Here is a 144179-nt window from a genome sequence, read left to right as displayed (position 1 = left end):
GAGAAATGGAGCTAAAGGCAGTTTGGTCTTAGTAATTTCAAAACTTTGGTTGATTGGTTAACTACCTTTCCGAAGGTATTTTTCCACGAAATTTGATAGAGAGATACCCTTCATATATAAGTACTATACTGCAAAATTTGGCACCAATCCAAGTCCGTTTCGACACTTAACTAAAGGTCCAAAGTTGGAGACCCAAATCTGGAAATTGTTCAACAGTCTTGAATTTTTCCCAACTTTGAGCTACCATATCTTGGTGCTCGAAACTCCAATTCTCGATCCGCTTGTTCTGTCCTAAACCTTACTTGTACCTCTAATTGAGTTATAAATTTCAAGGGCTGGTTTACAACGATGAATTCTGCCGAATTTCCAAAGTTAGCGAAAAAACCAACCCCGGCTCAATCCTGGGTGTTCTGGAACAGAAACTTTATGCTCATTTTTGAATGCCTTCCACTTAGATTCATGGAAACGTGTCTTCTAAGAACTTTTAGTACTTTCAAAGAGGTTTCCAACGGTACCAAGTTTTCCAATTTTTGACATGTAGAATGTGAGATACGATTTTTCAAAATATCGTATCAAAACTGAAAATTTTCCGAATTCCAAAAGAAGGGAGTTTTCAAGCACTCTTTATCCCTTCGATATTACTTAAACATTTTATACTTGATTTTCTAAAATGAAAACTCGACCGCCCTTGTACTTTAAGAAACTCCAGTTGAACCTCGATTTACGAGTAATTGAGGTTCGTTTTTGTGAAATTTCCTTAGATTGTACTAGCGTACAATCTTCCTTGATAATTGGGATATATGAATGATAATACCTTATTATTTGCTCAGGCGCACACGAGAACCTTCAAGAGGATCCTACCGTGAACACTTGAACTTCCAGAAAATATTTCTTCTTGTTTTGCTCGGTGAGTGTTAAGCGTATGACTACTTGAACTCTATGGACTTGATTACATGCTTAGCCTACTTGGTTTTGAAAATGAAGTCGAGTATGTACTTTATCGCACTCGTTCTCATTTGAAACAAATGACTCATGCTTAACATGATTTGCCTGGTTTTCATGACCTGAAATACATGCTTAAACCTGTCAAATGCTTGAATACATGACATGGTATGCTATGATTGCATACGTCGTTGGAGTGAATCTCCTCGACACTTACATGATACATGGGGGACGCCCAAACTCATAGGCCGACCTTGGAACTCGAGCTGGCATGGGCTTGGTCGGGAACCTCGGTGAACCATGAGATTCACATGATAAGTTTGATCTAATGAGAGATCTCACTTGGCATACTCGTGAAGTATCGCCTTATAAACGTCGTGCGGGCCCGAAGCGGTGTGTGGTGGACGGATGAGAAGTAAGTGGTGAACTACGGATATGAAATATCAACCCGGTTAACGGAGAGTCATCGCGGGGAGATATACGAATGACATCGGCAAAATGTGGAACTTAGCTCCTGAGAGCTACCATATCCTTGAATTGTTTCTGGTTACATTCTTGTTGGCATTATAAATTACTTGCAAGCTATTACTTGAATTGTTACTTGGGCTTGTTACCTGAACTGTGTGCCTGCATGTGTGTTCTTGGCCTCACGAGCGTTTTTGCTCACCCTGTAGATTTGTTTTCCTTAACAGGTTTGAACTCAGAGGTGTACTCGAAAACTTGCCTGATGGGCTTTTGTTTAGGATTTCTATTACTTTTGGCTATGCCTTGGTTTTGGGTTGTACTTTTGGATTTGAAATGTAACTTTTGGAATTTATGATGTATTTTGAAACCCCGACGTACGGGTTGGATTATGGATGAATATTGTTAAGCTTGAACGCTTCCGCATTTACTGTATTTAAGTTTTTGCGTGTGTTGTGTAGTTCGATAATAAGGTTGAATGGAATTGCTTGAGTTCTGGCGAGAGCTAGGCAGGTGTCCTGCGGATACCCTTTGGTTCGCCTTGGGGAGAAGTGGGGCGTCACAAAAGTCCACATACATTTTTTATTAGCCAATCAAAATTAAGCTTAGGAATCTCATGGAACCTTTAGGAAGTCTAGCAACTTGTAATTAATCAAAAGTCACACTACGGCCCAATTAAATTCACAATCCTACCAATTTACTCCACAATTTACATACTTGATATATTCCAAAAACCTAATTACGCCTCAATTACTCCACTAATCACCCAATTACTATAATTACCTGTAATAAAATATGCATTGTCATACATAAACTCAATTATATAATAACCTTTTAGTGACAAGTAAAACTAGGGTTTTGATTTAAATTTAAAGTGTCCAATTAAAAAAAATAATGTTTTAAAACAAGACAAAAGAAATAAATCAAAATTTTAAAAGAACAAGGGAAAAACATTGTCCTAAAATTCGGGGTATCACATCATCACATTCCATGATTTGAAACCAATATAAATATCGCTATTTCTGCCTAGATAACTGCCATATACCTAACATATGCTAAAAGCAAAAGATGGACTTCAATTCTAGGGTCAACCAAATATTAGAAATGGATGATATCAAATTAAAGGAGTTCATCAGTATTAGCCAAAAGCAATCCACAAGTTCATGCCAAACCTATACAATAAAACCAAGAAAAATCTGAAATTAGAGAAACAATAGAATTGCATGCAAAAGATGTACTTTTGCTATGATGCTTGATCACTAAAAATTGCTTAGGGACCACCTAATCATGAGTACAAGCAATGCATTAGCTAGTACAAGAATAATTACTTTGCTGCTGGTAGCCAATAATACACCAGAAAATACAAATCATGACATAACTCAAGTTGTTCCACAATAGCAAGTAATTACAAATAAATACATTTGCTACGAATAAAGATCAACAAACTCACCATTACTGGGAGCCCTCCATACTGCTTTTGTTTCCAAACAAAGAATTATTGCAGCATTTCCAAATAGGAATTCTTGGGGAAAAATCGGTGGGAAAAAATGGAGGGAGAATGAAAAATTTGCTCGATGAATTGGCGTGGGGGAAGCAACTTTAGACAATAAAATAAATAGAAAAACATGTTTAAAGAAGCAGTGTCTTTTGAAGGACATTTGCGTGATGGGTCGTCATAAAAAGCATGGCTTTTTCTAACGAATGGATTGGTTGTCACAAAAAAATTTGCCATGAAAGAAATAATTTTTTGCAGTGTCTTAATGTTTAAGAATGAAGATTGGACAAAGAACCACTGCCTGAGTAGCCTGCTATACGTTTTCCAGATTTGAATCTTTAACAAAACTCAAGTTTTGAGCAACCATTTGATACAATTTTTGAAAGACACTTTGCACTAAATATGTCATCCAAGAAGACAAGTGCATGAACACTTGTCTTTCATGTGTCTTATTGTTTTTGTCCTTCATGCTAGTGCCACAACAATTTCCTAGTTCTACTAGTATTAATGTTTTATGGAGTAATTGATACAAGTTCCTAAGGTATACCTACTTAGTCACTGTTAAAAGGAACATTTTAGACACATAAGTCGATTTATACCAAAAGGGAAAGAAAAGATACAATGTACACAAGATTTTAATTAGGACATGAAAATTTTACATTAATTAATTTAAAATTTTTTTCATACTCTCACACCAATGCTATAAACTATAAAGGACATTACATGAAGGGAGGTTAATGTAATGTTGACAGCGCGAGAAAGCTCACCGAAATTGTAAAATCCCTATTTGTTTCTATTTATGATACAAATTTTATAAATTTCTTTTGTTGATGATGTCTAGTTGATGATTAGAAATAGAGCCTTCTCCTATCAAAGAATGCATCTTTGTAAACTATGAGGACTCGAAAAATTTTGTCATTTTACCCGTTTTAACTACATTTCATTTTATTCATTTAATTACTTATTTATTTGTTTATTGACTTGACAATTATTTTAGTCTTAATGACTTTATTAATTGTTACATATGGGAGTTAGTGAGTGGGGGGACTGTAACTTTAAGTGAGGTGTGTGAGAAAACTTTAGTGAAAAGAGGGAGTTTTAATGCAGAAAGAGATTTTGGGAAAAAGATTACTAAGAGGAAAAACGGATGAGATATGTGTAGCAAGTAAAGCTGTTAATTGAACCGGATAACTTGCGAGCCGAGCTCGACCCGGCTCGATAAGGGCTCGACTCGGCTTGTTTACTAAGAGAAATGAGCCGAGCTCGAGTTCAACTTTAGGCTCATTTAATAGACGAACCGAGCTATGCTTGACTCGTTTAAACTCGATAGGCTCAAATAGTAGGGTCATTAGCTTCATTTCATTGTATATTTGATACTTTTACCTAATTCATTCTTCCATTTCTAGCCCTAATTTTTTCTTTCCTCTTTCGGTCTTGCCCTAATGTTCATCTCCCAAATAAGCTCGAGCATAAGCTCGGCTCGATTGTGAACTTGAGTTTGAGCTCGAGCTCGAGTTTTCGATCGAGTATACCGAGTTGATCTCGAATAGCTTGTGAAGCTCGAATTACTAATCGAGCGAGCTCGATTAGAGTTTCAAGTCGAGCTCGATTATCATGTGCTCGAGCTCGACTCGGCTCACTTAATAGCTCTAGTAGCAAGATACCATGAGGAGTGGCCGAGTGGCGCAATAGGAACCAAGCTTTATTCTTTAAAGGCTTCATTGACCAAGCCGTTCTTACCATTTTTCCATTTCTTGTCTTCTAAAAACAAAAAAAAAAAACAACAATAGAAAGAAAGAGAGAGAGGGCCAAGACTTAGGGAAGAAAAAGGGAAGAGAAACTTCATCCATTTTAACTTCAATCTTGCTTAGATTTGAGGGAAGAAAGGGAAGATCTTGATCATACCACCAACCTTGGTTTAAGCTTGGAAGGGAAGAAATTTGGTGGGTTTGTGGGTTGATTTCATTTTGCTTGGTGGATCAAAAGAGGTAAACATGCTAGATCACCTTTCTTTTTTTTCCTTATGTTTAAGATAAGTTGATCTTGTGGGATTAAAGACTAGATCATGTGGCGAATCCTAGAAGTTTTCCAAGTTGTTAATTTTGAATTTGATGCTTGATTTCTTGAGATGACAACTTAGGGTTTGGATGTTTATTTGTAATTTTGGTGGCTTTCCTTGTTAAGATTTATGGCTATATATATCTATTAACATGATGGGGATGAAGCCTTGTGGATTTGCTAGGAATTTTTGGTTACAAAGGTCAAGGTGCGGAAGACTCTAGTATTGGACTTGAGATTGAACCGATCAAGGAGATTGGATCGAGAAGTGCTGTCATGGACTAGTCGAGTAAATCTTTGGTTAGGTTTCTATAGAAGGTGGCTAGATTGTCGTGCCTGTTTGAGAAACTAGCATTGTAGACCTATTTCCCTTTTCCTATGACTATGCAGATTGTTAGGTGTTTACTTGATTTTGAGGTGGTTTAATTGCAACTACATATGTCTTTCTACCTCTCTTGTGATACTAGATACCCCTAGGTTGGTTCTTGATGTAAAAATTTGGACTTGACTTTGAATAGTCCTACCGGAATTGAGAGTTTTGAATTATGTATGGGGATTCTGAGGAAAAGGATGTGGGTTCTGCACTTGTATGCAAAGTTTGACGGAATTAGGATGACCGCTTTTATGGAGGATGGTAAACGACACTATTAGAGGTAAGAGGGCATAGTTTCTTCTTGCGTAGGTCTATTGAAGATGAGTGTATAGTGGAGAGTGAGTAAAAGTGTGTAACTTTTGATCAAAGGAGTATGCTTTAGTGTTTTGTTATATGCATCAACCTTTGTTAAGACCTAAGAATAGGAGTACGTGTCATGGTATCTTAATATATTGCCCTACTTGTGAGGACCCGAAAATTATTTTAAATTTTCTCCTTTTTTGAAAATTAATTTATATTTCTTTTTCATTTTATTTTACTTGCTTATTTTCTAGCCCTAATTGATAGTGATTTTAAAGGTTAAATTAAGATTTGTAAGGCCCGAAAACAACCCTTTTCTAGGCGACCACACAATGGAGCAGTTGATAAGAAAGCACAAATGCTTATGAGTAGAAGAGATAAACAATTTAAAGATCATAAACGTAAGAATAAGTAAATAAAAAGGAAAGAATTGCAAACCAATTAACTACCCAGCTCCTCTTGAGCTTGTAGATTGATTGAAACAAGCTACTTCAAATTGATGAATTACAATCACTCTTGTGTACAAAGGAAGGATCACTTCCTCCTCGCCCCAAGCCGCACTTGGTCAAGTAAGAAAGTTTTCCTATCACTCGGATAACCCTCACAGAGCTACACTCATGAAATATTCACTCACAAATGAAATGCTTACAATGAACCTCACACCACTAAGACTACAAATCTTATTTGAAGAGTATTTTCTCTCTAAAATCTCTCTAGATCTTTTGTATCTTCAGTGTGCCAAAGTTGTTTGAAGTGTCTGACCAACCACTATTTATATAGGACCAAGAAAGTGCCTTATTAATGCTTCCAATGGATAGAAAGTAGCTGAACAGTCAACTAGCCGTTGGTAGTGTCGGACGTCCGATAGCCCTGTTTTATGCGTCCGACAGCAGGCAGAGAGTTTAAGACTTTTTCTTCAATTCTTTCGGACGTCCGATAGGCTGGTTTTCTGCGTTCGAAGGTATGATGTAAAAATGGAAAATTTTTTTCAATTCCTTAGGACGTCCGATAGGCTGGTTTTCTGCGTCCGAAGATACTCAATGGTTGTCGGACGTCCGATGCAGTCTTTTTGAGCGTCTGATAGCTTCAGCATACTTTGTCTTCTTTCAATTGCACTTGTTCATGGAATCAAATAACTTCATAACTGAAAATATATCTTGAAGAAATATTAGTATCATCCATTTGTTTTGTAAACATCAAAAGATAGGGATCAAGATCAACAAGATTTTTCTCGTTTCCTTTTTATATTCTAGTGCATGTTAGTACATTAAGATAGTTGACCGATTAGTGAGATATACGCATTGTATTTGGTGGACAAGGACGGGTGTGGTATTAGAGGAAATATATGCTTAGAAGTTTTAAGAGTGTATTAGAGGAATAAACAAGTAATTAGAGGCTAAGAGAGCAAAGGGATAGGAATGGAATTGGATCTTGACACTTGTCAACCATCAAACCAAACCTTGACCATGACTTTCCTTCCATCTTTATCTTCCAATTGATTACAATTTCTTTCATTTTTCTTCTATGATGGCCGAACCTTAAGGGAAAGAAAAGAGAGAAAATTTCTTGAAGTTCCATTTTGCTTTCTTGCTCAATCCATGAGAGATTCAAACACCAGCCCTAATCCATACCGATTAATCTTGAGTTAAGCTTGGAGGGAAGCTTTTGGTGGAGTTACTTGGGGAAGAAAGCTCTTGAGTTGCTTGTTATTTTGGGGTTTTGAGGTAAAATTTCTAGAAAACATCTCTTTTTACTTGTTTCTTGAGATTTATGCAAGATATGTTATGATTGAAATTGAAGGAAGCATGTTTATGGTAATTGCATGGTTTTGCTAGGGTTTGGTGAAGTTGTTGCTAGGGTTCGGTTAATTTTTAGCTTTGAGATGAATTTGCAGCTTTGATAAGAAATGCTCTAGCTTTGATATGTGAATTTCAGTCTTGGTGTGCAATTTCTAGCTTTGAGAGGCAAAATTTCCAGCCTTAATGTAGTTACTTGAAACTTTGTATATATGTAAAGTTGTGATGGATTTTCTTGCCAAGAACATATGTTATAAGCCTCAGGGCATGTTATTATAAGATATAGTGTATTTGCCATGGAATTTAAGTAAGAAAGTTAGAAGTTTTGTTGGAGATTTTGCTGGAAAATTTCTGTTATGGCTGGCCGAGAGGGAGAGAGAGAATTTTAGCTTTCTTTTTAGAAATTTTGTGGTGGTTTTGATATACTCCTATTCAAGACATTTGTTAAAACCTTGTTCTTCATATGTATGTTGATTTTGAGCCAAAATCAAAGAGGTTTAAGAGGGGAAAGAAGTTTTTCAAACTGTTTGCTTACTAGAAATTTTCGCAGGAAGCTCTACACAGCTTTGGGAAATTTACTATAACTTCGTATAGGAAATTCGGAAATGAATTCCATTTATTGCGTTTGAAACTAGATTCATAGGGCTTTCAACGGTATAAAATTCAGGGTTTGGTTCAACTCCTATAAATACTAGCAAATCTGCAAATTTTCTTAAAAAACCATGACTGTTCTATTTTTGCACATGAGACAGTAGTGAGTTTGAATTGAAATTTGTATGAAGACCCATATTTTTATTTTAATTTAGTCTATTTTATAATTATTTGCCTTAGTGTTATTTAATTTTACTATTTTTGCATGAATTTTTCTTAAATTAAGTTTTTATCGTGCGCGCGTCAATGTTTCTCGAAAGTCGCACCGGCGTGACTAATTGGAGATGTGAGGATGTAGTGTTAGACTCGTAAATATGAGTAATTACATTGTTAGAGGAATTACCTTGGAGGATTAGTGTATAAGTGTAGCAAACAAGAGAGAAAGTGGTAATGTAAGGCACTATTTCGCTACTATTGAGAGTTGACTTTTTATACAAACTTATGGTTAGTTTTCCTTCACTTTTCCACCACAAAAATAACAACATTTCACTCCCTCACCATCTCTCTCTCTCGGCCAAACCTTGAAGCTCAAAGGGGCAAGAAAAATTTCAACTTTTGCTCTAATCTTGCTTGATACTTTTCATCCAACTCACAAATGTCTTGGAATTTTGCTCTCACTAGAAGAAAGGTGCAAGCTTGTGGTGTTTCTTGGTGAAATATTGGTGGAAAGTCTTGCTTACAACTAGGGTTTAGGAGCTTGAAGAGGTCACCAATTCATCCTTCTTTAATCTTTCAAATTTTGCCAAGAGTAGAGGTTGTATTTCATGGGTTTGAAACCCTTATCAAGATTTTAGGCTAGAGGACTTGAGGAACTTTCATTTCTTGCTTTATATCCTAAGCTAGTGGTCTTGATGTGGCCTTTAGGTAGCTGACTTGAGGTTTTTTTTACTTGATTGTTGTTGTTTGTGTGATGAGTGACTTGATATTGGCTTGGTAAAAGGAGAGAAAGTTGGAAGAAACTCTTGAGAGGTGCTGGCCGAAATTTGCTGCTTTGTTACCTTGCTTTGATTTCAAATTTTGTTGTTTATATGGCTGCTAAAATGCTTGTTACATGTTGTACTATGTGTGTAGAAATTGTCTTTCAAAAATCATTTCAATTGGTTGCATAAAACTTGGGTTTTGATAAAAGTAGAAATCTGGAAAATAGCTGCTAGGGCAGCCGACCAGGAGTACTTTGTCTGAGCATAAATCTTTGTACAAAAGTCAAAATTGAGTGCTGTTTGTGGCATTTGAAACTAGACACCAAGGGCTTTTAAACGGTATAAAATTTCCCTGATAGTTCATTTTGAGTGAGCCGTAGCGAATCGGCAAATTAGACTGACCTGTTTTACCTCTTTATCCGAGAGAAACTGTGAAACTGTATTTTGTCGCTCAATTTCATCTCACTTGTGAAAGGAGTTTGGAAACAATGCCTTCTGATGATTAGAATTTTGAATCTAGTTTCTAATGCCATAAACCATTCTCAATTTGGACTTGTGTCGAGTTAGATATGGTCTGATTTCAAAACTGTGTCAAAGCTAGTAACTGGAAAATTGTTGAACAGGTTGTGAAATCCAGCCATCTTTAAACTGTTGTATCTTGCTGTTCAAAAATATGAATTTAGTTCCACTTGTTGTGTTTGAAACTTTACTTTAAACTCTTGCTGTGTTATAAATTTCAGTGGCTAATTCAATTCCTGTGAATTTTGCCAAATTTCCAAACGTTACTGAAAAACAAGAACTGGTTCTGCCCTGTCTTCATGAAACAGAAATTTTGAGTTGAAATTCAAATGATTTCTGGTTGGAATCTAGGAAAAGTGCTTCTAGAAAGTTTTAGTACTTTGAATCTAGTTTCCAACGGTGTAAATTTTTCAATTTTTGGACTTACCAAACTCAAGATCTGATTTTTCCAAGTATTATCATGTAAAGTTGGAAATTTCTGATTTATTAAAAAATGAACTTTTATGAACTTTCCACTTCCTTTTGAGATTGATAGTTCACTTTAAACTAGATTTCATGAATGATACGAGTTCACTTACACTTTAAACCTCATTTTTGAATCTCGATTTTCAATGAGAAAAACTCTTTTAAGGTGTTGTCTTAAATTTTAAGCAAGTGCATTTTCTTCCTTGAATGTTAAGAGGTCTAGAGTATACGTGAGTGATGGTTGGTCACTATTTCTTCAGGTGCTTAAGAGGGTTTCGAAGGGAATCTCAGAGCGGACAACTAAAGACCTTACTTACTCACTTACTTTTGATTTGGTGAGTGTCAAGTGCATGAATTATTGCTAAACACTTGAATTGTTTCTTGTTTATTAAGTGATTGGGACTTGTCGAGACGAGTGTGTACTTTATCGCACTTGTTCTCTTGTACTTAATTAGACAATTGAATTGTGTGAAGTGATTTGATAATTGAATTGCGTGAACTTGGCAAATTGTATTTGTACATTTGGGGACGCCCAAAATTCATTGGCTAACCTTGCGACTCGAGCCGGCATGGGCTTGGTCGAGAAGCCTGGTGAACCATAAGAAAATCACAAACTTGATCTTTTGAGGTCTTGCTTGGCATACTCGAGTAGTATTGCCCTTCTAGTGAGTGTTTGGTTACGGATCCGATAGGGTGAAATGAGGGATGGAGGAAGTAAGCGGGGTTTCTACGGACTTGCTACCTACCCGGTTGGCAGAGTGTCATCACGTGGAGGTATTGGATCAAGCCTTGGCGAAGCAATGGAAATGTAGCTCTTGAGAGCTCCCGTATCCTTATTGATTATGCTTTACCGTTATTTGTGAATTACATGAATTGCTAACTATATTTCTTGTACAAGTGTTATTGTTACTTGAACTTATGTGTTTGCATGCTTCTCTTGGCCTCACTAAGCATTAGCTCACCCCCGTAGTTTGTTTTCCTTAACAGGAGTTCGGAATGGAAAGATTTTTGGAGAAACTGACTTGACTACCTTTTGATTAAATTTTGGATGTAAATGGTTTAGTCAATTTTTGGATGGTTGTATTTTGGGGAAAGTTGATGTATCTTTTGGAAACTTATAATGTGAGACTTAAATGATTATCTAACGAAGCGACTTTTCTTTATATTGACTTTTATCATTGGTTGATTACCTTTAAGTTTGAATTTGACTCGTATTGAGCCCTGGCAAGAGTTAGGCAGGCGGCCCACCGATACCCTAAGATTCGCCCTAAGGAGAAGTGGGGTCATCACAATTTGACTAGCTTATGAGTTGAATTTCATGAAGATTCTTCTAAAGTCTATTATTGCTTCGAGTCTACTTTCTAATGGTGCAAGTTTTGTGATTTTTCAACCTACAAAACTCAACTTATACTTTTTCAAAAAATGTTGCCAAAACTGAGAATTTTGTCAAATGAATTGAGTGGAACTTGAAAAACTTTGAGAAAAATTTTCTAGGTCTTAAATTTTAATTTGATGTGACTTTTGGATCCTTTGGACTTTGTTTGCTTAGGGATACTTGAGTCCACCTTGGTAGTGACATATACGCTGGAATTTTGGTAAAAATCATGTGTAAAGCAAGAGGAAAAGTAATGGTTTCTTCTATCATGCTCTCTAGTTTCGTTGCCCAACTTTAGACTTGAGGTTGGTCGTTTTCCTCTAATAGTGGTGCGTATATCTTACGTATGTCTTGCTAAGCTTCATGAGCTATATATATATATATATATATATATATGTAATTTTCCTCTTTAGGTTTCTTGCACCTTTTGAATCCAAGTGTTTTCTTTTCATACTAATAACTTACTTGAACCATAGCCCTAGAATGCACTTGGACATTCTTCGATTCGCTTTCAAGTTTGTCTTTGAGTTTTGTGTTTTGAGAGGCCAAATTTAGATAGGCATATGACTCATGATTAAGGCTAAAGTGAGCACCTTATTAACCTAAGTTTTGAATGATTGGACCATGACATCTTGTCTTGGTTACTTTTAGGGTTTAACTGTGGGAACGAACACGACCCGTGTGACGCCCCGAAAGAATGAGTACGCGGATCCGAAATTTTCTAAGTTTCTAGGGTTTGTTTTATTGATCGCCCGCCTTTTCGACATTCTCTTTATTAGAAAATTCTCCAGGTAATTTTTATGAGTAAATATAGTTTTTAAATGATTTTTCTAGTATCGGTTAGTTTTTGAGAAATTAAGAGCGTATATCGGACGTGGGACCCGCTAATGTAATATATTTTTGATAACTTGTTGGAGTTTTGTGCTAAGTGATATTTTTCTACAAGGTGTTAAGAGATATTTATGGATTGGTATGAGAGAGACAAAAAAAGATAAGTTTTAAACCAAAAGGTGACATGTGTCACCTTCTTATTCAAAGTTGGACCTTGACTTTGACTTGGACTTGTCTTAACCTTTACTAAACCAAATTTTGACCCAATTTCTTTCCATTTTATTGTCTTGGCCGACTCTCTCTCTCTCCAAGAAAAGAAAAGAAAGCTCTCAACTTGTTTCTTCAATTTCTTGCTCAAATCTAGCAAATCAACCGTTTAAACTTCCAATTTCTCCATAAAAATCCTTAGTTTAGTGGTTGTGAGGTTGATTGTGAAGTGGTTTGGAAGAAAATGGTGCTAAGTTGCTTCCTTTCTTGAGGTTTCAAGGTGAGTGGCTTATGAATTCCTTCTTTGGTCTTGCTAATGTCAAATTAATGGTTTGTATTGGTTAAAGATGTGATTTTATGGAAGATTAGCACTTGAATGCATGAAATTTCCAGGTTAGGGTTTCACACAAGCCTGTTCTGTCCGAATTTATTTCAGCATGTTAGAGGCCGAATTGGCCTTAGCACAAAACATGAAAGTTGTTGAGAATCATGTTTTCTAGTCTCCTGTAAATTTTAAGCCCAATCAGAGCTTGGTAGCCTGAGATAAGACGGAAATGCCCAGACTGGTCCAGGAAAGGGTTCTGCGAACAGGGTTGCCTTTTTACCAAGTTTGACTGTGACTTTTCACCATGCTCCTTACTGAATTAGATTTTAGCCAAAACATGAGAGTTGTAGCTAAGGCTATAAACTAGTTTCCTGTAAATTTTCAGCTTGATCCGACCACTGTAGCATGTGAAATGACCGAAATACCCTTGACTGTTTTCGAAACCTGTTTCGCGCCCAGATTTCTGTTTTCGTGTAGTCTTCCATTTTCGACCATGAAAATGCACGATTTGGCCTTTGAGGTCTTCTGATGAAATGTAGCTTGATGTCTTAGCTACCATATGCCTTTGGAATTTCTGGATTTGTAGAGCCTGAGTTATGATGTTTCCGCTAGAATGCGTTTTGGTGAATCTGTTTTACGTTTTCGATAGAGTATCTTGCATTTTTGACCTATTTGCACTCAAAACTGGGTTGAGTGACCTTCTGTAATGTTGTAGCCCTGTCTTTTAGCTTCGAAACGGTGTATCTTACACCCCCATCCGATAATCGTAGTGCCAATGGTGCCAAAATCACTAAAGGACATCAAATCTGTTTTGGGTTTTAGGGCTTGGATTCGGACAAGATAATGGTTTATGACGGATGGGTTCTGAGCCGTGGAGGTGAGTGACCTCAAACTGCTTCTAAAGTTATTTATGAACTGTTTCTTATATTATTTACTTTTGAACTGTTTCCAAAGTTACTTTTGAAATGTTTTCTTGCATATCATGCGTGCTGGCATGTGAGTGTGCCTTGTTTGCTATATTTCTTGACTTCATGACTTGTATTTTGGTTGATAACGTGTTAAGCGCTTATAATGCTTTCGAAAACGAGTTTTCGAGGCGAGTGTGTACTTTATCGCACTCGACCTCGATAAATGTGAAATTTTCGATTGAAATGTTACTTGCGCATGAATATAAGCCTTTTGGGCTGAACTGGCCATTGCCCCTTGTTACTGGTCGTCTTGAGTCAGAAGCGGACTCGGTCAGGCAATTAGGAACTTGGGTGAACGTTTGGTATACTCGAGTATTACCTATGTAGGTTGGTGGAGCCTGGCCAAAAGCCAGGGACGGGGTGAATGAAATGAAATGAATGACCAAATGAGCGAGGAAATGTCAGGAGAATGAATGTATCCTTTCATGAATGTTACTATCGCTTTCCATTGTAAATGTTTCTTGAATTATTGATAATCCATATTTACTATTTTGCAAATGTTGTAGTTGTTTCCGGATTTATCATTTGATTTATGACATCATTGCTATATGACATCATTGAAATGAACTATTGTGAAACCGATTTGATTAATGATTTTCTGGTTACTCGCTGAGCTTTTAGCTCACCCCAAAAACTATTTTATTCCCCTCCACAGGGCTCGTGGCGAAAGAAGGACTTGTTGTGCTTATTCACGTGAATGGATGACCTAAACTTTGTACAATTTTGGATTTGGAATTATTTTATGTATATTTGGGATTAGTTTCCGCTGCATTTGTGACATGTAATTATTGGAGACGGATGTGTATTTGTAGACCATTTGATGTATACTTGAGATTTGTATTGTATTTATTTGAGGACTGTAGAGTACGACTGAGTCCCGGCGAGAGCTGGGCAGGCGGCCCGCCGAACCCTGGGGTACGCCCTAGGGGGAGGTGGGGCCGTCACAACCCGCGTGACGACTTGAAAATTTGCTTTTATTTTCTTAAAATTTCCTTTTATTTTGAATAAATTACTTCATAATATCTTTACTACTAATTTACTCTCTCAATAGTTGCAATATATGATAAAATCGAGAGTTTTACATTTACTTTTATAGTTAGGGTAAACTAACGTTTCTGCGTATTTTGGTAGTGTGATTAATTGGTGAGGTGTGTGTACTAAATTTGGTGGTTAAGAGTGAGTTTTAGATAATAGAAAGTGTGTGATTAGAAGTGTTAATAATAAGTTAGTGAATCATAAGTTAAAACCCTAGTACGCGCGAGTTAAGGAAAAATGGCTCCAACCGACGTGCACCGTTTGCTACCGATTGAATACACCACTTGAACACTACTTTATTACCTTAATCTCCTTGCTTTTATTTCAGAAATATAAACCCTCAAATATCCTTGAGGTGGCCAAAATCTTGACCAAAAGAAAAGAGGAAAAAAGAAAAATTTTGCGATTTAACCTTGAAGCAACACTTGGCGGAAATCTAACCAACTTTGACCAAACAAAATTCCTTCCTTCTTATCTTCAAATTGGCTTCATTTCTTCTTCATTTTCCCTTGGTTGGCTGAGCTTTAAGAGAGAAAAGACAAGAAAGAAAACTTGCAACTTCAACCTTGAATCAAGCTTGTTTGAGTGAAATCAACAACACCAAATCGATTAAACTTACCTCTTGGTGCTTGGAAGGCTTGGTGTGCTGAAGCTTTTGGGAGGTATAAGGCTTGAACTTGCTTTTCTCTTGTTTACTTTTGCTAAAGTTGGTATAGAACTTCTTAATCTTGGCTTGTTACGGTTGATTTCCTAGTTTGTGATGGTATGGTGGAATTTTCAGCTAGAGTTTGCAATTTTTGAACTTACACCAAATTTGGTACACTTAAACTTTCATATGTGGACTACCTCTCTATCAATTTATAGGCAAAAAATCACGTGGGAAGGCAGTTAACAAAATGACTAAAGTTCGTGAAATTTTCAAAACAAATCTGCCAACCCACTCTTTCTTTCTTTTCAAATGTTTGGTACGATGAGATCAGCCCCAAATCGATCCATTTTGAAACCAAGGTTCTAGAAAACATCTAATATGCATTTGATGGTTAAATGACATCAAAATTTTTGAAACAAAACATCCCAAAATAAACCTGACCATTCGGCAAGCAAGAAGGGAAAAACTTTCCAGTTTCCAGCTTTGTTGCACTTTCGAAATCAGACCACATCTCACTCAATACAAGTTCAAATTAAGAATGGTTTATGGCATTGTAAACTAGGTTCAAAATGCTATATTTAATCAGAAAGAGTCATTCCCAAAATCAATTCACAAGTGAGATAAAATCAACCCACAAGATGCAGCTTCTCCATTCCTCTCGGACAGACAGTAACAACTGTAGACACCAAATTTTTAATTTAGCTTAATTTATTTTTATTTTTTGATTAATTGTTAATTATTATCCTCTTTTTTCTTTTGCTTATTACTCTCATAATTTTATTTTAAGACATTTCCTTTTAGCATTAGAATTTGTCGGAAAAGAAAATTATTTCATTATTGTTGCTAATTAATTAAAAAAAAAGCAAGCTCGCGCATCCTGAGCTGCACACGCCTTTTTTTACTTTCTTATCGGAAACCATGCGCCGGGACAGAAACAAAACAATTGCAGCGGCATTTTTGACTCATTTTACCACTCAATTTTAGCATTTCTTTTCCTCTCCAAACTATCTGGTACCATTGCCAACTTACCCCATGATTCTTAGCTGGAAGATTCCAGAATATAGGCCATCAAAAAGCTCCCAGATACCACAAGAAAATACGGCTCCATCCATACCATTGCTGATAGGGTTTAGAGTTTTTGTGCCATATAAAGGCATGAAAACCTGGCCGAAAGAGGGTGGAGAGCGAGAGAAACGGGGTGGCGGCTGAGTAGAGAGAAAAGGGAAGGAACCTGGACAGGAAATCTGGGGAGAGAGCTTAGGAGCTGAAGGGAAAAGAGAACCGGGAACAAAAGAAAAAAAAAGCTTCGGGTAGGGTAGGAGAGAAACGATGGGTAAAAAGAGAAGTTTCAGAGAGGAAAAAGATAGCTATGGCGGAGGAAAAGAAATGGGATCCAAGCGAGGGAGAGTGACGGCTAGGGTTAAGAAGAAAAAGAAAGCAACGAAGTGACGGCTGGTGAGCAGAAAATTAAAAGAAACTAGCGAGAGGAAGCAAGGCTTTAGGCAGGAGAAAGAGACAGAGAAACTAAGAGCAAGGGGGCTAAGAGCAAGAGTGAGGGATAGAGAGAGCTTACGGTAAAAAGAAAGAGAAAACTGGGAAAGGCAGCAAGGGGAAGAAAAGAAAAGGGGCAAGGGCTGAACAAGAAGAAACTCTTGGTTTTTGCACTTTATACGGTGCTCTGGAAATCTCTTCGACAGAAATTTGTATCTTCGAAGTGGGTATCTGGATGCAATCTTTTCGATTCTTCTTTGTTCACTGAACTCCAAAAGGTGCTAAAGGTAATCCCTTTTGCCTTATATCTTTCAAGCAAGCCCCGCAGATTGTAGATTTCTTCTTTTTCATCAGACTTGCATGATTTTTAATCTGTTCTTTGTTGTTCTTCTTTGTCCGGATTCTCCTCGAGTGTATCTGCTAAGATAAGCCGTTATGTTTGGGTTATGTTAGAACTGATGATTTGAGGGTTGATGTGGGTTTGGGGCTAATGAAATAATGGTTTTGTTCGAGTTTTTTGTATGAAAAACATATGTATGAGATGAACCGTAAGTTCACAGTAGGAAAGTTGCAGAAGAAAAAGTTTCGTCTAGGCTGTGCTTTTGCGAATGAATGATTATGATTGTGGTTGAAGATAACTGTGATCACACTTTGTGATATTTCTGTGCTATGGATAGGTTTGGGGTCAGTTTTTTGGTTCATTTGACAAGTATCCGAAACTGTGAATATAATTTAGCAACCATGAACAGATAGTATTCTTTTTCCACATATGTAACCCGATGAATTAAAGGCTGCATCCTTGCTATTTTTTTGTGTGTGTGTGTGATTCAAGTCCTAGAGTTCCTAGCAGTGCAAACTACAAAATTCGAGCTTGATTGTTGTTTTGACTTGAGAGTTTCGTGTTTTGCTTGATTTTGACATGAAAGCTCAGAACTTGAAACCAATGAACGAACCTGGGTTCTTGTGAGTCCCTCAACTCAAATTTTTCCTTCTTAGGTGTTTGACATCACGTCTTGATGATGGGTTCAGGAATTTGATAAGTGCTTGAGATTGGATTTATCGTTAAAATTTCTGCATAAGATTCCAAGTTTGTTTCGGATGAACCCAGAAAATTAAAGCTTCTGTTGCATAAAGCCTTCGATACTTGCACCTCCATATTTCGGTCCTCTTTGTTTTCCTTGTTTGCATTTAACTGGTGATATTTTAAGTTTGTCCCATGTGCCTCAAGGTGTTAAAGTGAGCTCCATGTTAGATGAAATCATTTCTTGTCAAATTTGCTGCACTACGGTTTCGCAGCTCATGAATCCGCAGCTTATAAAGCCTTATAAAGCTGTTACACAGCAACTCATAAGCTCCATACTCATTTGCATTTGTTAGCATTGAAGCTTATCATTTGGTTTGTGATTTGCTTCATCATATTAGCTTCCTTTTCTCCAAGTGTACGAAGAATATGTTGCTGTTTTGTTTTCATTCGGCTCACCTGCTGTTTCTTTTATGCTGGTTCAATAAGTTGCTAAGAGGATTGCGTTCCTGTGATTGCATTTTGTTACTTGTTTGAATGTTAAAATTCTGTGTGTTGTTACTTAGATTAAGGCTTTGATGTTTGGTTGAGATTAGTTGTGTTGGGATGGAAAGGAGATTGCATTCAAGTAACCCGAAAGGAAGTTGCAAAAAGAAATTGCGTGTGGAATGCTATTAAGGAAAGCCTCTTCTACGTAGTTTGCATGCAAATCAAAAAGAAATATCGCTTTAACCTCTTAAATGTTATCTAATGCCACTAGGACCCAATCAATTGAATAATTTCATCAATCTGGTCCTTGGCAGTTTTAATTTTTGCAACTTCATTGCTTGTTTGCTTCAATTAGCCACCATGCTTTGTTTAAATTGCACTTAATTTGCAATTCTAAGGGTTTTATGACCAAAGTGAGCTTGTGTTTGCATATTTTCTTTAATTTTCTCATTTAAAATGATGCCTTGACATTTTCTTTGTTTTTGGAGGGTAAATAAGTTAAATTCGTGTCATTAGGGCCACAACTCAAGGGAGGTAACTTCTATCTCCTTAATTTTATTTCTCCTACGTGCTCCTACGTCTTTTGTGTGAATATGCATGCTTTAATTCGCTTTTCATTTTATGTTTAATTGCCTGTTTCGCTTTTTTTTTATTTCACCTTTTTTAATTGGCAAGTCATTTGAGGGCATTTGAACCCAATTTCTAATAGCTAGGTTTTGGCGCATCTCTTGAAGACATGTTTTAGCTAGCCAATGTAATAGTTAGGATTTACTTTTCTAAGTCTTTCCCCCTTAGATTGTAGTAGGCATCCCCCGAATGTAATAGATAGGGCTTGTGTGTTATGTGCTTGTGTGTACCTATGTGTTTAATCGGTTTCCCTAGGATTCTGCATCTAGACAAGCATGCTTATGTGTTACATGCTATGTGAAACTATGTGTTTTGCATGCCTATTTGCTTTTAGTATTATATCTGATTATGTGGATGGAATGTACGTTACCGTGGCTAGCCCAATGCTAGTCATGGTTTTCCCTTCGCGCTCTTACAAGTCCAATGCTTGTGAGAGAACGTTAGTTAAGGGCTAGTCCAACGCTAGACCCTTAGGAACCATCCGCACGATAGATCATGGTTGTGTGATAAAATCACTTCATCTCATGCATGTTTTCACTTTTTAGGGTTTTTACCATGTTGCATGACACTTTCTTATATATGTACATCCTTTATCCCATATTCCCTTCTACTTATATCCCTTATTCCATATTTTCCCTTATATATATTCCTTACCCCTTTGTATGAAAACATAACATTAGACTTGCATTTCATTTAAGAAATAGAAACTAGGTTAAATCATTTGCATGCTAGATTAGGAAAACCCCTTGGGTATGGGATATGGACGAGTTTGGCTTTTTAGCCTTAGCACACTCGTATTCCCTCTATTAAAGGGAACATTGAAAGTCACGAGTATAAGTTCCCTACACCCATTATGATGCATTCCTTTAGGTCATACACATTTGTATATTATTATTTTCTTTACTTTTTGGATAGATTTTTTTAATATGGGTCGAAACCCTAATCTATCCAAATGAAATGAATGTAATGGGTGATTTTCTTAAAAACAACTAGCCGTTCCAGTTCTAAATTTGACATAGAAACCCTAATTGGTCAAATGGATCGAATGAAATTGATAAACTTTGCTGGATTGCTCTAAAAATAGACAAACTTGATCGAATAGATTGAATGAACTTGAAGATTTATTCAAAAATGACTAGATTACCCTAAAAAGGATAAACTGGTTAAATGAATTGAATGAAATTGATGATTTATTCAAAAATCGACTAGATTACCCTAAAAGGGTAAATTGGTCAAATGAATTGATTGAAATTGATGATTTATTCAAAAATCGATCGGATCACCCTAAAAAAAGTAAATTGGTCAAATGAGTTGAATGAAATTGATGATTTAAAAAATAAATGAATTGGCAAAATGGATTGGATGAAATTGATAAATAACTTGTTCAAATGAATTGAATGGAATTGATGGTTTATTCAAAAATAGGTTGAATTGTCCACCCATTGGTAGTTTCAAAAAAATTCATTGCGATACATTAGTTTATGAGCCTTGTAAAATCAATGTTTGGCCTCAATCTATTAATCGTCTCAACGAGGAGGAATCATTTGTGAATTTCTTCAAATTAGTGTCCTTTACGCAAGGGATTTTTACCAATTTTTGATAAAATGGCCAAAAAGTGATTATTAGACGCTCATATTCCAAAAATCACTTTATGAAAATGATCGGATCCTACCTTACCTTGTGCACTACCCCTCCGGATATTACAAGAATGTAAACGTGCAAGTCCCCTCGGATTAAGTATCCGAGATAAAAGGTGGCTTATTCCTAATACGGGATTTCCTATGTGGCATTCCCTTCTACGGTTTATGCATGAAGCCAATTAATTAAAGCGATAAAATATGCAATTTGAAATGAAAACGTGACATAAGGAACCCTTTATATGCCAGGGTAGGCCTAAAATGATATGCTATTATTAATTTACGAATGAAATATACCAAAATTTCTAAACGTGCAATAGCCTATCTATAAGGGTAGGTCCTAAAAAAGGATCATGCCAGACCTATTATTTCCTAACGTTTGTGAATGCAAAAGACAAGAGATAAGGAAAGTTTGTGAGAACCTTGAAAAAAAAATAGTAAATAAATATGTACTTACATATATTCATACTTGTTGCTTGTACATTTTAGACTTTGAATAAATTTTATTATTGTTGGTTCTTAGATAAGTATGAAAAAAATAAGTTTAAAGTCGCAAATAGGTTAATTGTGCAAAATATTAGATTATTTGAATTTTTGCCAAGTTAAGTTAATATTTCTTGACGTAGAGTGTTTTATTGCTTTAATATTAATTCCTTGAATTTCAATAGCTAATTTTAAGTGTTAATAACGTTAGGTGTTAACAGGAACCTAGAATTAAGACGAAATCGTTTTAAGTCAAAACTTTTTATAATTACGCTTAGGATGTTGAATCTCGATAGTTTAACTTTTACGAGACTAGTATGTTAGTAGGCTATCAAATTTCTTTTAGGGTGAAATCTTGGAGTTAGTTTACGAATGAGAGCTTAAGTAGAAGGGCGAACAAGTTGTTAAAAGACCGAAATAGCCTTTCTCCATCTCAAAATTTACCATGCAGCCATGGAACAATTCGTGAACAAGCTTCCATTCCAAACACTTCCAATTTTTGCCGGTTCCATTCTTCCACTTTTCATTCCAGCACCCACCATCACTAATGCCGACTCAGTCCACTTAAAACACTTCATTATATGCTCTCCACTACCACACTCTCTTATACCATTTCCAATCCACCACAACATCACACTTCCATTTTTTTTTCTGCCGCACGCCAAGAGTGAGTGAGAGTTGAGAGAAAGAGCGAGAAACTTGCCTTGCCTTGTTTCATTTCCAGCCGAAGGAGGAGTGGAGAAAAATCTTCCTTGGCCTTGTTCCTTATCCAGCCGAGAACTAGAGAGGAGACTAGAGTAAAACCAGAGTTCCGTGCCTTTTGCAGCCGCAAGAAACCATAATTTTCTGCTCCATTTCCAGCCGAGGAGAAAGAAAGAAGGTGAACTGATTTCCAGCTTGAGTTTGGGCAGAAAAATAAGGTAAAATGGCTAGAAACCACAACCTTTCTATATAGCTTAGTGGATTATGTTGCATGTATAGTTTGAGGCTAGATTGAGGTAGAACCAGGTGGTAGAAATTTGTTTCATCGCTGGAAATTTTACCCGGTGGAAATTTGAACTAATTTAGAGCAAAGGCTGTTTCTTTCGATTTTCTTCCTCAAACAAGGATAAAAATACTTGAACTCCTGAAATATGTCTAGTACACTCGTTATTTGGTGTTGCATGTGAATTTTATGGCCAGAAATTCGGTTGTATGGCTGGAAATTTTTATTGGAAGTTGTTTGACTGCTAAACCAATTTTCCAGCTTAGCCGATGGAATTTTTTTTGGGAGTTGTATAGATATTTTGGTGTGAAATTGCTGGAAAGTGCTTGATTCTCACTTGGTTGTGTGTTTAGCTAACCAAACACTGGATGATTAAGTTTGCATGAGGTTAATTAGCCTTGACTAAGCAAGAAAGTTGTAGGAACACAAAATCTGCTTGCATGCAAGCTAACCGAGTAGGATTGAATGAAATTTCTGGTTGGATGATAATTTTTTATGTTGTCCGCACTTGGTTTGGATCAAAACTGATAGGTAGTTAATTATTTTGATCATGCATGAAGCTGATATGAGTCGTGGATAGAAAAAAAAAAGAGAAGGAAAAGAAATCTGAAATTTGCGGTCGAGAGAAGGGGTTGAACATTTGATTAGTTTTTCTTCGAATTTGTAGCTAAGATTTTCATATGGGATGTTTAAGATTTGCTTGTAGCTTGCTAATCACCTTTTGCATGTTGAGTTGAAGGAAAAAAAATTGAAGAAAACTAGGGACAAAAGCTCTATAAATAAACTACTATATTGCTGGAAATTGGATTTGGAGGCTAGCCGAATTAATTGAGGTTTTTGGGTGAGGTTATTTTCTGGAATTGTGTGTTACTTGTTTTGGTTTTGGTTGGATGGTTTATGAGCTATATATTTGGTGTTTCAAGCAAATAAAAGATGGAGATTTAATGGATGTCTTGAATTGGCAATTGCTGGATTTTTCTCGATTGTCGAAACAAGAAAAGAAAATCTGAGTTCCTAAGTGTATTTGTGAGTAAGCTAACCGTGACTTTCTTTTATGTTTGAGTTAAATTTCTAGTTGACTTGTTGTAAGAAATATTTGTTTGATGCCAAGAGCTAATGATTGATGAAGCTCTTGGCCATTTGAGTAATTTTTACAAGAGTTTAATTTTTGGTGAATTCGTTCAATTAGTTGGCTGAAATGTACTTGGAAGGTCCAAGAATTGTGGTTTGGAATCGCTTGATATCTTGGACTTCCTTTGTTTAATTTTGATTGGATTTGAATCTATTGAAACCTAGGGTTAATGATTGATGAAACCCTACTGAAATTGATGTTTGGTTTGTGATTTTACTATATTGGTGACTTGGAATTCAAAGTGCAAATGAGTTGGAATCGTGAAGTCCGTTTTGGTCTTTTGAATTCGAGTATTTTTGATCAAGCTTTATTGAAATATTTTATCTTAATATCAAGTTATAGAAATTATGTATAGTACGATAAAACTAAAATTTAAATGTCGGGATTTGTTTTTTGAACCTTGTTAACTAGTTAATTCTTTTCTTTGCTTAAACTAGTTCTAGTATTTTTAAGAAATAATTGTATTAACTTCCAAACTTTAAGTTTTTCATAAAATTATCCTTTGCTAGTTGTTTTAGAGGAAAATTGTTAAAAACATGAGATTTTAATACTTTTAAAAAAAAACTTAGAAAACTTGTTCGGCAAGAAAACTTGTTTGAATTAAATTGGTTTTAGTTGTACCTCTAGAAAGAAAAGTAGCTTTAAAGGAATCATACGAAATATTTTATTACTTTACTAGCTTTAATTCTAAGAGATTTATTGTTTTATTCCGAGTAAATAAATTAGTTTTATACCAGATAATCTTGTGTATATAAACCAAGGGTTTGTTTAGTAAAACTTATAGTTTTTAAAACTTGGATTTCTAGGGTTTAGCGAGGGCGTGGACTTCGATTCCCAGCTTGACTTTTGAGCTTCACTTTTGGTGAGTGTCCGTGCTTGTTCTCTGATTAACTTGTTGAAGTGCTTTCTTGACTTGTTATGTGATATTTGGAAAGTGGTTTTCCTGATCTGTCGAAGTGGGCAGTGTGTACTTTATCGCACTAGCCTTTTGAGTGGTGACTTGCTTGAAATGTTTTCTTGAATATCTTGCTTGCATTAGTTAAGTACTGAGTGGGAGAATGTACCACACCTGAGGGTGGGAGGACCTCTTATCCTATCTCAAGTACTAAAACCTTGAATTTGTTGACTGGAGCATGGACTCGTCAACTAATCTACTAGGCAGGGGAATGTACCACACCTTAGGGTGGAAGGGCCTCTTATTCTGACCTGGTAACCACTTGTTGTGACGTTGTTGGGTGAATCCCTCGACTAGTTTATAAAAAGGTATACTCGAGTAATACCAAGCTCTCTCGTGAGGTGTGCGGGCGCGGTGGGAGTAAGTTGGTTGGAGTGTGTTAAGAAAAAAAAATAATGAATCTACATGGACTTTAGATAGTGAGAGTTGACGGAGGGTCAACTGCGATTAATTTTGATCAAGTGCGTGGAAAATGGCTCCTGAGAGCCCTGTATCCTACTCTGTGCTGTTATACGCTTTTCTACTTGCTAAATTTAAGCTTGAAGTTATTATTTACTGTTTGTGTTATATGATTGCATGTTTTGGGCACCACTGAGCTTTAGCTCACCACACGATATTTGTTTTTCTTAACAGGTTTTGGCATTCGAGAGATTTGAAGTCTGCTTTTAGCAGTTGTAACTGTTGTGTTGAATCGACTATGTATCTTTTGTTTTGGGTTGTCACTTGAAGCTGGAAAAGTACAAACCCTAAGTTTTGGCTTGTATAAATTTATTTGACCTTTATGAGAGTACTATGCGGTTTGTTGTAACGACCCCACCTCCCCCTAAGGCGTACCAGAGGGTTCGGCGGGCCACCTGCCCAGCTCTGGCCGGGACTCAGTCGTTCTTCAATCAAATCCAGAACAAATCACAAGAATAAATAGGGCAGCAATCCAAACTTAAAGTGGAACTTATATACATTGCTATCTCAAAAGGAAGTACAACCATCAAATGTACAAAGGTTCTCATTTCACCATACAACTAGCCCGTGCCAAGCACTAGGGCGAGAACCATTACAAAAGAAACAAAAGACCTAGACTAGGCTAGTCTATGCTCTCATCCTGCTCGCCGTCCCCTGTTAAGGAAAACAAAACTAAAGGGGTGAGCTAAAAGCTCAGTGAGGTTCCAAACAGATAATCAAACAATCAAACAATCAATTCAATACATTAAACATGGAGTATCAATAATTCAAGAAACATTTACAATGGAAAGTAATAGTAACATTCATTGAAAGGATACGGCTCACAAGGAGCAATTCGTTCATTTGTTCATTCGTTCTCCTGACATTTCCCCTTATTCCTCCAATCATTTGAAAATGCATTTTTCGTTTATCAATAAACCCTCGTTCGTTCGTTCGTTCGTTCATTCATTCATTCACCCCCGTCCTGGCCGTTGGCCAGTCTCTACCAACCTACAGGGTAATACTCGAGTATACCAAACGTTCACCCAAGTCCCTAATCGCCCGACCGAGTCCGCTTCTGGCTCGAGACGACCGGTAACAAGGGGCAATGGCCAGTTCAGCCCAAAAGGCTTACATTCATGCGCAAGTAACAGTTCAATCATTAAATCCTTGAAAATTGCACAGTTATTTAGGTCGAGTGCGATAAAGTACACACTCGCCTAGAAAGCTCGTTTTGGAAATCATTAAAAGCAATTAACACATTAGCAAATGATAACAACAAGCCATAAAGTCAAATAAGGAACACTCACCTAGATATGCAAAATAACGTGCAAAATATCCTTCTGGATATTACTCTTAGTCACCAATGAAACCTAAGGTTGAACAAGAGAACATATTACAGTTTGTCGAGCAAAACATTTAAGGGAAACAAAGAAACCCGACTAATTAGGAGTAAAACGTGTAAAGATGACTTTCAAGTAAGAAGAGGGTTGTTTGAACCCCAGGATGAAAAATCATGTTTTAAAATGGAAAACCGGTCATGGTATTGGCCAAACAAAAGTATACAAGTTCAAATAGAAACCTAGCCCTCGAGCGAAAATTTGGGCAGCACGCCCTTTGTGTTTACCTAATTTTCCAGCAATTTTGGCTTCATTATTTTTCCTCAACCACAACCCAACATCACACATAAGCAATTCAAGTCAAGAGCCGTTCCATAGGCTCACAATATCATAAGAATAAGAATTACAACAATCACAAGTGCAGAAATTCAACTTAGCACAAGACAGATTTGACGTACGAATGCGGAAATAACATATCCGAAGCTACGCTTATCGGATTGAGACGAAACCTATGCCGTTTCGAAGCTAAGACACAGAGGTACAACATTCATGATGGTCACTTGGTCCAGTTCCTAATGTAACTTAGTCAAATTCTCAAATTACTAAACCAGAAACCAATTCGTCGGCTGTTTAAACGCAGAACACTGTAATGGACATATCTCAGAGTACACAAGTCCGAATCAGGTGTTCTTAGAGGCATTTGAAAGCTAATTCAGAATACTACAACTTTCATGTTTTGGCAAAAAGCTAAATCAGAATGGATCCTAGTCGAAAAACGTGATAAACTGGACTTAATTGATCACACGGACTGCTTGGGAAATACTTAAAATAGTAAGGGTATTTTGGACTTTTCACATCCTACGTTGCTCCGATTGAGTTAAAATTTTGTACGCACCTATAAAATACCATTCTATACAACTTTCCTTCTTTGACCTAAGGCCAATTCGGCCTCTAACATGGGGATTCAAATTCGGACAGAATGTTGGGAAAAATTTCCAGATTCTGGAATTTCTAGTTTTTAGTGGAACTTTCCTTAATTTCTTGGTCTAATCACTACCAAAGCCTCTCTTATAACCTTAATTTCAACATATATACTTCATACAACAAATTGGGCAGAAATTCATCAAGCCCTAGTTCATCATATAAATTGGGGAAAACTTCCAAAACAAGATAATATCCATGATTCCACCACAAAATCAAGTTGCTAAGCTTAATTTAACAAGATTGAAAGTAAAACTTAGAGAGATAAGCTTTCTTACCTTGACTAGAGTTCACTAAGAGTAGCCCAAGCTTTCTCTTTCAAAAATCACACCACAAGTCACTAACTAATCACTCAAGGACAAGTTTAATCGGTTTGTTTTGTTTGATTTCTCACTTGGTTGTTGGATTGAAGATGAAATGGAATGTTTTCCCTTGTTGTTTTTCTTCTTGCTCCTCTTGGTAAGCAGCAACAAAATGAAGAAGAAAGTTGCTAAGTTTTGGTGTTTAAATAGATGGTCTTGGTCTTAATTAAGAAGCTCTATGGTGGCGACAAGTGTCGCCACCACCACCTTTCTTTTTTTCTCTTTCTTTCCTTGTCATTTTAGCCACTAATTTTCGGTCAACCTTGCTGCCAAGAGAGAAGATATTTTGCTCAAATTCAATAAATTTGTTTGGTGAGAAAAATGGTGGTCAAGTGGTGCGTTCAATCGGTAGTGCGCGGGACCCGCCGGTTCGTGCCGTTTTTCTTAAAAACTCACGTACTAGGGTTTTTACTTCCCATTCACTAACCTTATGTCATTGCTACCAATCACATATTATTTCTCACTTAAAATTCACTTTTAATCCTCAAATTTAATCCTTACTCTGTACCGAAAATTCATCCGGCGAAAAAAATCGTGAAAACCCTAATTTTGCTCCAAACTTGAAACCGAAGCGTAAAACCCTATTTTCTAGGTTTACTTACACTTATTGTGAAATAATTGGGTAGTGGGCTTTGACAAATAATAATTTTCAAATAAAATGGTATTTTTGAGAAAAATACAAGAAATTTGCGAGTCCTCACATTCTCTCCCTCTTAAAAAAATTTCGTCCTCGAAATTTTACCTTCAGTTGCCTCAGACGAGTCTGGAACTATTCGGTTGTCTAAAGCATAAACCTTTGCCGGTCCGCTAGTTCGTTTCCCTCCTTCATTCACTTGTGATTTAGCTCCATCCAGTTGCAGAGTATTGCTTTCACGTGACTGTCTCCTCGGACAGTTGCTAACTTGATGATCGCCACTTCCGCAGATTAAACATTTCCGCCCCTTTCTCCAACAATCGCTTTCGACATGATTTGCCTTTCCACAGTACCCACAGACCACGTGAGAAGCCATCTTTTGGCTTTCTTGAAAACTTTTCCCAAATCTGATTTGGCTTTCTTTTGTAGATCCTTCACCTATCGCCCCTAATGTCCATGGTGGGTGGGACAAAAAGTTCACTTTTTGCACTTTGGAAGGGACTCTCGCTTCACTTAATTCCTCCGCTACACTACTCGATGCACTCCTTTTCTGGGTCTGGGAAGCTTTTATCTGTGCCTTTGCAGACTCGATTCTTTGAGCTTTCTCAAGGGCCTCCGTAAACGTATTCACTTGTACTGCCGCTAATGCTTCTTGGAGTTCCAAATTTAATCCCTGTATAAACCGTCTTACTCTTCGCCGCTCTGTGGCCACCAATTCAGAAGCAAACTTGGATAGTTTCGTAAATTTTGTTTCATATTCGGCCACACTTAGCGTTCCCTGGCGTAGTCCAATAAACTCTTCCTCTCTCCTTTCTTGTACTAAAGGAGGAAGGTATTTCTCGTTAAATTCACTTATGAAATTCGTCCATGTCCATACGATCTGTTCTCTTTCCCATTTTGCTTTAATAACGTTCCACCACGCTCGGGCCGATCCTTCAAATTGGAACACCGCAAAGTTTACTTGTCTTTGCTCGGTGTAGTTCAAGACGGTGAAAATATTAATCATGGCCTCTAACCATTGTTCGGCTATATCCGGATCAGATCTTCCAAGAAATTTCGGAGGAGTAAACTTCTGAAACCTCTCAAGAGCCTTATCTTCTCCGATTTCAGGGTTCTGGGGTTGATTCACGACCATTTGGCCTTGTTGATCCACCAGTCTTGCCAAGATATCTGTCATTTGTTGCATTACCGTTGCCAATTGGTCTTCGGCTTCAACCCTCGTTCCTTGCTTTTGTGCAGATGTTTCTCTTTCCTCTCTTGGCTCTTGAGCTCGTTCATTCCCACGGCCACGTCCACGTCCACGGCTACGTCTCCCGTCCATATATATGTTTTCTCTCTCTTTTCTTTTCCCCCAAAAGGTAATTTAGTAAATAAACACGATAAGGTTACTAAAGTAACTATTGAGGGCACCAAATATTCAAATAAACATATACCCACATAACACGCCATACCAAGATGACGGATAAGCAAATACACAAATACATATCAAGTTGGACAGATAACCATGTACATACAGGTATACTAACGTCATGTAGCAACAATATACAGGTAAATCAAAAGGAAAAGGTGTAAGGCCCAAAACAACCAATGCAAAGATCATAAACGAAACAGTAAGTAAATAAAAAGGAAGGGATTGCAAACCAATTAACTACCCAACTCCTCTTGAGATTGTAGATTAATTGAAACAAGCTACTTCAAGTTGATGAATTACAATCACTCTTGTGTACAAAGGAAGGTTCACCTCCTCCTTGCCCCAAGCAGCACTCGGTCAAGCCAGGACGTTTTACTATCCCTCAGGACAACCCTCACAGAGTTACACTCATGAAAGATTCACTCACAAATGAAAAGCTTACAATGAACCTCACACCACTAAGACTACAAATATTCTTTTTGGAGTATTTTCTCACTAAAATCTCTCTAGATCTTTTGTATCTTTAGTGTGCCAAAGTTATTTGAAGTATCTGACCAACCACTATTTATATAGGACCAAAAAAGAGCCTCATTAAAGCTTCCAACGGATAGAAAGTAGCTGAAGAGTCAACTAGCCGTTGGAGTGTCGGACGTCCGATAGCCCTGTTTTATGCGTCCGACAGCAGGCAGTGAGTTTCAGAGATTTTCTTCAATTCTTTCGGACGTCCGGTGCAAGCTCTTTATGCGTCCGACAGCAAACAAACAGATTTGAGAAATTATCTTGTTTCTATCGGACGTCCGGTAGAGACATATTCAGCGTCCGATAGGTCCGATAGTTTCGTCGACTTCGAAGGATCCTATCGGACGTCCGAAGCATGCGTCCGAAGTTGTGCAATGATTATCGGACGTCCGATCCTGACATCTTGAGCGTCCGACAGCTTCAGCATACTTTGTCATCTTTCAATTGTACTTGATCATGGAATCAAATAACTTTATAATTGAAAATATATCTTGAAGAAGTATTAGTATCATCCATTTGTTTTGTAAACATCAAAAGATAGGGATCAAGATCAACAATCTCCCCCTTTTTGATGATGACAAAACAATGGATGGAAAGAAACAAAAATAAGTATAAGCTCCCCCTCAATCATTGCAACCAAAACTTTTAAGAGTCAAACTCATAATCTCAGAATAACTCCCCCTTACACATTGCATCCATTTCTCCCCCTTTTTGTCATCATAAGAGTAAAAATCAACTACTATAATCCAGCAACAATAACAGAGAATTCACTATTCTAAGAAAAAATAGAGAAATGACAGCAATCACAGCAAATCATCATGAGATCAGCATTATTCTTTTATCTCACTTTTTGACATCATATAGATTCAGTAGTATTCAAAGATATCAGCGAAAACTCAGATCAAAGTATCAAAAGAAAAAATATTCTGAACAAGAATCACTGCAATGATTAGACAAAACCTCCTACTTGTTAAAATTAGCATCATGTCTAACTATCCACATGCATTTCATGCCTTTTTTTATATTCTTTCTCACATAGCAATCACTTTTCATGTGACCTTTTTGACAACAGAAATTACACATAATCAGGAAATTATTTATATGAACAAGTTTAATAAATCTTACTTGTCTTCTCCTATGGATAGCAAATTCATTTGCAGCAGAATTTATCTTAAAATGAGGTTTTGATTTATTACTTTGAAAACAGTCCTGTTTTTTATGTTGAAGCAACTCATTTAAATCATCCATTCTTCTTTTCAAATCATCTTGTTCCCTTTTGAACATTTCACAAAAACTTGTTTTTCTATCAAGATCCAAGTGTAAAGCAGTCTCACTTTTTTTGAAGTAATCATTTTCAGCTTTCAACTTTTTGTTTTGTTGAAAAAGATTTGCATTGTCTCGAAGCAAAAAACTAATTTTCTGTTTTAACTCCTTGTTTCTAACATAAGATTCTTTCAAACTATCATGCAATTTTATAATGAAAGATTCAAGATCATCATCATTTTCATCATCACTTTCAAATTGAGAGCTAGAAGATGTTACCTCATCATCTCCAATGGCCATGAAAGCCAATTGAGCAGATTGATCTTCCTCTTCAATTCACCATCGGAATTGCATTCATTCCATGTGAATTGAAATTTGTTTATTCTTGATTTTCTTCCTTCTTTCTTCTTCATCACTGGACAGTCACTTGCATAGTGTCCAGGTTGGCCGCATTCAAAGCACTGATCAGTTTGCTTTTTGTTGAACTCTAGCTTACCTTTGTTTCTCGAGTTGTTGAACTGATTTGGGAATAAATTGCTAGGTCCACCATTTTTGAATCTACTCTTGTTGAGTATTCGTTTGAAACTTCTTGCGATGAGAGCGATATCATTGTCATCACCTTCCACATCTTCTTCATCTAGGGAGGCAGAATCATCTTCATCTTGTGAGGCTTTTAGAGCAATATTCTTTCGCACTTTTGCATCTTCTTCGTCTTGCACCTTAGTCTTAAGTTTCAGCTCATAAGAGGTAAGAGAATTAATAAGAGATTCAATAGGCATAGTATTCAAATCTCTAGCTTCCTCAATAGCAGTCACTTTATTTTCCCAATCATTGGACAAGGCATTCAGGATTTTTCTATTTTTCTCACCAAGAGAATATTCTTTTTCCAGCACCTCTAAATCTTTAATGAGATCATTGAATCTACAATACATTTGATCAACATTTTCATGAGGTTCCATCTTGAAAGATTCATACTTTGTAACTAGACTGGACTTCTTTTGTTCTCTAACATTCTCACTACCTTCATGAATTTCTTTCAGTTTGTCCCAAATTTCTTTAGCTGACTTGCAACCCTTGACTCTAATAGATTCATTTGAGTCTAATGCACAATATAACACATTCATGGCTTTTGCATTTAAGGTGAGATGAGCTCTATCCACAGCAGTCAGTTCACTTCTTGTTTTCGGTCTAGATGCATGAGTATTTTCATCAATAAGAGAGGCATCATATGGACATTCACTAATAATAAACCACAATTCGATATCAATAGATTGCAAAAGGATAATCATTCTTTCTTTCCAACTCATATAATTTGACCCATTAAACACAGGTGGTCTAATAACAGAATGTCCTTCAAAAAATATAGCATTATTGGTTGTCATCTTTACTCCAAAGCCGATTGAGCTTAATCTCTAGGAGACCAAGCTCTGATACCAATTGTAAGGCCCAAAACAACCAATGCAAAGATCATAAACGAAACAGTAAGTAAATAAAAAGGAAGGGATTGCAAACCAATTAACTACCAAACTCCTCTTGAGCTTGTAGATTAATTGAAACAAGCTACTTCAAGTTGATGAATTACAATCACTCTTGTGTACAAAGGAAGGTTCACCTCCTTCTTGCCCCAAGCAGCACTCGGTCAAGCCAGGACGTTTTACTATCCCTCAGGACAACCCTCACAGAGCTACACTCATGAAAGATTCACTCACAAATGAAAAGCTTACAATGAACCTCACACCACTAAGACTACAAATATTCTTTTTGGAGTATTTTCTCACTAAAATCTCTCTAGATCTTTTGTATCTTTAGTGTGCCAAAGTTATTTGAAGTATCTGACCAACCACTATTTATATAGGACCAAAAAAGAGCCTCATTAAAGCTTCCAACGGATAGAAAGTAGCTGAAGAGTCAACTAGCCGTTGGAGTGTCGGACGTCCGATAGCCCTGTTTTATGCGTCCGACAGCAGGCAGTGAGTTTCAGAGATTTTCTTCAATTCTTTTGGACGTCCGGTGCAAGCTCTTTATGCGTCCGACAGCAAACAAACAGATTTGAGAAATTATCTTGTTTCTATCGGACGTCCGGTAGAGACATATTCAGCGTCCGATAGGTCCGATAGTTTCGTCGACTTCGAAGGATCCTATCGGACGTCTGAAGCATGCGTCCGAAGTTGTGCAACGATTATCGGACGTCCGATCCTGACATCTTGAGCGTCCGACAGCTTCAGCATACTTTGTCATCTTTCAATTGTACTTGATCATGGAATCAAATAACTTTATAATTGAAAATATATCTTGAAGAAGTATTAGTATCATCCATTTGTTTTGTAAACATCAAAAGATAGGGATCAAGATCAACAAAAGGTGAAGTCATCCCAGTATCAGCCCGTCCGGTCTCTCACGTCACTTACTATCCAAACTAGATGTCCTTGATCTCTTGTGCTCATTCTAGTCAGACAAAGCCTGTTCATGTTCCCAAAATGTAAGTCTCAAGTATTTAGCAGCACCTCAACTATAGAGTACTCAGGCACGAGAATCTGAAATAAGATAATTCACATCTCGAGCTGCAGTCCCAAGAGTAAACTATCTACAATCGGAATTACTACCTGACATACCTATCTATGGTCCTCAGATACCATTAGAAAGATTTAAGGCCTATAACATTCGCAATTCATAGCTTCACTTAGTCCCTCATACTTATTCACCACTTTGTCCAGGGTCACTCCACGTAGAAACCACGCGAAGCAACTATAAATTTTATCCCTCAATCGCTTAACTTTCAAGTCCAATCAAATCCCACAGTCCGGTATCCTAATTTTTAATCTAGGATACACTACAGAAATCTGAAGCCTAGGCTCTGATACCACTTGTAACGACCCCACCTCCCCCTAAGGCGTATTAGAGGGTTCGGCGGGCCGCCTGCCCAGCTCTCGCCGGGACTCAGTCGATCTTTAATCAAATCCAGAACAAATCACAAGAATAAATAGGGCAGCAATCCAAACTTAAAGTGGAACTTATATACATTGCTATCTCAAAAGGAAGTACAACCATCAAATGTACAAAGGTTCTCACTTCACCATACAACTAGCCCGTGCCAAGCACTAGGGCGAGAACCATTACAAAAGAAACAAAAGACCTAGACTAGGCTAGTCTATGCTCTCATCCTGCTCGCCGTCCCCTGTTAAGGAAAACAAAACTAAAGGGGTGAGCTAAAAGCTCAGTGAGGTTCCAAACAGATAATCAAACAATCAAACAATCAATTCAATACATTAAACATGGAGTATCAATAATTCAAGAAACATTTACAATGGAAAGCAATAGTAACATTCATTAAAAGGATACGGCTCACAAGGAGCAATTCGTTCATTCGTTCATTCGTTCTCCTGACATTTCCCCTTATTCCTCCAATCATTTGAAAATGCATTTTTCGTTTATCAATAAACTCTCGTTCGTTCGTTCGTTCGTTCATTCATTCATTCACCCCCGTCCTGGCCGTTGGCCAGTCTCTACCAACCTACAGGGTAATACTCGAGTATACCAAATGTTCACCCAAGTCCCTAATCGCCCGACCGAGTCCGCTTCTGGCTCGAGACGACCGGTAACAAGGGGCAATGGCCAGTTCAACCCAAAAGGCTTACATTCATGCGCAAGTAACAGTTCAATCATTAAATCCTTGAAAATTGCACAGTTATTTAGGTCGAGTGCGATAAAGTACACACTCGCCTAGAAAGCTCGTTTTGGAAATCATTAAAAGCAATTAACACATTAGCAAATGATAACAAAAAGCCATAAAGTCAAATAAGGAACACTCACCTAGATATGCAAAATAACGTGCAAAATATCCTTCTGGATATTACCCTTAGTCACCAATGAAACCTAAGGTTGAACAAGAGAACATATTACAGTTTGTCGAGCAAAACATTTAAGGCACCCGACTAATTAGGAGTAAAACGTGTAAAGATGACTTTCAAGTAAGAAGAGGGTTGTTTGAACCCCAGGATGAAAAATCATGTTTTAAAATGGAAAACCGGTCATGGTATTGGCCAAACAAAAGTATACAAGTTCAAATAGAAACCTAGCCCTCGAGCGAAAATTTGGGCAGCACGCCCTTTGTGTTTACCTAATTTTCCAGCCATTTTGGCTTCATTATTTTTCCTCAACCACAACCCAACATCACACATAAGCAATTCAAGTCAAGAGCCGTTCCATAGGCTCACAATATCATAAGAATAAGAATTACAACAATCACAAGTGCAGAAATTCAACTTAGCACAAGACAGATTTGATGTACGAATGCGGAAATAACATATCCGAAGCTACGCTTATCGGATTGAGACGAAACCTATGCCGTTTCGAAGCTAAGACACAGAGGTACAACATTCATGAAGGTCACTTGGTCCAGTTCCTAATGTAACTTAGTCAAATTCTCAAATTACTAAACCAGAAACCAATTCGTCGGCTGTTTAAACGCAGAACACTGTAATGGACATATCTCAGAGTACACAAGTCCGAATCAGGTGTTCTTAGAGGCATTTGAAATCTAATTCAGAATACTACAACTTTCATGTTTTGGTAAAAAGCTAAATCAGAATGGATCCTAGTCGAAAAACGTGATAAACTGGACTTAACTGATCACACGGACTGCTTGGGAAATACTTAAAATAGTAAGGGTATTTTGGACTTTTCACATCCTACGTTGCTCCGATTGACTTAAAATTTTGTACGCACCTATAAAATACCATTCTATACAACTTTACTTCTTTGACCTAAGGCCAATTCGGCCTCTAACATGGGGATTCAAATTCGGACAGAATGTTGGGAAAAATTTCCAGATTCTGGAATTTCTAGTTTTTAGTGGAACTTTCCTTAATTTCTTGGTCTAATCACTACCAAAGCCTCTCTTATAACCTTAATTTCAACATATATACTTCATACAATAAATTGGGCAGAAATTCATCAAGCCCTAGTTCATCATATAAATTGGGGAAAACTTCCAAAACAAGATAATATCCATGATTCCACCACAAAATCAAGTTGCTAAGCTTAATTTAACAAGATTGAAAGTAAAACTTGGAGAGAAAAGCTTTCTTACCTTGACTAGAGTTCACTAAGAGTAGCCCAAGCTTTCTCTTTCAAAAATCACACCACAAGTCACTAACTAATCACTCAAGGACAAGTTTAATCGGTTTGTTTTGTTTGATTTCTCACTTGGTTGTTGGATTGAAGATGAAATGGAATGTTTTCCCTTGTTGTTTTTCTTCTTACTCCTCTTGGCCAGCAGCAACAAAATGAAGAAGAAAGTTGCTAAGTTTTGGTGTTTAAATAGATGGTCTTGGTCTTAATTAAGAAGCTCTATGGTGGCGACAAGTGTCGCCACCACCACCTTTCTTTTTTTCTCTTTCTTTCCTTGTCATTTTAGCCACTAATTTTCGGTCAACCTTGCTGCCAAGAGAGAAGATATTTTGCTCAAGTTCAATAAATTTGTTTGGTGAGAAAAATGGTGGTCAAGTGGTGCGTTCAATCGGTAGTGCGCGGGACCCGCCGGTTCGCGCCGTTTTTCTTAAAAACTCACGTACTAGGGTTTTTACTTCCCATTCACTAACCTTATATCATTACTACCAATCACATATTATTTCTCACTTAAAAGTCACTTTTAATCCTCAAATTTAATCCTTACTCTGTACCAAAAATTCATCCGGCGAAAAAAATCGCGAAAACCCTAATTTTGCTCCAAACTTGAAACCGAAGCGTAAAACCCTATTTTCTAGATTTACTTACACTTATTGTGAAATAATTGGGTAGTGGGCTTTGACAAATAATAATTTTCAAATAAAATGGTATTTTTGAGAAAAATACAAGAAATTTGCGATCCTCACATTTGTAATGTATATTTGTAGTTTTGTGTTGAACTGGTCGGAGATGTATTTAAGAGTGAACGTTCAGATGTCCAATGGCAATGTTATCTCTGAAGTTAATGTGTTTTAGTATTCCGGTCGTTTAAAGGTTTGGCATGTTCGGATGACAAATTTTGTGTTGGTTTAAGTTATACGTGGAAAGGGTTTAGTCGGTTTTCTTGCATGAGTCCTGGCAAGAGTTAGGCAGGCGACCCGCCAACCCTCTGGTTCGTCTTAGGGAGAAGTGGGGCCGCCACAAAGTTAGTTCAATAAATAACACATGACACGTTGCGGCAATCAAATAATAAAATATAGAAAGCAAAATAAGGAAAAAGGGTTGGAATCCCTCCCCTCGTGCCTAGTGTCCCTAATTCAGGATAAGGTTGACTCTACCCTAGGCAATTCTAATATGGATGCATGAGGTTTGGCTCACTAATGCATCTAGACTCGATAAGTCTCAAGGTTCCCCAAGCCTTCAAACCTAAAGGCGAAGGGTCATCAATCCCAGGGCCTTCGGTCGGTGGCTCGAGTGATCCCTCAGGCATCGCTATGGGCGCAGTGCACACCATCCGCATACCTAAGGCAATCGATCCTAATCTTACAGGGAGATATGGGATGGCGCCCATGAAAAAGAAAAAAAATAGGGTGAATAAGACTATACGTGCACGTATGAGGTGCTTCTTATTTTTGAGGGGAGGGATCAAGAACCAATGCGAGGCTCTAGGGTAAAGTCCCCCCACCCAAATGCAATGCAAGGCACGAGATTACATAAATAAACCATCCATCCATCAAAACAATCGTACGCAAATAAGTGAGGGAGTGAGTTGATACGGGCGAGATGCAAAAATCCTAAAAAAAATGCAACCCTAAACATCCAAATGCAATATATGAAAAGGTTAAAAGAAGAAAAAGATTGACTAAATCAAATTTGCTCGGACTCTCTAAGTCCCCAGCGGAGTCGCTAGTTGTCGCGCCCCATTTTTAATAAGAAAAAATAAAAGACGAGTTTAGAAAAATGGCTTTTGATTCAATTTTTTGATTGGAAAATGAATTTTTGATTTAAAAGAAAAATGAAAAACATGGGTCTAAATGGGACCTGAAAATGCGACGATTTGACCCAAAATATAGTTTAAAAAGGGTTTTTTGTGAGGCCCCAGTCCGATCGTAAGTCGATATTAGGGTTAGTTGATAGTCGGTATGGAAAAAATAGGGTTTTATGGCTAGGAAGGAAACCCTAATTCGGTTAAGTTTGGAAATCCTAGTTTACGTATTATTATTATAGGGTTCAAGCTATAATTTATATTCGGTATTCTAGTGTGTGCCTTGACGTAAGTAAATATAGGATTTGTTTTAATTACAAAGGTTTAGTAAGTTTGAATGATTAGCAAACCTCTAGTGTTACAATATTAGAAAGTTTAAGTGGAGTTATTTATCGCCCGCCTTTTTCCGCATTTTCTTTATTAGAAAAATCTCCAGGATAATTTTCATGAGTAAATATGGGTTATAGATGATTTTTCAAGTATCGGTTAGCTTTTGAGAAAATAAGAACGTATATTGGACGTGGGACCCACTAGTGCGAAAAGTTCGGAAAAATTCGGCCAATTAGGTTAAATTCCGGATACTGTGTAAAATTTATCGGGTGTTAAGAGATAAGTAGAGTGTGTGAAATGATTGATGTGAGAGAGAAAAGAAAGGATTGAATTGCATTTAATGAGATGCCAAGTGTCACAAGATCATTGGGTGGACTTTATGATTTTTATTCTTTTGTTTTGACCTTTTGACCAAGTGGTTAAATATCTTAAAATTTACCACAAAATCACCATTTCTTTCTCTTCTTTGGCCGACCAACCTTAAGGAAGAAAGGAAGAGAGCTCTTCACCATTTTAGCTTCCAACAAGCTCAAATCATCCAACTCAAGTGCTTAAGCTAGTTTCTACTCCATCAAATTCCTCCATTTGGTGCTAGTGAGTGTTTTAGTGAAGTTTTTTGGAAGAGCTAAGGTGTCCAACATCTTCCCCTCTCTTGTTTACTTGGTAAGTAAAGCTTAAACTTCCACCTACACCTATTGATGCTTAAGATATGATTAGTAGTGATTAAAGTGCTGAAATTTCTGGTTTTATCTTGGTTTGAAGTGATTTGGTGAATTTTGATTTTATTGATGATTTTTCTGGTTTAATTGGATTATGGTGTTGTGGTTGTTTATGATGATTGATAATGAGGGGTTATGACTCTAGTGGATGGAAATGATTGATATTTGCAACCAATTTTGGATTTGGAATAAATTTTGGAAAGTTAGGGTTCATGAAGCTACATTCTGCCCGAATTTATTGCACCATGTTAGAGGCCGAATTGGCCTTAGCTTAAAACATGAAAGTTGTAGGTATTGATGAGTTTGAAGTGCCTGCAAAATTTCAGGTTATTTGGATTTGTGTAGAGTGAGTTATGTCGTTTTTACTGTTGCTGTCCAGGGTTGCTCAGAATGTGAAAACTGCGCTTGTAATCGTTTGTTTTGACTGGAATTGGTTTGGATTTTGAAGTTAGTGTCTTCTGATGAAATGTAGCTGGATGTCTTAGCTATCTTATGCCTTTGGAATTTCGGCATTTGGACTTGTATAGACTGAGTTATACCGATTACAGTTTTGTGTGATTTGTAAACCTGTTTTGGTAATTCTGGGTTCGTATTTTGCATATTTGACCTAGTTGTGCTAGGATTTGGACTGAGTGACCTTCTACATTGTTGTAGCCCTGTTCCATAGCTTCGAAATGGTGGGTCTTACACCCCCATCCGATAACCGTAGTGAATTTGGTGCCATTACTGCATATTAAGGTCAAATACGGTTTGTGATCCTGTTTTGCAATTCTGGTATAGTGTCTTGCATTTTTGACATTGTTACATTCAAAATTGGACAAAGTTTCCTTCTTCAACATTGTAGCCCCTTAAGTCCTGGATATCCCTGTAAATTTTCAGGTTAAACGGATTAGTATATCCTGAGCTATAAATGAAATACTCAGACCTGTTTTGACCAGCAAATTCTGTTACGTTTTTGGAAAGTTTACGACTGGAACTTTGGCTTCACATTTGACTGGGTTACAAGCTGTTTGGGCTTGCGACCAAAACACCAAACTTATAGCCTTATATCAGAGCTTTCCAACGCCCTTGGAATTTCATGAATCGGATTTATATAACCTGAGATATAGCCGAGCAAATAAGGCCTGGCTGTGAAGATGACCATTTTCTGGTCAGATCTGTTTTGGTCCTGATGACCAATTTCCGTTCCGAATTTGGATTGCCGACCTTCATGAAAGTTGTTCCATTTGGAATGAACTATCTAACTGCTAATTTTCAGCTCTTTTGACCATGTGTAGCATAGAAAACAGTTCGCACTCAAAACTGACCATTTGTGCATTGGCCAGATTTCGTAAGTGATTGTGATTGGTTCATTTGGGACTGAAGCCTCCAGTTTCAGTTCTGGATGTCTTCATAACAGTTGTTGTTCATCCTTTAAGCTTCGATTTGGCATCTCATACGCCTTAATCCGATATTCGTAGCTCAACGTATGGGTAAACTAGAAATGAGTATCAAATCTGCCGTTTCCGTTTCCGTCCGTCATATTTACGTGCGCGCGTGTCGTTTTGCCGTTTTGCTTGTTTTGGGCATGTTAGTGGCCGTTTGTGATAAAATCTTCTATTTCAGACAGCGGTGAGCTAGGCGGAGCCGGTGGGGCCCACTACTAGCGAACGCGCGAAGCGATTTTGCTTTCGTACTACTTTCGGTATTTTGAGTAAGTATTCAGGCCAGTTTGGTGTGTTTTCTTTGCTATGTGTTTGAGATATGTGAAAGGGTACTTAGGCGAGGGTGTACTTTATCGCACTCGACCTAAACCCTAATTTGAATGTATAATTGTACTTGGCATATGTATATGAAACTTTTGGAACCAAAACCCTTGAGCTTGTGGCTCGGGGCGACTTTCGAGTAAAGTTTGTGAATTTTGTGAAGTTTGTGAGTTCGTGGGCCCGATCTAAGACCTGTTTGGACTATTCGAGCCGGTTAGGGCTTGGTCGAAGTCAGTCCAACTTAGTCTGAGGTCACCAAGTTTGTAGGTTCATGTTATGAACCAATTTTGTGAATCCGGTTCACCGAGAAGGTGACCAAGTTTGTGACCCGAGCTTGTGACTCAAGCTCAAGTTTGTGATTTCGTTCGCCCGGGCAAGTTTGTGAGGTGACTGGCCAGTGAGGGTGATAAGGTGTCGGTGGGTGTACAAGTGAAGTTCTACGGACTATTATTTGCGGTCGACGGAGTGTCGGCAGGAGATCATACATGGCACATGAATTGGCTTTGGAGCCACCCGTATCCTTATTATATGATGTTGTTCTTTTCTGCTTTTGCTTTACTCTTATTGTGTAATGGTTGCTACGTGAATTTATGCTTTCGCCCCTGTTTACTTACTAAGCTTTTAGCTTACCCCATTCCTTTTGTTTTCCTTAGCAGGGGCCGACGCGGGGATTTTGGCACTTACACTAGTGTAGTTAAGTTTGTTTGTAATAGTTGGACAGTTAGGATGTTTGTTTTTGTTTTGGTGGTTTGTATAAGGACCCTTCTTAGGGTCTATCTTCTGCTGGTTGTGGTTGTAGTATATTAGAGTGGTTTGACTCGAGACTTTTGAAGATGTAAATATAACTTTTGGGATTGTATATATTGTATATAGTGCTCTTTCAATCTATCTCGTTTGATTGCTTTAAGTTTTGAGTCCTGGCGCGAGTTAGGCAGGCGGCCCGCCGATACCCTTGGGTTCGCCCTTGGGAGAAGTGGGGTCGTCACATTTTTGAATGAAAAAAATGGAGTCGCCACTTGGTATAGAGTGAAGGTGTACCAAGTCACCTAAAAAATGAATTTTAAAGAAAAAAGTAGCAAAACCCTTTTTAAAAGACTCTAAGTCTACGAAAATCAGAGAAAAAGATTCGGGAGTCACATTTGAAAAAAGGGAAGGCAAGGATAAGAATCCAAGGCACCATTTCAACCTAGCCAAGGCTAGTTGTGCGATTTAGTCAAAAATTTTCTTATTTTAACCTAAAAATTTATCACATTTGGATGTACTATATGAATGCAAACCCTAGATCTAAAAAGGTATCGAGGGGTCGAAATTTCTCTTCAAAGCTCAATTGGTGCCAATCACATTAATTGTGATGGCCAATGTGGACTCTTCGAAGAAGTCACGAATAATGCAAGTCATGAGACTCGAAAGAAAGAAAAAGTAAAGAAAATAATAATATATAAATGTGTATGACCTAAAGGAATGCATCATAATGGGTGCGGGGAACTTATACTCGTGACTTTCAATGTTCCCTTTAATAGAGGGAATACGAGCGTGCTAAGGCTAAAAAACCAAACTCGTCCATATCTTATACCCAAGGGGTTTTCCTAATCTAGCATGCAAATGATTTAACCTAGTTTCTATTTCTTAAATGAAATGCAAGTTGTGAGAGCCCATAATTTTCTCATTTTCTAGGTTTTATTTTCATTAATGGCATGTTTTCTGCATTTTCTTTATTAGAAAAATTTTTCCGATAATTTTTATGAGTAAATATAGTTTTTAGATGATTTTTCTAGTATCGATTAGTTTTTGAGAAATTAGGAGCGTATATCGGACGTGGGACCCGCTAGTGCAAAAAGTTCAGAAAAATTCGGCCAACTAGGTTAAGTTTTGGATATTGGGTTTAAATTATCGGGTGTTAAGAGATAATTAGAGGTTACCAAGTGGATTGGTGTGACAGGAAACAAAGTGATATGCATGCATTAAATAGGGTGACAAGTGTCACTATATGATTAAATCTTGCATTTTGACTACTATTCACCTTTTTACTAATTGACCAAATAAACCAAAAAAAAAAAGACCAAACACACTTCATTTCCAAGCTCTTGTGGCCGGCCATCTCTCCAAGGAAGAAAGAAAGAAAAGCTCTCCAAATTCTTGATTCAATCTTGCTCAAATCCAACAAACCAACCATTTAATCTTGCATTTACTCCATAAAAACCCTTAAGTGAGTGGTTGTGAGGTGATTAGTGGAGTTGTTTGGAGGATTAAGGTGCCAATTGGCTCTTTTCCTTTGGTTACTAAGGTGAGTAGTGAAGGAACCCCTCTCCTCTATCTAATGATGTCTAATTAATGACTTGTGGTAGCTTAAGAGGTAATTTTGTGGATTATATCTTGATTTTGGGTGAAATTGGTGAAGTTTTATAATTATTCATGAATTTCTGTTTTAATATGATTCATATGTTGTGGCCATGGTTGATGATTGGAAATGATATTGAAGGAAGCTAGAATGTGGAAAGTGTGGTTAATTGCAGAAAATTTCTGTTTTGGAAGGAAATTGTGGAAACTAGGGTTTCATTTCCCCTCATTCTGCCTGGCACTGTTCATCATAGTTAGAGGGCAAATTAGCCTTGGATCAAAACATGAAAGTTGTAGGGAATCATATTTTAGAGATGCCTGCAAAATTTCAGGCCAATCGGAGTTGCGTAACTTATGAAAAGACCGAAATACCCCTGCTGCCCTGTTTCTACCCGAACTTGATACTTGCTTTTGTAATTGCTTAATTTGGTTGGGAATACTTCTGATTTGGGTGTTGATGCCTTCTTAAGAAATATATCCTGGACTCTTAGCTTTTGGATGGCTTTGGAATCACTTGAATTGGATTTTGGTAGCCTGAATTCTGGTTGTTTAACTAGAATGAGGTTCGCTAACTTGTTTATGCGGTTCTGGTTTGGTATATTGAACTTTTGACTTAGTTCCGCTACAAACTGGACTGAGTGGCCTTCTTCAATATTGTAGCCATTTCTGTTAGATTCAAAACGGTGTATATTGTACATCCATCCGATAAGCGTAGCTTAGGTTACGATCGAAACATCGAGAGACGTCAAACCTGCCTGTTTGGCCTATTGTCTTTCAAATTGGTTTTCGGTTACATTATTAAACTTGTGTTGTAGTTGACTATATATAAAGGGTATTGTGACCCTAATTAGATGTTTTAATAGCTTGTGAAGTATATTTGAGGTTGTGGTTGATTTGGGTTGAATTTGGTGATGAATTGTAGGGTGAAAAGTAAGAAAAACAAGGGGAAACGCTGTTAAAAAATTTTCGCAGGAACCCGGAGCAGTTCTGGGAAATCTGCAATATCTGGATGTCAAAATATCGGAATTAAGTTCTATTTTTTGTGTTTTAAACTAGATTCACAGGGCTATGAACCGTGTAAATTTCAGTCTCTGGTTTGGTCTGTGGGATTTATGGTGATTTTTCAAAGTTAACTGAAATTGTATACCTGTTCTGCCTTTTTCTGGTTAAGACAGCAATTTGAGGCTCGAATTTGATTGGCTTGTGATATGAATCTTCCAAATGTGTCTTCTGAGAAATTTTACCCCTTTGAGTCTATTTTCCAACGGTGTAAATTTTACCAATTTCGGACTTAAGAATCCTAAGATATGACTTTCAATTAGGGGTGTGCAAAACTGGAAAATTCTGTTTTCTTGGAATTATTCTCGCTTTCAATTTCACCTTGATATATGAGCTAGTACATCATTGTAAGTATGATTTTGAGAGGAGTGAGGGGTTTTGGAGTCGTGTATGTTCTTAGACCAACCGTTTTCTTTTATTCTTAAGCCATCTTTTATTTTTCCCGTACTAGTGTATAACTTGGAGAGGTACCTGACTAGTAATCGAACCTCAGTTGTGCATTCTATTTACTCGGTTTTGGATGAGGAAATTCCAACTGTTTTACCTTTGCTATTCTTAGGGTTTCACGGTGATTAGGCCACTTTGGGTAGAAATTTTTGGAAAGACCTGTACTTGAACTGATGAGTGTACCACTCCCCTCACTTGTTGTTTAACTTGGTTTCTGTACATGCAATCTGTGATATGAACGTTTGAACTATCTGTTTATTTTGCTTGAGACGAGGGTGTACTTTATCACACTCATTCTCTGTCTATTCATATGCCAATTTTTGGTGCGAATCTGAATCTGTTATCTGTATCTGTATATGTTATCTGTATTTGTATCTGTTCGGACGATGTTTGGAAACTTGTATCCAACGACCTTTCTGTAACCTCTGAGCTCAACACCTGTGGCCTAGTTACTCGAGTCAGGCCGGCAAGGGCCTGGTCGATTAGAGAACGAACCACGGTAGTCTGTTTTGGGATCTTTGGGTATTGAGACCCTTGATTCCGGTATACTCGAGAATTACCACTTCTGTTTCTGTTTGGAGTTCGGGCCCGGTAGGGGTAAGTTTGGTGGACGGATTTTGGTGTAAAGTGGTGCTCTACTGGACGGGACTGGTTACTTCATTTGGAAGTTGACGGAGTGTCAACTATTTGTTCGATCAAGCTTCGGTGAAGCAAGTGGGAATTTGGCTCCTGAGAGCCACCCGTATCCTTTCCATCTATGGTGTTTGTTCATTCCTTATTTGATTTGCATATGTGACTAATTGAATATGAAGTTCCACGATTTTTACTTGCTATTATTCTGGTACCTCATTGAGCGCAAGCTCACCCCTTTCTGTTACCTTTGTTTTCCTTACAGGGTTCCATGTTTTGAACCAAGATTTTTGGAAGAAAAGAGTTGAGCTAGTTGTAGGACTTCTCTTGCTTATGCTCCTCTGTAACAGAAACCCAAATTGTATTTTGTGTAGCATATATACTTTGGCTTGTATTTTGGTTCATTTGTTCAAGACTCCGATGTAAATATATGTAGTTTCCGATTGTTCGTTTTTCTTGGATTCTTTTGCGCGTACTATGGTAGGTTTGTGTGCATCGACTCCGTAGTCCTGGCGAGAGTTGGGCAGGCGGTCCGCTGAACCCTTTGGTTCGCCTTAGGGTGAGGTGGGGCTGTCACACAAGTCATGATCGAATGGTGGTGGCATTATTTGTTCTTTCTTTTGCAGGTTCATACTCGTTTCAAATGACGAAACTGGGGCAACTTCTTGAATTGAGGAATGTCGCGCAAGAATTTTTATTCAGGGTTTAGACCGAGGAAGAGGTGAATCAAATCTTTAAGGAGGAGCAACCATGCCGTAATGTAAATTGAATGATCGGTTTCGTAATAACTCGTGGAATCTGGGGCAAATTATTTTTGAAAAGGTTCTCCAAAAAAAAACAAAATCAAAAATCAATAAATCAATAAAAAAAAGTCAATCAAAATTCAAAAAGAAGCAAAAAATAAAAAATCAAATCAAGTTTTATTTCTTTTTGGCAATGTCTCAGCATCCGCCATGCACCCTCCTATCCCCCTTTCTAGTAAATCACATTTAATTTCTCGACCAATAGAACGGTAGGCTTGGGAGTATCCCACTAACTGTTTTTATCGAGTTCGAATCTCAAATTGGAGTTGAAATTTCGGTAGGTTTGGGAATATCCTACTAACCGTTTTTATCGAGTTGGAATCTCAGATCGGAGTTGAAATTTCGGTAGACTTGGGTAGTATCCCACTAACCGTTTTATGGAGTTGAATTCGAATTGAAGGCAGGCTCGAGTGTTGATCCCACTGACCAATGGATGGTAGGCTCGGGTATGGATCCTACTGACCAATGGAATGGCAGTTCGGATATTATCCACTGACTGATGCTATGGCAGGCTCGGGTCGTTATCCCACTGATTAATAGTACGGTTGGTTCAGATATTATCTCACTGATCAAGTGAAGGCAGATTCGGGTATTGATTCCACTAAACAATGGATGGTAGGCTTGGGTATGGATCCCACAGACCAATGGAATGGCAGTTCAGATATTATCCACTTGCTGATGCTATGACAGGCTCGGGTTGTTGTCCCACGGATCAATAGTACGGTTGGTTCAGATATTATCTCACTGACCAAGTGAAGGCAGGTTCGGGTGTTGATCCCACTGACCAATTGATGGTAGGCTCGGGTATGGATCCCACTGACCAATTGAAGGCAGGCTCGGGTATTGATCCCACTGACTAATTGAAGGCGGTTCAGATATTATCCACCGACCAATGGCACGTTGGGATCGGATTTTATCCCACCAACCACGACAGGATTGGGTTTTATCCCCATTGATCGTTTACATCATGTTGGGCTTGGATTTTTGATGAGAATATAAAGACCAAGGCCCATTCAAGCACATGGGGAATTGGAAGATTCAAGTGAAGACTAGTTGATTGCACGAATGCTTGAGTTTAGTAGGATTATTTGATTTTTCTCGTTGATTTTGGTTATTTCTCGCTTTAGAAAGTTTAGGTAATTAAGCTAGTTTAATTGCAGCCCATTTGTTAGTAAGTAAGACCTAAAATCTTTCTTAAGTATGTAGGGTAGTTTGGTCAACTTTTTGGATTAGGCTTAATGCTTGTAAGGGCTATAAATAGCCCACTTCCTCTTTGTTTCAGATCAGTTTTTGACTATTAAATACAATTAGTAAGTTTTCACTTTCTCTTTGGCAAGAGAGTTTCCTTTGAATACTTGAGAATCTTCTCAAGTTATTCACCTGAACTTATCAATCGAGTATCTCCTTGATTGTGGCGTTCTACTACCTCCAATTTGGTTCGTTAATTCGAGTAGTGACGGGTAGAGATAATATCAAAATTGTTTGTGACTTCTAGGAATTAGTTGGGTCAAATTTTTGCTGCCTAAGCCATGGTGTTTTGGTTGTCTAGATCGGGGGTTCACATCAGTTGGTACCAGAGCTAGTCGACAACCACCAGGTTATATCTTTTTTTTTCGTGTATTTCGAGTGATATATGTTTATCCCAATCTGTTCGTTTGTTTAGAACCAAAAAAAAAAAAAAAGAGTCACTGTTCACCAGTACTGTTCACACCAACACTGTTCATCGTACTGTTCACCGACACTGTTCACCGTTACTGTTCATCCGAATACAAATCTGTCCAGCCTTGTGGTTTGTGTTATCCAACTTGTTTACTTAGTTTTCAAATCTGGGTTTTGGCAAAACTTGTTGGAATTTTGTGAATCTTGAAGAGAACTTACAATAATCTTGAGCTTCTTGCATTCTTGATCACAATCTTGAAATTTCTGAAGTTCCTGACAACTTCCTTGAAAGTTCTTGAAAGATCTTGGAGTTCTTGGTAGTTATTATTTGTGGACTTCCTTGTTTTGTGTCGTGGTTGATAGTTGTAGTAAAAAAAAAAAAAAACAGAAAACAAAAACAAAAAGAAAAAGAAAGAAAAGAGGAATCAGTTGGCAAAAAAAAAAAAAGTGGCAACCGAATTGTTTTGAATAGGGAACCAAATCTGATTTGTGCAATCTTTCTTGGAGTAGAATTTGGAAGTTACCAAAAGTTGTTTCAAGAAGATTACCAAAGGTTGTTTCAAGAAGGTTACCAAAGTTGTTCAAGAGGAAAAGGATTTTCAAAGGGTTTCCAAAAACTAACTTGTTTCCAAAATCAATTAGGAAACTAAGTAAAGCACTTGGATAACTCTTTGTACTCACTTGGACACTCTCTCTGCTACCTTTTTAGGAAACTTTCCCAAACTCTCTCATCCATTTCTTTTGGAAACTTTCCTAAAGTCTCCCATCTATTTTTAGGAAACTTTCCTAAATTCTCTCATACATTTTTAGGATCTCTCCTATATTCTCTCATCCATTTTAGGAAACTCTCCTATATTCTCTTCCTAGATTTTAGGAACACTCTCCTACACTTTCTCCTACATTTTCTCCTAACTTTTAGGAACACTTCCCTACACTTTCTCCTACATCTCCGTGATTACTCTTGAGGAAGAAGTTGGTGACAATTATTTGGGCTTGAGCAGCATTTCTCAAACTACCTAACCCGACAGGTAAAGGTGTTTGGTAAGTCCATTGGAGCGCTTTGAGTGACATACACGAGGGTGAGTGATACACTAAGGGAGTGAGAGAGGCAGTTTCTACTAACTGTTTGTTGAGCCTTACAGGTACTCTATAAACATGTCTCAAACTCATGCGACAAGTGACCCTTATGACATGAAACATGTTCTTGAAGCATTAACAGGCGCGATTGATCGCATGGCTCAGAGAATTGATACACTGGAGGATAAGGTGGAGCAATCAACCCTAGGCAAGAATTCCTCCAAGAGACAACCATACGTGGAGGAGTTAGGTGATTCGAACAATGAGGAGGACATGACAGATGGAAACCAATTCCGGAATTATAAACGCATCCCTAATCAAGGGGATGATGAACTAAAGGGAATCAAGCTCAAAATTCCTACCTTTCCAGGCAAGTCGGACCCTGAAGCATATTTGGAATGGGAGAGGAAGATTGAGATGCTCTTTGACTGCAACTACTACTCAGAGTCCTAAAAAGTAAAGTTGGCAATCATTGAGTTCACTGAATACGCAGCCGTTTGGTAGGATCAGATTCGCACCAGACAAAGGAGAAATGAAGCACCACTCATTCGCACCTGGGAAGAACTCAAAAGGATCATGAGGAAGCGCTTCGTACCAACGTATTACCACAGGGATTTGCACCATAAATTGCAAACTCTCACCCAAGGTAGTATGACGGTTGAGGATTACTTCAAGGAGATGGAGATGGCCATGCTGCGGGCTGATGTTCGGGAGGATATAGAGGCAACCATGGCACGTTTTTGAGAGGACTACACGCTGAAATTGCAGATGTTGTGGAGCTCCAACATTACCTTGACATGGATGAATTAGTGGACAAATCTATCAAGGTGGAAAGGAGGCTCAAGAGAAGGGGTATCCCCCATCAAAGCTCCAACGTCCAATCTGGAAATTGTAGAACTCAGCAGTATAAATGCGAGATTACCCACACGAGTGAGCAAAAGTCAGCCAAGGCAAGTGGGATTTCGAATGGAGCATGGGTGCCTGGTTCGTCATCTTCAACACCGACCTAAAGGGCCGAATTTAAGGCTGATCTAGGGGCATCTAAACCTAGAAACCGCGACACTAAGTGCTTTAAGTGTCAAGGTTTCGGTCACATCGCGTCCCAATGCCCAAACCGAAGGACCATGCTCATGCTTCCAAGTGGTGAAGTGCTAACGGATGAGGAGGATGAGTATGAAGGCATGCCACCATTGGTTGAGGAAGAAGAGATAATTGCCCCTGACCAACCAGTTGGACTAGGCCTTGTTACAAGGTTGGCATTGAGTGCTCAATGCACAAATGAAGAAGAGCAGCGTACCAACATCTTCTATACCCGATGTCTAGTTAACGGGAAAGTGTGTAGCTTGATTATCGACGGAGGAAGTTGTACCAATGTCGCGAGTGCCTTATTTGTCAAGAAGTTACACCTACCTGTCCAAGATCACCCTACACCATATAAGCTTCAATGGTTTAGTGATTGCGGCGAAGTGTGAGTGTCCAAGCAAGTTTCTGTGAAGTTTAACATTGAGAGATATGAGGATGAGTTGGTGTGTGACGTAGTTCCTATGCAAGCTGCCCATCTTATTCTTAGAAGACCTTGGCAATTTGATCGCGAGGTTACTTATGAAGGTCATTCCAAAAAATACTCGTTCATGCATAAAGGGACACGGGTCATACTTGTTCCACTCTCACCTACACAAGTTCGAGAGGACCAAAATGTTTTACAGAGGGAATGGGAGTTGGATCGATTAGAAGGCAAGGAAAAGAAAGGGCGAACATTGATCATGCTCGCTAAACCTGAGGACAACATCGGGCACTGGGAGCTGGATTGTTCCACCTTTGTGGTGTTTAACGTGTTTTCATTTGTTGTGAGAACCCGTAAATTCCTCCTAATATTTTCCTAGGGTTTTTCCCCTTAATGGCATGTTTTCTGCATTTTCTGGCTTAGGAAAAGTTTCTTGGTGAATTTTATGAGTAAATATAGTTTTTAGATGAATTTTCTAGTATTGGATAGTTTTTGAAAAATTAAGGATATATATCGGACGTGGGACCCGCTAGTGCGAAAAGTTCGGAAAAATTCGGCCAACTAGGTTAAGTTTTGGATACTGGAATTAATTTACCGGGTGTTGTGAGATATTTAGAGGTACCAAGTGGATAGGTGTATGAGAGACAAAAAAGTTAGGCAAGTCATTAAATGAGGTGACATGTGTCACCATGTGATTGGATTGAGTTGTCCACAACTATTCACCTTTTGACCTTTTACCAAATTGACTTAAATAACAAAAAATGACCCAAAAATCTTCAAAAAAATCCTCCTTGCAGCCGGCCCTCTCTTGCTCTCTTTCTCTCTCTCTTACTCCAAGCACAAGGAAGAAAACACTTCAATCTTGTTCCAAATCATCACAACTAACCATCCAACCTTGAAATTACTCCATAAAACCTCTTCAATTAGAGTTAGTGAGTGGATTAGTGGAGTTGTTTGGAAAGTTAAGGTGGTCAATAGCTCTCTCTCTCTTGTTCTTGAGGTAAGTTGTGAAGAACCACCCTCCTCCTTTAATTTATGCTTAAATCATGCTTAGTGGTGGTATAAGATGCAAGTTTATGGATTATTTCTTGATTTGTGGTTGAAATGATGAAGTTTTATTATTTTTGGGGATTTTTCTGTTTTAATATAAGCATGATTGTGTGGCTATCTATGATGATTGGAAATGGTCTATAATGACTTAAGGAGGTGGGAAAAGTGATTAATTGCAACCAATTTCTGGTTTGGAAGAAATTTCAGAAAACTAGGCTTCTTGAGGGGGCATTCTGTCCGAAATTTTAGGTCCTAGTTAGAGACTGAATTGGCCTTAGCTCAAAACATGAAAGTTGTAGGGAATGACATTTTAGAGGTGCTTACAAAATTTCAGGTCAATCGGAGTAGTGTAGAATGAGAAAAGTCGAAATTACTATTGCTGTTCTGGTTTTACCCGAATGTAAGGATTGCGCCTGTAATTGGTTGTTTTGGCTGGAATTGATTCCGAATTGGTTGTTGAAGCCTTCTGATGAAATTTAGCCCTGTTCCTTATATTTCAGATGGTTTTGGAATTTTTGGATTTGGACTTGTAGAGCCTGAGTTATGATGTTTCCGCTAGAATGCGTTTTGGTGAATCTGTTTTACGTTTTTGATGTAGTATCTTGCATTTTTGACCTGTTTGCACTCAAAACTGGGTTAAGTGACCTTCTATGATGTTGTATCCCTGTCTTTTAGCTTCGAAATGGTGGGTCTTGAACCCTCATCCGATAATCGTAGTGAAATTGGTGCCATTACCGCAAAACGAGGACAAAAACTATTTTTTTTTTAGGGCCAAAGCTAATTACATTTCCAAAATTTCTGGTTTCCTTTAATGTTTGTATATGCTTATGGAACCCTATTGGGGTCATGTTTGTCCTTGGTTTATGACTCGTTATCAAGTCTCATTGTATTTGTTTGCATGTTTTAGGACGTGACCGTGGTGCACAACGTTCTTTTGACGGAAGTGCATGAAACCACATTTGCGAGTTTGGTGAGTGTACTACTCACTTGTGTGCTATTATATGGGTTTGATATTTGAACTTGAGATGTTGAATGTTAATTGATTGACGTGAGAGTGTACTTTATCACTCTCACTTATTGTTTCGCATGTTATTGGAAAGTTATTGGAAAGTTATATGAGATGTTATATGAAATGAAATGCATGAATTGGTGTCGTTTGGACGAGTCTCCAACGACTACAAATGTTATCAATGAGCTCAACCCCATTGGTAATTGATTGAATCGAGCCGGCGAGGGCTTGGTCGTGCCAATTAATGTGCCATGAGGCAATGTTATATGTGTGACGACCCCACCTCCCCCTAAGGCGTACCAAAGGGTTCGGCGGACCGCCTGCCCAACTCTCGCCAGGACTCACTCACTATTTTAATTGAGTCACGTACACACATCCATGAACCATAAATAACATTCCCAATTCAAGCTTATAATTTACATTAATAGAAATCGAGGTACAAAGTCTCAACACACCCAACTAGTTCAATACGTATACAATCCAAGTACAACATGTTCCATTCGAGGAATAGCGCGAGTACAAGACCAAAAAGTCAAAAGTCAAAACAAAAGGCTACGCTAGTCTTTTACAAGTCTCACGCGTCACTCGTACCCCTGAAAGGAAAACAAATGGAGTGGAATGAGCTAAAAGCCCAGTGAGGTTCCAAATAGCAAATTGATCATTATTTAGAAGTACAAGTTTTCGGTATAGCAAAGTAACAAGCATGAAGAGTTCATAAATGTGAGCAATAACACGTCAAGTAGCAATCTTAAAATGAGCGAGTGTATAAGTTTTTCAAAAGCAACAATAATCCAATAAACAATATTCACTCCAAAGTATAAGGATACGGATGACTCTCAGGAGCCAAATTCCCGTTGCATTACCAGAAGCTTGATTACGTAGTAGTTGACACTCCGTCAACTTTCAAGTAAGTAACCAATCCAGTAGAACACCACTTACACGACTCTCCGTCCACCGTTCAAACCCCCTACTGGGCCCAAAATCCTCAATAAACACGGGTGGTAATACTCGAGTATACCGATTAGTCGAGGAGATATCACTCCACTCGACAATACAAGAGACCCAGGGTTCGTTACCCAATCGACCAAGCCCTTGCCGGCTCGACTAGAGTAACTCGCCACAGGGTTTCTGGAATTCCAGGAAGTGCGCGCATCATAATCAAGTATATCAAGTCAATTGCAACAATAAACAAGTATATAACGTAAGGGCAAGTGCGATAAAGTACACTCTTGCCCTTACAATTCACGTATATAACATGTAATCAGATTGGTCACGTATCAAGTTCAAGTATCAAGTTCAATTCGGTATTTGAAAGCACTCACCAAAAGATATAGTGCCTTTACTGGTCACTTTCAGGTTATACTTCGGGTTCGGAGTCCAAATCTGCGATAAAACTCAGTTTGAGAACTTTGAAACACGACTTAGATTCGAAACTTAAACGTTTCGTTCAATAAAATTCAAGAAATTGGAATTCACTTGGATGGTAGTGTGAAACACTTGCTCACTTTTTAAACGGTAAAACTTTGTAACTTTTATACTTGAAATCGTCATGCGAGTGGAAAATACAAGGAAAACATACTTCGAGCAATCATGATTGCATTTCTCAAGGGTACAAGTTCGGCCAAGTCCTTACTTATATACCTCGGAACAAGAAGACTCAAGTACCCTAGATGGTTCAAGCAGTAATCACTCTTAACCCTTACTCAAGTTGCAAGTAGTTCTCTAGTCTTCGAGCGTAAATTTGGGCAGCATGCCCCTTGTGTTTACCTAATTTTTCAGCCATTTAGGCTTCATTATTTTTCTTCAACAACAACCCAACATCATACATATCAGCAATTTATGTCAAGAGCCGTTCCATAGGCTCACAATATCATAATAACAAGAATCGCATTAAGGACAAGTGCAGAAATTCAATTTAGCACAAGACAGATTTGATGTACAAATGCGGAAATAACATATCCGAGGCTACGCTTATCGGATTGAGGCATAACTTATGCCATTTCGAAGCTAAGACATAGAGCTACAATGTTCATGAAGGTCACTTTGTCCAGTTTCTAATGTAACTTGGTCAAATTCTCAAATTACTAAACCAGAAACCAATTCGTCGGCTGTTTAAACGCATTACGCTGTAACGGACATAACTCAGTGTACAAAAGTCCAATTCAGGTGTTCTTAGAGGCATTTTAAAGCTACTTCAGAACACTACAACTTTCATGTTTTGGTCCAGAGCTAAATCAGTACGGCTCCTAGTAAAAAAACGTGATAAACTGGACTTAACTGATGAAACGGACTGCTGGGAAATACTTAGAACAGTAAGGGTATTTTGGACTTTTCACATCCTACGTTGCTCCGATTGAGCTGAAATTTTCTAGGCACCTATAAAATGCCATTCTCTACAACTTTTATTCTTTGACCTAAGGCCAAAACAGCCTCTAACATACAGATAAAAATTCGGACAGAATGTTGAGACAATTTTCCAGATTTTGGAAAATTTGAGTTTCTAGTGAATCTTTCCTTAATTTCTTGGTCCAATCACTAACAAAACACCATATAACACCTCAATTGCAACATATAAACATCATACAATCATTTGGGCAGAATTTTCCCCAAACCCTAGTCATCAAATAAGAAAGGGGAAAACTTCTAAAACATGCTAATCATCCATGATTTCACCATAATCTCAAGTTGTTAAGCTTAATTTAACAAGATTGAAAGTAAAACTTGGAGAGATAAGTTCTCTTACCTTGGTTAGAGGTCACTAAGAGTAGCCCAAGCTTCCTTCTTCCAAAAGCTTACCACAAATCACCACTTAATCACTCAAGAACAAGTTTAATCGGTTTACTTTGTTTATTTTCTCACTAAGTTGTTGGATTTGAAGATGAAATGAAGAAATTTCTCTTGGTGTTTTCTTCCCTCTCCCTCACGGCTCCTTGGCAGAAATATCAAGAGAAATGAAGCTAAGTTTGTCTTATAATAAAGCCAAAAGATTAGAACTAATGGTGTCCACAAATTGCCCAACACTTGGCCTAATCTTGGCCACTCATTTTTTTCTTTCTTTCCCTTGCTTATAAGCCACAAATTTCGGTCCCCTTAGCTGTAATATAAGAAGATATTTTGCTCAATTGTCAATGAGCTTGTAGGGTAAGAAAGTGGTGGTCAAGTGGTGCGTTCAAACGGTAATGCGCGGGACCCGCCGGTTCGCGCCGTTTTTCTTAAAACTCACGTACTAGGGTTTTTACTTCCCATTCACTAACCTTACATCATTGCTACTACTCACATATTATTTCTCACTTAAAAGTCACTTTTAATCATCAAATTGATCCTCGGCCAGTACCGAAAATTCATCCGGCGAAAAATCGCGAAAACCCTAATTTTGCTCAAATCTTGAAACCGAAGTGTAAAACCCTATTTCCAAGTTCATCTGCACTTATTGTTGAACAATTGGGTAGTAGGGCCTTAATAAATAATAATTTCCAAATAAAAGGAAATTTTTAAGAAAACGTGAGGAATTTACAATTTCAATAATTAACATTTGAATCTCTAGTAAAATATGAAAGATTTAAGAAACCGTTTAGTCACAAGTAAACTAGGGTTTTTGATTAAAACATTAGGGTTTCTAGTCGTTTAAAACAAAATAAGGTTTTAAATCAAACCCGAAGAAATATACTTTAATATTTTCTTCACAAACAACCTCCTAATATTCGGGATGCTACAATATGGAATCTTGTAGTATGAGAGACTCTCGATTCCGGTTTACTCGAGTAATACCACAATGCAAGTGTTTGGATTTCGGGCCCGGTTGGGGAATGTTAGGTGGAAGGAATGGAAGTAAAGTGGAGTCTACGGTTGGTTATTGTTGAACATTGACGGAGAGTCAATGACGTCCGATCAAGAAATGCAAACGAGGAAAAGGGCTCTTGAGAGCCATCTGTATCCTTTTATCACCATATTTGACGTGTGCCTTTGCTTATTTTACTATATTGAATGAAAGTTTGATGGTTATATGCAATTGGTTGCGTAAGTGATAGTATCTCACTGGGCAATTAGCTCACACCGTTCCTTTTGTTTTCCTTACAGGCTTATGACTACTTTTGGAATGATTCTTGCTAGTTGGTTGCTGAATGAACTAGATAAATATTTCTTTTGTATTGTATATGAAGTGGGACCCTAAATGTATCTTTATGGCCGTTTTCACTTTAATTTGGCAAACCAAACATGTAGTAACTTTTGGATTACTTTTGTATGCCATTGTGGCTTGTAATTGCAAAATGTCAAGTGCATATGTGTTTTAATGTTTGGTTTGGGTTCTGACGCGTCGGTTACTATTCATGGCCGACTCCGGATTTCATTTTTTTTATTTTGGGTTATTTTGCCCTTTTGCCTTGTTTACGCGCGTTTATAAGTTCCGGAACGAAATAGATCGCTCTAAACTGCACCGTTAGTCCTGGCGAGAGCTGGGCAGGCAGTCCGCTAACCTCTTTGGTTTGCCTTAGGGGAAGGTGGGGCTGTCACAGGTGGTATCAGAGCCTAGGTTTGAATTAGCCTGGGTGTTATAGGAATGCTTGATTTGAGGGTTTATTGTTTATGGCCTTTAAGCTGATTGATGCTTATTTACACTTTTGGTGTAGGATGGACGGATCTAGTGGACCGAGTGATGGCCCTGCAGGCGAGCGACCCCGTGTAGCGCTCCCGGTGATTCCGTACCAGATTCGGCCGAGAGGGGCCATCTTGCTGTGAGAACCCGTAACTTTTCCATTTGTTAGGTTTTATAATTTTTCTAGGCTTTCTTATATTCAATGGCTTGTTTTCTACACTTTCTGTATCCGGAAAATTTTCTAGATTATTTTTACGAGTAAATATAGTTTTTAGATGATTTTTCTAGTATCGAATAGATTTTTGAGAAATTAAGAACGTATATCGGACGTGGGACCCACTAGTGCGAAAAGTTCGGAAAAATTTGGCCAATTAGGTTAAATTCCGGATACTGTGTTAAATTTATCGGGTGTTAAGAGATAAATAGAGGAGGTGATTTGATTGATGTGAGAGGAAAAAGAAAGGATAGAAATGCATTTACTAAGGTGCCAAGTGTCACCATGGGATTGGAAGTACCTTAAGAGTTATTATTCATTTTTTGACCTTTTGACTATTTGAGTAAATATCTCACAAAAATTGAAAAAAACTTACCATTTCTTACCTTCTTGTGGCCGACTTTCTTGAGCTAAGAAGAAAGGAAAATTCTTCAAGATTCTTGCTTCCATTTCGCTTGAATGTGATCATCCAACCATTTGATCTTGATTTCACTCCATAAAATTCCTCCCTTTGGTGCTAGTGAGTAGTTTAGTGAAGTTTGTTTGAAGACTTAAGGTGTCCAACATCTTCCTCTCTCTTGTTTACTTGGTAAGACCCTCCTATATCTAATGATGCTTATTTTATGCCTAATGGTGGCTATTGTGCTAGAAATTGTGGATTATTTCTTGGTTTGAAGTGATTTGGTTGAGTTTTTTATTTTTTGAGGAATTTTCTGGTTTCATATGATCTTGATGGTGTGGTTGTTTTTGATGGTTGGTAATAAGGGGCTTTGGCTCTAGTAGGTGCATATGATAGGAAATTGCAATCAATTTTGAATTTGGAAGAATTTCTGGAAAATTAGGGTTCTTGGTTGAACATTCTGTCCGAAATTTTAGGTCATAGATAGAGGCCGAATTGGACTTTGCTCAAAACATGAAAGTTGTAGGTATTGATGAGTTTGAAGTGCCTGCAAAATTTCAGGGCATTTGGAGTAGTGTAGAGTGAGTTATTCCATTTTTACTGTTGCTGTTCTGGGTGAACAGAATGTGTGAACTGCGATAGTAATTGTCTATTTTGACTGGAATTGCTTTGGATTTTGATGATGATGTCTTCTGATGAAATGTATCTTGATGTCTTAGCTTTCATATGCCTTTGGAATCAATGCATTTGGACCTGTATAGACTGCCTTGGACTGATTACAGTTTTGTGTGATTTGGGAACCTGCAATTACGGTTCTGGCTTGGTTTTCTGCATTTTTGACCTAGTTGTGCTAGGATTTGGACTGAGTGGCCTTCTACATTGTTGTAGCCCTGTCTTTTAGCTTCGAGATGGTGGGTCTTACACCCTCATCCGATAAGCGTAGCGCATTTTGTGTCATTACCGCAAAAGTATGACGAAAACTGTTTTTTTGTTAAGGCCTAAGCTAATGCCATTTCTTAATTTCTGGTTGCCTATGATGCTTATTTATGCATATGAAACCCTATTAGGGTTAAAATTGGTATGGCTTTATGACTCGTTATCGAGTCTCCATGTACTTGTTTGCATGTTTAGGGCTCGCTCTCATTCCGGTCATTTCCTAGCTAACTTTTGTACTTGTACTACTTTGAGCCTAGTGAGCGGCTTTTGGGAATGAGATGACTTTTGTGTGAAATGTTGGGACTGATTTGAGGAAATAATGAAGCCTTAATGGCTGGAAAAGTAAGAATTATAGGGGAGGTGCTGCCCGATTTTCTAGGCCGTTTGGTTCCTTTAAGTTGAATTTGCCTTTTGGTGGAAATGAAAGGCTTTTGGGTTGTTTGCGCCTAAGTCTTCATGTTACCTTTTCGTTTCCAAGAAAAATCATGTTTTGTATCCTTGCATTAGTAATTATTTTGGCGAGGCATACGACTAGTAGTCGAGCCTCATGTGCATTGTGTTTACTCGATTCTGGAAGTAAAACCTTCAATTGGTTTATTTTGATTATTTTAGGGTTTCTTGGCGATTAAGGCCAATCTGAAGTGAAAACTTTTGAAGTTGAGCCGGTGAGTGTACCACTCCCCTCCATTGCTGTTTAACTTGATTTCTGCTCTGCAATCTGTTTAATTTGTTTGAGACGAGGGTGTACTTTATCACACTCGTTCTCTTGTCTGTTCATATGCCAATTTTGAGTGCCTATCTGAATCTGCTATTCTGTATCTGTATCTGAATCTGTTATCTGTGTCTGCATCTGTTCGAATTTCTATGACCTATGAGCTCAATCATGTGGCTAAGTTATTCGAGTCGGGCCGGCAAGGGCCTGGACGATTAGAGAACGAACCACGGTAGTCTGTTCGGAGATTTTGGGTATTGAGACCCTTGATTCCGGTATACTCGAGTATTACCATTTCTGTTCAGTTACGGTGAGCGGGCCCGGTAAAGGGGTGTTTGGTGGACGGAATTCGGTGTAAAGAGGGGTCTACGGACGCGTTGGTTCTATATACGTTGACGGAGAGTCAACCGGTTTGGATCAAGTACTGCGCTGGGAAATTTGGCTCTTGAGAGCCACCCGTATCCTTCTGATTTGAATCATTGGTTCTATTGCTTTACCTCTGACATGTGTACCTGATTTGTTAAATGTGAAATGCCATGATTTTAATGCTATCTGTTTGGTACCTCATTGAGCGCAAGCTCACCCCTTTCTGTTTCTTTTGTTTTCCTTACAGGAAAATAAACCCTTTTGGTCTGGATTTGACAAATGGCTGCCAAATTGAGCCAGTTGAACATATCTTTTGTATAGCTCATGTATTAAAACCCTAAGTGTACTTTTGGGGCGTTTTCTCTTTTGATTTGGCAAACCGTGTGTATATATTAACTTTTGAAAACTTTTGTATGTCATTTTGATTTGTAAACGCTAAAGTTCAGATGTGAATGTTTGTTGGATATTTCGGTTGGGTTCTGACGGGTCGGTTACTATTCATGGCCGACTCCGGATTTCATTTTTTTTTATTTTGGGTTATTTTACCATTTTGACTTGTATACGCTCGTTCGTAAGTTCCGGATCGCTATAGATAGTTCTAGTCTGCATCGTGAGTCCTAGCGAGAGCTGGGCAGGCAGTCCGCTCACCCCTTTGGTTCGCCTTAGGGGAAAGTGGGGCTGTTACAAGTGGTATCAGAGCCACTTCACGTGCTCTCTGCGCGGAGTGAGATTGGACCAAGTGGTGTTGTGGTCCTAATTTCATGAATATGTCTAAGTGCTCGTTTGAGCGTAAGTTATGAACCGGGCATGTGATAAGTGTACGAATCATTATCATGAGGCTCGAGGAAGCTAGGTATGTATGTCGGGTAGGAATCCTTAATAAAGATGATTTACTCTTGGGACCGGCCGGCTCGAGTTGTGAATTATCTTAGATGGGATTCTTGCGCCCGGATACGAAAGATGTGAGGGCCTAGGTTAGAAAGGATTTGGTGAACTAGAAAGGCCTTTCCTCGGTGGATCGTCTATATTTGTACTTGACTTAACTGGCTGTATGTATGTGTGCGGCTTAATTTTGACCGGCTTGTATATATATGTTTTGATCTTGTTTGGAATGTATAAATGTGTGTTATCATAAAAGTTTTGAGTGTTACTTACATGCATCGTGCTTATTTTGGTTTAGTATTATTGCCTAGACCAAGTAAAACTCATGGAAGGTACACGGAGTGGTCGGGGACGTGGGCGCGGAACTAGACAACCCACACCGGTTAGGGGTACGGGGAAAACCTCTACTGGACCCAATCTGGAACCGCAAGTAAACCCTAATGTGCAAATAGCTGCTGCTATGCAGCAAATGACAGACTTGCTAGCACAAGTGGTGCAGCAACAGGGCCAAAACCCAAACCCTAACCCTGGAAACCCTGGTAACCATATCGAGAGCGAAGACAGAGCTCTCGAACGATTCCAAAAGTTCGCTCCGCCAAAGTTCGTTGGGGGACCTGACCCAGACGTTGCCGAAAGATGGCTTGAAAAGATGGTGGATATATTTGCAGCTCTACACTACCCTGACGAACGGCAGGTGACTTTTGCCGTGTTCCAGCTTGAGGGGGCAGCCCGTTCCTGGTGGAACGTAATTCGGCAGAAGTGGGAACGAGAACAGACACCTAGGACTTGGGTGAACTTCATCAGAGAGTTCAATGCGAAGTTTTTCCCTCCTCTAGTTCAGGAGAGGAAGGAAGACGAGTTCATTCGACTCCGCCAAGGAGCTCAAACTGTGGCGGAATATGAGAGCCAATTCACCCGCCTATCCAAATTTGCGCCCGAACTCATCATGACCGAGCAGCGGCGAATAAGGCGTTTTATCCAGGGCTTGAACGTAGAAATTCAAAAAGATCTGGCGGTAGCCCAACTTAATGCCTTTAGTGATGCAGTGGAAAAAGCCCAGCGCGTTGAAACTGCAGGGTTACAAGTTAGAAACTTCCAAGCAAGAAAAAGGGGTTTTCCGGGGAGCAGCTCAAAACAAGCGGATAATAGTACAATCTCTAAAGTTCGCAAGGAAAACGGGGAAATACGGCAACCAGGGGTGTCGCGTGATGTCCCTCAGGGAGGACTGGTCTCTGCTACTCGTGGTCCCTGTGGATATTGCGGAGGGCCAAGTCATACGGAAACAAATTGCTGGAAGAAAGAAGGAAAATGCTTGCGCTGTGGAAGCGCTGAACATCGGATTGCTAACTGTCCAGCTCGCCTGCGCGAGCGGAGAGGGACTCTGCCACCAACCAAGCCCAATTCTCAGCAACCCGCTAAGAGCAACCCTGGACAGACGAAAGGAGAAGGGACGGGATCGAAGGCACCAGCTCGAGTATATTCTCTAGAGCAGCATCAGGTCCCTGACTTGTCTGAGGATGGAGAAGGTATGGTCCGTTGGGTACTTTAGATTTGATAGATTCCGTTGATAAGAAAATTTCGAGGGCGAAATTTCTTTAAGGGGGAGAGAGTGTGAGAACCCGTAACTTTTCCATTTGTTAGGTTTTATAATTTTTCTAGGCTTTCTTATATTCAATGGCTTGTTTTCTACACTTTCTGTATCCCAAAAATTTTCTAGATTATTTTTACGAGTAAATATAGTTTTTAGATGATTTTTCTAGTATCGAATAGATTTTGAGAAATTAAGAACGTATATCGGACGTGGGACCCACTAGTGCGAAAAGTTCGGAAAAATTCGGCCAATTAGGTTAAATTCCGGATACTGTGTTAAATTTATCGGGTGTTAAGAGATAAATAGAGGAGGTGATTTGATTGATGTGAGAGGAAAAAGAAAGGATAGAAATGCATTTACTAAGGTGCCAAGTGTCACCATGGGATTGGAAGTACCTTAAGAGTTACTATTCATTTTTTGACCTTTTGACTATTTGAGTAAATATCTCACAAAAATTGAAAAAAACTTACCATTTCTTACCTTCTTGTGGCCGACTTTCTTGAGCTAAGAAGAAAGGAAAATTCTTCAAGATTCTTGCTTCCATTTCGCTTGAATGTGATCATCCAACCATTTGATCTTGATTTCACTCCATAAAATTCCTCCCTTGGGTGCTAGTGAGTAGTTTAGTGAAGTTTGTTTGAAGACTTAAGGTGTCCAATATCTTCCTCTCTCTTGTTTACTTGGTAAGACCCTCCTATATCTAATGATGCTTATTTTATGCCTAATGGTGGCTATTGTGCTAGAAATTGTGGATTATTTCTTGGTTTGAAGTGATTTGGTTGAGTTTTTTTATTTTTTGAGGAATTTTCTGGTTTCATATGATCTTGATGGTGTGGTTGTTTTTCATGGTTGGTAATAAGGGGCTTTGGCTCTAGTAGGTGCATATGATAGGAAATTGCAATCAATTTTGAATTTGGAAGAATTTCTGGAAAATTAGGGTTCTTGGTTGAACATTCTGTCCGAAATTTTAGGTCATAGATAGAGGCCGAATTGGACTTTGCTCAAAACATGAAAGTTGTAGGTATTGATGAGTTTGAAGTGCCTGCAAAATTTAAGGGCATTTGGAGTAGTGTAGAGTGAGTTATTCCATTTTTACTGTTGCTGTTCTGGGTGAACAGAATGTGCGAACTGCGATAGTAATTGTCTATTTTGACTGGAATTGCTTTGGATTTTGATGATGATGTCTTCTGATGAAATGTAGCTTGATGTCTTAGCTTTCATATGCGTTTGGAATCAATGCATTTGGACCTGTATAGACTGCCTTGGACTGATTACAGTTTTGTGTGATTTGGGAACCTGCAATTACGGTTCTGGCTTGGTTTTCTGCATTTTTGACCTAGTTGTGCTAGGATTTGGACTGAGTGGCCTTCTACATTGTTGTAGCCCTGTCTTTTAGCTTCTAGATGGTGGGTCTTACACCCTCATCCGATAAGCGTAGCGCATTTTGTGTCATTACCGCAAAAGTATGACGAAAACTGTTTTTTTGTTAAGGCCTAAGCTAATGCCATTTCTTAATTTCTGGTTGCCTATGATGCTTATTTATGCATATGAAACCCTATTAGGGTTAAAATTGGTATGGCTTTATGACTCGTTATCGAGTCTCCATGTACTTGTTTGCATGTTTAGGGCTCGCTCTCATTGCGGTCATTTCCTAGCTAACTTTTGTACTTGTACTACTTTGAGCCTAGTGAGCGGCTTTTGGGAATGAGATGACTTTTGTGTGAAATGTTGGGACTGATTTGAGGAAATAATGAAGCCTTAATGGCTGGAAAAGTAAGAATTATAGGGGAGGTGCTGCCCGATTTTCTAGGCCGTTTGGTTCCTTTAAGTTGAATTTGCCTTTTGGTGGAAATGAAAGGCTTTTGGGTTGTTTGCGCCTAAGTCTTCATGTTACCTTTTCGTTTCCAAGAAAAATCATGTTTTGTATCCTTGCATTAGTAATTATTTTGGCGAGGCATACGACTAGTAGTCGAGCCTCATGTGCATTGTGTTTACTCGATTCTGGAAGTAAAACCTTCAATTGGTTTATTTTGATTATTTTAGGGTTTCTTGGCGATTAAGGCCAATCTGAAGTGAAAACTTTTGAAGTTGAGCCGGTGAGTGTACCACCCCCCTCCATTGCTGTTTAACTTGATTTCTGCTCTGCAATCTGTTTAATTTGTTTGAGACGAGGGTGTACTTTATCACACTCGTTCTCTTGTCTGTTCATATGCCAATTTTGAGTGCCTATCTGAATCTGCTATTCTGTATCTGTATCTGAATCTGTTATCTGTGTCTGCATCTGTTCGAATTTCTATGACCTATGAGCTCAATCATGTGGCTAAGTTATTCGAGTCGGGCCGGCAAGGGCCTGGACGATTAGATAACGAACCACGGTAGTCTGTTCGGAGATTTTGGGTATTGAGACCCTTGATTCCGGTATACTCGAGTATTACCATTTCTGTTCAGTTACGGTGAGCGGGCCCGGTAAAGGGGTGTTTGGTGGACGGAATTCGGTGTAAAGAGGGGTCTACGGACGCGTTGGTTCTATATACGTTGACGGAGAGTCAACCGGTTTGGATCAAGTACTGCGCTGGGAAATTTGGCTCTTGAGAGCCACCCGTATCCTTCTGATTTGAATCATTGGTTCTATTGCTTTACCTCTGACATGTGTACCTGATTTGTTAAATGTGAAATGCCATGATTTTAATGCTATCTGTTTGGTACCTCATTGAGCGCAAGCTCACCCCTTTCTGTTTCTTTTGTTTTCCTTACAGGAAAATAAACCCTTTTGGTCTGGATTTGACAAATGGCTGCCAAATTGAGCCAGTTGAACATATCTTTTGTATAGCTCATGTATTAAAACCCTAAGTGTACTTTTGGGGCGTTTTCTCTTTTGATTTGGCAAACCGTGTGTATATATTAACTTTTGAAAACTTTTGTATGTCATTTTGATTTGTAAACGCTAAAGTTCAGATGTGAATGTTTGTTGGCTATTTCGGTTGGGTTCTGACGGGTCGGTTACTATTCATGGCCGACTCCGGATTTCATTTTTTTTTATTTTGGGTTATTTTACCATTTTGACTTGTATACGCTCGTTCGTAAGTTCCGGATCGCTATAGATAGTTCTAGTCTGCATCGTGAGTCCTAGCGAGAGCTGGGCAGGCAGTCCGCTCACCCCTTTGGTTCGCCTTAGGGGAAAGTGGGGCTGTTACAAGTGGTATCAGAGCCACTTCACGTGGTCTCTGCGCGGAGTGAGACTGGACCAAGTGGTGTTGTGGTCCTAATTTCATGAATATGTCTAAGTGCTCGTTTGAGCGTAAGTTATGAACCGGGCATGTGATAAGTGTACGAATCATTATCATGAGGCTCGAGGAAGCTAGGTATGTATGTCGGGTAGGAATCCTTAATAAAGATGATTTACTCTTGGGACCGGCCGGCTCGAGTTGTGAATTATCTTAGATGGGATTCTTGCGCCCGGATACGAAAGATGTGAGGGCCTAGGTTAGAAAGGATTTGGTGAACTAGAAAGGCCTTTCCTCGGTGGATCGTCTATATTTGTACTTGACTTAACTGGCTGTATGTATGTGTGCGGCTTAATTTTGACCGGCTTGTATGTATATGTTTTGATCTTGTTTGGAATGTATAAATGTGTGTTATCATAAAAGTTTTGAGTGTTACTTACATGCATCGTGCTTATTTTGGTTTAGTATTATTGCCTAGACCAAGTAAAACTCATGGAAGGTACACGGAGTGGTCGGGGACGTGGGCGCGGAACTAGACAACCCACACCGGTTAGGGGTACGGGGAAAACCTCTACTGGACCCAATCTGGAACCGCAAGTAAACCCTAATGTGCAAATAGCTGCTGCTATGCAGCAAATGACAGACTTGCTAGCACAAGTGGTGCAGCAACAGGGCCAAAACCCAAACCCTAACCCTGGAAACCCTGGTAACCATATCGAGAGCGAAGACAGAGCTCTCGAACGATTCCAAAAGTTCGCTCCGCCAAAGTTCGTTGGGGGACCTGACCCAGACGTTGCCGAAAGATGGCTTGAAAAGATGGTGGATATATTTGCTGCTCTACACTACCCTGACGAACGGCAGGTGACTTTTGCCGTGTTCCAGCTTGAGGGGGCAGCCCGTTCCTGGTGGAACGTAATTCGGCAGAAGTGGGAACGAGAACAGACACCGAGGACTTGGGTGAACTTCATCAGAGATTTCAATGCGAAGTTTTTCCCTCCTCTAGTTCAGGAGAGGAAGGAAGACGAGTTCATTCGACTCCGCCAAGGAGCTCAAACTGTGGCGGAATATGAGAGCCAATTCACCCGCCTATCCAAATTTGCGCCCGAACTCATCATGACCGAGCAGCGGCGAATAAGGCGTTTTATCCAGGGCTTGAAAGTAGAAATTCAAAAAGATATGGCGGTAGCCCAACTTAATGCCTTTAGTGATGCAGTGGAAAAAGCCCAGCGCGTTGAAACTGCAGGGTTACAAGTTAGAAACTTCCAAGCAAGAAAAAGGGGTTTTCCGGGGAGCAGCTCAAAACAAGCGGATAATAGTACAATCTCTAAAGTTCGCAAGGAAAACGGGGAAATACGGCAACCAGGGGTGTCGCGTGATGTCCCTCAGGGAGGACTGGTCTCTGCTACTCGTGGTCCCTGTGGATATTGCGGAGGGCCAAGTCATACGGAAACAAATTGCTGGAAGAAAGAAGGAAAATGCTTGCGCTGTGGAAGCGCTGAACATCGGATTGCTAACTGTCCAGCTCGCCTGCGCGAGCGGAGAGGGACTCTGCCACCAACCAAGCCCAATTCTCAGCAACCCGCTAAGAGCAATCCTGGACAGACGAAAGGAGAAGGGACGGGATCGAAGGCACCAGCTCGAGTATATTCTCTAGAGCAGCATCAGGTCCCTGACTTGTCTGAGGATGGAGAAGGTATGGTCCGTTGGGTACTTTAGATTTGATAGATTCCGTTGATAAGAAAATTTCGAGGGCGAAATTTCTTTAAGGGGGAGAGAGTGTGAGAACCCGTAACTTTTCCATTTGTTAGGTTTTATAATTTTTCTAGGCTTTCTTATATTCAATGGCTTGTTTTCTACACTTTCTGTATCCGAAAAATTTTCTAGATTATTTTTACGAGTAAATATAGTTTTTAGATGATTTTTCTAGTATCGAATAGATTTTGAGAAATTAAGAACGTATATCGGACGTGGGACCCACTAGTGCGAAAAGTTCGGAAAAATTCGGCCAATTAGGTTAAATTCCGGATACTGTGTTAAATTTATCGGGTGTTAAGAGATAAATAGAGGAGGTGATTTGATTGATGTGAGAGGAAAAAGAAAGGATAGAAATGCATTTACTAAGGTGCCAAGTGTCACCATGGGATTGGAAGTACCTTAAGAGTTACTATTCATTTTTTGACCTTTTGACTATTTGAGTAAATATCTCACAAAAATTGAAAAAAACTTACCATTTCTTACCTTCTTGTGGCCGACTTTCTTGAGCTAAGAAGAAAGGAAAATTCTTCAAGATTCTTGCTTCCATTTCGCTTGAATGTGATCATCCAACCATTTGATCTTGATTTCACTCCATAAAATTCCTCCCTTGGGTGCTAGTGAGTAGTTTAGTGAAGTTTGTTTGAAGACTTAAGGTGTCCAACATCTTCCTCTCTCTTGTTTACTTGGTAAGACCCTCCTATATCTAATGATGCTTATTTTATGCCTAATGGTGGCTATTGTGCTAGAAATTGTGGATTATTTCTTGGTTTGAAGTGATTTGGTTGAGTTTTTTATTTTTTGAGGAATTTTCTGGTTTCATATGATCTTGATGGTGTGGTTGTTTTTGATGGTTGGTAATAAGGGGCTTTGGCTCTAGTAGGTGCATATGATAGGAAATTGCAATCAATTTTGAATTTGGAAGAATTTCTGGAAAATTAGGGTTCTTGGTTGAACATTCTGTCCGAAATTTTAGGTCATAGATAGAGGTCGAATTGGACTTTGCTCAAAACATGAAAGTTGTAGGTATTGATGAGTTTGAAGTGCCTGCAAAATTTCAGGGCATTTGGAGTAGTGTAGAGTGAGTTATTCCATTTTTACTGTTGCTGTTCTGGGTGAACAGAATGTGCGAACTGCGATAGTAATTGTCTATTTTGACTGGAATTGCTTTGGATTTTGATGATGATGTCTTCTGATGAAATGTAGCTTGATGTCTTAGCTTTCATATGCGTTTGGAATCAATGCATTTGGACCTGTATAGACTGCCTTGGACTGATTACAGTTTTGTGTGATTTGGGAACCTGCAATTACGGTTCTGGCTTGGTTTTCTGCATTTTTGACCTAGTTGTGCTAGGATTTGGACTGAGTGGCCTTCTACATTGTTGTAGCCCTGTCTTTTAGCTTCGAGATGGTGGGTCTTACACCCTCATCCGATAAGCGTAGCGCATTTTGTGTCATTACCGCAAAAGTATGACGAAAACTGTTTTTTTGTTAAGGCCTAAGCTAATGCCATTTCTTAATTTCTGGTTGCCTATGATGCTTATTTATGCATATGAAACCCTATTAGGGTTAAAATTGGTATGGCTTTATGACTCGTTATCGAGTCTCCATGTACTTGTTTGCATGTTTAGGGCTCGCTCTCATTCCGGTCATTTCCTAGCTAACTTTTGTACTTGTACTACTTTGAGCCTAGTGAGCGGCTTTTGGGAATGAGATGACTTTTGTGTGAAATGTTGGGACTGATTTGAGGAAATAATGAAGCCTTAATGGCTGGAAAAGTAAGAATTATAGGGGAGGTGCTGCCCGATTTTCTAGGCCGTTTGGTTCCTTTAAGTTGAATTTGCCTTTTGGTGGAAATGAAAGGCTTTTGGGTTGTTTGCGCCTAAGTCTTCATGTTACCTTTTCGTTTCCAAGAAAAATCATGTTTTGTATCCTTGCATTAGTAATTATTTTGGCGAGGCATACGACTAGTAGTCGAGCCTCATGTGCATTGTGTTTACTCGATTCTGGAAGTAAAACCTTCAATTGGTTTATTTTGATTATTTTAGGGTTTCTTGGCGATTAAGGCCAATCTGAAGTGAAAACTTTTGAAGTTGAGCCGGTGAGTGTACCACTCCCCTCCATTGCTGTTTAACTTGATTTCTGCTCTGCAATCTGTTTAATTTGTTTGAGACGAGGGTGTACTTTATCACACTCGTTCTCTTGTCTGTTCATATGCCAATTTTGAGTGCCTATCTGAATCTGCTATTCTGTATCTGTATCTGAATCTGTTATCTGTGTCTGCATCTGTTCGAATTTCTATGACCTATGAGCTCAATCATGTGGCTAAGTTATTCGAGTCGGGCCGGCAAGGGCCTGGACGATTAGATAACGAACCACGGTAGTCTGTTCGGAGATTTTGGGTATTGAGACCCTTGATTCCGGTATACTCGAGTATTACCATTTCTGTTCAGTTACGGTGAGCGGGCCCGGTAAAGGGGTGTTTGGTGGACGGAATTCGGTGTAAAGAGGGGTCTACGGACGCGTTGGTTCTATATACGTTGACAGAGAGTCAACCGGTTTGGATCAAGTACTGCGCTGGGAAATTTGGCTCTTGAGAGCCACCCGTATCCTTCTGATTTGAATCATTGGTTCTATTGCTTTACCTCTGACATGTGTACCTGATTTGTTAAATGTGAAATGCCATGATTTTAATGCTATCTGTTTGGTACCTCATTGAGCGCAAGCTCACCCCTTTCTGTTTCTTTTGTTTTCCTTACAGGAAAATAAACCCTTTTGGTCTGGATTTGACAAATGGCTGCCAAATTGAGCCAGTTGAACATATCTTTTGTATAGCTCATGTATTAAAACCCTAAGTGTACTTTTGGGGCGTTTTCTCTTTTGATTTGGCAAACCGTGTGTATATATTAACTTTTGAAAACTTTTGTATGTCATTTTGATTTGTAAACGCTAAAGTTCAGATGTGAATGTTTGTTGGCTATTTCGGTTGGGTTCTGACGGGTCGGTTACTATTCATGGCCGACTCCGGATTTCATTTTTTTTTTATTTTGGGTTATTTTACCATTTTGACTTGTATACGCTCGTTCGTAAGTTCCGGATCGCTATAGATAGTTCTAGTCTGCATCGTGAGTCCTAGCGAGAGCTGGGCAGGCAGTCCGCTCACCCCTTTGGTTCGCCTTAGGGGAAAGTGGGGCTGTTACAAGTGGTATCAGAGCCACTTCACGTGGTCTCTGCGCGGAGTGAGACTGGACCAAGTGGTGTTGTGGTCCTAATTTCATGAATATGTCTAAGTGCTCGTTTGAGCGTAAGTTATGAACCGGGCATGTGATAAGTGTACGAATCATTATCATGAGGCTCGAGGAAGCTAGGTATGTATGTCGGGTAGGAATCCTTAATAAAGATGATTTACTCTTGGGACCGGCCGGCTCGAGTTGTGAATTATCTTAGATGGGATTCTTGCGCCCGGATACGAAAGATGTGAGGGCCTAGGTTAGAAAGGATTTGGTGAACTAGAAAGGCCTTTCCTCGGTGGATCGTCTATATTTGTACTTGACTTAACTGGCTGTATGTATGTGTGCGGCTTAATTTTGACCGGCTTGTATGTATATGTTTTGATCTTGTTTGGAATGTATAAATGTGTGTTATCATAAAAGTTTTGAGTGTTACTTACATGCATCGTGCTTATTTTGGTTTAGTATTATTGCCTAGACCAAATAAAACTCATGGAAGGTACACGGAGTGGTCGGGGACGTGGGCGCGGAACTAGACAACCCACACCGGTTAGGGGTACGGGGAAAACCTCTACTGGACCCAATCTGGAACCGCAAGTAAACCCTAATGTGCAAATAGCTGCTGCTATGCAGCAAATGACAGACTTGCTAGCACAAGTGGTGCAGCAACAGGGCCAAAACCCAAACCCTAACCCTGGAAACCCTGGTAACCATATCGAGAGCGAAGACAGAGCTCTCGAACGATTCCAAAAGTTCGCTCCGCCAAAGTTCGTTGGGGGACCTGACCCAGACGTTGCCGAAAGATGGCTTGAAAAGATGGTGGATATATTTGCAGCTCTACACTACCCTGACGAACGGCAGGTGACTTTTGCCGTGTTCCAGCTTGAGGGGGCAGCCCGTTCCTGGTGGAACGTAATTCGGCAGAAGTGGGAACGAGAACAGACACCTAGGACTTGGGTGAACTTCATCAGAGATTTCAATGCGAAGTTTTTCCCTCCTCTAGTTCAGGAGAGGAAGGAAGACGAGTTCATTCGACTCCGCCAAGGAGCTCAAACTGTGGCGGAATATGAGAGCCAATTCACCCGCCTATCCAAATTTGCGCCCGAACTCATCATGACCGAGCAGCGGCGAATAAGGCGTTTTATCCAGGGCTTGAACGTAGAAATTCAAAAAGATCTGGCGGTAGCCCAACTTAATGCCTTTAGTGATGCAGTGGAAAAAGCCCAGCGCGTTGAAACTGCAGGGTTACAAGTTAGAAACTTCCAAGCAAGAAAAAGGGGTTTTCCGGGGAGCAGCTCAAAACAAGCGGATAATAGTACAATCTCTAAAGTTCGCAAGGAAAACGGGGAAATACGGCAACCAGGGGTGTCGCGTGATGTCCCTCAGGGAGGACTGGTCTCTGCTACTCGTGGTCCCTGTGGATATTGCGGAGGGCCAAGTCATACGGAAACAAATTGCTGGAAGAAAGAAGGAAAATGCTTGCGCTGTGGAAGCGCTGAACATCGGATTGCTAACTGTCCAGCTCGCCTGCGCGAGCGGAGAGGGACTCTGCCACCAACCAAGCCCAATTCTCAGCAACCCGTTAAGAGCAACCCTGGACAGACGAAAGGAGAAGGGACGGGATCGAAGGCACCAGCTCGAGTATATTCTCTAGAGCAGCATCAGGTCCCTGACTTGTCTGAGGATGGAGAAGGTATGGTCCGTTGGGTACTTTAGATTTGATAGATTCCGTTGATAAGAAAATTTCGAGGGCGAAATTTCTTTAAGGGGGAGAGAGTGTGAGAACCCGTAACTTTTCCATTTGTTAGGTTTTATAATTTTTCTAGGCTTTCTTATATTCAATGGCTTGTTTTCTACACTTTCTGTATCCGAAAAATTTTCTAGATTATTTTTACGAGTAAATATAGTTTTTAGATGATTTTTCTAGTATCGAATAGATTTTGAGAAATTAAGAACGTATATCGGACGTGGGACCCACTAGTGCGAAAAGTTCGGAAAAATTCGGCCAATTAGGTTAAATTCCGGATACTGTGTTAAATTTATCGGGTGTTAAGAGATAAATAGAGGAGGTGATTTGATTGATGTGAGAGGAAAAAGAAAGGATAGAAATGCATTTACTAAGGTGCCAAGTGTCACCATGGGATTGGAAGTACCTTAAGAGTTACTATTCATTTTTTGACCTTTTGACTATTTGAGTAAATATCTCACAAAAATTGAAAAAAACTTACCATTTCTTACCTTCTTGTGGCCGACTTTCTTGAGCTAAGAAGAAAGGAAAATTCTTCAAGATTCTTGCTTCCATTTCGCTTGAATGTGATCATCCAACCATTTGATCTTGATTTCACTCCATAAAATTCCTCCCTTGGGTGCTAGTGAGTAGTTTAGTGAAGTTTGTTTGAAGACTTAAGGTGTCCAACATCTTCCTCTCTCTTGTTTACTTGGTAAGACCCTCCTATATCTAATGATGCTTATTTTATGCCTAATGGTGGCTATTGTGCTAGAAATTGTGGATTATTTCTTGGTTTGAAGTGATTTGGTTGAGTTTTTTATTTTTTGAGGAATTTTCTGGTTTCATATGATCTTGATGGTGTGGTTGTTTTTGATGGTTGGTAATAAGGGGCTTTGGCTCTAGTAGGTGCATATGATAGGAAATTGCAATCAATTTTGAATTTGGAAGAATTTCTGGAAAATTAGGGTTCTTGGTTGAACATTCTGTCCGAAATTTTAGGTCATAGATAGAGGTCGAATTGGACTTTGCTCAAAACATGAAATTTGTAGGTATTGATGAGTTTGAAGTGCCTGCAAAATTTCAGGGCATTTGGAGTAGTGTAGAGTGAGTTATTCCATTTTTACTGTTGCTGTTCTGGGTGAACAGAATGTGCGAACTGCGATAGTAATTGTCTATTTTGACTGGAATTGCTTTGGATTTTGATGATGATGTCTTCTGATGAAATGTAGCTTGATGTCTTAGCTTTCATATGCGTTTGGAATCAATGCATTTGGACCTGTATAGACTGCCTTGGACTGATTACAGTTTTGTGTGATTTGGGAACCTGCAATTACGGTTCTGGCTTGGTTTTCTGCATTTTTGACCTAGTTGTGCTAGGATTTGGACTGAGTGGCCTTCTACATTGTTGTAGCCCTGTCTTTTAGCTTCGAGATGGTGGGTCTTACACCCTCATCCGATAAGCGTAGCGCATTTTGTGTCATTACCGCAAAAGTATGACGAAAACTGTTTTTTTGTTAAGGCCTAAGCTAATGCCATTTCTTAATTTCTGGTTGCCTATGATGCTTATTTATGCATATGAAACCCTATTAGGGTTAAAATTGGTATGGCTTTATGACTCGTTATCGAGTCTCCATGTACTTGTTTGCATGTTTAGGGCTCGCTCTCATTCCGGTCATTTCCTAGCTAACTTTTGTACTTGTACTACTTTGAGCCTAGTGAGCGGCTTTTGGGAATGAGATGACTTTTGTGTGAAATGTTGGGACTGATTTGAGGAAATAATGAAGCCTTAATGGCTGGAAAAGTAAGAATTATAGGGGAGGTGCTGCCCGATTTTCTAGGCCGTTTGGTTCCTTTAAGTTGAATTTGCCTTTTGGTGGAAATGAAAGGCTTTTGGGTTGTTTGCGCCTAAGTCTTCATGTTACCTTTTCGTTTCCAAGAAAAATCATGTTTTGTATCCTTGCATTAGTAATTATTTTGGCGAGGCATACGACTAGTAGTCGAGCCTCATGTGCATTGTGTTTACTCGATTCTGGAAGTAAAACCTTCAATTGGTTTATTTTGATTATTTTAGGGTTTCTTGGCGATTAAGGCCAATCTGAAGTGAAAACTTTTGAAGTTGAGCCGGTGAGTGTACCACTCCCCTCCATTGCTGTTTAACTTGATTTCTGCTCTGCAATCTGTTTAATTTGTTTGAGACGAGGGTGTACTTTATCACACTCGTTCTCTTGTCTGTTCATATGCCAATTTTGAGTGCCTATCTGAATCTGCTATTCTGTATCTGTATCTGAATATGTTATCTGTGTCTGCATCTGTTCGAATTTCTATGACCTATGAGCTCAATCATGTGGCTAAGTTATTCGAGTCGGGCCGGCAAGGGCCTGGACGATTAGATAACGAACCACGGTAGTCTGTTCGGAGATTTTGGGTATTGAGACCCTTGATTCCGGTATACTCGAGTATTACCATTTCTGTTCAGTTACGGTGAGCGGGCCCGGTAAAGGGGTGTTTGGTGGACGGAATTCGGTGTAAAGAGGGGTCTACGGACGCGTTGGTTCTATATACGTTGACAGAGAGTCAACCGGTTTGGATCAAGTACTGCGCTGGGAAATTTGGCTCTTGAGAGCCACCCGTATCCTTCTGATTTGAATCATTGGTTCTATTGCTTTACCTCTGACATGTGTACCTGATTTGTTAAATGTGAAATGCCATGATTTTAATGCTATCTGTTTGGTACCTCATTGAGCGCAAGCTCACCCCTTTCTGTTTCTTTTGTTTTCCTTACAGGAAAATAAACCCTTTTGGTCTGGATTTGACAAATGGCTGCCAAATTGAGCTAGTTGAACATATCTTTTGTATAGCTCATGTATTAAAACCCTAAGTGTACTTTTGGGGCGTTTTCTCTTTTGATTTGGCAAACCGTGTGTATATATTAACTTTTGAAAACTTTTGTATGTCATTTTGATTTGTAAACGCTAAAGTTCAGATGTGAATGTTTGTTGGCTATTTCGGTTGGGTTCTGACGGGTCGGTTACTATTCATGGCCGACTCCGGATTTCATTTTTTTTTATTTTGGGTTATTTTACCATTTTGACTTGTATACGCTCGTTCGTAAGTTCCGGATCGCTATAGATAGTTCTAGTCTGCATCGTGAGTCCTAGCGAGAGTTGGGCAGGCAGTCCGCTCACCCCTTTGGTTCGCCTTAGGGGAAAGTGGGGCTGTCACAGGTGGTATCAGAGCCTAGGTTTGAATTAGCCTGGGTGTTATAGGAATGCTTGATTTGAGGGTTTATTGTTTATGGCCTTTAAGCTGATTGATGCTTATTTACACTTTTGGTGTAGGATGGACGGATCTAGTGGATCGAGTGATGGCCCTGCAGGCGAGCGACCCCGTGTAGCGCTCCCGGTGATTCCGTACCAGATTCGACCGAGAGGGGCCATCTTGCTGTGAGAACCTGTAACTTTTCCATTTGTTAGGTTTTATAATTTTTCTTGGCTTTCTTATATTCAATGGCTTGTTTTCTACACTTTCTGTATCCGGAAAATTTTCTAGATTATTTTTACGAGTAAATATAGTTTTTAGATGATTTTTCTAGTATCGAATAGATTTTGAGAAATTAAGAACGTATATCGGACGTGGGACCCACTAGTGCGAAAAGTTCGGAAAAATTTGGCCAATTAGGTTAAATTCCGGATACTGTGTTAAATTTATCGGGTGTTAAGAGATAAATAGAGGAGGTGGTTTGATTGATGTGAGAGGAAAAAGAAAGGATAGAAATGCATTTACTAAGGTGCCAAGTGTCACCATGGGATTGGAAGTACCTTAAGAGTTATTATTCATTTTTTGACCTTTTGACTATTTGAGTAAATATCTCACAAAAATTGAAAAAAACTTACCATTTCTTACCTTCTTGTGGCCGACTTTCTTGAGCTAAGAAGAAAGGAAAATTCTTCAAGATTCTTGCTTCCATTTCGCTTGAATGTGATCATCCAACCATTTGATCTTGATTTCACTCCATAAAATTCCTCCCTTGGGTGCTAGTGAGTAGTTTAGTGAAGTTTGTTTGAATACTTAAGGTGTCCAACATCTTCCTCTCTCTTGTTTACTTGGTAAGACCCTCCTATATCTAATGATGCTTATTTTATACCTAATGGTGGCTATTGTGTGACGACCCCACTTCTCCCAAGGGCGAACCCAAGGGTATCGGCGGGCCGCCTGCCTAGCTCGCACCAGGACTCAAAACTTAAAGTTCGAAAGAGCACTAAATACAATATATACAATCCCAAAAGAGTTATAATTACATTCTCCAAAAGTATCGAGTCAAACCACCAAAACAAAAACAAACATCCTAACTGTTTAACTATTACAAGCCAAACTAACTATACTAGTATACGAGCCAAAAGTCCCCGCGTCGGCCCCTGCTAAGGAAAACAAAAGGAATGGGGTAAGCTATATGCTTAGTAAGTAAACAGGGGCGAAAGCATAAATTTCACGTAACAGTTACACAATAAGAGTAAAGCAAAAGCAGAAAAGTAACATCACATAATAAGGATACAGGTGGCTCCAAAGCCAACTCATGTGCCATGCGTGATCTCCTGCCGACACTCCGTCGACCGCAAATAATAGTCCGTAGAACTTCACTTGTACACCCACCGACACCTTATCACCCTCACTGGCCAGTCACCTCACAAACTTGCCCGGGCGAACGAAATCACAAACTTGAGCTTGAGTCACAAGCTCAGGTCACAAACTTGGTCACCTTCTCGGTGAACCGGATTCACAAAATTGGTTCATAAAATGAACCTACAAACTTGGTGACCTCAGATTAAGTTGGACTGCCTTCGACCAAGCCCTAACCGGCTCGAATAGTCCAACCAGGTCAAGAGTTCGCCCCAAACTCACAAACTTCCCAAAATTATTCAAAATCACAAACTTTGCAAACTTCACAAACTTTATTCGAAAGTCGCCCCGAGCCACAAGCTCAAGGGTTTTGATTCCAAAAGGTTCATATACATATGCCAAGTACAATTATACATTCAAATTAGGGTTTAGGTCGAGTGCGATAAAGTACACCCTCGCCTAAGTGCCCTTTTCACATATCTCAAACACATAGCAAAGAAAACACACCAAACCGGCCTGAATACTTACACAAAGTACAAAAGTAGTACAAACGTGAAAATCACTTCGTGCGTGTTCGCTAGTAGGGCCCACCAGCTCCGCCTAGCTCACCACGATCTGAAATAGAAGATTGCATCACATGATGTCATAAACGGCCACTAACGTGCCCAAAACAAATAAAACAGCAACATCGGCACACGCAAGTACGGAAAGGGCACACGCACGCGTGCGGAAATGGCAAACGGCAGATTTGATACTCATTTCTAGTTCACCCATAAGTTGAGCTACGAATATCGGATTAAGGCGGATGAGATGCCAAATCGAAGCTTAAAGGATGAACAACAACTGTTATGAAGACATCCAGAACTGAAACTGGAGGCTTTAGTCCCAAATGAACCAAACACAATCACTTACGAAATCTGGCCAATGCACAAATGGTCAGTTTTGAGTACGAACTGTTTTCTATGCTACACATGGTCAAAAGAGCTGAAAATTGGCAGTTAGATAGTTCATTCCAAATGGAACAACTTTCATGAAGGTCGGCAATCCAAATTCGGAACGGAAATTGGTCATCAGGACCAAAACAGATTTCTGGTCATTTTCACGGGCAGGCCTTGTTTGCTCGGCTATATCTCAGGTTTTATAAATCCGATTCATGAAATTCCAAGGGCGTTAGAAATCTCTGATATAGGGCTATAAGTTTGGTGTTTTGGTCGGAAGCCCAAACAGCTTGTAACTCAGTCAAATGTGAAGCCAAAGTTCCAGCCATAAACTTTCCAAAAACGTACTAGAATCACAAACCGTATTTGACCTCAATATGCGGTAATGGCACCAAATTCACTACGGTTATCGGATGGGGGTGTAAGACCCACCGTTTCGAAGCTATTAAACAGGGCTACAACAATGTAGAAGGTCACTCAGTCCAAATCCTAGCACAATTAGGTCAAATATGCAAAATACAAATCCAGAATTACCAAAACAGGTTTGCAAATCACATAAAACTGTAATGACTATAACTTAGTCTATACAAGTCCAAATGCCGAAATTCCAAAGGTATATGTTAGATAAGACATCCAGCTACATTTCATCAGAAGACACCAACTTCAAAATCCAAACTAATTCCAGCCAAAATAGCCAAATACCAACGCAGTTTTCGCATTCTGACCAAAGCAGAACAGCTACAGTAATTTCATCATATCTCATTCTACATTAATCCAAATGACCTGAAATTTTGTAGGCACCTCAAACACATCAATACCTACAACTTTCATGTTTTGAGCAAAGTCAAATTCTGCCTCTAACCCTATGATCCAAAACCGGACAGAATTGGGGATTTAGGAACCCTAACTTTTCAATTTTCACACCAAATCCAAAATTGGTTGCATTTATCCACATTTCACACTCACTAGAGTCATTATAGGCTATTACCATTCATCATATTCAACCACACCATCATAATCCAATTAAACCAGAAAAATCATCATAAAATGGAAAACTTCACCAAATCACTTCAAACCAAGATTAAAACCAGAAATTTCAGCACTCTTATCACTAATAAGCACAACATAAGCATCATTAGGTGTAGTAGGGTGTTTCAAGCTTCACTTACCAAGAACCAAGAGAGAGGAAGATGTTGGGCACCTTAGACCTTCAAACAAACTTCACCACAACCCTTACTAGCACTAGAAGATAAGATTTTATGGAGTGAAATCTAGTCTAAGCTTTTGTTTATGGAAGATTGAAGCTTATGGAAGCTTGAGAGATGGAAAATTTCCTCCCTTCTTTGAGCTTAGAGAGCCGGCCACCAAGGAGAGAAAAATGGTGAATTTTGAATGATTTTTGAGATATTTAACCTTTGGTCAAAAAAGTCAAAATTGTGAATAGTAATTCTTAAAGTCCAACCAATCATATTGTGACACTTGTCACACTCATTAATGCATTCTTATCTTCCTTTTCTCTCTCACATCACTCACTTCACACACTCTACTTATCTCTTAACACCCGATAAATTTTACACAGTATCCGGAATTTAACCTAATTGGCCGAATTTTTCCGAACTTTTCGCACTAGTGGGTCCCACGTCCGATATACGTTCTTAATTTCTCAAAAACTAACTAATACTAGAAAAATCATCTAAAAACTCTATTTACTCAATAAAAATTATCTGGGGAATTTTCTAATAAAGAAAATGTAGGAAAACGGGTTTTCAATCTTAACCGGAACTGAGGGTTTAAATCTTAATCCCTACTTAGGGTTTTTGAAATACTCCCAAAACCAAACGTTACCGCCCAATTAATGAATATATCAACGTAGAACGAACTGGGGCCTCACATATTGTGCTAGAAATTGTGGATTATTTCTTGGTTTGAAGTGATTTGGTTGAGTTTTTTATTTTTTGAGGAATTTTCTGGTTTCATATTGTCGCGCCCCATTTTTTGAATAAATAAATAAAGATTGTTTTTGTGATTTTATTGGTTTGGAAAAAGTGAATTTTTTGATAAAAATAAAAATGGGTCTAAATGGGACTTTTGAAAATGCGACGTTTTGACCCAAGAAAAATAGTTCAAAAAGGGTTTTTTATATGAAAAATGGAGTCGCCACTTGGTATAGAGTTAGGGTGTACCAAGTCACCCAAAAAGTGAATTTTTTAAAGGAAAAAAAAAAAGTAAGAAACCCTTTTGAACGACTCCTAGTCCACGCAAACAAAGAAAAAGGTTCGGGAGTCACATTTGACGAAGGGGAAGGCAAGGATAAAAATCCAAGGCACCCCTTCGACCTAGCCAAGGCTAGTTGCGTGATTTAACCCTTATTTCCTAATTTTTTTCTACCCAAAGTATGTATTTGCAATTTGGACAAAGACTAATGAATGAGAAATGCAATCCTAAATCTAAGAAATGTCTCTTATGAGGATTGTGGTCCCATTCACATGAATTGTGAAGGCCAATAAGAAGGACCTCATAGAAAATCGTGAATGATGCAAATGAGGACTCAAATAAGAGTGTAAGTGTGCAAAGTATAGAGAAGGGCATGTGTGCAATTTGAAAGTGTTTGTGTGCAAATGAATGAAAATATAAATGCTCGTGTGCAAGTGAACCAAAATAGTAAGTATATATAAGTAAAAAGATAGGTGCAATGTGTGAGGTGAAAAATAAAGAAGTGAATAGGTGTGTGAATATGGTATATGGATTAAAAAATTTAATGAGAAAATGAAAATGCATGAACTTAGAGGAATGCATCAAGTCGGGTATGGGGATGACCTCTAGTTTTATGATTTTAATTTTCCCTCGGATTAGAAGGTAAAACTAGCGTGCTAAGGCTATCGAGTAGCCACACTCGCTCGTTTTCCTTATCAGGAGGGGGTTTTCACGCAAATGAACCCTAACTAGCATGAGATGCAAGTCCTAAAGTGAAGGGGAAGGGGTTTGAGGAACATACCAAATGATAAACTAAGGAAAAATGCGTGATATGTGGTGATCATGCACTTAATGAAAAAGGAAAAAAGAACCTATTGGGTCTAGCATTGGACTAGCCCATCCTATGAATTCCGACTAGCGTTGGACTAGTGGAAACGATAAAAGAAGCCACAACTAGCGTTGGACTAGTGTGGTGACGTACATTCATCCATTTCATTCATCCACACTATAAAAAGCGAGTAGACATGCGAATCACTTATAAACACGTAGCACATAACACTTAGCATGCTTGACTAGATGCAAAATCCTAATAAAACATTTAACATATAACACATAGGCATGCAACCATTACATTTGCTAACTAAAACAAAAGGGAAAGGGAAAATGGACCAAATTACTTACTACGCCCTATCTATTACAAGCCAAGAGGTGTACACATACCCCATTAATAAAAATTAAAAGTAAATGAAATAACTGAAAGGAAATAAGGAGAGGCTAGGAAAGCAAGTAGACATGCAAATTTCAATTAGCACATTAGTCCACATAGGAAAGAAACAAAAAGGGGTAAAAGAGATTATACCTCCCCGTTGGTGATACTAAGGAAGTAAACAAACTCAACTTGGCTAGAGTCACCCAAGAAAAGACTAACTTAGGCTAAAATCACCAAAAAACAAAAGATTAATGCACCAATTTAGTGATAAGACATAAACTAAACAATTTGAATCCACCAAAACATCAAACTTTCCCTCAATTGCAACTCAATGAAGTCAAAACTACTTAAAGACCAAGGCAAAAGGCATGATCATCCAATCCCCAAGCATAACATCTACTAAAGACCCAAAAGCAAGCACTACTCAATCATTTGAACCTAATAAATCGTTTAAGCACTTCAAAGATTCCAAAAATAAAGAAAGAGCCAAACAATGATTGAAGTTGCAATGATTTTAGGACTTAATTACAAGATACTAAAACATGCTTGGGCTACTGCGGCACAAAGAGAAACTTAGAGGGATCAAATTGATTAAATGTTCCAATTACTTGGGCCATAGTGGCATAAGGATAGACTTGGGGGGCCAAAGTGTAAATTTTGAAAAGCTTTTTTTCATGCAAAACATGCAAGAACGTGAAACAGGTTCTGCAATGAAGAAGTGTTTCTGCAATCAAGAAATATTACCGCAGGTTACACTTTTTGCAAGCAAACTCCAACTTCAGCACAAGTTTGATCAAAACATTTCAACCAAGACGTCCAAAACCCTTATCCCAGCAACATGCAACATGATTTCAACATCCAAGCAAAGCAAAAACATAGCAGGGAAATTGTTCAAAATGTTAGAAGATGCCTTGGCAGAATTCTAGTTCATTCCTTTTTAGCAATTGTCTGGTCATGGTTCAAATGTTCCAAAACCCAAACATGTAAACCCAAACCAATCTTCCAAATCTTCTTTTTGCAAACAAGGTTAACCAACAAACTGAATGGCCGACACTTTAGTGAGCCAATGCAGGTAAGGAAACAGCAAAAAGAATGCGACAACTTTTTTTGGTTCTGCTGCAAATTTTCATGTGCAAAGTTCTGCATTTCAGCAAAGCAAATGCGTACAACAGCCTTGAAATTACTCCAATCCAACATGGCTAAACACCTATGAACAATGGGACTCTTGGAAGATTTTCATGCTAAGTTTCATGCAATGAACGAAAACAAGCAGCTTATGCGACTGATTTAATTAAGCTTCAACAACCGAAAATAAAAACTGCTGCACTTTGCTTTCAACTTAGATTTTCGATTCAAAAACAGCTTTGATTAGATGTTTTCAACTCCAATAAACTTCCAGATTCAAAAATATATCAGAAATGATCCATATTCATGCTAAAAGCTGACCCAATTAAACCAGAAACAAAGCGAATGAACCAGAAACAGCAAGCAGTGACAAAAACAATCCAACAATTACTAACTTTAAAGTTGCTGCAACAAGTCGACTGCTTTCAAACTTTTTGCAGCAGACTCTATATGCAATAACCATCCCAAGGAAAACTAAACTCAGCACAGGGGATCAACAAACGTTCTAATGGCTATCCATCCTATAGTTCCAGCAAAAAGGAAATTTCTCGTAACTAAACAATGCATCACTAGTCACTGCCGCAACTAAACGCTGCTACAAATTTCACCACCTATCCCATGCGTATAGGCTCATATAATCAGAATCAAAACATCATTTTTTAGTCAAAACTCACATATTCTTTGACCCTTCATCAAACATAATGGCTCATTCTCTAGCACCTACCATCGAGGAAACAAAGATGATGCAAAGAAAGGTACTCAAAAATCATGATTGACAGATCATGCTAATCTGACCACACAAGATTATATTTTTAGCAAATGAACCTCCCTATGAATCTAAACCCCTGCTACCAAAACACAGTTCGATCTCAAACGATCATCCAGCCATAGTTTAGTTCTTTCTCCAACAGATTTGCAAAAAAAAAAAAATGAAAAAACAATACCAAAAGGATGGAAGCCGAGAAAGAATGGTCATCAAGATTTCAAATTTTCTGATGTAATTCGATGCTATGTGCAAAGGAAAACCAAAAAGGAACTACCTTTTCTTTCTCTTCTTCAAATCCGAAACCCTTCCTTGTTGCTTTTGCTGCCGTAACTTCCTTCCTCAGCCACCATCGTATCCTTCTGTACGCTACCTTTTCTCTCGGTCGGAAAAGAAACCTCAGCCGCTCACCTCTCTCGCTGTTTACAGCATTCGACCTCCCAAGAATTTTCTCCGTTCCAGCCCTTGCCAGACTCTCCAGTTTTACTTCGCCGCTATTTTCCTTTCTTTTCCTCTTAACCGTTCCTCATCTACTCTGCATATGCTCTCCTTTCTTCCTAACCTTTTCCTGCCGTCCTCTTCGTTCCCTCTCCCTACTGTTTTCTTTTTTTCTCTTGCTGTTTTCTTTTTCCTACGCCGTCTCACGCACTCCACTCCCAAAAACTCTCGTCCTTTCTTTCTTTTTTTCCTGATTTCTTTCTAGCAGTCCGATCCTCTCCTCTCTCTTGCTCAATACCCTAGCTCCCTTCTAGATGCATCTTCCCCCCTCCAGGTGTCCTAGACACCTGGCCTCTTCAGCCAAAAATTCCCCCCAGGACCTCCCGCAACTTCCATTTGCAAGCTGCGGCAAAAACGCAGCTTTTGGCTTTTTTTTTTTATATAAATAATCTAACAAAAATGATAATAATAATAATAATAATAATAATAATAATAATAATAATAATAATAAAATTAAGAAGAAAAAACAACAAATTAATTAACATTGGCTAAAAAACTAAAATGATAAACAACAAAAATTGCAATTTTCCATTTTTCATTTTTCTCATTTTTTCACTTTTTTTTTCATTTTTCATTTTCATTTTCATTCTCATTTTTCCATTTTTTCCAAGAAAACATTGACTTTAAATTAAAACATATTTTTTTGAATGCTTTTCTTTTCATTTCGAGAAATTCTATGCTAAAAACTTAAAAATAATAAAACTATAAACTAAAAACTAAAAATCGAATAAAACTAACACGACAAAATAAAAAACTAAAAATAAATAGTAAATGAAATTACACCAAAAATTTGGTTTCTACAGTTTGCCCCTCTTTGTCTGAGTTTTGAAAAAACTTGAGACAAAGAAGTAGACACCAAATACTTACCTGCTTTATTCGGTGGCAAACGTCACGAACGGTGGACGTTTTAGAAATAAGGACTGACCCCCTTTGGCAAAACTTTTAAAATGGAATTGACTTATACAGGAAATTTAAAGCGGGATTGACCCGAACGAAATTTAAAGACGGGACTGATCCGAATAAGAATTTAAACGGGACTGACCCGAACAAGAATTTAAACGGGACTGACCCGAACAGAATTTAAACGGGACTGACCCAAAGAGAATTTAAAGTTATGAATTGAAGTGAGATGGAGTCTTAGTGGGATTGACCCATGTTTACTGGTGATGTAAATGAAAGAAGTGAAATGAAATGTTAATGGGACTGACCCATGTTTGTTAGTGATGCAAATTAAATGCTCACTGGCGGGACTAACCTCACGCTCCAGTGGCTGTGAAAACGGAATGCTCACTAGTGGGACAAACCCAACGGCTAGTGGCGAATGCAAATGAAAGGCACACTAGTGGGACAAACCCAACGGCTAATGGCGATGAAAATAAAAGGCTCACCAGTGGGACAAACCCAACGGCTGGTGGCAAATGCAATTAAGAGGCACACTAGTGGGACAAACCCAACGGCTAGCGGCGATGAAAATGAAAGGCTTACTGGCGGGACAAACCCAGCTCCAGTAGTAATGAAAATGAAAACCTTGACCATCGGACAGTGGGATTAAACCCAAGCCTGTCGTGATGAAACTTGATTTGTTTTTTGATTGATGATTTTCTTTCTTTTCGCTTTTCTTTTGACTTTTGAGAATCTTTCCAAAAAATTAATTTGCCCCAGTATGTTGAATTTTTGCAATTTGAGTCCAAAGTTGACTTTGTATCGCCATGCTGTTGCGCCTTTTGATCAAATTTAATTGCAACATTTTCGATCTGCCTTTGTTCACCGGAGGACTCTTTCCGACATTGATTCCAGTGCGAAGTGTGATTACTTTCATCTGTGCCTGTAATTTTCTGCAAAGGAGAAAAAACAAAGAAATTGCCACCATCATTTGATTCGTTTTGCTCTTTAGAATCGTGTAAACATGAGTCTTTGGATGCCTTCGTCAACCTTTGCTGTGGCATCTGATTGAGTTGGATTTCTCACCATAAGGCTTTTCCGATTTTCAAACTGACCAGGTATGTGTTTTGCCATATTGTGAAGTCTGTGTAGCTGGCTTGGCTGGATTTCAACTGTTCCCAAAGGATGACTGAACCCAAGTATACTTTTTGCAATAAACCACGGGGATTGTCATTCACCACAATTTAATGATAAAAAATGAGGTATGCAAGAAAATTCATACGTCATGTAAGAATGAATATGCACAAGAATGCACACCTAACAGTTGTGCTTAAATTCTACAAAAATGCCATGAATGCAAGTAATTTGGAAAAAATGAGCTTCCTAAGAATGTATTTACAAAAGAATATTTTTACAAAATGACACAGCTTTTGGCCAACAGATGTCATATTCAAATCTCTGGATATCTTAGCTCCGGAATTCAATGTTGCCAGAGGTATGACAAAAATGAGAAGAAATCTAAATGAACCAAACCACCAGTTGTTCCTCTTTGTGCTTGCTCATTGCAGAAACCTACCTTGGCGCCCATTCGGGTTTTCACCAAGGTTGCCCCCCACCCTTTTTGTTGGTTTTTTCTTTTCTTCTTCTTTTTTTTTCTTTTTTCCTTTTTTTTCTCTTGAGGTGCCCTTGTGGGTTTTCACCTAATGAAACAATGGAAGAGCTCAACCGTAGTCGACTCAGGAATGTAAGTTGAAGATTGCTGGCATCAGTAAAATGCGCTTCCCTTATAAACTTAAACGAAGGCATTATGGACATCACCTGCCAGTTGATTAGCAAAATCCCTAATAGAAATGCAGCAAGTGACGAAAGCCAGGACTTTGGGCTTTTGTAATGAGGTCAGGTGGGGTGTTTTTCAAGAAAAGTTGAGGCTTGAAAGCAGGTTTGATGAAAGGTGTGAAATAACTTGAAATTATCTCTAATTTTGAACGAAACCGAGGAAAATTTGCCCCAGCTTGCTTGAATTTTTTCTTTGCATTTTCTTCATTGCATTTTTCTCACTTTTTGCATTTTTCTTCAAAAAAAACTAAATTTGCCCCAGTGTAGGGTTTTCCTTTTCTTTCTGATCATTTTTCAAAATGAATTTGCCCCAGTGTGGGGTTTGCAATTCTCAGGGGTTGCCTAACGAAAATTATTGTTCTGATAGTTCAAAGGGGATGACTAGGGATGAAATGTTTTGATTGGAAAGGAAGATGGCCTGACTTTAGCCTCGTCTCTTGCATGATTTCCTAAAAGAAACTTTGCATAATCAAATAAAGAACACCTTACACATGTCCGAGTTGATAGGTTGAGGGAATGTCTGTCATTCCATCTCTCCTTTGAACACCCAATAAGCTTTGTCAATTTGAAGCAAATTTGCCTTCGACTTCGTCTTTCATCACTTTGGCACTTTGTTTCCTTCTTCAGAAGATCGGTGGCGGATCCTTTTGTTATGAACATAGGTCATGCGTTTTGACAACGTTGGTCATGGCACATAGCATTATCAATCAGAATCAATCGTTAATAATACTGCTTTGACCAATCAACTTTTAACCTGGCTGGAAAGGGATTTTCTCAAATGAAGGGATTTATCAATGAAGGAATTTCCAAATGAAAGGATTTTTTCAATGAAGGGAAATGAAGGCTTTTTCAAAGAAGGGATCTCTTAGGGATTTCTCCATGAAGGGTTTTTTCAATGTATGGTCTCAAAGAAAGGATTTCTCAATGAAGGGATTTTTCAATGAAGGCTTCATCGGATTCCAGAACAGTGATATTCAAAGGGTCAAATAATTTTATTTTGGCCATCGAAAGAATTTAGAATGAAATTGAACCAATAAACAATCAATATAAACAAAATGGTATTAACAAAATAATGAAAAGATGTGACTATGCATGCTATCGAAAGAAAACAACATAGGAGCTTGATAATGCAAAAATGCTTTAGTCAAAACTTAATTAAACATGATAAAACTATTTACTCAAAAGCAAACGGTGACGAGTTTCATGAAGTTTAACAAATAACAATCCCCGGATTCATCCCAAATTCCCTTTGCGAGAGAAGATACTTGGCAATCCAATTGTGCAAGGTTTCTTCAAGATTTTCAAATGTCTTCATTGGAAGTGGATGCCTCAAAGGTGTCCTTGTGTTCAGGAAAAGGGTTTGTATTTATGCTCGGTCCTTGTCCACCTTTCTTTTTTAGCACTATTTCACCTGCCTCGATCATGTCTTGGACTCTGTGCTTAAGTGCTCTACAGTCAGTAGTTGGGTGGCCGGGTGCTCCCGAATGATAGGCACAAGTGTACTGCGAATCGTAGTTGGCAGGGACGCCATGAGGGTGAGATGGAGGGGGAATTACGCTGATTTTACCGGCAGCTTTTAATTGTTCGTACAATTGGTCCAAGGGCCTGCCAAGATTGGTAAAGGTACGATAATGGTTTTGTTTTTGGGGTTCAATGCGTCGGGGGTAATTATAGGTGGGCCTACTTGGTGGAGGGAATTGTTGATTATAGGGAGGTCGGGGTCGAACTTGTTGGAAGTTAGGTTGAGATATTTGAAAAGGGGCCATAGGAGAGTTGTTGTAGTTAGGCCGAGGTCGAGGATGAATGGTATTGGTGTGATAAACAGGATGAGGGCTTGAATAGTAAGGGTTTGAGTAGGTAGGGTATTGTCGAGATCTGGGTCTTGGAATAGGGCTTCGATTCCAGACAAAAGCAGTTTCCCCCTCTTGCCTTTTGGATTGTTGCTTCTTCCCATTACTACCTTGGCTTTGCAAAGCATCCAACTGCGATTTGAGGGCAGACACATTAACAATCTTTCCAGCCTTCACGAAATCATCAAATTCCTCAAGTTTATTAACAATTGCGGCAAATGAGCATCCAGTCATGCGGAAAATTTCTTCAAAGTACGGCGGATCATGTGCCTTAATGAAAGTTCGTATGATTTCGTCCTCCGTCATTGGTGGCTCGACTTTTGCAGCTACTTTCCTCCACCTCTTAGCATAAGTCTTGTGATCCTCGGAGGGTTTCCTCTTTGTCCCTTCCAACGTGGTTCGTGTTGGAGCCAGCTCGCAATTATACTCGTATTGTCTTACAAATGCATTGGACAGATCCAACCAAGTCTTTATCTCTTCGGGTTTCAGCTTGGAATACCAGTCGAGTGCATCCCCCTCGAGACTTTCTGGGAATAGCCTCAAAGGCAGATTTTCATCATCTGTTGGCCTACCCAACTTGTTGGCGAACAATCGGAGGTGCGTCTTGGGATTGCCCGTGCCATCGTATTTATTGAACTTCGGAGTTTTGAACCCCTCAGGCAACTGCACATTCGGGAAAAGGCAAAGTTCATCATAGTCCAGCACTCCTTGTTTGTTCAAACCCTGACTCCTCCTCATAAACTCATCAAAACGGTCAAGGCATTTGAGCAGCTTTATATCAACGGGAGCGGAAGATTCCCCCATTTCTGGCTTGGTTTGAACGATATGGTCAGGTAGGAATGGCTCAGCAGCAGTGTGATAGAAAGTATGTAGCTCTGGTGGTATGTTTGAAGTAAGTTGGGGTTGTGGACCTTGCATGTAAGCGGGAAAAAATGAAGGATCAGGAGGGTAAGTGTATGGCAAATGTATGGTGGGGTATGTGAAAGTTCCTTCGGTTGGAATAGGGAAAGATGGAGCAACAGTGGCTTGAGTCGGAGGGAAGACAAATGGTTCAGATTTCGATTGTTTGTTGGGCGCCAGTTCGGGCTGCACTCCGCTACTAACGAGCTCGTCGATTAACTTCTTTTGAGCTGCCATTTCAGATGCTATTTCACCAAACTTAGTAAGCATCTCAGTCAACTGAACCCCCAAACTTGCAGTCTCGGGTTGAGCGGTAGTAGGAGACCTATCTGCTTGTTCCGGTTGTGAACTCATGTTTACACGACTCCTCTGAGCTTGACTACGGGATCGTGTTATGATGGGGCTTCGACGAGAAGCTATGTTTAAATATTACCTGAGAATTTTTGAAAAGATTGCCTTTAGATTTAACTCTTGCTTAGTTATTCCAATAAAAAATAAAGAAAAGAAAGAGAAAAAGGCAAGAGTTAGTAGATATCCAGGAAATTCGGATGCATGTCCTATGGGGGAACCCTTTTTGTGCCAAGGGTAGGCCTAGAATGAAAATGCAATCCTCTAGGGTAGGCACTATACCATACCTGATGGATCTGATCAACTCATTGAGTGAAAGTAATTTTTTACAAAATGAGATCCACGTCCGAATGGATTGATCACTTTTGATCAATACAAGATTTTGCAAAAACGCACGGGTTTGACCTTGACGAACTTCCTATCGAAGAGTTTGGAATTCATTGATAAAATTTCTCAGTGAATTTACGGGTCAAAACCCCAACTGATCAAATGGCTGGATGCAATGGATGGTTTTCTCAAAAATCGACTAAGTTTTGAAATCCGACATTAAAACCCCAATTGGTCAAATGAAATTGACAATTTATTAAAAATCGACCGGATTACCCTAAAAAGGGAAACGAGTCAAATGAATTGAGTGAAATTTAAAACTTACTCAAAATTGACCGAATCATCCTAAAAAGGAACTTGGTCAAATGAATTGAATGAAATTGAGAATTTATTCAAAATTGACCAGATCGCCCTAAAAGGGTAAATTGGTCAAATGAATCGACGATTTATTCAAAATCGACCGGATGACCCTAAAAAGAGTAAATTGGTCAAATGAATTGACGATTTATTCAAAATCGACCAGGTGACCCTAAAAAGGGTAAATTGGTCAAATGAATGGATGATTTTTCAAAAATTGACCGGATGACCCTAAAAAAGGGTAAATTGGTCAAATGACCCTAAAAAGGGTAAATTGGTCAAATGAATTGACGATTTATTCAAAATCGACCAGGTGACCCTAAAAAGGGTAAATTGGTCAAATGAATGGATGATTTTTCAAAAATTGACCGGATGACCCTAACTGTCCAGCTCGCCTGCGCGAGCGGAGAGGGACTCTGCCACCAACCAAGCCCAATTCTCAGCAACCCGCCAAGAGCAACCCTGGACAGACGAAAGGAGAAGGGACGGGATCGAAGGCACCAGCTCGAGTATATTCTCTAGAGCAGCATCAGGTCCCTGACTCGTCTGAGGATGGAGAAGGTATGGTCCGTTGGATACTTTAGATTTGATAGATTCCGTTGATAAGAAAATTTCGAGGGCGAAATTTCTTTAAGGGGGAGAGAGTGTGAGAACCCGTAACTTTTCCATTTGTTAGGTTTTATAATTTTTCTAGGCTTTCTTATATTCAATGGCTTGTTTTCTACACTTTCTGTATCCGGAAAATTTTCTAGATTATTTTTACGAGTAAATATAGTTTTTAGATGATTTTTCTAGTATCGAATAGATTTTGAGAAATTAAGAACGTATATCGGACGTGGGACCCACTAGTGCGAAAAGTTCGGAAAAATTCGGCCAATTAGGTTAAATTCCGGATACTGTGTTAAATTTCTCGGGTGTTAAGAGATAAATAGAGGAGGTGATTTGATTGATATGAGAGGAAAAAGAAAGGATAGAAATGCATTTACTAAGGTGCCAAGTGTCACCATGGGATTGGAAGTACCTTAAGAGTTACTATTCATTTTTTGACCTTTTGACTATTTGAGTAAATATCTCACAAAAATTGAAAAAAACTTACCATTTCTTACCTTCTTGTGGCCGACTTTCTTGAGCTAAGAAGAAAGGAAAATTCTTCAAGATTCTTGCTTCCATTTTGCTTGAATGTGATCATCCAACCATTTGATCTTGATTTCACTCCATAAAATTCCTCCCTTGGGTGCTAGTGAGTAGTTTAGTGAAGTTTGTTTGAAGACTTAAGGTGTCCAACATCTTCCTCTCTCTTGTTTACTTGGTAAGTGGTATATGAACACCCTCCTATATCTAATGATGCTTATTTTATGCCTAATGGTGGCTATTGTGCTAGAAATTGTGGATTATTTCTTGGTTTGAAGTGATTTGGTTGAGTTTTTTATTTTTTGAGGAATTTTCTGGTTTCATATGATCTTGATGGTGTGGTTGTTTTTGATGGTTGGTAATAAGGGGCTTTGGTTCTAGTAGGTGCATATGATAGGAAATTGCAATCAATTTTGAATTTGGAAGAATTTCTGGAAAATTAGGGTTCTTGGTTGAACATTCTGTCCGAAATTTTAGGTCATAGATAGAGGCCGAATTGGACTTTCCTCAAAACATGAAAGTTGTAGGTATTGATGAGTTTGAAGTGCCTGCAAAATTTGAGGGCATTTGGAGTAGTGTAGAGTGAGTTATGCCATTTTTACTGTTGCTGTTCTGGGTGAACAGAATGTGCGAACTGCGATAGTAATTGTCTATTTTGACTGGAATTGCTTTGGATTTTGATGATGCTGTCTTCTGATGAAATGTAGCTTGATGTCTTAGCTTTCATATGCCTTTGGAATCAATGCATTTGGACCTGTATAGACTGCCTTGGACTGATTACAGTTTTGTGTGATTTGGGAACCTGCAATTACGGTTCTGGCTTGGTTTTCTGCATTTTGACCTAGTTGTGCTAGGATTTGGACTGAGTGGCCTTCTACATTGTTGTAGCCCTGTCTTTTAGCTTCGAGATGGTGGGTCTTACACCCTCATCCGATAAGCGTAGCGCATTTTGTGTCATTACCGCAAAAGTATGACGAAAACTGTTTTTTTGTTAAGGCCTAAGCTAATGCCATTTCTTAATTTCTGGTTGCCTATGATGCTTATTTATGCATATGAAACCCTATTAGGGTTAAAATTGGTATGGCTTTATGACTCGTTATCGAGTCTCCATGCACTTGTTTGCATGTTTAGGGCTCGCTCTCATTCCGGTCATTTCCTAGCTAACTTTTGTACTTGCACTACTTTGAGCCTAGTGAGCGGCTTTTGGGAATGAGATGACTTTTGTGTGAAATGTTGGGACTGATTTGAGGAAATAATGAAACCTTAATGGCTGGAAAAGTAAGAATTATAGGGGAGGTGCTGCCCGATTTTCTAGGCCGTTTGGTTCCTTTAAGTTGAATTTGCCTTTTGGTGGAAATGAAAGGCTTTTGGGTTGTTTGCGCCTAAGTCTTCATGTTACCTTTTCGTTTCCAAGAAAAATCATGTTTTGTATCCTTGCATTAGTAATTATTTTGGCGAGGCATACGACTAGTAGTCGAGCCTCATGTGCATTGTGTTTACTCGATTCTGGAAGTAAAACCTTCAATTGGTTTATTTTGATTATTTTAGGGTTTCTTGGCGATTAAGGCCAATCTGAAGTGAAAACTTTTGAAGTTGAGCCGGTGAGTGTACCACTCCCCTCCATTGCTGTTTAACTTGATTTCTGCTCTGCAATCTGTTTAATTTGTTTGAGACGAGGGTGTACTTTATCACACTCGTTCTCTTGTCTGTTCATATGCCAATTTTGAGTGCCTATCTGAATCTGCTATCTGAATCTGCTATTCTGTATCTGTATCTGAATCTGTTATCTGTGTCTGCATCTGTTCGAATTTCTATGACCTATGAGCTCAATCCTGTGGCTAAGTTATTCGAGTCGGGCCGGCAAGGGCCTGGACGATTAGATAACGAACCACGGTAGTCTGTTCGGAGATTTTGGGTATTGAGACCCTTGATTCCGGTATACTCGAGTATTACCATTTCTGTTCAGTTACGATGAGCGGGCCCGGTAAAGGGGTGTTTGGTGGACGGAATTCGGTGTAAAGAGGGGTCTACGGACGCGTTGGTTCTATATACGTTGACGGAGAGTCAACCGTTTTGGATCAAGTACTGCGCTGGGAAATTTGGCTCTTGAGAGCCACCCGTATCCTTCTGATTTGAATCATTGGTTCTATTGCTTTACCTCTGACATGTGTACCTGATTTGTTAAATGTGAAATGCCATGATTTTAATGCTATCTGTTTGGTACCTCATTGAGCGCAAGCTCACCCCTTTCTGTTTCTTTTGTTTTCCTTACAGGAAAATAAACCCTTTTGGTCTGGATTTGACAAATGGCTGCCAAATTGAGCTAGTTGAACATATCTTTTGTATAGCTCATGTATTAAAACCCTAAGTGTACTTTTGGGGCGTTTTCTCTTTTGATTTGGCAAACCGTGTGTATATATTAACTTTTGAAAACTTTTGTATGTCATTTTGATTTGTAAACGTTAAAGTTCAGATGTGAATGTTTGTTGGCCATTTCGGTTGGGTTCTGACGGGTCGGTTACTATTCATGGCCGACTCCGGATTTCATTTTTTTTTTATTTTGGGTTATTTTACCATTTTGACTTGTATACGCTCGTTCGTAAGTTCCGGATCGCTATAGATAGTTCTAGTCTGCATCGTGAGTCCTGGCGAGAGCTGGGCAGGCAGTCCGCTCACCCCTTTGGTTCGCCTTAGGGGAAAGTGGGGCTGTTACACTTGCGTTGGAGTCCGGCGAGTCGCCTTCGTCGGTGTGAGTGTCGCCACGCCTACGCCTACCCTAACACCTTAGTGTTGGCCGTGGCAAAGGAGAGGAAGGCATTGGCGAAAGATAACGCTAGGCTTGAGACTGAGGTGAAGCAGTTGAGGGCAGATAATGAGAAACAAGTTAAGCGCATTCAGGATTTGAAGTACGATGTACTAGAGGTTGAGGATAGAGTTGATGATCTCTGTACCCAGCTTAGGGAGGCGCGTGAGCGCGAGTCTAAGAGGGCTCGAAAGGTGAAGAATCGAGCCGCAGCGATCCTGAACCTCTGCGCCGAGGTGGTGGAGAGAGTGAGCGACGAGGACTCCTGTGCGGGGTCTGAGGCTGGGGTTGGATCCACTCCGTCGGGTGGGTCTCATAGCTCGTCATCGGTCTAGGTTACGACTCCTAGAGTTGTTGTGGACAGTTTTGGTCTTGTATATACGGCGGATAGGGAGTAGGGCCTTAGTTAATCATTTTGTACGGCTAGATTAGCTACGTGTATATTTCTTTTGATGAGGCCATTCCCTTGGGGATTGTCCATGCTTGTACTTGACCTGACTGATTGTATATATGTGTGTTGTTTGTCTTGTTTGTAATGTATATATGTGTGTTTGGAAAGTTTTGAGTATACTTACATGCATTGTTTTATATTGGTTTAGTACCATTGCCTAGATCATATAAAGTATGGAAGGAACACGTAGTGGACGGGGACGTGGGCGCGGAACTAGACAACTCACACCGGATAGGGGTACTGGGGAAACCTCTACTAGACCTAACCTTGACCCCAATGTGCAAATCGCTGCCGCCATGCAGTAAATGACTAACTTGCTAGCACAAGTGGTGCAGCAACAAGGCCAGAATACAAACCTTAATCCTGGAAACCCCGGAAACCCTGGTAACCACATCGAGAGCGAAGACATAGCTCTCGAACGTTTTCAAAAGTTTGCTCCACCCAAATTCATTGGGGGACCTGATCTGGATGTTGCCGAGCGATGGCTCGAGAAGATGGTTGATATTTTTACAGCTTTGCACTACACCGATGAACGGCAGGTGACTTTTGCCGTATTCCAGTTCGAAGGGGTGGCCCGTTCCTGGTGGAACGTCATACGACAAAAATGGGAAAAGGAACAAACGCACAGGACTTGGGTGAATTTCATCCGGGAATTTAACGCGAAATTCTTCCCTCCTCTAGTTCAGGAGAGGAAGGAAGACGAGTTCATCCGACTCCGCCAAGGAACTCAATCGGTGGCGGAATACGAGAGCCAGTTCACCCGTTTGTCCAAATTTGCGCCTGAGCTAATAATGACAGAGCAACGGCGAATCAGGCATTTCATTCAGGGCTTGAACGTCGAAATTCAAAAGGACCTCGCAGTGGCTCAAATCAATGCTTTTAGCGAGGTCGTAGAAAAGGCCCAAAGGGTAGAGAGTGCTCGATTGCAAGTCCGGAACTTCCAGGCGAAGAAGCGGGGCTTCCCTGGAAGCAGTTCCGGACAAGGGGACAAAGGTACTCCCTCCAAGTTTGGACGCGGAGCTGGAGGTGGGCGACAGTCAGGATCCGGCAGAGGGGCTCAGTCTAGGGGCGGCCCAGCCAGGAGAGGCCAAGGTGGAAACTTCCAGAGGGGCTCAGGTTCGGCATCTCGTGGACCTTGCGGGTACTGCGGAAAGCTGAATCACTCTGAAGACAATTGCTGGAAGAAGGGAGGCAAATGTCTGCGTTGCGGAAGCGCAGACCACCAGCTTGCTACCTGCCCACTCATAACGCAAGAAGGAAGGGGAACTCAAACCACGTCAAAGACCAATACGGGACCGAATAAGGGGAATGAGGCGAAACCTAAAGTGCCAGCTCGAGTCTATTCCTTAGAACCTCAACAGGTCCCAGATTCCTCAGAGGTCGTAGAAGGTACGATCCCTATTTGCCACCGTTTTGCCAAAGTTTTAATTGATTCTGGTGCCACCCATTCCTTTGTTAACCCTGATTTCATGTGTGGCATCGATTTAAAATCTGCTAGTTTACCATACGACCTAGAAGTTAGTATACCCACGGGGAATCAACGCTTAGTTACTAGTATGGTTTATAGGGATTGTGAAGTGTGGGTAGGAGAGAAACGATTGTTAGGAGACTTGATAAGCTTGGTTATTAAGGGGTATGATATGATATTGGGTATGGACTGGTTAGCCAAGTATAATGCCCAACTGGACTGTAAAACAAAAATGGTTGAATTTTGCATTCCTGGTGAGGCGACCTTAAGGTTGGATATAAGGGGTATGTTAGCCTCATCTACTTTAATTTTGGGCATTCGGGCTAGGAAATTGCTAAGTAGAGGGGCACAAGGATTTTTGGCCTTTTTGATTAACACCCCCACGGATAAGTTGAAAGTGGAGGATGTGGCCGTAGTGAAGGAATTTCCGGATGTGTTTCCTGATGAATTAGTAGCCTTACCTCCGGAAAGAGAAATTGAATTCAAAATAGACCTGCTACCGGGAGCCTCACCCATCTCAAAAACACCATACCGAATGGCTCCTGTAGAGCTCAAGGAGCTAAAGTTGCAATTACAGGACCTTCTGGAGCGGGGATTCATTCAAGAGAGTGGGTCTCCTTGGGGATCTCATGTACTGTTTGTAAAGAAAAAAGATGGTGGTTTGAGGATGTGTATTGATTATCGGGGGCTGAATAATATTACGATTAAAAATAAGTATCCACTGCCCCATATCGATGAGCTATTTGATCAGTTGCAAGGAGCGGTGGTTTTCTCGAAACTGGACCTCCGCCAAGGGTACTACCAGTTATTAATCAGAAAGGAGGATATTCCGAAGACCGCCTTCAACTCGAGATATGGGCATTACGAGTTCACGGTTATGCCCTTTGGACTAACCAATGCTCCTGCCGCTTTCATGGACCTAATGCATAGGGTTTTTAAGCCCTACTTGGATCGATTTGTAGTAGTCTTCATCGATGACACCCTGGTCTATTCCAAGACTCGTGAAGAGCATGAGCAACACTTGAAGACTGTCTTGCAAACCCTGAGAGACCATCAACTGTATGCCAAATTCAGCAAGTGCGAATTTTGGCTGGAGAAAATTGCTTTTCTAGGCCAGGTAATTTCTCAAGAGGGTATTTCAGTCGACCCGGCGAAAGTTAAGGCTGTGACTAATTGGAAGAGACCAAAAACTCCCACAGAGGTCCGCAGCTTTCTAGGACTGGCTGGATATTACCGGCGTTTTATCAAGAACTTCTCCAAACTAGCCGGTCCTTTAACCGATTTGATGAAGAAACATGGTCGGTTCTTATGGAACGCCCGAAGTGAGACAAGTTTTCAGGAATTAAAGAAGAGATTGACCATGGCTCCAGTTCTAGTCTTACCAAACGGGGTGGACGGATATGCTGTGTACACTGATGCATCCCGAGAAGGCCTGGGTTGTGTATTAATGCAAAACCGAAATGTGATCTCTTTTGCCTCGAGGAAGTTAAAACCCCACGAGCAAAATTACCCGACCCACGATCTGGAGCTAGTTGCAGTTGTTTTTGCTCTGAAGAAGTGGAGGCACTACTTATATGGAGTAACTTTCGAGGTTTACTCCGATCATAAAAGCCTGAGGTATCTTTTCTCACAGAAGGAATTAAACATGAGGCAGCGACGATGGATGGAATTCTTGGAGGATTACGACTGTACCATCAACTACCATCCGGGAAAAGCAAACGTGGTGGCCGATGCCCTAAGTCGCAAAGCTCAGGTCGCGAGTCTAATGATCAAAGAGTGGGAATTGTTAGACTCCGTGTGTGAATGGAAACTGTGCCCTGGGAGCCATAAGGTGATTTTTGGCAATATTAAAGTGACTTCCACTCTCTTGGAGAGAATTAAAGAAGCTCGAAAGGAAGATGCACTAGTGCAGAAATGGGGAGAGAAAGTGGGAAAAGGAGAAACCACTGAGTTCAATTTTGGTCCTGAGAGTATTTTAAAATACCGAAACCGAATAGTGGTGCCGAAAGATGAATCATTGAAAACGGAGATTCTAGAAGAAGCCCATCGATCCAAGTATACAATCCATCCGGGTAGTAGTAAAATGTATCAAGACCTGAAAGGAAACTATTGGTGGGACAATATGAAGAAGGAAATCGCTCTGTACGTGCAGAAATGCCTCGTGTGCCAACAAGTTAAAGCAGAGCATCAAAAACCATCGGGCTTGTTACAGCCCCTTGAGATACCCGAGTGGAAGTAGGAAAACATCGCTATGGACTTCGTTTCAGGTTTGCCGCGAACGCAGCGAGGACACGATGCCGTTTGGGTGATCGTCGATCGGTTAACCAAGTCGGCCCATTTCTTGCCGGTGAACATGAAGTATTCCATGGACAAGTTGGCCCAACTATACATGGACGAGATTGTAAAGCTGCACGGTGTTCCTGTGAGCATCGTCTCCGATCGAGATCCACGTTTTGTATCTCGGTTTTGGCAAAAGTTTCAGGAGACTCTAGGGATGAAACTCAACTTGAGCACGACTTATCACCCTCAGACGGATGGATAATCAGAACGAACCATTCAAACTCTCGAGGACATGCTACGAACTTGCATTCTGGATTTTGGAGGCAACTGGGGTCAACACATGACCTTGGTAGAGTTTGCGTACAACAACAGCTACCATTCGTCGATTCAAATGGCTCCATATGAAGCATTATATGGACGAAAATGCCGGTCGCCGATTTACTGGGACGAAATTGGCGAAAAGAAGGCACTAGACCCGGCAACTATTCCATGGATGGAAGAGGCTCGAGAGAAGGTCAAGTTGATACGGCAACGACTCCAAACAGCTCAAAGCCGACAAAAGAGCTACGCGGATAATCGAAGAAAAGACTTGGAATTCGAAGTTGGAGACAACGTATTCCTCAAGATCACACCCTTACGGAGTGTCACAGCAGGCAAAGGAAAGAAGCTTCAACCGCGGTACGTCGGACCCTACAAGATCCTCCAGAGGGTAGGAGCGGTCGCGTATCGATTAGAGCTGCCGTCCAGTCTCTCTCGAATTCACGACGTATTCCACGTCTTGATGCTAAAAAAATATTATCGCGACCCATCCCATATCTTACAACCGGAGGAGATCGAAGTAGACGAATCACTTGCTTACGAAGAAAAACCTGTCCAAGTGCTTGACCGGAAAGTCAAAGAGCTCCGAAACAAGCAGATTCCATTAGTGAAGGTACTATGGAGAAACTATGGGATAGAGGAAGCTACCTGGGAAGTGGAAGAAGAAATGTGAAAGAAATACCCAAACCTTTTCGGGAGTTAAGGTGAGAAATTTCGAGGGCGAAATTCTTTTAAGAGGGAGAGAGTGTGAGAACCCGTAAATTCCTCCTAATATTTTCCTAGGATTTTTCCCCTTAATGGCATGTTTTCTGCATTTTCTGGCTTAGGAAAAGTTTCTTGGTGAATTTTATGAGTAAATATAGTTTTTAGATGATTTTTCTAGTATTGGATAGTTTTTGAAAAATTAAGGATATATATCGGACGTGGGACCCGCTAGTGCGAAAAGTTCAGAAAAATTCGGCCAACTAGGTTAAGTTTTGGATGCTGGAATTAATTTACCGGGTGTTGTGAGATATTTAGAGGTACCAAGTGGATAGGTGTATGAGAGACAAAAAAGTTAGGCAAGTCATTAAATGAGGTGACAAGTGTCACCATGTGATTGGATTGAGTTGTCCACAACTATTCACCTTTTGACCTTTTACCAAATTGACTTAAATAACCAAAAATGACCCAAAAATCTTCAAAAAAATCCTCCTTTCAGCCGGCCCTCTCTTGCTCTCTTTCTCTCTCTCTTACTCCAAACACAAGGAAGAAAACACTTCAATCTTGTTCCAAATCATCACAACTAACCATCCAACCTTGAAATTACTCCATAAAACCTCTTCAATTAGAGTTAGTGAGTGGATTAGTGGAGTTGTTTGGAACGTTAAGGTGGTCAATAGCTCTCTCTCTCTTGTTCTTGAGGTAAGTTGTGAAGAACCACCCTCCTCCTTTAATTTATGCTTAAATCATGCTTAGTGGTGGTATAAGATGCAAGTTTATGGATTATTTCTTGATTTGTGGTTGAAATGATGAAGTTTTATTATTTTTGGAGATTTTTCTGTTTTAATATATGCATGATTGTGTGGCTATCTATGATGATTGGAAATGGTCTATAATGACTTAAGGAGGTGGGAAAAGTGATTAATTGCAACCAATTTCTGGTTTGGAAGAAATTTCAGAAAACTAGGCTTCTTGAGGGGGCATTCTGTCCGAAATTTTAGGTCCTAGTTAGAGGCCGAATTGGCCTTAGCTCAAAACATAAAAGTTGTAGGGAATGACATTTTAAAGGTGCCTACAAAATTTCAGGTCAATCGGAGTAGTTTAGAATGATAAAAGTCGAAATTACTATTTCTGTTCTGGTTTTACCCGAATGTAAGGATTGCGCCTGTAATTGGTTGTTTTGGCTGGAATTGCTTCCGAATTGGTTGTTGAAGCCTTCTGATGAAATTTATCCCTGTTCCTTAGCTTTCAGATGGTTTTGGAATTTCTGGATTTGGACTTGTAGAGCCTGAGTTATGATGTTTCCGCTAGAATGCGTTTTGGTGAATCTGTTTTACGTTTTTGATGTAGTATCTTGCATTTTTGACCTGTTTGCACTCAAAACTGGGTTGAGTGACCTTCTGTGATGTTGTATCCCTGTCTTTTAGCTTCAAAATGGTGGGTCTTGTACCCTCATCCGATAATCGTAGTGAAATTAGTGCCATTACCGCAAAACGAGGACAAAAACTGTTTTTTTTAGGGCCAAAGCTAATTACATTTCCAAAATTTCTGGTTTCCTTTAATGTTTGTATATGCTTATGGAACCCTATTGGGGTCATGTTTGTCCTTGGTTTATGACTCGTTATCGAGTCTCATTATATTTGTTTGCATGTTTTAGGACGTGACCGTGGTGCACAACGTTCTTTTGACGGAAGTGCATGAAACCACATTTGCGAGCTTGGTGAGTGTACTACTCACTTGTGTGCTATTATATGGGTTTGATATTTGAACTTGAGATGTTGAATGTTAATTGATTGACGTGAGAGTGTACTTTATCACTCTCACTTATTGTTTTGCATGTTATTGGAAAGTTATTGGAATGTTATATGAGATGTTATATGAAATGAAATGCATGACTTGGTGTCGTTTGGACGAGTCTCCAACGACTACAAATGTTATCAATGAGCTCAACCCCATTGGTAATTGATTGAATCGAGCCGGCGAGGGCTTGGTCGTGCCAATTAATGTGCCATGGGGCAATGTTATATGGAATCTTGTAGTATGAGAGACTCTCGATTCCGGTTTACTCGAGTAATACCACAATGCAAGTGTTTGGATTTCGGGCCCGGTTAGGGAATGTTAGGTGGAAGGAATGGAAGTAAAGTGGAGTCTACGGTTGGTTATTGTTGAACATTGACGGAGAGTCAATGACGTCCGATCAAGAAATGCAAACGAGGAAAAGGGCTCTTGAGAGCCATCTGTATCCTTTTATCACCATATTTGACGTGTGCCTTTGCTTATTTTACTATATTGAATGAAAGTTTGATGCTTATATGCAATTGATTGCGTAAGTGATAGTATCTCACTGGGCAATTATCTCACACCGTTCCTTTTGTTTTTCTTACAGGCTTATGACTACTTTTGGAATGATTCTTGCTAGTTGGTTGCTGAATGAACTAGATAAATATTTCTTTTGTATTGTATATGAAGTGGGACCCTAAATGTATCTTTAGGGCCGTTTTCACTTTAATTTGGCAAACCAAACATGTAGTAACTTTTGGATTACTTTTGTATGCCATTATGGCTTGTAATTGCAAAACGTCAAGTGCATATGTGTTTTAATGTTTGGTTGGGTTCTGACGCGTCGGTTACTATTCATGGCCGACTCCGGATTTCATTTTTTTTTATTTTGGGTTATTTTACCCTTTTACCTTGTTTACGCGCGTTTATAAGTTCCGGAACGAAATAGATCGCTCTAAACTGCACCGTTAGTCCTGGCGAGAGTTGGGCAGGCAGTCCGCTAACCTCTTTGGTTCACCTTAGGGGAAGGTGGGGTTGTCACATTTGTGCAGCTTGTTCGTGGTCAGATATCCTTCATCTTGTAGTGTGCAATACCCGCAACCATAGAGATCTGCGAAGAGAGTGCTAGACAAGTAATTACAACCAACATTAGTCGAGTTACATTGGCTTGTGATGCAGTTTTTGAACGTTTTGATGCGTACAACTCGCAGCCCAACCAAACCTTGGTTCACCGGGCGTCCGCTCACGATCCACCCATAGGATTGAGACGTCGCTTGTGTGACCATTTTCATGGAAATCTTGCTGTCCACAACATGTATCTACCACCACCACGAGTTGTCCTTGTTCCACACAAGGATGTCATGATCATTCCTCGCTTAAGATGGCGACATGCAGGCTGCTTGGTGACTATACACATGCTCTCATCACTTTTATTTTGTAAGAGAGTCATGATTTGGGGACAAATCGTCTTTAAGAGGAGGGGAATGATGAGAATATAAAGACCAAGGCCCATTCAAGCACATGGGGAATTGGAAGATTCAAGTGAAGACTAGTTGATTGTACAAATGCTTGAGTTTAGTAGGATTATTTGATTTTCCTCGTTGATTTTGGTTATTTCTCGCTTTAGAAAGTCTAGGTAATTAAGCTAGTTTAATTGCGGCCCATTTGTTAGTAAGTAAGGCTCAAAATCTTTCTTAAGTATGTAGGGTAGTTTGGTTAACTTTTTGGATTAGAGTTAATGCTTGTAAGGGCTATAAATAGCCCACTTCCTCTTTGTTTCAGATCAGTTTTTGACTATTAAATACAATTAGTGAGTTTTCACTTTCTCTTTGGCAAGAGAGTTTCCTTTGAATACTTGAGAATCTTCTCAAGTTATTCACCTGAACTTATCAATTGAGTATCTCCTTGATTGTGGCGTTCTACTACCTCCAATTTGGTTCGTTAATTCGAGTAGTGACGGGTTGAGATAATATCAAAATTGTTCGTGACTTCTAGGGATTAGTTGGGTCAAATTTCAACTACCTAAGCCATGGTGTTTTGGTTGTCTAGATCGGGGGTTCACATCAATTTTATGCCACCAATGTCGGCAGGCTTGGGTTGTATCCCACTGACCGTTTTATCGCACCGAATTTGGAATGTCGGTAGGCTTGGGTAGTATCCCACTAACCGTTTTGTCATGTTGGATTTCAAATTTCGGCAGGCTCGGGTATGGATCCCACTGACCAATTGAAGGCGGTTCGGATATTATCCACTGGCCGATGCTATGGCAGGCTCGGGTTGTTATCCCACTGATCAATAGTATGGTTGGTTCAGATATTTTTCTCACTGACCAATTGAATGCAGGCTCGGGTATTGATCCCACTGACCAATTGAAGGTGGTTCGGATATTATCCACCGACCAATGGCACATTGGGATCGGGTTTTATCCCACCAACCACGACAGGATTGGGTTTTATCCCACTGATCGTTCACATCATGTTGGGCTTGAATTTTGTGCCACCAACATCACATTGGGCTTGGATTTTATGCCACCAATGTCGGCAGGCTTGGGTTGTATCCCACTGACCGTTTTTATCGCACCGAATTTGGAATGTTGTTAGGCTTGGGTAGTATCCCACTAACAGTTTTGTCATGTTGGATTTCAAATTTCGGCAGGCTCGGGTATTTATCCCACTGGCCGATATCATGGCAGGTTCGGGTCTTATCCCGTTGACCTTTTTACGCTTATATGTTTTAGTTCAAGACAGAATAACCACAGGTGAGTATTTGGTGTCTACGTCTTTGTCTTGAGTTTCAGACAAAGAGGGGCAAACTGTAGACACCAAATTTTTAATTTATCTTAATTTATTTTTATTTTTTGATTAATTGTTAATTATTATCCTCTTTTTTCTTTTACTTATTAATCTCGTAATTTTATTTTAAGACATTTCTTTTTAGCATTAGAATTTGTCGGAAAAGAAAATTATTTCATTATTGTTGCTAATTAATTAAAAAAAAAAAGCAAGCTCGCGCATCCTGAGCTGCACTCACCTTTTTTTACTTTCTTATCGGAAACCATGCGCCAGGACAGAAACAAAAAAATTGCAGCGACATTTTTGACTCATTTTACCACTCAATTTTAGCATTTCTTTTCCTCTCCAAACTATCTGGTATCATTGCCAACTCACCCCATGATTCTTAGCTGGAAGATTCCAGAATATAGGCCATTAAACGGCTCCCAGATACCACAAGAAAATACGGCTCCATCCATACCATTGCTGATAGGGTTTAGAGTTTTTGTGCCATATAAAGGCATGAAAACCTGGTCGAAAGAGGGTGGAGAGCGAGAGAAACGGGGTGGCGGCTGAGTTGAGAGAAAAGGGAAGGAACCTGGACAGGAAATCTGGGGAGAGAGCTTAGGAGCTGAAGGGAAAAGAGAACTGGGAACAAAAGAAAGAAAAGCTTCGGGTAGGGTAGGAGAGAAACGAAGGGTAAAAAGAAAAGTTTCAGAGAGGAAAAAGATAGCTATGGCGTAGGAAAAGAAATGGGATCCAAGCGAGGGAGAGTGACGGCTAGGGTTAAGAAGAAAAAGAAAGCAATGAAGTGACGGCTGGTGAGAAGAAAATTAAAAGAATCTAGCGAGAGGAAGCAAGGCTTTGGGCAGGAGAAAGAGACAGAGAAACTAAGAGCAAGGGGGCTAAGAGCAAGAGTGAGGGATAGAGAGAGCTTACGGTAAAAAGAAAGAGAAAACTGGGAAAGGCAGCAAGGGGAAGAAAAGAAAAGGGGCAAGGGCTGAACAAGAAGAAACTCTTAGTTTTTGCACTTTATATGGTGCTCTGGAAATCTCTTCACCAGAAATTTGTATCTTCGAAGTGGGTATCTGGACGCAATCTTTTCGATTCTTCTTTGTTCACTGGACTCCAAAAGGTGCTAAAGGTAATCCCTTTTGCCTTATATCTTTCAAGCAAGCCCAGCAGATTGTAGATTTCTTCTTTTTCATTAGACTTGCATGATTTTTAATCTGTTCTTTGTTGTTCTTCTTTGTCCGGATTCTCCTCGAGTGTATCTGCTAAAGATAAGCCGTTATGTTTGGGTTATGTTAGAACTGATGATTTGAGGGTTATGTGGGTTTGGGGCTAATGAAATAATGGTTTTGTCCGAGTTTTTTGTATGAAAAACATATGTATGAGATTAACCGCAAGTTCACAGTAGGAAAGTTGCAGAAGAAAAAGTTTCGTCTAGGCTGTGCTTTTGCGAATGAATGATTATGATTGTGGTTGAAGATAACTGTGATCACACTTTGTGATGTTTCTGTGCTATGGATAGGTTTGGGGTCAGTTTTTTGGTTCATTTGACAAGTATCCGAAACTGTGAATATAATTTAGCAACCATGAACAGATAGTATTCTTTTTCCACATATGTAATCTGATGAATTAAAGGCTGCATATTTGCTCTTTGTTTGTGTGTGTGTGATTCGAGTCCGAGAGTTCCTAGTAGTGTAAACTACAAGATTCAAGCTTGATTGTTGTTTTGACTTGAGAGTTTCGTGTTTTGCTTGATTTTGACATGAAAGCTCAGAACTTGAAACCAATGAACGAACCTGGGTTCTTGTGAGTCCCTCAACTCAGATTTTTCCTTCTTAGGTGTTTGACATCACATCTTGATGATGGGTTCGGGAATTTGATAAGTGCTTGAGATTGGATTTATCGTTAAAATTTCTGCATAAGATTCCAAGTTTGTTTCGGATGAACCCAGAAAATTAAAACTTCTGTTGCACAAAGCCTTCGATACTTGCACCTCCATATTTCGGTCCTCTTTGTTTTCCTTGTTTGCATTTTACTGGTGATATTTTAAGTTTGTCCCATGTGCCTCAAGGTGTTAAAGTGAGCTCCATGTTAGATGAAATCATTTCTTGTCAAATTTGCTGCACTACGGTTTCGCAGCTCATGAATCCGCAGCTTATAAAGCCTTATAAAGCTGTTACACAGCAACTCATAAGCTCCATACTCATTTGTATTTGTTAGCATTGAAGCTTATCATTTGGTTTGTGATTTGCTTCATCATATTAGCTTCCTTTTCTCCAAGTGTACGAAGAATATGTTGCTGTTTTGTTTTCATTCGGCTCACCTGCTGTTTCTTTTATGCTGGTTAAATAAGTTGCTAAGAGGATTGCGTTCCTGTGATTGCATTTTGTTACCTGTTTGAATGTTAAAATTCTATGTTTTGTTACTTAGATTAAGGCTTTGATGTTTGGTTGAGATTAGTTGTGTTGGGATGGAAAGGAGATTGCATTCAAGTAACCCGAAAGGAAGTTGCAAAAAGAAATTGCGTGCGGAATGCTATTAAGGAAAGCCTCTTCTACGTAGTTTGCATGCAAATCAAAAAGAAATATCGCTCTAACCTCTTAAATTTTATCTAATGCCACTAGGACCCAATCAATTGAATAATTTCATCAATCTGGTCCTTGGCAGTTTTAATTTTTGCAACTTCATTGCTTGTTTGCTTCAATTAGCCACCATGCTTTGTTTAAATTGCACTTAATTTGCAATTCTAAGGGTTTTATGACCAAAGTGAGCTTGTGTTTGCATAGTTTCTTTAATTTTCTCAGTTAAAATGATGCCTTGACATTTTCTTTGTTTTTGGAGGGTAAATAAGTTAAATTCGTATCATTAGGGCCACAACTCAAGAGAGGTAACCTCTATCTCCTTGATTTTATTTCTCCTACGTGCTCCTACGTGTTTTGTGAGAATATGCATGCTTTAATTCGCTTTTCATTTTATGTTTAATTGCCTATTTCGCTTTCTTTTTATTTCACCTTTTTTAATTGGCAAGTCATTTGAGGGCATTTGAACCCCAATTTGTAATAGCTAGGTTTTGGTGCCTCTCTTGAAGACATGTTTTAGCTAGCCAATGTAATAGTTAGGATTTACTTTTCTAAGTCTTCCCCCCTTAGATTGTAGTAGGCATCCCCCGAATGTAATAGATAGGGCTTGTGTGTTATGTGCTTGTGTGTACCTATGTGTTTAATCGCTTTCCCTAGGATTCTGCATCTAGACAAGCATGCTTATGTGTTACATGCTATGTGAAACTATGTGTTTTGCATGCCTATTTGCTTTTAGTATTATATCTGATTATGTGGATGGAATGTACGTTGCCGTGGCTAGCCCAATGCTAGTCATGGTTTTCCCTTCGCGCTCTTACAAGTCCAATGCTTGTGAGAGAACGTTAGTTAAGGGCTAGTCCAACGCTAGACCCTTAGGAACCATCCGCACGTTAGATCATGGTTGTGTGATAAAATCACTTCATCTCATGCATGTTTTCACTTTTTAGGATTTTTACCATGTTGCATGACACTTTCTTATTTATGTACATCCTTTATCCTATATTCCCTTCTACTTATATCCCCTATTCCGTATTTTCCCTTATATATATTCCTTACCCCTTTGTATGAAAACATAACATTAGACTTGCATTTCATTTAAGAAATAGAAACTAGGTTAAATCATTTGTATGCTAGATTAGGAAAACCCCTTGGGTATGGGATATGGACGAGTTTGGTTTTTTAGCCTTAGCACGCTCGTATTCCCTCTATTAAAGGGAACATTGAAAGTCACGAGTATAAGTTCCCCGTACCCATTATGATGCATTCCTTTAGGTCATACACATTTGTATATTATTATTTTCTTTACTTTTTCTTTCTTTCGAGTCTCATGACTTGCATTATTCGTGACTTTTTCGAAGAGTCTACATTGGGCATCACAATTAATGTGATTGCCACCAATTGAGCTTTGAAGCGAAATTTTGACCCCTCGATACCTTCTTAGGTCTAGGGTTTGCATTCATATAGTACATCCAAAAGTGATAAATTTTTAGGTTAAAATAAGAAAATCTTTGACTAAATCGCACAACTAGCCTTGGCTCGGTTGAAAGGGTGCCTTGGATTCTTATCCTTGCCTTCCCTTTCTTCAAATGTGACTCCTGAATCTTTTTCTCTGATTTTCGTAGACTTGGAGTCATTTAAAAAAGGTTTTGCTACTTTTTTCTTTAAAATTCATTTTTTAGGTGACTTGGTACACCTTAACTTTAAACCAAGTGGCGACTCCATTTTTTTTTTCATTCAAAAACCCTTTTTAAACTATATTTTGGGTCAAATCGTCGCATTTTCAAGTCCCATTTAGACCCATGTTTTCATTTTTTTTAATCAAAAATTCATTTTCCAATCAAAAAATTGAATCAAAAGCCATTTTTCTAAACTCGTCTTTTATTTTTTCTTATTAAAAATGGGGCGCGACAACAACAGGATAGTCAATTTTGCTGAATCACTATGGTTCACTCAGTCCGAACTAGTAGGTTATTTTTATACCGTTAGAAACTTATGAATGTCTAGTTTCAAATGCCACAAATGGCACTCAATTTCAAATTTTGCATAGAGAGATATGTTCAGACAAACAACTACTATTCGGCCCTCCTGATCACCATATCCAGATTTCTTTCTTTTTCAAAAACCTTAGTTTTGAGCAACCAAATGAAACAATTTTTGGAAGGCACTTTGTACACACAATATACAACATATAACCATCAATTTCACAGTCACACAAGCATCAAATTTTCGAATTAAAACAGAGCAACATGGACAGAAATTTTTGGCCAGCACTAGTCTCACACATTTCTCAACTTTCTCTCCATTTTCTAATCATATTCCTCTCATATAACACATAAACTGTGACAGCCCCACCTTCCCCTAAGGCGAACCAAAGGGTTGGGCGAACCGCCTGCCCAGCTCTCGCCGGGACTCACTATAGTCCTCAAATAAATGTCATCACTCACATCCAATAACATAGGGTACAACCTCAACAATAAACGAAATAACATTTCCCAATCTTAGAATGTATACTTACATACATTACAAATCTCAAGTAGTGGTACAATTCCCCGAATAAGACAAAAGTCCTCAGTTCTCAAATAATTACAATTACAATATCAGTCTCAAATATTACATCTAATACTCATCAAGTTATACATGAGATATCCTTTCAGACACTAATAACTCAATACACGCGCTTCCTTTGCCTCGAGCCCTATGGAGGGGAATAAAATAATTTTAGGGTGAGCTAGAAGCTCAGTGAGTATCCAGTAAAATCAATAACCAAGTACATTTCACAATAATGCATTTAGATAATGGCATGACTTGGTAATGAAATGTAAGTTTATTGCTCTTATGAGCCAGTGAAATCCTCGTACTTAGAACTCCAACGCTCAAACAGATCAATGAACAATCAAATAGTAATAGGGAGCCATCGGTGCTCCAAATAAACAATGGAGGAGATGTGGGTTCTAAGCACGAGACTTTCCAAGAACTCATTGGAGCCAAATCATTTCATGAACTCACATGCAAGCACACATGATATGCAAATGAGTAAACAATGCAAGAAATCGTTCAAGAGTAACTTTGGACACAGTTTTAGAATTACTCACTAACCACAGCTCATGATCCATCCATCATAGATGGTTTCTTTGATCAAGTCCAAGTCCTAAATCACAAATATCATGTCAAGCAAAGGGAATTCTAAAAGCATCAAGTTCCTATCACCTTTTGGCATTTTAATCACAATTGAAGCTACACATATCGGATTGAAACAAATCTTATGGCATTACGAAGCTAAGACATACACCAACATTTCTTATGAAGACCTCCAAAGCCAAATCATACATTTTCATGGTCAAAAATCGAAATCTTAGAGAAAAATGGAAACTGTTCGTGAAACAGGGTTTAAGGGCAGTCAAGGGTATTTCGGTCATTTCACAAGCTACAGTACTCCAATCGATCTGAAATTTTGTAAGTAGATAGCTAACTCATATATCTATAACTTTCATGTTTTGTCCACAAGCTGGTTCTGTGACAGCCCCACCTTCCCCTAAGGCGAACCGAAGGGGTTAGCGGACTGCCTGCCCAACTCTCGCCAGGATCTAAAACGTTCCGAAAAATATAAGCGCGCTTAAACAAGTCAAAATCACAAAATAAAAAAATGAAAATCGGAGCCGGCCATGAATAGTACCGGCCACGTCAAAATCCGGCCACACATCATGCAAACATACACATCTTGAAATTTAACATTTACATACCAAAATGGCATACCAAATTATCCCATAAGTTTATACATGTACGGTTACAAATTACACTTCAACGATGGGTTGGGTCAAAATGAGTTTAGGGTTTTGCCCAAAAGGAGCTATTCAAAATATATATATACATAAGCTCAACTCGGCAATCCATATTCATCGCCTTTCCAAAAGTATTCAATTTCCTGTAAGGAAAACAAACGGAATAGAGTGAGCTTATGCCCAGTGAGATACTATCACTCAAGCAACCAAGTTCATATAAGCATAAAGCTTTTCATTTCAAATCATCAAAAGTAAACCAAGAGCACACATTAATAGAGTTGATAAAAGGATATGGACGGCTCTCAAGAGCCCATTTCCTCGCTTACATTCTTGATCGGAGCTCATTGACCCTCCGTCAATGTTTAAGAGTAACCAACCGTAGGCTCCACTTTACTTCCATTCCTTCCACCCAACATACCCCTACCGGGCCCGAACTCCAAACAGTAGAAATTTGGTAATACTCGAGTATACCGGAATCAAGAGTCTCACTACTACAAGATTCCATATAACAGTCCCCATGGCTCGTCAATTTTCACGACCAAGCCCTTGTCGGCTCGATTCAATCGACTACCAATGGGGTTGAGCTCAGTAGTAACAGTAATGGCCATTGGATACTCGTCTAAACGACACCAAATCCAGTATATCAGGTATCATTTAAATACCACAGTAAAACAGTAGACAGTCGTATGTAGTACCAAAAGGGGTGAGGGCGATCAAGTACACCCTCACTTTAATCAGTTTCAATGGCACATAGGCCCTCAAGGCATCAAGTTCAAATATAGCAAAGCCACATTGTAAACAAACAAGTGAGTAGTACACTCACCAGGCAAGCAAGTGAAATTTCATAAACTTTCGCCCAAAGAGCGTCTTTAATCACCGTCACACCCTAAAATATTCAAACAAGCACAATAAGACTCGATTACAAGTCATAAACCAGTTCCGTATACTACCAAAATAGGGCTCCATAAGAATGTATAAGCACTAGAGTATACCAGGGAAATCCGGAAATGGAATTAAACTTTAAACCCTAAAAACATTTTTTGACATCATTTTGCGGTTTTGGCACCAATGGCACTACGATTATCGGATGGAGGTGTAAGATACACCGTTTCGAAGCTAAGAGATAGGGCTACAATATTGGAGAAGGTCATTCAGTCCAGTTCATAGCACAACTAGGTAAAAAATGCAAGATACTAAACCAGAACCGCAAAAACAGGTGGACAAACCACATTCTGGTTAACGAACTATAATTCAGGCTACCTAAGCCCAAATGAAGTGATTCCAAAGCCATCCGAAAGCTAAGACATCAGGCTACATTTCCTCAGAAGACCTCAACAACCAAATCAGAAGTATTCCCAGCCAAAATAACCAATTACAGAAGCAATTCTCAAGTTCGGGTGAAACCGGGGCAGCAGGGTATTTTGGTCTTTTCATAGGATACGGTACTCCGATTGGCCTGAAATTTTGTTGGAATCTCTAAAATATCATTCCCTACAACTTTTATGTTTTAACCCAAGGCCAATTCGGCCTCTAACTATGAGGTACTGTGCCGGGCAGAATGTAAATAATGAAACCCTAACTTTCAATTTTTCTTCAAAAACAGAAATTTTCTGCAATTAACCACTTTTTCCACCTTCTAGTTTCCTTAATTATCATTCCCAATCATCATACATGACCACATAATAAGAATCATATGAAAACAGAAAAATCACCAATAATTATAAAACTTCACCAATTCAACCAAAAATCAAGGTATAATCCACAAAATTACATCCTAGACTACCACAAATCATGGATTAAACATCATTAGGCGGAGGAGAGAGGTTCTTTCACAACTCACCTTAGCAACACAAGAGAGAGAGTAACTAGTCACCTTAGCTTTCCAAACAACGTCACCAAACACCTCACAAACACTAAGTGAAGAGGTTTTATGGAACAAATGCAAGATCAAATGGTTGATTAGTTGAATTTGAGCAAGATGGAGGCAAGAATTTGAAGAGTTTTTCCCTTTCTCTTTGCTTGAAGTGGCTGGCCAAGATGAGGAGAAAAATGGTGAATTTTTGGTAATTTTTTGATTTATTTGGTCAATTGGTAAGAAAATGAATAGTGGTCATAAAGTACAACCAACCATATGGTGACACTTGTCACCCTATTTAATGCATACATATCTCTTTGTTTCCTCTCACACCAATCCATATAACAACTTCTAATTATCTCATAACATCCGGCAATTTAAACCCAGTATCCAAAACTTAACCTAGTTGGCCGAAATTTTTCCGAACATTCCGCATTTGCGGGTCCCACGTCCGGTATACGCTCTTAATTTCTCAAAACCTAACCGATACTAGGAAAGTCATCTAAAAACTATATTTACTCATAAAAATTATCAAGAAAATTTTCCTAATAAAGAAAATGCAGAAAACATGCCATTAACGAGAAAAACCCTAGAAAAAAAATGAGAAAATTACGGGTTCTCACAGGTTCGGTTTAAAACATAGATAAATTTGCAGTCCAAGGTGAGTCCAGAAACAAGGTAAAACTGAAATTACACTTCTAAACTAACCTTTGTATATAACTACAATTACACATACAAATCATAAGATATACCACATATCTAATTAGGCCACAATGCCCCTTCAATATGTCCCAATTGATAACTCCAAAACCAATCACAATTAAGCCCTAATTCGAAACGCTAAAACTGAAATTTCCGCACAAATCTGAAATTTTTTGCAAACAACCATACCTAACACACAAAGGCGCCATTTGACACCATATCAAGCTACCATTCCATGACCAACCAACAATTATCCTATAAAATCAGAAAATTCGCTAATAAATCAGAAATTTGTCAAACTCTACTTAAAATCATGAAATCATCCATAAAATAGCATATATAACATCTCTAATCCACCAATTAACAATCAATTGAAGTAGATAAGAAGTTCTTAACAAGATACCTTCAAACCTCAAGAAAATTGGTAGCTTAGTGCTTCTTCCTCCAAAACAACTCCACCAATAGCTTTAAACCTCCTTAGTGAGCACTTGTATGGAATAGATTGCAAAACTATCGGTGAAATCTAAAGATTGAACAAGAAATTGAAGAACTTTCTCTCTTATTTTGCTCCTCAAAGTGCTAGCCAAGAAGATGAAGAAATGGGAGAAATATCAGCTAAGAAACAAGATAATAATGAAGGAAAAAGAACCGGTCAAACCTAGCTGCTAAGGTGCCACGTCACAATCCGGCCAAGACCTAGCCGGATTGCTGGTCGGATTCGTGGCAATGGCAAATTCCAAATTTTTTCAAAACGCCAAGCCAATCTAGCCAGGTATCAGGCCAAGAACTAGCCCGATTTCCGGCTGAATTCACTAAATATCACTGTTCACCAGAATTTTTTTTCCTTTTCTTCTTCTTTCGGGCGTCACAAACTCCCCCCCTTAAAAGAATGTCGTCCTCGACATTCCAGCTTGTACTAATCAGATCAGAATAGTTCTCGAAAGTCAATCAAGTATTAAGAATCACTCCAATCCCACTTATTACTTTGTAACGGGCCAACAAATAGCTAAACAAGTAACCAAAAAGAACATGCAAAAGGGGTTGGTTCAACCAATTAGCCCTGAGTTGGAAATAAAGTCCTAGATGTTTGGAAAATTCAGGACATGGCTTAGCCTCAAGTCGGAAATTTTACCCCTGGCGGTGCTGGACAACACAACAAGCTAGCATACGGCTATACTTCACCAGAGAATCTTAGTTCAAAAAATTTCATCCCTGGTGGTGCTGGACAACACAACAAGTTAGCACAACGACTATACTTCACCAGAGAGGCTCAGTTCAGGAATTTCATCCCTGGTGGTGCTGGACAACACAACAAGTTAGCACGCGGCTATACTTCACCAGAAAGTCTCAAAAATTTATCCCCGGTGGTGCTGGACAACACAACAAACTAGCATAATGGCTATACTTCTTCACCAGAGAGTCTCAGTTCAGGAATTTGCCCCTGGTGGTGCTAGACAACACAACAAGTTAGCACAACGGCTATATTTCACCAGAGAGCCTTAGTTCAAAAATTTCATCCCTGACAGTGCTTGATTACACAACAGGCATGCCTTGCTAGAAGAATGGCGGTGCTTTAACACAACAGGCATGCCTTACCAGAAGAATGGCGTTGCTTGATAACACAACAGGCAATACCACACCAGAGAGGTTCAGTTCAAGAAGTTCATTCCTGGCGGTGCTTGATAACACAACAGGCAATGCCCCACCAGAGAGGTTCAGTTCAGTCGCTACAGAAGAGTAGTAGCCGGTCTACAACCATATATAAAAGCATACAAGTTCAAAAGTAGGGTCAATTACTTCAAGTTCATGGAGCACTGGTACGAATAAGAACTCACTGTCTTAGCTTATGCTCAGCAACTCACATTCTCAAGCAGTCACAAAATTCAAGTCCACTTACAGGTCATATACGAATCAAGCTACTTGCTCATGCGTAAATGAGATACCATATATTTAGTCAAGTCAGGTCCATTAAGTGTACGTAAGAGCACACTCGCCTAAACAAGTTCAAGTCTCAAGTAAGCTCAGCCTAGTCGGTCTCAGGCAGCTCAAGTATTTCAAATCTCAACACTTACAAATCGAGTGGTGCAAACCTGAATCCAACAAGAAGACTTGAAGAAGGATGCAAAAACCAGAAGTTTTCTCGACAATTCTGGCAACCACCATAATCTATCAAAACCCTAGCCAAAATCTTATTGGACAAGTTTTAGATAACAGTCATCATTTCATTGACCTCATTCGGTTAAGTTTTGAGTACAATACAAAATCCTCTGTGCTCTAACATGTGCCATTACAACTTATCTCAAATTCACATATCATCATATGCTAGACCACGTTCCTTCCAAATGCACAAGCATTTCCTCAAGAAAAGTATCGAGTGCTCAAATACAAGAATCCAAAACTAAGAAACTTTACCACTTAGGCCGTATGCTAGTACCAGAATTGGTTGATGTACGCTTGGGAGCAACCAAGTCATATCTTATGCTTACCACTTTCAAACCAGTCTCATAGTCCGACATCCTAAACTTTAACCTAGGATACACTACAGAGATTTGAATCCTAAGCTCTGATACTAACTGTGACAGCCCTACCTTCCCCTAAGGCCAACCAAAGGGTTTGGCGGACCGCCTGCCAAGCTCTCGCTGGGACTCACTACAGTCCTCAAATAAATGTCATCACTCACATCCAATAACATAGGGTACAACCTCAATAATAAACGAGATAATATTTCCCAAGCTTAGAACGTATACTTACATATATTACAAATCTCAAGTAGTGGTACAATTCCCCGAATAAGACAAAAGTCCTCAGTTCTCAAATAATTACAATTACAATATCAGTCTCAAATATTACATCTAATACTCATCAAGTGAATCGAATTCAAATTATACATGAGATATCCCTTCAGACACTAATAACTCAATACACGCGCTTCCTTTGCCTCGAGCCCTGTGGACTGTGGAGGAGATAAAAATATTTTTGGGGTGAGCTAAAAACTCAGCGAGTATCTAGTAAAATCAATAACCAAGTACATTTCACAATAATGCATTTAGATGATGGCATGACTCGGTAATCAAATGTAAGTTTATTGCTCTTATGAGCCAGTGAAATCCTCGTACTTAGAACTCCAGCGCTCAAACAGATCAATGAACAATCAAATGGTAATAGGGAGCCATCGGTGCTCCAAATAAACAATGGAGGAGACGTGGGTTCTAAGCACAAGACTTCCCAAGAACTCATTGGAGCCAAATCATTTCATGAACTCATATGCAAGCACACATGATATAAACAATGCAAGAAATCGTTCAAGAGTAACTTTGGACACAGTTTTGGAATTACTCACCAACCACAGCTCATGATCCATCCATCATAGATAGTTTCTTTGATCAAGTCCAAGTCCTAAATCACAAATATCATGTCAAGCAAAGGGAATTCTAAAAGCATCAAGTTCCTATCACCTTTTGGCATTTTAATCACAATTGAAGCTACACATATCGGATTGAAACAAATCTTATGGCATTACGAAGCTAAGACATACACCAACATTTATTATGAAGACCTCCAAAGCCAAATCATACATTTTCATGGTCAAACATTGAAATCTTAGAGAAAAATGGAAACTGTCCGTGAAACAGGGTTTAAGGACAGTCAAGGGTATTTTGGTCATTTCACAAGCTACAGTACTCCAATCAATCTGAAATTTTGTAGGTAGATACCTAACTCATATATCTATAACTTTCATGTTTTGTCCACAGTCGCGCCCTATTTTTGAATAAATAAATAAATGGTTTAAAAAATGTATTTTTGTGATTGAAAAAATGAATTGTGATTTAAAAGAAAAGTGGGCCTAAATGGGGGTTTGAGTATGCGACGATTTGACCCAAAATTGTAGTTTAAAAAGGGTTTTTGAAATAATAAAATTGGAGTCGCCACTTGGTAATGAGTTAAGGTGTACCAAGTCACCTAAAAAATGAGTTTTTTAAAGGAAAAATAGGAAAAAGTAGTAAGAAACCCCTTTTAAACGACTCCTAGTCCACGTAAACCAACGAAAAAGGTTCGGGAGTCACATTTGACGAAGGGGAAGGCAAGGATAAAATCCAAGGCACCCCTTCGACCTAGCCAAGGCTAGTTGCGTGATTTAATCAAAGTTTTCCTTGTTTTAACCAAAGAATTTATTACATTTGGATGCAGTACATGAATGCAAAAGAAAAGAAAAAAATGCAAACCTAAATTCTAAAATGTCTCTTGTAAGGTTTTTGGTCCCAACCACATGAATTGTGGCGGCCAATAAAGGAAAACCTTATAGAGGTCGATTAATGCAAATGATGGCTAAAGTACAAGTGTGCAAGTGTATAAAAAGGTGCACGTGTGAAATTGTATGAAAAATCCAAGTGTTTGTGTGCCAGTGTATGAAAAGGTGCATGTGTGAAATTGTATGAAAAATCCAAGTGTTTGTGTGCAAGTGTATGAAATATAGTGATAAGTGCATATAGGTGTAATTAAGTGCAATTTTGTGAAGTAGAAATCAAAATGAACAATAAGGAAAGGAAAAGTGATGAAGAAATGTGAATTGAAAAATGAATAAGTGATAAAATGAGAATGAATGAACCTAAAGGAATGCATCAGGTCGGGTATGGGAATGACTCCTAACTTTTTCGACTTCGATTTTCCCTTTGATTAGAAAGCAAAACTAGCGTGCTAAGGCTATCGAGTAGCCACACTCGCTCGTTTCCCTTATCAGAAGGGGACTCTCAAGCAAATGAACCCTATAACTAGCATGAGATGCAAAAATCCTAAAATGGAGGGAAAAGGGGTTCGAGGGGCATGCAAAATGATAAAACTAAAAAGAATGCATGACATGTAATGAACATGCAAACATGTACTAACGAGGGGAAATCCCTAAGGGTCTAGCATTGGACTAGCCCATTCTATGAATTCCAACTAGCGTTGGACTAGTGGAAACGTACATTCATCCATCACATTCATTCAAGGATATGGAAAGCGAGTAGACATGTCAATCATATAGCACATAACATTTAGCATGCTCGACTAGATGCAAGGCCCTAACAACGCAAATTAACACTTAACACGTAGGCATGCAACCAAGCTAATGAACCTATTACATTCACTAACTAAAACAAAAGGGGAAAGGGAAAATGGACCAAATTGCTCGCCACAGCCCTATCTATTACAAGCCAAGAGGTGTACACATACCCCATTAAAAGAATAACTTAATGCAAACAAAAAGTAAATGACATAAGTAAAAGGAATAAAAGAAAAGCTAGGAAAGCAAAGTAGGCATGCAATTCACTTAACACGTTAGGTCACATAGGAGAGAAACAAAAGGGATAAAAGATATTATACCGGCCCTTTGAATGGTGTCCAAATGAAAGAAAAATGGCTTCAAAACAATAAAAAAGTCAAGGTACCTCAAATAGTAAAGTATAACAAAGTCACCAAATCTCTCATAATTGTAATTTAAATGGAATCAAATAATACATAGTTTCCAATAAAAGGATTCACCAAAGACCCAATTGCAAGCATTAATCAACCATTCAAAGCCAATTGAAACATTTTAGAAACTTTGCAAGTCCAAGAGCAAGAAAAGGTCAAAGCCAATTTATTTCGGAAAATTCAAGAAGATAGGCGAACACAAGCTCATTTGGACACGAAGTTCTTAAACTCTTGCATTAATTACCGCCTATACAAAACATGGTAACCAATGAAGACAAACAAGCAAAATGAATTGAAACATTAATGCCACCAAAGACTCAAATGTGAACACTAGCCAAGCATTCAAGCTTAATCAAACACTTTTAGGAACTTCAAGGGTCCAGGGGCAAAGAAAAGGTTGAGGAATTGTTCAATTTCAACTATCATAGGATCTTATTGCAAGAAAATGGAACCTAGTTGGGTATTCGTAGCATTGCTGCAAAAAACACAGGGCCCCAATTGATTAATTTTTCTAATTATTTGGGCCATAGTGAGTCAAGGGGAAACTTGGGGGGGTCAAAATGCAAATTTTCTTTAGTTTTTCATGCATGTCTACGTAAAGAACCATTTTTCTGCACCATTTCTGCCATGAATTTCCTTCCAGTTTATCATGCAAATATGTTCATCAAATGCCAGAAATTCCACTATCTATCATTGACTAAACATGCAACTTCATTGCAAGATTAAAACAAGAATTGAAGCTGAGCATCAAGGGTACAAATGAAACAGTAAAAGAAGAAAAAGAAAAAGATGTAGCAGGGCTCTCTGTAAATTCAAAGAGCCCAGCCGCAATTTTCATTCTTTAGCCACAAGCTTTAGCCTCAAGTGCCGAAATCAGATTCATCATCCAGCTTTTCAACTTAACATTAAAACAGTGCCAATCCTAACACAACTATCACACAATATTCCCACTTTGCACCATGAAACTTGTAAATTTAGACATCAAATGGTCGGACAACATGCATGCAAAAACTGAACAGTCCAAGTGATGTTTATCGATGCAGCAAAAACAAAAAGGAAAGCAAGACCTTCAACTCATGTTATGAACCTTACTCCACCACAAACATCTATTCTTAAAAGAACTAATCATAGCAACTAGATATAAAGTATAGCAAAGTGACTCTATTGCTGCAACAAATGGTCTTGACATATTGCAGCTTGGTGTGACACTGCATCTTGCTGCCGTAAAATACAGCAAGGCATATGCTCAGCGTCTCTAACATTAGCAAGCAAACCCAAATGAAACTCAAGCCAAAATAGGATCTCAGTCTAACCCAAAAAATAGTTTTGTCCAATCGCTTGCAACAAACCAGCAACCTCGAGCCTGTTGTTTGTTGCAGCAGATTTCCGTGCACTACCCTCCCCAGCCAAAAATATATGACCAACGCTTTTCTATTTCAAAACTCATGTCTAAGATATATAGAACAGGAGGAGAAGACGACAAAGGCAAGAAAGACAGCAAAGAGCAAACATGGTAATGTTATGGAACAAACTTAATAAACCAGCAGCAAAAGGTTCGACAACTCATGCATCATTCTAGCAGAGAAACTGGTTTCCTAAATTGCAATCACTGGGTTTCATGCCAAAATCCAAACAAATACCAAATCTCTAACCCAAGGCAATAATCAAAATTGAATCTTGAAGTTTGGAATCACAAAAATTCCCAGGCCAAACCTACGCACACAGAGGAGGACCAAAAGTGCAACCTTTAGTTCAATGGATTACCTGATAAAGATTTTTGACAAGGCTGAAGTCAAAAGAAATGAGCCGGCTTCAAACTTCTATGGAACTTCTGGAAAAACAAGCCTCCTAGTCTCTTCCCCACGCCGGTCTTCCTCCTCCGGATGCAGCCGCAACTCCTGCTCCTCCTTTCAATTCTCTCTCTCCCTCTTTCTGTCTATAACCGTCACTCCCTATAAAATTCCCTCCAGATTTTTTGCCGTGTCCCTCTGTTTTGTTTACCCTGAAACCTTTTCTTCTTTCCCAAGCATAAACACTCTCTCCCTTTTTTCCTTCTCAGCCGTCACCTTCAATCCTTTTTTTTTTTTTTGTGTGTTTCTATCTTCCCCAAAACTCTCCTCTTTGCTTGTTATCCTCAGCTTTTATGGCTGCCGAAAGCTCCCTTTTCCTCTGGTTTTTCCTCTCTGTCCCGAAACTCTTTCCCTCCGCCTCTCTTGATTTTTCTTTTGCCGTTCACTCCCTTCTCTCCAAACTCCCCCCTTGCGGCTCCCCTTTCTCTTGGCTTTTATATGAGCAAACCCCAACCCTAAAACTCCAGCAACTTTCCCTGTATTTGCAGCTAAGGAGCCGCTCGATGATCCCTTTGCAAGCTGCGGCAAAATGCAGCTTGCATGCCACGAGCATTTTTTTTTCTTTTTTTAAAACTACTTGATAATTACAGAAATGATAAAATAAAATATAAATAATAATAATAACAATATTACACAAACTAGGTAATAATAATAATAACAAAACAAAAATAATTTTAAACAAAAAAACTAAACAAAAATGGCCATTTTTTAATTTTTTAATTTTTAATTTTTCATCATTTTCTTTTTCTCAAAATAACTTAATAAAAATAACTAAAGTACCCAAAGATTGAATTTAAAGAAATAAACATATTTTTGTGAACAAATTTTCCTTTTTCTTTCTTTCCATTTTTCCAAGCCAACTAAAGCCTATTTTTTGAATTTTTCTTCTTTTTCCTCTTTTTCTTTAATTTTCTCTTTTCTCTTTTTTTTCGATTTTTCATTTTCATTTTTCCTTCAAGAAAGCATTGAATAAAAACAAAATGACTAAAACATATTTTTGATGTTTTTCTTTTCTTTTTCTAAAAACTCTATGCTAATCTTAAACTTAAAAGCTAAAACTAAAAACTAAAACTAAAAGTAAATAAGAATAAAAAGCAAATGAAATAGGTCAACTAAAAGGGCGAAAATGAATAAAACTAAAATATCATGACAACTAATAGTGCAAAACACACAATAACGAACTAAAATGCAAGCAATCTAAAATGAAAATCATGAAATAGATGATACATACAAATTATTCAAAATTTGGTGTCTACAGTTTGCCCCTCTTTGTATGAGTTTTGAAAAAACTTGAGACAAAGAAGTAGACACCAAATGCTCACCTGTGTTATTCGGCTACGAGCGTCTCGAACGATGGACGCTTTAGAAATGGGGACTGACCCCTTTGACAAAAATTTAAAATGGGATTGACCCAAATAGAAAATTTAAAATCGGGACTGACACGAACAGAAATTTAAAACGGGACTGACCCGAACAGGAATTTTGAAATCGGGACTGACTCGAACAGGAATTTAAAATTGGGATAGACCCACGGGATAGTCCCGAACAGAAATTTAAAATTGGAATAGACCCGGACAGAAATGTAAAATTGGGATAGACCCACGGGATAAACCCGAATAGAAATGTAAAATTGGGATAGACCCACGGGATAGATAGACCCACGGGATAGACCCGAACAGAAATTTAAAATTGGGATAGACCCACGGGATAGACCCGGACAGAAATTTAAAATTGGGATAGACCCACGGAATAGACCTTTAAAATTGGGATAGACCCGGACAGAAATGTAAAATTGGAATAGACCCACGGGATAGACCCGAACAGAAATTTAAATTTGGGATAGACCCACGGGATAGACCCGGACAGAAATGTAAAATTGGGATAGACCCACGGGATAGACCCGGACAGAAATTTAAAATTGGGATAGACCCACGGGATAGACCCACGGGATAGACCCGAACAGAAATTTAAAATTGGGATAGACCCACGGGATAGACCCGGACAGAAATTTAAAATTGGGATAGACCCACGGGATAGACCCGAACAGAAATTTAAATTTGGGATAGACCCGGACAGAAATGTAAAATTGGGATAGACCCACGGGATAGATCCGGACAGAAATTTAAATTTGGGATAGACCCATGGGATAGACCCGGACAGAAATGTAAAATTGGGATTGACCCACGGGATAAACCCGAACAGAAATGTAAAATTGGGATAGACCCACGGGATAGACCCGGACAGAAATTTAAATTTGGGATAGACCCACGGGATTTTTTAAACAATGAATTGAGTTCTTACCTGAGAGTAGTTCAAACTTTTGTACCAAGAGGGAGATTTGGATCTTTATGGCTAGAACGATAGCTGATGTTGTTCCTTATGACCCATCCTTTGCCAAATTATCATTTCGTTTTTGCTTACTGGGGAGCTTTTTCTGACGTCGATTTAGGTGCGAAAAGAAGTGTGGTTGTTTGTGTTTGTAAATGCAACGTTCCTGGAAGAAAAGAAGAAATAATGGATTTGCCACCATCATTTGATCTGGCTTGCCTTGAGAATCGTGTAAACATGAGTCTTTTGATGCCTTGGTTGAATTTGTAATCTCGAAACCTTTCGATTCCGGAGACCAATAAAGTGCGCATTTACCATGTCACCAAATCCATGTAGCAGGTTGGTTGCATTTTACTTACTTTAATAGATGATTGAATCCCATATTCTTGCACAAACTTTAGAGTTTATCATTCATCCGAATCCAATGGTAAAAGAATGATGCATGAAAAATCAAAATATATGCAAGGTGATTTCCTATGTTCTGCATGAAATGAATATGTCAAAGAATGTAAAACACATCCAAAAATGCCATGAATACAAGCACATGAGAAAAGATGTATTTGGAAAAGAATATTTTACAAAGCAACACAGTTTTGGCCAACAGATGTCATATTCAAATCTCTGGATATCTTTGTTCTGGAATTTAATATTGGCAGAAGTATGACAAAAATGAGGGAAAACCCAAATGAACCAGGTCACCAGCTGCTTCTTCTCGTGCTTGCTTGTTGCAAAAAACCTGCCTTGGCGCCCTTTCGGGTTTTCATCAAGGTTGCCCCCCCACCCTTTTTGTTTTTGTTTTGTTTTGTTTTGTCTTTTTGTCTTTTTTTTTTTTGCTTTTTTGCTTGCTTTTTCTTTTTTCGAGGCGCCCTTTCGGGTTTTCACCTAAAGAAATAATGAACTATCTCGACCATGATTGACTCAGAAACATGAGTTAAAGATTTCTGGCATCAGTAAAATGCACTTCCCTTATGAGGTTAGGCGAAGACATTATGGACATCACCTGCCAGTTGATTAGCGAACTTTCCAATAGAAATACAACAAGTGACGAAAGCCAGGACTTTGGGCTTTTGTAATGAGGTCAGGTGGGGTGTTTTCAAGAAAAGTTGAGGCTTGAAAGCAAATTTCTGAAAGGTGTGAAATAACCTGAGATTGCATCATCTTGAGACTATCTCCAATTTTTGAACGAAACCGAGGAAGATTTGCCCCAGTTGGATTGAATTCTTCTTTCTTTGCATTTTCTTCATTGCATTCTTCTTACTTTTGTATTTTTCTTCAAAAATTAAATTTGCCCCAGTGTGGGGTTCTTTCTTTTTCCATCTTTCTTTCAAAGATAAATTTGCCCCAGTGTGAGGTTTTCCTTTTCTTTCCGATCATTTTTTCAAAATGAATTTGCCCCAGTGTGGGGTTTGCAATTCTCAGGGGCTGTCAAACGAAAATTTGTCAATTCTGATGGCTCAAAGGGGACAAGTAGGGATAAAATGCTTTACATGTAAAAGAAAAGGGCCTGACTTGCATTTCGTCATTTGCATGAATTTCTAAGGAAAATTTGCATGAACAAATGAAAATCTTCTTGAACATATCTGATTTGATGGGTTGAAGGAATGTTTGACCATCCATTTCCGCCAAAATGAGTGTTCCGCCAGGTAATATCTTTTGGACGATGAACGGCCCTTTCTGATTTTGAGCGAATTTATTTCTGCCTTCGTCTTGTATTGGCAAAGTTCGCTTGAGTGCTTTGTCGCCTTCCTCAAAATGTATGCTGATGAAACTTCTTGTCGTAGGCTCAGGCCAGGCATGTTTGTAACATTTTATGACAAACGGCATTCTTGGTTGAACTCCCATTAGAGTGTGCAAAGATTGAATTTCTGCTACTGCAAACGAGACTGCCTCCAACCATCTGTACACCTTGACACATAGTCAAACTCTTAATCATCTCCTTTTCTGCTTTTGTCCAAACGAATGCTGATTCATGATGATATTTTTTCTTTTTTTCATTCTCAGTGCCAATGTGAACAAATGCTGTGGTTTCTAGGTTTGGTTCGAATTTCTCCTCATGTTGTTCAAGATTTTTGAAAAGAATCAAATACTTTCTCATTATCACTCTCGCTTTGAAATTTGGGTTCCAAAATTCTCAAGTCGTGAGTGAGATAGAGATTGCCATTATTGAATTCCAGAATAGTGATATCCAAAGGGTCAAATAGTTTTATTTTTGGCCATCTGAAAGAATTAACGAATTTGGGATAATAAGCAAACAAATATACAACAAACAAATGAACAAGCAATATGACCGAAATATAAACAAACGAATAAACCAAAATAACATGACAAGAATGACTTGTTCATTTTCATAAAACCTTTGATTGAAAGCAAACGGAAATGAAATAAAAGCTTAAAAATATTTACATGCGCAAATTTTGGTCAAAAGTAAAGATGTTTTCATTAGCTAATTACAGATGCAAAAGTTTTTTCCTCATGAATTCGAATGAATGACAAACCCCCTTTAGGTTTACCGAAACTCCTTCTGAATGGGTAGAAATTCGGCTGTCCAATTGGAAATTGATCCCTCAGGGATATCGGGAAATTCTACGTCATTTCCAAAAACTTCAGCCTCACTTGATGAGTTTTTAGCAGGCTCCTTGAATTCCGTATTGTCCATAATAACCCCAATAGTGTTATCGTATTCTGGCAGGGGGTTCTTATCCACATTTGGCGCTTGTGCCTCTTTCCTTCTAATTACGATCTCTCCAGCTTCAATCATATCTTGGATTTTATGCTTGAGTGCTTTACACTCAGCAACCGGATGGCCGGGTGCCCCTGAATGATAAGCACAGACAGCTTGTGGGTTATACCCAACGGGTATGCCATACGGATAGGTTGGAGGGGGAATGACATCTATTTTTCCGGCAGCCTTCAATTGGTCATATAATTGATCCAAAGACCTGTCGAGATTGGTGAATGTGCGGTTACGTCCCGGGTTGTTGGCTTTAGGGGGCTGAGGATACTTGTAAACAGGTCTGTTTGGTGGAGGCATTCTTGGATTGAATGGAGGCCGTTGACGGTTTTGGTGAGGAATTGGTTGAGAAATTTGAAAAGGGGCTAAAGGCGAGTTGGTGTAGTTAGGGCGAGGTCGAGAATGATTGGTGTTGGTGTGATAAACAGGATGAAGGTTTGAATAGTAAGGGTAAGGGTTGGAGTAGGTAGGGTATTGTCGAGGTCTGGGCTTTGATACAGGGTTTCGATCCCAGGCAAAAGCGATTTCCCCCTCTTTCTTCTGGAATTGCTTCTTCCCATTACTACCTTGGCTTTGCAAAGCATCCAACTGCGATTTGAGGGCAGACACATTAACAATCTTTCCAGCCTTCACGAAATCATCAAATTCCTCAAGCTTATTAACAATTGCGGCAAATGAGCATCCAGTCATGCGAAAAATTTCTTCAAAGTACGGCGGGTCATGTGCCTTAATGAAAGTGCGTATGATTTCGTCCTCCGTCATTGGTGGCTCGACTTTTGCAGCTATTTTCCTCCACCTCTTGGCATAAGTCTTGTGATCCTCGGAGGGTTTCCTCTTTGTCCCTTCCAACGTGGTTCGTGTTGGAGTCAGCTCGCAATTATACTCGTACTGTTTTACAAAAGCGTTGGACAAGTCAAGCCAGGTCTTCGCTTCTTCGGGTTTCAGCTTGGAATACCAGTCGAGTGCATCCCTCTCCAGACTTTCTGGGAATAGCCTCAAAGGCAGATTTTCATCATCTGTTGGCCTACCCAACTTGTTGGCGAACAATCGGAGGTGTGTCTTGGGATTGCCCGTCCCATCATATTTGTTAAACTTCGGGGTTTTGAACCCTTCAGGCAATTGCACATTTGGGAAAAGGCAAAGTTCATCGTAGTCCAGCACTCCTTGTTTGTTCAAACCCTGACTCTTCCTCATAAACTCAACAAAACGGTCAAGGCGTTTGAGCAGCTTTATATCAACGGGAGCGGAAGATTCCCCCATTTCTGGCTTGGTTTGAACAATATGGTCTGGTAAGCAAGGCTCAGCTGTATCATGATAAAAGGCATGCGGCTTAGGGGGTATATTCGAAGTGATTTGGGGTTGTGGGCCTTGCACGTAAGTAGGGAAGAATGAAGGATCAGGAGGGTAAGTGTATGGCAAATGTATGGTGGGATATGTGAAAGTTCCTTCGGGTGGAATAAGGAAAGGTGGAGTAACGGTGGTTTGAGTCGGAGGGATGACAAATGGTTCGGATTCCGGTTGTTTGATGGGCGCAAGTTCGGGCTGCACTCCGCTACTAACGAGATCGTCGATCAACTTCTTTTGCGCTGCCATTTCAGATGCCATTTCACCAAACTTAGTAAGCATCTCAGTCAACTGAACCCCCAAACTCGCAGTCTCGGGTTGAGCGGTAGTAGCAAACCTATCTGATTATTCCGGTTGTGAACTCATGTTTACACGACTCCTCTGAGCTTGGCTACGGGATCGTGTTATGATGGGGCTTCGACGAGAAGCTATATTTAAATATTACCTGAGAATTTTTTGAAAAGATTGTCTTTAGATTTAACCCTTGCTTAGTTATTACAATAAAAATAAAGGAAAGAAAGAGAAAAGGGCAAGAGTTAGTAGATATCCAGGAAATTCGGATGCATATCCTATGGGGGGAACCCTTTTTGTGCCAAGGGTAGGCCTAGCATGAAAATGCAATCCTCTAGGGTAGGCACCATACCATACCTGATGGATCTGATCAACTCATTGAGTGAAAGTAATTTTTGCAAAATGAGGCCCACGTCCGAATGGATTGATCACTTCTGATCAATACAAGATTTTTGCAAAAACGCATGGGTTTGACCTTAACGAACTTGCTATCGAAAAAATTTGAATTCGTTGACTAGATTTCTCAGTGAATCACGGGTCAAAACCCCAACTGATCAAATGGCTGGATGCCATGGATGTTTTTCTCAAAATCGACTAGGCTTTCCATTTTGAAATTTGACATTGAAATCCTAATTGGTCAAATGGGTTGAATGAAATTGACAATTTATTTAAAATCGACCGGATTACCCTAAAAAGGGAAACGGGTCAAATGAATTGACGATTTATTCAAAATTGACCGGATGATCCTAAAAAGGGTAAATTGGTCAAATGAATTGACGATTTATTCAAAATTGACCAGGTGACCCTAAAAAGGGTAAATTGGTCAAATGAATTGACGATGAATTGGCAAAATGGATTGGTTGAATTGTCCGGCCATTGGTTATTTCAAAATTTTTGAGGTGCATTAGTCTATGACCTTCTAAAAATCAAATTTTGGCCTCAATTTATTTATCGTCTCAATAGGGGGAATCATTTGTGAATTTTCTTCAAATTAATGTCCGTTTACGCAAGGGATTTTTACCAATTTGATAAAATGGCCAAAAAGTGATTGTTAGACGCTCATATTCCAAAGATTGCTCTATGAAAATGATCGGATCCTACTTTACCTTGTGCACTACCCCTTTGGATGGTACAAAATGTAAACGTGCAAGTCTCACTGGATTAAGTATCCGAGACACAAGGTGGCTTATTCCTAAACACGGGATTCCCTATGTGGCATTCCCTTTCTAGGGTTTATGCATGATGCATTTATTAAAGCAGGAAAAATGCAATTCGAAATGAAACGTGACCTAAGGAACCCTTTATTTGCCAGGGTAGGCCTAAAATGATATGACATTATTAACTTATGAATGAATTGTGCCAAAACTTTTAAACGTTCAATATCCTATCTACACGGGTAGGCCCTAAAAGAAGGTCATGCCAGACCTCTTATTTCCTAACGTTTGTGAATGCAAAAGACAAAAGACAAGGAAAGTTGGTTCAACACATAATCACATAACACGTTGGCCAATAAAGCAACAAAGGCAGATAAGGAAAGAGGGGTTGGATCCCTCCTCTCGTGAATCGTGTCCCTAATAGGGTAAGGTCGACTCTACCCTAGGCAACTCTAATATGGATGCATGAGGTTGGGGTTCGCTAATGCATCTAGACTCGACAAGCTCAGGTCCCCAAGCCTTCAGACTTGGAAACCAAGGGTCATCACTCCCAAAGTTCCTTGTCGGTGGCTCGAGCGATTCCCCAGACATTGCTACGCACACGTCGTGTCACGGCCACATGTCTGAGTGAATCTATCACACATCCTCAATCTTCGACTAAAAGCTAAAGGCTATTAACCCAAAGCTTAAAGCGGAAGATTAAGTGACCCCTCGGATCGTGCTACGCACACGTCGTGTCACGATCACACGTCCAAGTGGGTCGCCTAAAATCCTAATAGGGTGGAGTGGCGTGACAAGCCACTAAAAGAAAAATAAATTGAGGGTGAAAAATTAAAGCGTATGCACGTATGCTAGTGCTCATTTGGAGGGGAGGGATCAAGAACCAACGCGAGGCTCTAGGGTGATGTCCCCCACCCAAATGCAATGCAGGCGCGAAGTGAACATACATCCAATCAATCAATCATACATTCGCGAACGAGGGAGTAGTTGGACACGTGTGAAATGCAAAAATCCTAAAAAGAAAGGAAAAAAAATGCAACCCTAAAACACCCAAATGTGATATATGAAAAGGTTAAAAGAAGAAAAAGGTTGATTAAATCAAATTTGCTCGGACTCTCGAAAGTCCCCAGTGGAGTCGCCAACTGTCGCGCCCCATTTTTTGAATAAATAAATAAATGGTTTAAAAAATGTATTTTTGTGATTGAAAAAATGAATTGTGATTTAAAAGAAAAGTGGGCCTAAATGGGGGTTTGAGAATGCGACGATTTGACCCAAAATTGTAGTTTAAAAAGGGTTTTTGAAATAATAAAATTGGAGTCGCCACTTGGTAATGAGTTAAGGTGTACCAAGTCACCTAAAAAATGAGTTTTTTAAAGGAAAAATAGGAAAAAGTAGTAAGAAACCCCTTTTAAACGACTCCTAGTCCACGTAAACCAACGAAAAAGGTTCGGGAGTCACATTTGACGAAGGGGAAGGCAAGGATAAAATCCAAGGCACCCCTTCGACCTAGCCAAGGCTAGTTGCGTGATTTAATCAAAGTTTTCCTTGTTTTAACCAAAGAATTTATTACATTTGGATGCACTACATGAATGCAAAAGAAAAGAAAAAAATGCAAACCTAAATTCTAAAATGTCTCTTGTAAGGTTTTTGGTCCCAACCACATGAATTGTGGCGGCCAATAAAGGAAAACCTTATAGAGGTCGATTAATGCAAATGATGGCTAAAGTACAAGTGTGCAAGTGTATAAAAAGGTGCACGTGTGAAATTGTATGAAAAATCCAAGTGTTTGTGTGCCAGTGTATGAAAAGGTGCATGTGTGAAATTGTATGAAAAATCCAAGTGTTTGTGTGCAAGTGTATGAAATATAGTGATAAGTGCATATAGGTGTAATTAAGTGCAATTTTGTGAAGTAGAAATCAAAATGAACAATAAGGAAAGGAAAAGTGATGAAGAAATGTGAATTGAAAAATGAATAAGTGATAAAATGAGAATGAATGAACCTAAAGGAATGCATCAGGTCGGGTATGGGAATTGTGACGCCCCACATCTCCCTAAGGCGGACCAAAGGGTATCCGCGGACGCCTGCCCAGCTCTCGCCAGGACTCAAGCAATTCCATTCAATTTAAAACCGAATTAAGCACTTCGATGAGAGCAACATGAATACAATAATGCGGAAGCGTTCAAGCTTAATAAGTCACTTAATGTATAACCAGTACATCGGGTAATCATGAAACGACTTCAATTCAAAGTACACATCAGGGCCCAAACATTTCAAGTTTACAATTTCCAAAAGTACAACCCAAACCAGGGCCTAGTCAAAATATATAACAGGAGTCTTAACAAAATTACAACGGATGGTTTCTCCATATTTCTCCAAGAGTCGGTCCTGTTAAGGAAAACAAAACTATAGGGTGAGCTAAACGCTCGTGAGGCCAAGAACACACATGCAAGCACGTAATCAAATAACAATCCCAACTTTAATAAATAAAGCCATGTCTTTTCAATAATCAATCTATCAAACAGGAAAAGTAATCAGAAACAATTCAAGGATATAGTAGCTCTCAGGAGCTAAGTTCCACTCGATCTGTCGATGTCATTCGTATACTTTCCCGCATTGACCCTCCTGTCAACCGGGTTGGTATTTCCATTTCCGTAGATCACCACTTTCTTCCCTCCGTCCACCGTACACCCCAAGGGCCCACAAGTCTATTTTTAGGGCGATACTCGACGAGTATGCCAAGCAAGACCTCTTATTAGGTCGAGCTTATGTGTATCTCATGGCTCGTCCAAATCCCCGACCAAGCCCATTGCTGGCTCGAGTCTAAGGACGGCCTATGAGTTTGGGCGTCCCCCATTCATTGGAAGGTCGAGGAGGTTCACTCCAACGACACAAGCATTCATGACATAACATTGCATTTCATTCATTCATTCAATACATTTCATTCATGACATAACCCGCCCTTGTTTTTAAAAACTTTCAACAAATACCACAAATAAGCATGTATCAATACTCACCGAGCAATTCAATAAGAATTATTTCCCGGAAGTTCAAGTGTCCACGGTGAGATCCTCTTGAAGGTCTCCTTGCGCGCCTGGCAATTTAATAGCGAATAATCATACAATTAACCCACTTATCAAGAAGATTGTACATTAGTACAATCTAAGGAATATTTCGCAAAAAGGAACCTCAATTACACGTAAATCGAGGTCCAACTTGCCTTTTATCATGTACAATATTATTTGAGTTTTGATCATGAAAATCGTAAACAAAAACGTTTAAGAACATCAAAAGAATAAAGAGTTTTTGAAAAACTCTATTTCTTTGAAGTTGGAAAATTTTTCAGTTTTACGATAAATCTTTGAAAAATCATAACTCGCTCGGTATAAGTCGAGAATTGGAAAACTTTATACCGTTGGAAACCTCTTAGAGAGTACTATAAGTTCCTAGAAGATACTTTTCCATGAATCAAAGTGAAAAGTGGTCAAAAATGAGCTTGAAGATGCAGGGTTGGTTCACAAGGCAGAATGAAGTTGGATTTTGGCCAACTTTGAAAATTCGGCACGATTCGTACGTTGCAAACCGCCCTCTGAATTTTGCAGCTCAATTAGTGTTGCAAGTGAAGTTTATAACAAAACAAGTGGATCAAGAATCGGAGTTTCGAGCACCGAGATACGGTAGCCCGAAGTTGAGCAAATTCAAGACTGGATGAGAATTTTCCAGATTTGAACCTCTAACTTTAGTAATTCAATTGGGTATCGAAACGAACTTGAATCGGCACCAAAATTGGCAGTATTTCAATACTATATGGAAAGTATCTCTCTATCGAATTTCGGGGAAAAATACCTCCGGCAAGGTAGTTAATGAGCCAACCGAAGTTCAAGAAAAATCCTAAGGCAATCTGCCTTGGACTTTCATTTTCCAAATTTTCAACCGTTTAACCAAGAAAGTTATCCAACCATGGTTCATTTGTGAAATAAGGGTCTAAGATATACCCATGATACCTTTGGTAAGTGTTTAATATCAAAAACATCAACTAACAAGTTCACTCCAAGATTTTGTTCCAAACCAGTCCAAACATTAGGGTTTTCCAAAACAGAGCAGTCCCCTTGTTTCCGTCACAACTCAGTCATTATAGCTCGAAATTGAGCATGGCTTACGCCGTTGGAAAATACATTCATAGAGTTAAAATATCACAGAAGAAATCATTTCCAAATTTGGCTCCCATCTGGTTCAAATTCGGGCATCAAGTTGCTGCCTGAACACTTCATTCCAGAAGAACAGGGTAACAGGACAGCGAAATTAAAACATTTGGTTCGGCTTGGTCACAAAGAATCAGAACGTGAATTATATACCAAATTAAATCTAGGAATGTCTAGTTTCAAATGCCACTGACGACACATGATTTCGACATCCGAGGACAGAGTTATAGCCAAAATACTACTGCTGGTCAGAGCATACGCGAATCAGTTTTCCAGATTTGCTGGTTTCGAACAAAAATTCATTTGCCCATTCAAACCTCATTATTTTTCAATGAAATTTTTCACACATCTAATACATCCTACAAACATCCAATTCAAGCAATTAAACCATTAAAAATTGGCCTGGAAATGGCCGAACATGGCAGGGGCAAAATCGGAAAGTTTAGCTTCTTACACCCAATGAAGTTTCCACTAATAACCCATCACTAATGCATCATTATAATCACTAAACCAACAATATAAGCACCATTAATCATCACATCAGCAACAACAACCCAAGTGTGGGAATTCCACGAGCCCACAATCACATTTTTACACCATAATCAAGTAACTAAGTGCATGCATGAGCTTAATCTTGTCATATAATCTCCAAAAGATAAGAATCCAAGGGTTGATCATTACCTACTCCTTTGGTTTGCAAGGTCAGAATTTTCGGCCCTCTTGAAGCTCCAAAGAAACCGTGAAAGCTCCCTTCCTCCTTAGCTAGATGTAGTCTCCAAGTGGTTTGCTAAGAGATCTCCAAGTTTGGTGTGATTTGGGTGGATTTTTGTGCATGGATTGAAGATGAAAAATGAAGAACAATGGAGAGTTCTTCTCCTTTCTTGTTGCTCGGCCAAGTGAGGTGAGGAGAGAGAGTGTGCTGATGCAATTGGCTTCCAAAGGAAGATTATTTGTGTGGTGCAAAATGCACCTCAAAGTCAACTTGAAATAGTGAAATTTAGGGTGCGTTTGGACTCGATTTTCTCGCGCGTTTGGTTCACTAGTGCACTAAACCTCCAAGGCATATATATTCTTGTAAATATTATTCACTCTTAGTTGTCCCGAAATAAGGGTCTAAAGTCCCTCAAATGAAGTCGCGCGTGTGAAAACGCGTACCGTCAGTTTTACCGCTATAACGCGAAACTTTCGAAAAATTCTTATAACGATTGCACTACTAACTATCACTTGAATATTTATTCATAAAATTACCTATTTTAGGACCATAGTACAAGCCCCCAATATTCCAAGCTTATTGGGCTACTACGCGGATAAAATCTCCAAGTACTATTCACTATTTTTACTAAACGCGCTCTAGGAAATTAATTTTCGAAACGAATCATTTTAAAAATATAACGAAGATCTACTACCACTTATATAGGTCTAACAGGACTAGAAAATATTCCTTGAAATTAAAATCCAATTAAATAATTTATTAAGCCATAAATTAGGCATAAAATAATAGTTTTTGCGAGTCCTCACATCCTCTCCCCCTTAAGAAAATTTCGTCCTCGAAATTTACCTTGGTCGATGAACAAGTCTGGATACTTCTCTCTGATTGTCTCTTCAACTTCCCACGTTGCTTCTTCTACTCCATGGTTCTTCCATAAAACTTTCACTAGTGGTATCTGCTTGTTCCTCAATTCCTTCACCTTTCGATCCAGAAGTTTTACCGGTCTCTCCTCATAGGTCAGGGTTTCATCAATCTCAATATTCTCCGGTTGTAAAACATGAGAGGGGTCTGGATGATACTTCTTAAGCATGGACACATGAAACACATTATGAATACGAGATAAGCTCGGTGGTAATTCCAGCTTATAGGCTACATTCCCAACTCGCTGAATAATCTTATAAGGCCCTACAAACCTTGGTTGTAGTTTCTTCCCTTTTCCGGACATCAAACTTGCTTTTAAAGGCGTAATCTTGAGAAATACCATATCTCCAACAGTGAACTCCAAATCCTTCCTCCGATTGTCGGCATAACTCTTTTGTCTACTCTGAGCGGTTTGAATTCTTTGCCGTACCAATTTCACCTTTTCATTAGCCTCCTCAATCCAAGATACCGTAGTCGTGTCTAAGATTTTCCGTTCACCTACTTCATCCCAACAAATTGGGGATCTACACTTCCGACCATAAAGTGCCTCATACGGAGCCATTTGAATAGAAGAGTGGAAACTATTGTTATAGGCAAATTCCACTAAAATCAAGAACTTACTCCAATTCTCTCCAAAGTCCAGTACACAAGTCCTCAACATGTCCTCAAGAGTTTGAATTGTTCTTTCAGATTGTCCATCAGTCTGGGGATGATAGGTGGTACTAAAGTTCAACTTAGTCCCCAACACTTCTTGCATCTTTTGCCAAAACCTCGAAACAAATCTTGGATCCCTATCCGACACAATACTCACAGGTATACCATGTAATCTGATGATCTCATCCAAGTACAATCTGGCCAACTTCTCCAATGGATATTTCATATTAATCGGCAGAAAATGAGCCGATTTAGTCAATCTATCTACTATCACCCAAATGGCATCATGGCCTCTCTGTGTCCTTGGTAAACCTGATACAAAGTCCATGGTAACATTTTCCCATTTCCACTCAGGTATTTCTAGAGGTTGCAAAAGCCCAGATGGTTTCTGATGCTCGGCTTTAACCTGTTGACAAACCAAGCATGTCTGAACAAATTGGGCAATTTCCTTCTTCATATTTTTCCACCAATATAGACTCTTCAGGTCTTGGTACATTTTATTCCCTCCTGGATGTACTGTAAACTTTGATCGGTGGGCTTCTTCCAAAATTTCTTTTCTAAGCCCTTCGTCCTTTGACATGACCACCCGATTTCGAAATCTCAATATTCCATCCGATCCCAAAGTGAAATCGGTCTGGTCTCCCATCTTGACTTTCTCCACCAACTTTTGCATTTCAGGGTCCTTTTCCTGAGATTCCTTAATACGTTCCAATAAAGTGGAGGTTATCACAATGTTCCCCAAAATCACTTTCCTTGGTTCTAATCGGGGATTCCAATAGCTAACTTCTTCCAACAATCGAAATTCCTTAACCATCAATCCAGCCGTTTGTACCTGACGGCTCAAAGCATCGGCCACTACATTGGCCTTCCCAGGATGGTACTTAATCGTGCAGTCATAATCTTCCAAAAATTCCATCCATTTACGTTGCCTTAAATTCAGCTCCTTCTGAGAAAATAAGTACTTAAGGCTTTTGTGATCTGTAAAAACCTCAAATGTCACTCCGTATAAATAGTGTCTCCATTTCTTCAAAGCAAAGACCACAGCCGCTAACTCCAAATCATGGGTCGGATAATTTCCTTCATGCGGTTTCAACTTTCTGGAGGCATAAGCTATCACCCTATCATTTTGCATCAAAACACATCCCAAACCTTCCTTAGATGCATCTGTATAAACCACAAAACTATCATGTCCATTTGGTAGAGCTAGGACAGGCGCTCTAGTCAACCGTCTTTTCAACTCCTGAAAACTTCCTTCACACTTAGAACTCCAAATAAATTTTCCATTTTTCTTGGTCAACTCAGTCATAGGTCCAGCAATTTTCGAAAAATCCTGGATGAATCTCCGGTAATATCCTGCCAGTCCTATAAAACTCCGAACTTCCGTTGGGTTTTCCGGTCGTTTCCATTTCGAAACAGCTTCCACTTTAGCTGGATCCACTTTAATCCCATCCTTAGAAATTATGTGCCCTAGGAAAGTCACTTCCTTCAGCCAGAATTCACACTTGCTAAACTTAGCATATAACTGATGTTCCCTCAAGATTTGTAAAACAATTCTCAAATGTTTCTCATGATCTTTCACATTCTTAGAATACACCAAAATGTCATCAATGAAAATCACCACAAATTGATCTAAGTAAGGCTTAAAAACCCTATGCATTAAATCCATGAAAGCGGCAGGTGCATTGGTTAACCCAAAAGGCATCACTGCAAACTCGAAGCGCCCATACCTTGAGTTAAAAGCAGTCTTAGGTATATCCTTCTCCAAAATCCTCAATTGATAGTAACCTTGCCTTAGATCCAACTTTGAAAACACTACCGCCCCTTGCAGTTGGTCAAACAGTTCATCAATGTGGGGCAGTGGGTATTTATTCTTAATCGTAACATCATTTAAGCCTCGATAATCTATACATAACCTCAAACTCCCATCCTTCTTCTTTACAAACAAAACTGGGGCTCCCCACGGGGAATCACTCTCCCGTATAAAACCTCGTTCCAACAAATCCTGTAATTGTAATTTCAACTCCTTCAATTCAGCTGGGGCCATCCTGTATGGTGTCCTTGATATAGGTGCTGTCCCCGGAGCTAAATCAATTTTAAAAGCTATTTCCCGTTCCGGGGGTAGAGACTCCAATTCTTCAGGAAAAACATCAGAAAATTCTTTTACTACCAGTGTGTCCTCCAGATTCACCTTATCGCTAGGGGTATTAATAAGAAAAGCCAAATACCCTTGAGCTCCTTTACCTAACAACTTTCTAGCCCGAATTCCCGAAATAAGTGCAGACGAGGCTAACTTACCCCTTACATCCAATTTCAAGGTTGCCTCCCCTGGAATACACAATTCTACAATTTTCGTCCTACAATTTAACTGAGCATTATAACGGGCTAACCAATCCATCCCTAGGATCAAATCATATCCTTTAATCGCTAAGCCTATCAAATCGGCCAGCAATTTTCTTTCCCTCACGCAAATCTCACTATTCTTATACACCATATTAGCAATTAGACTTTTGTCCCCAGTGGGTGTTTTAACCTCCAAGTCATATGGTAACTTAATTGGCTTCAAGTCTATTCCACTCATGAAATCAGGGTTTACAAAAGAGTGCGTTGCACCCGGATCAATTAAAACCCTAGCTAGGCGGTGAAAGATTGGAATTGTACCTTCGACCACTTCGGTCGCCTCTGGAGCTTGTGGATAGTCCAATGCGTAGACCCTAGCCGGTACTTTCGGTCGACTCCCTCCGGCACTGGTCTGCTTAGAGGTTGATTTTTCAGGCCTCTGCAGGCTTCCCCCTGCCTTCGACGATTTCGGACAATTCGCGATTTGATACTCAGTGCTCCCACACAGCAAGCATTTTCCCAGCTTTCTCCAGCAGTCATTCTCAGAGTGGTTGGGTTTACCACAATACCCACAAGTAACTTGAGGGGTCACAGTCGATCCAACAGATGGTGCTCCCCTAGCTTGAGTCGTCCCGCTACGACCTCCCCTAGATAGAGCTCCCCTAGAAGCTCCAGCAGTTCTCGTTCCTCCTTCCCCTCTTCCCTTTTTAGAAGGGTGTACAAACTTACTGGTCTGCCCAGTAGTGCGACTAGGGAAATTCCTTTTTCTATTGTGGAAATCCCTCACTTGAGATCTTGCATTCTCAACCCTTTGCGCTTTCTCTAAAGCCTCAGTAAAAGTAGAGATTTGGGCTGCAGCCAGGCCCTCCTGAAGTTCCACATTAAGTCCCTGTATGAACCTTCTAATCCTTCTCCGTTCATCGGCTACTAACTCAGGAGCGTATTTGGAAAGTTTAGTGAACTTCCCTTCATACTGTGCTACAGTGAGGGTTCCTTGTTTTAACTTAATAAATTCGTCCTCCCTTTTCTCTTGGATCAAGGGCGGAAGAAACTTTTCATTAAACTCCCTGGTGAAATTCTCCCAAGTCCAAGGGGTTCGAGCTCTTTCCCATTTTCCTTTTATCAAATCCCACCAAGCACGGGCTACTCCCTCAAATTGAAAAGCAGCAAAGTTCACTCGTCTATCCTCAGTATAGTCTAGAGCGGCGAATATGTTGGTCATCCTTTCTAACCAATTCTCCGCTACTTCGGGGTCAGGTTCACCCATAAACTTAGGCGGGTTAAACTTTAGGAATCTTTCCAGAGTTCTATCCTCTCCCCTATCCTGGGCCCCAGGTTGGTTAAATGGTCCAGGACCCTGTCTCTCTGCTAGACGTTCTAGGATATCAGTCATCCTATTGATGGCAGTAGCCACTTGGTTACCCTCAACGTTTTCCTGTCCCTGGGTCGGTCCAGTTGCCGAACCCTGGTCATCCCCCTGAGGTTGGGCCTGTCTAGACGCTCGCCCACGACCTCGACCACTCCTTAGTCCTTCCATTAGTCTAAAGGTGCCTAGTGCAAGGAAATAAATTAATTTAACCAACAAACAAGAAATATATCGAAATTAGAACTAACCAAGAAAGCATTAAAATTAACAATAATTTACATTCATAAGCATGTCAGGTTCGTACAATTAGCAAGTTAGGGACAATTCACAAAATATAGCACACAGGTGCTCAGAAGTATACTTCTAGTCACAGAAGACTAAAGTAAGAACAAGTGCCCAAAAGTAGGCCACACAAGCATGCAAAATACAATGGCCTCAGCACTCGCGTCACCCTAACTAGTCCTAACTGTACCAGTCAAAAGTCAAAAGGGAGTCAACGACTAAGATCCTAGTCCACAGCAGGGCTATCAGGAGGAACCTCCTCCTCGGGATCCTCCTCCTCATCATCAGGAATCACCGCAGCAGCGTCCTCAACCAGACTAGTAGCATCAACCAGCATCTCGAAAGCCCGAGTACGGACATCTCGTGCTAACCTAATGAGTCGAGCCCTAGTATCCCGAAGCTCCTCATTAACCACTGCAGATGTGGCTACCTCACCCTCTAGCACCTCCTCAAACTCAGCAATCTGCTCACCCTGAGCGCCCACCATCTGCCTAAGCTCATCTACCTCAGCCTGTAGATCTCGGTTGGCATCCACCAACTGACGACACTCGTCGTCCAGAGCATGCACTAGATGGTTCGGGTAGGCGAAAGTCAACCTACACAAACATCGCGGGTATCTGTCATAGGGTCAGTAGCGTACACGAGCTCCTCTTGCTATAGATCGGTAGTAGATAGTCCTAAGGGGCTCGTAATGACCATTCGCATGGCCATTCCCATTAGCTGCCGGGGCTCCATTTCCGTCATCCATACCTGCAAAATAAAATAATAATACCTTTCGGGTTAGAAACTTAAATCACTACCTAATTCCAATATCCTGCAATGCATGCCTAACTTAATCGTTGGTTCATCCCAATCGTCACTTGAGGTAGGACTAACTTAGTTGCTAGCTCGCCTCAAGTATTACTTAGGGTAGGATTAAGTCATCCCATATCGAGTCTTAAAGGTAGAGTATCTAATATGTCTCCCATACAGACCTCTAACCTAGTGCTCTGATACCAACTGTGGCGCCCCACATCTCCCTAAGGCGGACCAAAGGGTATCCGCGGACGCCTGCCCAGCTCTCGCCAGGACTCAAGCAATTCCATTCAATTTAAAACCGAATTAAGCACTTCGATGAGAGCAACATGAATACAATAATGTGGAAGCGTTCAAGCTTAATAAGTCACTTAATGTATAACCAGTACATCGGGTAATCATGAAACGACTTCAATTCAAAGTACACATCAGGGCCCAAACATTTCAAGTTTACAATTTCCAAAAGTACAACCCAAACCAGGGCCTAGTCAAAATATATAACAGGAGTCTTAACAAAATTACAACGGATGGTTTCTCCATATTTCTCCAAGAGTCGGTCCTGTTAAGGAAAACAAAACTATAGGGTGAGCTAAACGCTCGTGAGGCCAAGAACACACATGCAAGCACGTAATCAAATAACAATCCCAACTTTAATAAATAAAGCCATGTCTTTTCAATAATCAATCTATCAAACAGGAAAAGTAATCAGAAACAATTCAAGGATATAGTAGCTCTCAGGAGCTAAGTTCCACTCGATCTGTCGATGTCATTCGTATACTTTCCCGCATTGACCCTCCTGTCAACCGGGTCGGTATTTCCATTTCCGTAGATCACCACTTTCTTCCCTCCGTCCACCGTAAACCCCAAGGGCCCACAAGTCTATTTTTAGGGCGATACTCGACGAGTATGCCAAGCAAGACCTCTTATTAGGTCGAGCTTATGTGTATCTCATGGCTCGTCCAAATCCCCGACCAAGCCCATTGCTGGCTCGAGTCTAAGGACGGCCTATGAGTTTGGGCGTCCCCCATTCATTGGAAGGTCGAGGAGGTTCACTCCAACGACACAAGCATTCATGACATAACATTGCATTTCATTCATTCATTCAATACATTTCATTCATTCATTTGAAATTAGAACGAGTGCGATAAAGTACGCACCCGCCCTTGTTTTTAAAACTTTCAACAAATACCACAAATAAGCATGTATCAATACTCACCGAGCAATTCAATAAGAATTATTTCCCGGAAGTTCAAGTGTCCACGGTGAGATCCTCTTGAAGGTCTCCTTGCGCGCCTGGCAATTTAATAGCGAATAATCATACAATTAACCCACTTATCAAGAAGATTGTACATTAGTACAATCTAAGGATTATTTCGCAAAAAGGAACCTCAATTACACGTAAATCGAGGTCCAACTTGCCTTTTATCATGTACAATATTATTTGAGTTTTGATCATGAAAATCGTAAACAAAAACGTTTAAGAACATCAAAAGAATAAAGATTTTTTGAAAAACTCTATTTCTTTGAAGTTGGAAAATTTTTCAGTTTTACGATAAATCTTTGAAAAATCATAACTCGTTCGGTATAAGTCGAGAATTGGAAAACTTTATACCGTTGGAAACCTCTTAGAGAGTACTATAAGTTCCTAGAAGACACTTTTCCATGAATCAAAGTGAAAAGTGGTCAAAAATGAGCTTGAAGATGCAGGGTTGGTTCACAAGGCAGAATGAAGTTGGATTTTGGCCAACTTTGAAAATTCGGCACGATTCGTACGTTGCAAACCGCCCTCTGAATTTTGCAGCTCAATTAGTGTTGCAAGTGAAGTTTATAACAAAACAAGCGGATCAAGAATCGGAGTTTCGAGCACCGAGATACGGTAGCCCGAAGTTGAGCAAATTCAAGACTGGATGAGAATTTTCCAGATTTGAACCTCTAACTTTAGTAATTCAATTGGGTATCGAAACGAACTTGAATCGGCACCAAAATTGGCAGTATTTCAATACTATATGGAAAGTATCTCTCTATCGAATTTCGGGGAAAAATACCTCCGGCAAGGTAGTTAATGAGCCAACCGAAGTTCAAGAAAAATCCTAAGGCAATCTGCCTTGGACTTTCATTTTCCAAATTTTCAACCGTTTAACCAAGAAAGTTATCCAACCATGGTTCATTTGTGAAATAAGGGTCTAAGATATACCCATGATACCTTTGGTAAGTGTTTAATATCAAAAACATCAACTAACAAGTTCACTCCAAGATTTTGTTCCAAACCAGTCCAAACATTAGGGTTTTCCAAAATAGAGCAGTCCCCTTGTTTCAGTCACAACTCAGTCATTATAGCTCGAAATTGAGCATGGCTTACGCCGTTGGAAAATACATTCATAGAGTTAAAATATCACAGAAGAAATCATTTCCAAATTTGGCTCCCATCTGGTTCAAATTCGGGCATCAAGTTGCTGCCTGAACACTTCATTCCAGAAGAACAGGGTAACAGGACAGCGAACTTAAAACATTTGGTTCGGCTTGGTCACAAAGAATCAGAACGTGTATTATATACCAAATTAAAGCTAGGAATATCTAGTTTCAAACGCCACCGACGGCACATGATTTTGACATCCGAGGACAGAGTTATAGCCAAAATACTACTGCTGGTCAGAGCATACGCGAATCAGTTTTCCAGATTTGCTGGTTTCGAACAAAAATTCATTTGCCCATTCAAACCTCATTATTTTTCAATGAAATTTTTCACACATCTAATACATCCTACAAACATCCAATTCAAGCAATTAAACCATTAAAAATTGGCCTGGAAATGGCCGAACATGGCAGGGGCAAAATCGGAAAGTTTAGCTTCTTACACCCAATGAAGTTTCCACTAATAACCCATCACTAATGCATCATTATAATCACTAAACCAACAATATAAGCACCATTAATCATCACATCAGCAACAACAACCCAAGTGTGGGAATTCCAAGAGCCCACAATCACATTTTTACACCATAATCAAGTAACTAAGTGCATGCATGAGCTTAATCTTGTCATATAATCTCCAAAAGATAAGAATCCAAGGGTTGATCATTACCTACTCCTTTGGTTTGCAAGGTCAGAATTTTCGGCCCTCTTGAAGCTCCAAAGAAACCGTGAAAGCTCCCTTCCTCCTTAGCTAGATGTAGTCTCCAAGTGGTTTGCTAAGAGATCTCCAAGTTTGGTGTGATTTGGGTGGATTTTTGTGCATGGATTGAAGATGAAAAATGAAGAACAATGGAGAGTTCTTCTCCTTTCTTGTTGCTCGGCCAAGTGAGGTGAGGAGAGAGAGAGTGCTGATGCAATTGGCTTCCAAAGGAAGATTCTTTGTGTGGTGCAAAATGCACCTCAAAGTCAACTTGAAATAGTGAAATTTAGGGTGCGTTTGGACTCGATTTTCTCGCGCGTTTGGTTCACTAGTGCACTAAACCTCCAAGGCATATATATTCTTGTAAATATTATTCACTCTTAGTTGTCCCGAAATAAGGGTCTAAAGTCCCTCAAATGAAGTCGCGCGTGTGAAAACGCGTACCGTCAGTTTTACCGCTATAACGCGAAACTTTCGAAAAATTCTTATAACGATTGCACTACTAACTATCACTTGAATATTTATTCATAAAATTACCTATTTTAGAACCATAGTACAAGCCCCCAATATTCCAAGCTTATTGGGCTACTACGCGGATAAAATCTCCAAGTACTATTCACTATTTTTACTAAACGCGCTCTAGGAAATTAATTTTCGAAACGAATCATTTTAAAAATATAACGAAGATCTACTACCACTTATATAGGTCTAACAGGACTAGAAAATATTCCTTGGAATTAAAATCCAATTAAATAATTTATTAAGCCATAAATTAGGCATAAAATAATAGTTTTTGCGAGTCCTCACAGGAATGACTCCTAACTTTTTCGACTTCGATTTTCCCTTTGATTAGAAAGCAAAACTAGCGTGCTAAGGCTATCGAGTAGCCACACTCGCTCGTTTCCCTTATCAGAAGGGGACTCTCAAGCAAATGAACCCTATAACTAGCATGAGATGTAAAAATCCTAAAATGGAGGGAAAAGGGGTTCGAGGGGCATGCAAAATGATAAAACTAAAAAGAATGCATGACATGTAATGAACATGCAAACATGTACTAACGAGGGGAAATCCCTAAGGGTCTAGCGTTGGACTAGCCCATTCTATGAATTCCAACTAGCGTTGGACTAGTGGAAACGTACATTCATCCATCACATTCATTCAAGGATATGGAAAGCGAGTAGACATGTCAATCACATAGCACATAACATTTAGCATGCTCGACTAGATGCAAGGCCCTAACAACGCAAATTAACACTTAACACGTAGGCATGCAACCAAGCTAATGAACCTATTACATTCACTAACTAAAACAAAAGGGGAAAGGGAAAATGGACCAAATTGCTCGCCACAGCCCTATCTATTACAAGCCAAGAGGTGTACACATACCCCATTAAAAGAATAACTTAATGAAAACAAAAAGTAAATGACATAAGTAAAAGGAATAAAAGAAAAGCTAGGAAAGCAAAGTAGGCATGCAATTCACTTAACACGTTAGGTCACATAGGAGAGAAACAAAAGGGATAAAAGAAATTATACCGCCCCTTTGAATGGTGTCCAAATGAAAGAAAAATGGCTTCAAAACAATAAAAAAGTCAAGGTACCTCAAATAGTAAAGTATAACAAAGTCACCAAATCTCTCCTAATTGTAATTTAAATGGAATCAAATAATACATAGTTTCCAATAAAGGGATTCACCAAAGACCCAATTGCAAGCATTAATCAACCATTCAAAGCCAATTGAAACATTTTAGAAACTTTGCAAGTCCAAGAGCAAGAAAAGGTCAAAGCCAATTTATTTCGGAAAATTCAAGAAGATAGGCGAACACAAGCTCATTTGGACACGAAGTTCTTAAACTCTTGCATTAAGTACCGCCTATACAAAACATGGTAACCAATAAAGACAAACAAGCAAAATGAATTGAAACATTAATGCCACCAAAGACTCAAATGTGAACACTAGCCAAGCATTCAAGCTTAATCAAACACTTTTAGGAACTTCAAGGGTCCAGGGGCAAAGAAAAGGTTGAGGAATTGTTCAATTTCAACTATCATAGGATCTTATTGCAAGAAAATGGAACCTAGTTGGGTCTTCGTAGCATTGCTGCAAAAAA

The sequence above is a fragment of the Coffea arabica genome, chromosome 11c (genome assembly GCF_036785885.1).
Source record: "Coffea arabica cultivar ET-39 chromosome 11c, Coffea Arabica ET-39 HiFi, whole genome shotgun sequence".
In the NCBI taxonomy this organism is placed as follows: domain Eukaryota; kingdom Viridiplantae; phylum Streptophyta; class Magnoliopsida; order Gentianales; family Rubiaceae; genus Coffea; species Coffea arabica.
This window is presented reverse-complemented; position numbering follows the sequence as displayed.